The sequence below is a fragment of the Mytilus galloprovincialis genome, chromosome 5 (assembly GCF_965363235.1).
Source record: "Mytilus galloprovincialis chromosome 5, xbMytGall1.hap1.1, whole genome shotgun sequence".
Taxonomy (NCBI): domain Eukaryota; kingdom Metazoa; phylum Mollusca; class Bivalvia; order Mytilida; family Mytilidae; genus Mytilus; species Mytilus galloprovincialis.
In genome coordinates, this window is record NC_134842.1 from 44139028 (window position 1) to 44268737 (window position 129710).

At 32.0% G+C, this 129710-nt stretch overlaps 3 protein-coding genes and 2 long non-coding RNA genes across 7 annotated transcripts; 1 reads left to right on the plus strand and 4 right to left on the minus strand.

Annotated features, from left to right (window-relative positions):
• Window positions 1-3883: 3883 nt before the first annotated feature.
• On the minus strand, window positions 3884-22067 carry LOC143075878 (nacrein-like protein). The gene is made up of 9 exons (XM_076251463.1): window positions 21890-22067; window positions 19815-19979; window positions 16914-17089; window positions 14206-14298; window positions 11565-11600; window positions 10776-10908; window positions 6749-6987; window positions 5303-5380; window positions 3884-4214 (listed from the first exon to the last, which is right to left on the minus strand). The coding sequence occupies exons 1-9, from the start codon at window positions 22044-22046 to the stop codon at window positions 4176-4178; spliced, it is 1116 nt and encodes a 371-aa protein (XP_076107578.1). The 5' UTR covers window positions 22047-22067; the 3' UTR covers window positions 3884-4175.
• A 334-nt stretch (window positions 22068-22401) lies between these two features.
• Window positions 22402-79644, plus strand: LOC143075891 (uncharacterized). Its single transcript, XR_012978453.1, has 3 exons — window positions 22402-22651; window positions 72066-72104; window positions 79339-79644. It is a non-coding gene; the product is annotated as an uncharacterized LOC143075891 (long non-coding RNA).
• LOC143074542 (nacrein-like protein) lies at window positions 28125-62745 on the minus strand. The gene is made up of 8 exons (XM_076249946.1): window positions 62617-62745; window positions 34104-34285; window positions 33652-33744; window positions 33013-33048; window positions 31940-32081; window positions 31417-31658; window positions 30462-30539; window positions 28125-28528 (listed from the first exon to the last, which is right to left on the minus strand). Exons 1-8 carry the CDS (start codon window positions 62669-62671, stop codon window positions 28493-28495), a joined length of 864 nt encoding a protein of 287 aa, XP_076106061.1. The 5' UTR covers window positions 62672-62745; the 3' UTR covers window positions 28125-28492.
• LOC143075885 (uncharacterized) lies at window positions 78829-94378 on the minus strand. Of its 2 annotated transcripts, none has more exons than XM_076251468.1 (6): window positions 94228-94378; window positions 91666-91796; window positions 89386-89632; window positions 88553-88710; window positions 81554-81785; window positions 78829-79246 (listed from the first exon to the last, which is right to left on the minus strand). In XM_076251468.1, exons 2-6 carry the CDS (start codon window positions 91694-91696, stop codon window positions 79120-79122), a joined length of 795 nt encoding a protein of 264 aa, XP_076107583.1. In that variant the 5' UTR covers window positions 91697-91796; window positions 94228-94378; the 3' UTR covers window positions 78829-79119. The 2 variants fall into 2 exon arrangements, with proteins under 2 accessions (XP_076107583.1, XP_076107585.1); XM_076251470.1 differs by having other exon boundaries at window positions 91666-91764; window positions 94228-94330.
• Window positions 94379-100289: 5911 nt separating this feature from the next.
• On the minus strand, window positions 100290-110581 carry LOC143075889 (uncharacterized). Of its 2 annotated transcripts, XR_012978451.1 has the most exons (4): window positions 109463-110581; window positions 107681-107841; window positions 104671-104905; window positions 100290-100517 (listed from the first exon to the last, which is right to left on the minus strand). It is a non-coding gene; the product is annotated as an uncharacterized LOC143075889 (long non-coding RNA). The 2 variants fall into 2 exon arrangements; XR_012978452.1 differs by lacking the exon at window positions 107681-107841 and having other exon boundaries at window positions 109463-109923.
• Window positions 110582-129710: the final 19129 nt, after the last annotated feature.

Genomic DNA, 129710 nt, shown 5'->3' on the forward strand with positions numbered 1-129710 from the left:
ATGATATCATTTTAAAGAGTATTTAAGATTGCACTTTTTATTTACAAACAGGTCTATAATAGAGGTATTCAAGATAACTCTAGAAATAAAATTTAAGTCAAGTTGATTTTTCATTTTGTTTTGTCTGAAATTCGCACTTTTAATTAAAAAAAAAACGCCCTTATAACTGACAACAATATACATAATCTTTTAATGCCTATATGTACCTGTTAAAGATATGGAGAATGAAGCAGCTGTCGAGTCAGTTATTGTGGTAAGTAGATATTTTAATTTCTTTCAAATTTTCAATGTTGTGTGCGCGTTTAACTTTCTTTTTGAGGAGAAAAGGGGGAATTAGCAATATCCTATATCCCAAAAGTTCAAAGATAGTTCTTAATTTCTCGTCAAACTGTCTCTGTCTCTGGACTAAACGTTCCCTGCTTCATTAAGGCATAATAGGGCATGGGCTAGAAGTAAATCAGCAGTGGCTTACCGGGGCAGAGATGGCACATATAGTCACCTGCAACAAATGAATTAAAACAATATTTACTATATTAACTATGTTTTCATTCAGGATAAATCAGTGTTTTCAACACAAATCTGATGTAGGATGATACATGCGTTTCGCCCGACAAGTATTCCTATATATCATAACTTCCTTTAAAATTGCCTCTTTGCTCATTCCCATATTTCATGTATTTTGTGTCATTCCTAGTTCTTGGAGTTTTCTGTATTTTAACATAGTTCGTGTTTTCCCCATTTCCCAATTTCCCCATTTCTGGAAGCTTATTCACCCTTCAAATTTTATGATAGACTAGTATGTAGCTGTTTTCATTAGAATTATTAATAATATATGCACAAAAAGAAGTGTCATAAGATGTTGGAACGTTTTCGTGATTAATTCATTACTTTAATTTCATCATATGCTGTCAGATATACGTTTTCAGTGTCAGTATCAATAAAACACTATCTCATTTTTTAATACCATACTTACGATTATCTTTTTTCCGAGTTACGATTATCATCCCGAATTTTTCAACGGCAATTTTCAAAGCGCTTAGGCAATTCCAGTGCAGCGTTACGATTCAAATATGATGTAATGGTATAGAACAACCTTGCAGCTGAGTAACTATTGACAAAAACATGCACCATTTGAGAAAAATGACTGTAAAGATTTTACCTATATCTGCCGTCGCCATATTTGGATAGTCGTAATTCCAGTTACGATTATCTCTTTAATACCAGTGACAACAACAATATGCACCATATGATTGGAAAAAATATAAACATTAACCTAAAATATCTCTATCATGTTATGGACAGGTCCAGAGCTTAACACATCATGTGTATTATATAAATTTTACGACATATCTCACAATAATCAAACATCATTTATATATTTTGTTTCCACCTGTATCTCATATCTGAACACTGAATAACATCATATCCTAGGCACATAAAAGTTGGTTAATGCTCATTTGGGAACAGTTAAGTTTTGTTTTATCATCGGGTTATTCTTTAGAATTAGTACAAAAACTGTTAACTATGTCAAATAATAATTTTCTCTGTTCGCTATATTAAGGACAACTTACCCTAAAATTGGTCTCATCTTCAACAGATTTTCATCTATGTGATAACCATGATAGCATATAAATTCGGAGATCAACTGACTTATATATAGGAAGATGTGGTATGAGTCCCAATGAGACAACTCTCCATCCAAATAACAATTTATAAAAGTACTCCACTTGTTTGTAAATAATGATCAGGAGGATATCTGCATTCTTTGTCATAATTTAGTATTGTAGGTTTATTTTTGTTGTTCAAAGTCTTTCATACAATTTATATATTTTTCTGAAATTTGGCAAAACTTGTCATTCACACGTATGAGAAATTTTACAAAGTTAAACGTTAAAAGTACGAATAAAGGCACAATTAATAGATACACTCATCAGTCTCAAGACAGAAGCCATTGTTAGTCATGTATGTTTTTTTCTTAAATTTTAGTTCGTTTGTATGTTTATGAGTATTTTTAGTTTGAAGTCCATTTTCACTGAGCTAGTATACATTTGTGGTTGGGGGCCGACTGCAGGTGCGGGATTTTCTCACTGCATTGAAGACCCATTGGTGACTTTTGGCTACTATCTGTTCTTTGGTCGGATTGTTGTTTCTTTGACATACATGAATTCCCCATTTCCATTCTCCTTTTTCTAATAAATTTTCATTGGACACAAGTGTTTGTACAATTATATGAAAACTATTCTAGTCAATAACATTCAATGATTCAAGAATTGACTTGTTCATGGCCAGCCAAATAGTGAATACTGATTTATCAATATGTTTTTTAATTTTACTTTCTAGAATGCATTTCTAGGGAAAAAATATATCGTAGAATTCCATTTTATCACTCAACATGACATATCTGCTACCTTATTCTATCTAAAAAAAATGTTCTTCTGCAATGATCGAACTTGATTACTTGAAAAATAAAATATCATTTCAACATCATGCAAAAACTAATCATAATACGAAAACTACGCAAATTGTACACGTTAGTAAATATAACCAAGACCAGTATCATGTGTTTTAGAATTAGTCTATAGTTATTATCTTAATTATTCCAAAGTCTCACTCTGTAAAAAAGCAATCTTTATTTTCCCGACAATACCAATAACAAAATGAAACGCAAATCTATATTTAGAGTCTATAAAGGCCGTGTTAATCCAGTTCGTTAAAAGGTCTGTTTGATTCATGCACTTGTACATAACTAAGTCATCCCATAAATAATCATGTACAAAGAGTTCTTGTAACGTTGGAATCGTTATAAAATAAATTGTTAAGCTAGTTTTTTTTTTTTGGTGATACGCATTTCAATTCTTTTGATTTTATCATGTTTATCAAGATGAATAAAATAATTTCATGCTGAAAATGATACCTCGAAAACAGCACTAACGGTTGCATACGTACCAACCGTACCTGATTCGTATCAATTCAAGAAACCTCTAGTAAACGGACTTCTTTTTAGTGAGTTATCCTCTTATATTGAGAGCAATCATCATTTTTTCTTGTTTTTATCAGAAGTTTGGTTCGTATTTTTGGTAGGGTAAAAATGTATGACAATGTTTATACCTGTTCTTCTACAGAAGACATTTCTTCCTCTTTTTTTATCCTATTCTCTCCTTTTATTATATGGAACTTAATAATTTATTTGAAACACATATCCAATAACTTGTTAATGAAGGATAAACATAATTAAAGAGAAATTGATTGTCTGATTATATTTATTAATGCAATATCCGGTACATGGTTGATGAAATTATAAATGGCATGAGTGTTCCTGGTTTTAAGTTTTTACATAGTTTAGACCGTTGGTTTTCCCGTTTAAATAGTTTTACACTTGTAATTTTTTGGGCCTTGTATAACTTTCTGTTCGGTAAGAGTCAAGGCTTTGTTTTGAATAAACACTTTACCTATAGTACTTTTTCATATAATGGTTCTTTCACACGTTGTGGCTTGGAAGAGTTGTCTCATTAGCACACATGTCACATCTTCTTATATCAAAGGAGTAAAATTTGGAACATGATACGCTTTGATCGCTGCTTAACTACCTTGTTTTTTTTTGGTAAAGTCCTTTCTTGTCTTGAATTAATATGTAGTGTTTTGTAATCAGATGTTTGTCTTTTGGTCAAACATATTATTGTGCATGTTTCTTTGATTGGTTGTTTAACATCTGTTTAGTGCAAAAAGTCGATATCGCTTCTCAGTTGTCATGGCATAATGTTTATAAGCTATTATAAGCTATTAATTATATTGTAGTGATATACGCGGTGTTTGCTAATCAAATGAACGCAAATACATAGTGTCTGTATCATATAGCTCAATTTAAGGTAAGAAAACTAACACATTTGAAATATAACAATGTTATTTATAATGAGTTTATGATAAACGAATATTTTAGGTACTCCGTAGATTACTAAGGTCACCTATAAAAACCATGTCGAAAGTAAAATTCAAGGATTAAAAGATAACAATTTTATCTATAACATGTATGAGTTATGATTAACGAGCATATTCAGTATTCAGTACATTGCTAAATTTTAATGCTATTTTTAACATAATATAAAATATGGTGGGATCCAATTCCTCATGACTTAAAATGCCATCTTTAGTTTATGTGTGTCTATTGAGTATAAATTTCACTTCAAATAACTGCGGTAAACAGGTACGTTCATATTCTGAAAATGAAAAAAAAAGAAATATTAATCAAGGTTGGTTTTTTTTTCTATCAACCATCTTCACAATCTAGTTTTTTGTTGGAAAAGCATTACAGGGATTAAATTTACATTTGTAATGTTCCCTTTGTTTGAACAAGTCTCACAAAACATGCAGATGTGTCGCTCCTCGTGTATTTATACAATAAAACCAAGTTTCATTATTCTATGTTTTGCAGATCAGATACAAGCAACTAAAGATGGTATTAACAGAATTGAAAATTCAATACATAAAAAATAATAGTGTTCCTTTTCTATGTTTGTTTTTATGAAAACCATCTCCTTGTAGTGAATTTATCAATTTATTGTGAATCATCTGTGTATTTATTGACTGTTTGTTGTTGCTCAAATGGCATTTGATTTGGGTACTCTAACATACGGAATAGTTTAAAAATATATTTTAAGCAAACAAAATTCATTGAAATAACAAAAAACGAGGCTTTTTCCACAGGCAACGAGTAGGTGAACGCGTTGGCAGATGGTTGGCGGTCCTTTTTACACGTAGCTACTTGAACTACGTTGTCCTAGCGTTGCTTTGTGTATTGTGTTCACGCATTTCAGTGGACAAGGTGAACAGAAATAGATCAAATACAGATAACAAAAAAATAAACGATGTTTTATTATTGATTTCTTTGACATTGGTATCTTAACTTTTTTTTATATGTATATCTAAGTTACATAGGGTAATCATCCTTTTTTTCAAAGGATACGGTTTGATAGATGAAGGTGTTTTTATATTAAAATAATTTGAAACTTCAAATTGAGATAAAAAGTTGAATTTTGATAAACTAAATGTTTTACAACAGATTTAACATACGCAATTTCTTTTCGAAAAAATCCTCAATATTTTCAAAATCTTCATAAATGTACTGCAATTGAATTACAGTATTCGCGTTCATTGATTCGCCGACCATTTCTCGTTTGCATGTATTCTTACAACGCAGATATAACACCATGATGTATATGAAAGAATGCAACAAAACGTGCACAGGAAGGAAAATAGTCAAAACTGAATTTTAAAGAACATATTTTGTACATAAAATAATTTTTACCTGTTGAGGTCTTCTCGTACCAAGTTGTGGTAGGGGTTTTAAGTGTGAATCTTCCACCAATTGTAACATTTTAAAAGCCTACAAAAGTACAATTGAAACTAATGAATTACTAGAAAATACGTTGCCAATGAAGTCAGGTATGCCAAATTTTCTTTTGAACTTTGAAGCATGATAAAGCAAAACTATACTGTGCCTCATTCACATTTATATTGAAATAATGTGTTTCGACATGTTACGATTAATATTTATTAGAGTTGATGAAGACTGAATAACACGTTGCTAGAAAAAGATAATGAATGTATTCTTGTTTTATTTTAATTTTAGTTTCTTGTGTACAATTTGGAAATTAGTATGGCGTTCATTATCACCGAACTAGTATATATTTGTTTAGGGGCCAGCTGAAGGACGCCTCCGGGTGTGGGAATTTCTCGCTACATTGAAGACCTGTTGTTGACCTTCTGCTGTTGTTTTGTTCTATGGTCGGGTTGTTGTCTCTTTGGCACATTCCCCATTTCCATTCTCAATTTTATTAAAAAAAGAAGGAGAGGCAACAAAAGACAAAATCATAACAAAATCAACGAATGGACTAGTTATTGTATTGTAAAGCAAGTTAAGTATACAAAACAGTTAATATAACAAAACACTTCAATTTAAACAACGTGTACCCCATAACAATCTGAAATCGACCGAGATGGTCTGAAAGGATAGAGGTGCATGTTTTGTGGTTTATGAGTAATACTATTTTCGTAAGTATTTGACACAAGTAATTCAGCTTAATTTAATTTATCAGTATCATAAGTTTACTCTAAACAGAATGTTTTTAACCAGCTTGAAGTTGTACAATATACTCGGGGTTTTCAAGACTCAATTTTGACGTTAGATTTATTAATTTCCCAGTATTTGCATTTCAGGAAACATAAATACAGGCAACTATTTAAACAGGGATACGTGTCAAATTATATATTCCACTATCATATTGAATAAAATTAATCGTCAAACGTTTAAACAACTTGGGGTAAAGAATTGCAAGCATTAACAAATTTCAATAATATTAATTAAATATATATGTCGTACAACTACATATTATAAATATAAATGTGTGTATATCCAAAGACAATACGAAAGGAAAACAAAAATAACAGAAAACCGGTTAACGAACATTGGTAATGAATGCTATTAATGTGAATGTTTGGGTCTATGTGTTGAAAGCGTCTCTAATGTTAATATTAATGGTTATGTTTAATCACAGGTAATCATTGTGTATTTATATATAGACCTTACTTAGCACCCGTTTAGCCGCATCATTGTGGTTAAATTTAATAACAACAGTTTTCAAAATCTTGGTTTGTGTGCGTTTTGCAGGTGACAGCACTTGTAGAAATTTCTCTATAAAAGAGAATCTATCTGCTAACTAAATTCATACATTGCGTGTAATTGAATACTTGCCTTGGCAGAAACTTTAATTGGACATTTATAAACAATCCACTGTACAGTTTCATAACATGGAGGTGAAGTGAGAGATCCTGAATATGTGTAGAAACGATTTGTGTCATATGGAAGGACATCTAGTGGAGTGATACCTTCAAATACCCTAAAAGGTCTTCTATCTGGCTCTTCTTTTTCACATCTATTTTTTATAAATTCTTTAGTTGGTGTTTTACCACACCGGTTGTACCAACACTTTTCTATAAGGAATTATAAAGAAACGATTGAAGGCAATACCATGATTATGATTACATGTACTTGATCATGTTACATCTATTGGTTTATTAATTTGAAAGTATATTAAAAAGCTACATTTGCTCTTTCATTCTTTGACACTCTCTTGATCTGTATGATTTACCATATGATCATGACACATAGATAAATGTTTTAGGGATGTTCTGGTACCTGGCCGTTTTTGGCACAACTTTTTTGAACTTTTGGTCATCGATGCTGTTCAACTTTGTACTTGTTTAGGCTTTCAAACGTTTGTATCTGGCGTCACTAGTAAGTCTTGTGTGGACAAAATGCACTTCTGGCGTATAAATTTTTTTAAACTTGTCGCCTTTTGTTAGCTATTTTTCGTGTGTCTCTTTGTCAATTGTGTTCTCCTATTTATTTATATTGTAGTCCTGAAATGCTGTGTTGTCATTTTAATGTTATTTTTCACATGGCCATAAAAGAGGGAGGTTTGGCATGCCACAAAACCAGGTTCAACCCACCATTTTTTTTTGTTTTAAAATGTCCTGTACCAAGTCAGGAATATGGCCATAGTTATATTATAGTTCGTCTCTGTGTGTGTTACATTTTAACGTTGTGCTTCCGTTGTGTCGTTTGGTTTCTCTTATTTTTGAGTGTGAATTCACATTACTATAAGACGTGTCACGATACTTATCTATCCCAAATTCATGTATTTGGTTTTCATGTTATATTTGTTATTCTCATAGGATTTTGTCTAATGCTTAGTCCGTTTCTGTGTGTATGTTTTACATTTTAATGTTGTGTCGTTGTTCACCTCTTATATGTAATGCGTTTCTCTCAGTTTTAGTTTATTACCCCAATTTTGTTTTTTTTGTCCATGGATTTATGAGTTTTGAACAGCGGTATACTACTGTTGCCTTTATTTAACATGTATATAGATCATTGCAGTCTTATATATCTGTAAGATCAAAATTTATAAAATTATGCATCAGTGTTTCATTTGTTCCAGGTACATGTCCGATATGTATTTATATGTTACAGTAAATTTGTATAATCTGTGATTATGTAGAATCCCTGATTTTTCAGGGATTATGTAGAATCACTAAACTCATAAGTGATTATATAGATTCCCTGAAAATGACCAGTGATTTCACATAATCACTGAAAATTTTGATTAATATTCTAAAAATTCCCTAATATGATTTCAGGGATTATCAATAATCTGAAGATCCTTTGTTTGATAACAAAAAATAACGACATCTCATGTATGTTTTGTCAAAAGCCAGCGTCAAATGCACATGCATGTTCAAATTGTAAATCGACAGTGTATGTTATTTGTGGTAAAGCAAATGGTGAAGAAGGTTATGGGACATCTGTTTTTGCTTTTTGTGTTCAAATGAACAAGAAATACAAACCGAGAGAACTATGTGTACAGAAAAAAACAGACAGAACGAATGATCAACAGATTGAACAAAATTTTAGAGGAGGCTGACATTGGTTGTAATGTTCTGATACCAATCCAATTCAAAATGTTGACAGAGGAAAGGGAAAAACATTATGACCATTGTTCATCAAAAGACTGAAAAATGATATCGCTTGGCCACAAAACATGATATCCTGTTCGGATCATATACAAGAACCCAGTTTGAGTTGCTGATTCCCTTCAGCTTGCTTTGTTACCTTCAGATATGTGTACTGCAATTTTTTTTACCTAAGACGTGAAGTAAAATCCGATTCAATATGTGAAGGACAGGTTTTTTTTAAATGTGGATGTTGCGGTAAAAAAGGTGTGAAGCCAACAGATGTTCATGTAGAAAAGCAGGGGTACGAGTGCAATAGTCGGTGCATCCAAATTTAGTTTGTAAAAATAAATGATTGTTTTTAAATATTGTGCTTGACATTTTAAAATATGGTTTATAGTGCCTAACATTTAAATATATAAATATATTGTGCTTGTCATTTTATTACATTGTGCTTGACATTTTTTTACATTGTGCCTAACATTTTGATATTATCAGGTTATCATTTTAACATATTGTGTTGAAAATTTTACATTGTATGTAAATAATTATTTTTTAATATGGTTCTCTAGAATAAATTATTTAATTTTATTTATTCTCTTTATAAATGAAACTATTTCTTCATTTCAGTTATGCATAACGTTTGTTCTAGTGTTTATACATAATCCCTGAAATTTTCAGTGATTATATATAATCCCTAAATTAACCAGTGATTCTACATAATCCCTGAAAATTTCAGGGATTCTACATAATCACTGATTATACAAATTCACTGTAACATATATATAAAGTATAAACGTATGTATGTCTCATTAGAACTCATACTTCATCTTTTATATTCAATTATATACATATGCCTGCTGCAAGTTAAAAGTATATTATTCAAAGCCCCTTACCGCATCAAAAATTACCTTTGTAACAAACAAGTACCAAATTGAATAAGATTTCTTTCGCGATTTGTTAAGACAACACCCTGTTAGTTAAACTTCCGAATATGCATACTATATGATGTAAACCTCTGTATGTAAATGCTGCACACATCATCAACAAATAATTAAGACAGGGTGAGGTCGTTCTCCAAGAGAATACACCTATTTGATGACATTTCATTTCGATACTGAAACCTCTTCAACTCTGACGATATGTGATTTGTTGTCTTTAAACATTCAGTCAGAACAGTCTTTGAACAGGGATGTTTTTTTGCGGTTGTTGAATTTGAAGCTACCGATTCTGGTTACTACTCAACAAGTATTTTTACATCCGTACATTCAAATATTTAGGTACGAGAGTTCCTTATCAGGTAAGTATTAATAAGATATGCAAAGCAATACTTTTTTTGCTGAAATATATATATATTACAAACCAAGGGGACTGTTTAATAGTCGTTTATTTTATTTATCAAATCATGACTCACTTGTAACTCCTTTTGAGTCATATTTAGAATAATGATTTTAAGGCCGAATACTTGTTGCCTTCAACTAAGCTTAGTTTATTCCACTTGCAGCTGATAAAATTAGTATATTGAGGCCCCTCATGGGGGGTCCTAGTAATCACATAATCACCATTTTTTTGCCAATATAATCACATAATCATTAAATATTTGCTTATCTTTAGTAATCAAATAATCATAAACTAAAAATACAGTCCTAGGTAATCAAATAATCATGAAATATTTGGCTTAATAATCAAATAATCATTAAAAAAACGGCCAAGTAATCACATAATCAAAAACCCCATGAGGGCCCTCATCATTATGTGGAAATATTTTGTCCTTTCTTTATTCGTTACCGAATCGAAATTACTCATATTTATATCAATATGTAACACTTCACAAAACAGAGCCGATTGATACAAAGGGACATTTAAACTCCTACCTCGGAAATAAACTGACAACACTAAATAGACAAATAATGGTTCACAAAACACGACAAAGACAACACGTGAATGAGCATCACGAACCTCACCAAGAGCTTGTTTTAATGGCTGGTATTCCGGAAGGGGAAAAAGGCATGCGTACGAAAGAATTTGCCTGATTTGTCCTTATCGGAAACCTCAAACTCGAATATTTGAATACCAAATAAGTATACGAAACTGATGATTTTAAGAGCTACGTGTTAATGATAGAAAACAACTTTATTCGAGGTAGTTAAAACGTATTGCCTTTTAATTTCTAAATGTATAAGCGAAACACAAAACAAAATACAAACGTATGTGATTTTCATTCAGTATTTTTGTATTCAGTCTAATCAAATATATATCTTAACTCTTACTTGGAAGTGAAAGGAAGGTCCAGAAATCAGGGTTTATCGATGCTAGTGGGTAACGTCGAACTTTTTCATAATATTTTTCCATCAATGCACTAAGCCTCCTTGCATATCTGACTGTACATGTTTCTTGATCACACTACCAATACAAAAAAAAAATGCATAATAAGATTTAAACGATGAATTATACAGAAAGTAGAAACACACATCAAGTCTTTTCAGATTTATATTAAATGAATACAAAAACGTTACGCATTTATTTAATACTCCTCTTAAAACATATTTAAGATATTCTTTTGTTACTATGTAATTCTCTGTCTTAACCTATTCGATTTTTCCATATTCGAATAATAGCTAACACAAATTGCAGACGTTACTTCTATTTGATTGTGCAAAATTGAAATTCATGCTAAAGTTTAATGTAACATTTTGCAGCATTACATTTACTTACGATTATATGCAAATACTTCTAAATTGCTAATTGTACCAGTGAGTTAAATACTAAATACAAGCGTTGTTAAGATTATGTGATCCCGCAACTCAAAATTAGAATGGGATACCAAATTATAAATTAGGATTTAATTGTTTACAGTTAACAAAATGTAAACGCAGTGTAACTTGCCGTATCCGACAACTGAGTATTCCAACATCAGTATTCTGACACCATGCTTAATTCGACAACTGAGTATTCCAACATCAGTATTCTGACACCATGCTTAATCCGACATTTTTTTCTTATCCCAAATTGTGTCGGATAACACAGGTTACACTGTAATATAATAGTGCACAACTTACCCCACATGCATCATTTTCCGGTTTTTGTCCATATACCTATAAAATATATATGACAGCTTATGACCTATGACATGGGACGTGCTGATAAATTATTCTAACAATTAACAAAAAAAAGCAATCATCCCTGAATAGATAACCATCGAGTTCGATGCATTTCCGTAAAAGAAACTTAAGTGTTTAATAGTGAACATCATTAGTGCGTTTATATATCAAATGTTATTTCTAGGTTATCCTGCACAGTGACTATCACTTAGACGCTTTATTAACTTTTATAGTGCAGGGATACAGGCTATTTCCTCTATCTAGTAAATGACTTCAAAAAGGCGCTCATAAATGACGAGTTTTTTTTCCGGTGACGGACAAACTCGAAAGTGGTCTATTGAATTATACCTGTCACCTTGAATGAATATACAGTAAATCCTGTATAAACCGGCCAGCTACGGACTATGAAAAAGGGCCGGTTTGGCCAGTGAGCCGGTTTATTCAGGTTTCCGCTTTGATCGGAAGTAAATGACTTGTGACGTCCGATATTTTGCATACAAAGTTCTGTCTGGTTGTAAATTATATCTGATAAATTTAGATACTTTCACTTCGTTTTTCAATGTTTACCTTTGCATCATAATACTCGCTCCCGTTATTTAGATTGCGAGAGGAGATTTTTTATTTACCTCATGATCATTAATTTGAAACGTCGGAATGGCCGATTAAAAAGCCATTATTTTATCAAACGTAATTTCATCACTATCGAAACATTGTCATACAGTGTATAATACCCATTGATTGTTGTCATCCGGGTGTTTTTCATTATCAGGGTCATTCGTTTAGGGGTTCAAAAAAAATGAAACTCGGATTTCGAAATCACAATGTAAATTTCGTACTCCGCGTTTTAAACAATGTTAAATTCGTTTATCCAAGTTACAACGTAGGTTCAATCTGATATATATTCGATGTGTCTTTTCTTTAATTGACACCTTTATGCTTTAATAAATAATACAGCTCACTACTGTACGATTGTAAGTTCACAGTTTAACCCCTGACTAAATGATTATCCTGAAAAGCTATAGTGTATAAACAAATATGTTTTGATTGCATATCGACCATTGAAATTAATTAGACAAACCGTTTTTGACAGGTAATAATTAATGTAATTTAGAGTATTGGCACTGCTTAATAAGACAGGAATTGGGAATACACCGGGTCCGGTTTACAAAGGGTATTTTAAGAAAGACTTTGAAGGGGAAAAAATGGGACTTTTAACTTTCGGCCGGGATGGACAGGACACCGGTTTATTCCGGGTCCGGTTTAGTCAGGTTTGACTGTATTTACGATGGGATTATTCAATAAAACTGACTATAGTAGATCTAGCATTGTCTTTGTCTTCTTTGTCTACGCCTGCGCAGGTTATTTTTAAATAAGATATACATACATCTAAGTATTGTCGAGGATTTAATGTTTTGATAATTTGTTTTTTTTTACGTTTTTATCGGAAGAAGAAAGCTGCGGATTCGTGAGAAAACTTAATAATTAAAAATTTCCAAACCGTGTCCAACGTGTCCACCGAGTATACCAAGTATCAAGTTCGAATTCCCACCACCTCAGTGTGATAGTTTATTGAACAGAAGCTGAACTACAATGACCTTTCGACGAGGGTTAACACTGAACAAGGAAATATTTGATCATCCGATAAATTGGTTTTCTTTCATTACGGAACCATTTTCAATGTCCTACAATAACCAAATGAGTACAAAGAAGTAAGACGATTCCAAATTCCATAAGGAACGACATCAAAAGTTCAATGTAGCATAAAAACACTGAATTCACATAATTTTTTTACAGACCCCCCCCCTTCCCTCCCCTCCCCCCACCAACACTTTTCCCCCTTGTACCTGTAAACTTAATTTTGGAAAAATTGATTGACCAATATGAATATATGTAAAATCAATGTTAGATAAACTAAACTTGCAGAATTTTAACCCATCCCACCCCATTTCAGTTTGTTTTTTATCCTACATTGATCTTCTGATAATGTCGTCCTTATGGCAGTCAGGAGTGCATCACTGATGCAGATTGCCCCCTTTGAACTTTGTACATGACAAACACTGTCAGGAATACATCATTTAAAATACCGACAGTCAACAAACTTATTACAATTTTTATTAGATATATTAGGTGTACAATGTTGTTAAAAAAAAATAGATTTCCTGTATGTTTTAGTTGTCAGAGTACGTCTATAGTATGAAATATATGCCACAAATAATACGTTTTCATGAGAACATGACAATATTGTCAAATGGCATCACAATTCTACTTTAACTTCCTTCGTATAATGTAAACTTATAACAAATAGAAAATGTATCATTGACTTCGGCACAACCGAAATGTTTTGAAAATTGTTACTTCAATTACGTTTTGACATACTTTGTTTTATTGAATAACAAACATTATTCCATATAAGTATTATTTTAGTAGGGTTTTCTATATGAATTGGATTTTAAATAAAAAAAGCATATTCACCTCAGCGAATATCAGTCTTTCAAAAGTCAATAAAACCGCATATTGACCTTATCAAAAGACAATAATTGTATAATATTTGTTTTCGTAATTTTTTTTTCAATTTCTAGATTTAGGATTAAGCTCTTACCTCTACCATAACACTCATCACTACAAGTCCCCTTTTCTTTGATTTAGCGTCAGTAACATCTTCATAGTCTTTGTCGTAAAATACTACTTGAGCCTTAAATATAACAGTTTAATCATTACATTCATTTTGGAATTGTTACTATCAAAGACATGGTCATGCAGGAGGATACCGCATGTAATCTCGTATACGCAGGTTCAAATCCTTATCAAGGGTCACCCACAGTAGCTTATTTCATTTTATCTTCAAATATGGTTTCGACGGTTTCTTTCTCACGAGCAATCGGCTTTGGAGGTTGATAGAACTATGAAGTGTTTAATACAGACGTCTTTTATAAATTAGTAATATTCCTATGAAAAAGTAAAATCACAAAAATACTGAACTCCGAGGAAAATTCAAAACGGAAAGTCCCTGATCAAATTACAAAATCAAATGATAAAACAAATCAAACGAATAGACAACAACTGTCATATTCCTGACTTGGTGCAGGCATTTTCAAATGTAGAAAATGGTAAGTTGAACTTGGTTTAATAGCACTAAACCTCTCATTTGTATGACAGTCGCATCAAATTAAACATACGGAATATCATCAAGATGGCATACTATGAAAATGTGATATCTCTTTGATTATTGGCATATCGCCACTTGATTCTATGAACATAATTATACATTTTAGTGTCTGCTTTTACATCCAGTAAAAATAGGCAGTATTTGTGAAACACAGGTAGATAGCTAAAGTCATGGATTCATTGAGTGAAAGAGTAGCATAAGTAAATGCATCTGAATTGTTTAATTATTTTCTGGATTAATATTCATCAGGAAAGCTCAAAATCTTTTATTGTAAATGTTCAGTTAGCAAAAAGTAAAATCAGCAAATTCTGAACTCCGAGGAAAATTTTGGCTGACTAGATATACATGTACTGTTTAATTTGAGTAAAAATGATATATTTACAAATAAATTGAAATGATAAAAGAGGGAACACATCTGATACCAATAAACAAACTGGTATTGTTGTGAATTAATCTTGCAATTATGTTCCTGCATCAGAAATTCAAATCTGTCTTACAATTGTCAGGGTTCCATTTGTTAACAGTAAAATGATTTTACTAGTCAAACCTTTATCATTCTAATCACAAACTTTTCTAATCATTTGCTTGATAATAAATGCACGTTTTTCTTAGTTTTCTGTTTACTTTCATCACTAGTAGAGTTTAATAAACCTGTTTACATAATAATGACAAATAATCATGAAGCTGTACTAATTAAATCTTTCTTTTATCTCCATTTGAGTTTAAGGGATTGATGAGATATACATGTATCTATTTTTTAATCTGATGGAAATGACAGTCTAACAATGCTAGTAAACGTTTTTAATATCATATGCCTTACCATTGACCGAAATCATAATCAAACATTTCTGAAGCTATATTTCCAATAACATATAAAAAAGAAGATTTGGTATGATTGCCAATGAGACAACTATCCTTAAGAGAGAGAACAAATGACACAGAAATAACAAATGTAGGTCATCGTACGACCTTCAACAATGAGCAAAGCCCATACCACACAATCAGCTATAAAAGGTCCTGGATTGAAATTTCAAGCGAAAAAACTAACTGCCTAATTTATGTACAAAATTTGAATGAAAAAAACATGTAACACATAAACTAACGACACCCACTGAATAACAGGTTCCTGACTTCGGACAGGCACATACAGACAGAATGAGGCGGGACTAAACGTATTAGCGGAATCCCAACACCCTCTTTATATAACATGAACTTGTGCAATGTATATATATACAGTTATCGACAAGAATGTGTATATGTATATAACAATAATATTTAGATTGCTTTTAATTTACTAATAACAAAATCTATATTAATACCAATAAAACAATATTCATTGATCTAAGTTACAGTGTTTTATTGGTAACATTTTAGAATAAGTATATTTAAAGAATTCTTAAGTTTACCAGGAACGTTTCTAAATTTCCGGGCACGGTAAACACGGAAGGGTTTAGTAACGGTTTTAAGTAATTTAAAGAAACGAAATCTTTGACATGATAATTTATCAGTAATACATAGATTACGTTCGTTAAAACTAAAAACGCCACAACAGACACGGGTATAGCGAACGAGTTGTGAAATATAAACACCTTAAGATGGTGCCAAAAAAATATCAATACAAAAAGAGAAAATTAACAACAGGGAACGAACCATTTTACATTTTGTCGTAAATTTTAGTGTGAGGTTTCCTCGTGAAAAAAAACCAAACATCTAAATCTAGGAAAGGACAGTACTAACCATTTAAATTCGATTTAATTAAAGTAAGTTCCTTTCGATTAATTTCAGCAGTATATTAGGATATGTTTTAGTTATTTAACGAAAATTATCATCAAGATAAGTGTTGTTGAATGTATCAATTAAATGCAATGGTATTATTCATGCATATTATTCAAGCTAAAGCCTTAGGTTTTGATACAGATAGTTTTGTTCTGGTAATTCTAACTAAATTCCGAAGGTAAACGTCCATACATTTCTAGTTGCGTTTGATGTTTCACGCTCGTGTTAGGTCTAGATGTCTCCCAGATTTGTAAATGCCTTCTTCCCGTTTTCTTTTTTTTTTATATTATTTGACCTGTGTCTGAAAATCGTTAGATTTATTATTCCCTTTTTATTGTACTTCTTTTAGTGATAAAAATACTTACCTCCATCGGTTTGAATACGTTGTCAATAGAATGTTCAGATCCATTCTTTTCATCTTGCCCAAGTTGAACATGTATCTGAGCAAAATTATACTCTTTCTGTCTTGGTCTCTCTGGGACATTACGTACAGTTATCTCGTCATCGTATCTTTCATGAACCTCGAAATACGGTGCATGACCTGTTTCGTAGAATCAAGAAACGAGAGGTATGAATTTGATTTGATTTACTGACAGAATGTTATTTTATTATCAGACATCTTCTCATACTATTGGGGTTGAGCATTTCTGAATTATAATAAATCAGAACTTGAACTATTTTAATGTCCGATATGTATGAAGGAGTGTTTATTTTTAACTTAGTTATATGGAGGCAAATTCCTGACAATGAGTGGTAGTCTTTTTAACGGACTATACAATAGGCAATTATGAGAATGAATACCCTGTCGTCTTTTTTTTTTTTTTTTTGCATACATGTGTATTGTGCACATAGATTTAAATGCAAAGCAGATCTCTTACAAAGTATGATGTAACGTCACAGTCGAACAGTTTTCATTTTTTTTATATAAATATCGTATACTGATCAATATAATTAACCATAACTAGTTGGGCATTCACTATTCAAATACATTTTTCTAATCTTAAATCACAGGTCTGCAAATTGCATACCACATGTATCACAAAAGACATGGGGGTAACAATATATAAACAATACATAGCTGAGAGGGTGATAGGACAGATTATTACCACAATTAGACATTGTTTTGAGGGACAATACTCCGCTATGTCACCCTCTCAGCTATGTGTTGTCTAATATATAATACTGAATGCCATATTAGTATTTTTTATTTAACAGCAATAATAGTTTACTAATGTGTCACATATTTGTTTTTCTTAAATTGTAAACGTATTTGTTAAATAATCACCTGAGTTGGAAGCAAATAAGGGGGACCCGATTTTTACAGTCTCATTTGTTCGGGAATCGCAAAGGAGGAGAAAAAAATATCATCTATCTTTATACACATCATCTATCTTTGTACAAATGTACATGTAATTATCATCTATCTGTATATATAAATCACACCATACATAATTATCATCTTCATTCTCTGCAATTGTGCCAGACAAAGGCCATTTTAAAATTGTATTTTTTGTACAGAAATATAATATATCTATACTATTAAACGAGAAGACCTCATTTTGGGTGTCGCTTCTCCTCCTTCCACAATTAATTAATCATCATGCCTATGTGTCCTATAGGTAACATGTATAGTCGCATTTGTCATCCATTCTTATGATCATTCAGTTGGGGTTATTTTGGGATAAAAACGAAAAAGAATGCGTCCGGATATTTTCCCGTCATTGGACAAAACTTTAAGTCAGATTAGACTTCCGGTTTGTATTTTTCTTTGAATATATACGAAGACTATGATTAAAGTATATAAATTTGCTTTCTGCTATCATTTTGAGTTCTAGCATGTATCATCTTTACTTAACGTGTTTCAGTCTGGGTTATTTTGGGAGGAAAACGAAAATGAATAATATTTGCTATTTACTATCAATTAGTTTACAGTGGCGGATCCAGAACTTTTCATAAGGGAGGGGGCGCTGACTGACCTAAAAGGGGGAGCGTTCCTCTCATGCTTCAGTGATTCCCATATAATCAACAATTTTTTTTCAACGAAATGGGGGACAGGGCCCCCCAGGCCACCCCCTCTCTTGGGATCCGCCTATGGTTTACTATCAACGGCGGTCACTATGGATATATTTCTGTATACTTACATACATTTACTATGAATAACTGTATTTGTTATAATTTACTATAAATTCCAATGGTTATCTTGGGGGGGGGGGGGTCTTTACTATTCAGGGCGTTCACTGATGTATATATATATATAAGTACGGTAACCTTTGACTTTTGATACCCCTCCTGAAATTCTCTGTATAGTAAGTAAGTATATATGCATATTTATAGAGTACAGAAAAACAGAAGGTATAAAAATCGGTATTTGGAAAATAGGGGAGGGGAAAACAATGTGCCCAGTCCCTAAGTACCTTTGACTTTTGATACCTCTCCTGAAATTCTCCAGTCAGTATTTTTTTTTTACAGTTTACCTACGCTCTATTTCCCCGCGATGTCACGGGTGTGTTCTAGTATGCATTGTAAAGGAACGAATGTTGACCTTTGGGTGTCATTTTTGTCGAAAGGGAGCAATAATTTTCAGAATTTTATTTTTCGTTTTACGACACAATTAATCAAATATTTTTTTATTTAAGATTCAACACTTCGAGGTATGGGGTAGGAAAAATTTGCAAGCAGAATATGTATTTTTTTTATCTTCATGAACAGAAATTTATTTCATCAAATTTGGGATCAAAATATTTTTAAGGAATGAACCATACCCCACATTTGAAACTGAATGGTCGTTCCCAGAGTAAATTTTCATATGTCCAAAGCTTCATGTATTGATTCGAATTCGTCTGATGTTTATACCGTTCTTGCTTTTAATTAATACTTGTTTTTAAAGGACGAACACTTAAAGTACACCTCATATTGAATATGTAAAGTCACATTAGCTAGACAAACTTTATGCACATTAGAAACAATACAAATAAAAAATATAATTCTCTCAAACTATGTTGATCTGAATATGTTTAATAAAATCACACAAGTCGTTTCAAAATGCCTTGCTTTTCGAACAATTTTGTAAAAAAAAGAACGTGTCGGATAATCAAGTCGGAGTCAGAAATAATTCATCGAATATGTCAAAACGTCATAATCAAATCTCCATTCATAACTAACATTTATTTCGTTTTGAAAAAAAATTAAATTACCCAGTCCAGTTAATCAAAAAAAGTTTTGATGACTGATATATTAAGCTATGTACAAAAACTATTACTACTAACCATTATTTCGAACGTTTGCAAGAACTCTTCTAAGTATCTTTTCGAACTTTAGCCTAGGATATCTTTTATAACGAGTTAAACCTGTGTTAATGTTGATAGGTGATTGGCTCTTCTTTGATGCGCAGGTCGTCCAACATGGATGAACTTTACACCAGTTATCTGGTCCTGAAATCAAAGTATTGCATCAACATGGTGTTTAATATTGATTTCTTCTTGGTTGATATAAACATTATCCGAACTTGGCCTTACTTAAACTGATTTGTCATAAACATCTGTTAAAAGCAGTCAACCAACATATCTCATAAGCTTAACCGAGTTTATTTATTAAAATACACCTCTATTATATAGTGATGAGCATATATAAATTTCCTTACTGACGAGCCAATCATTTATACTAACAACTCAATTAACAAAATAATCATATTTATTCATCAAATATTGCTTATGACAAATCTCATCAAGAGTCAAGATTCCTCTTGGAAATAATGAGATCATTTAACTAATTAACATATACAAATTACAATGTGTTCTATGATACGAGTAATTATTATTATTATTTTTCTTTTTCACTTACAATAACATTGTACGAATTGATTTATATTTATGAGTGTCTACTCTATTGTTTAATTCATTTATCAAAATATTATACACATGGACATTTTTATTCTGTGCTCAGATACATTATATGACTTGTACATTGCAGTATCTACAATGTGTATAAGATGATTGAACAAGTAATAATTTCTCTCTGATTTTATAACCAAATGTGAGATTCTTGTTTTTCCTATCATAAGAGTGTTGCTGCTCACAAAGAAGATATTAAATCAAGAGTTCCAAATGGTGAAGTTGAAATGATCCCTTCGCAAATTTTATGGACGACATCACCAGTTGGTTGACAATGGAATAACCGTTTCACAGATAATGTAGTAAATGTTCCTTTCGTCGTTACAACAATCTCTTTCCCTTATCATGAATGTGAACTACCGAATTTGACTATTTAACGAGTTTGTAAAAATATGAGCCACACGACGGGTGCCACAAGTGGAGCAGGATCTGCGATTAACCCCAGTTTTTGGTTGGGGTTGTGTTGCTAAGTCTTTAGTTTTTTTATGTTGCGTCATGTGTACTACAATGTTTTATCTGATTGTCTTTTGCAGTTTTAGCCATGGCGTTGTTAGTTTATTTTTGATCTATGAGTTTGACTGTCCATCTGATATCTTTAGCCCCTCTTTAATATATATATTTGCTTACATTGGATAACCAAATGCCCGTACTCGAATCGTCTATTATTAATAACGTCAAAAGTATTGATGACTACAACAATTTATCAGTAATTTCGTGACATTGTCTAAGTGTGATTATGTAGAAACTATAGCTAATTCATTTACAGATCGTGGAAAGTAGCGACTGGTGTTGTACAAGATGATCCATGTATACGACACATTATTAGGTAGGTGATACATGATTGTATCCTGTACGCGATTGTCACGCACAAACAGGAATGCTGCAGCATTATTTGATAATTTTAGGCTAATCCAATGGCGATATTCAATTTCCTAATATACTTCAAACATATTCATTGGAAAGTGAAAATTCGTTCCCGTTGTATCCTATTGCTAGTGTTGTATCATGTATTTTGCCCTTCAGTAATAATTGTCCAATAAATGGTAATATAAATACAAGTGTATAGAAAAATAGACAAGCCATATAACACTCTTAATTGGAGAAAGTTGTTTTGGTGAATATGGAAAATTTGAAGTTTTTTTCTATATAAACAGTAAATAAAAACAGAAACACCCAAATCCAATAAATGTGTTAATGCCATCAAAGTAATTACTGATACCAAAATCTTTTTAGGAGACACATTTTGAGTTTTTAATTCATATGCTATGTCGTGTATATCTTGTAATGACTGGTAATCATATTTTTTCTTTGTAATTAGCCAAGATAGCTTCAAAGACATTTGATACTGCACCACTGCGCACTAGTGTGACATTTGATTAAAGACTTCATTACCTTTTGTATTTTCAGCACTGACTTTGTCATTTTATTTTTCTTCTTATCTTATATCTTACCTTCACATAAATTGTTGTCGTAACTGAAATGAGCCTTGTCTATGTCTTTATAGCAACATTGTTTCAGAGATGGAGGTCTAACACCCATATATCCAACTCCATCAACGAAGGACACTGACACTGCCGCAAGGGTAGCGCACAAAAATGTAAGTTCCATACTGTACAGCCAAATGGACTATATATGAGGTCGCCCAAACCGTTTTATTCTATGATTCTTCAAAATGAGGCGGGGCCTACGTATGCATTTAATAAATCAGGATTTTGTTTATAAATATATTTGCAGTGTTGTGACTAGATTTTAGAATTAAATATTGCACAATCCGTTCATTGTGTAAAGGTTATTCCTTTAACCTTATAACTTCAATTTGAAATATGTATCAATTAATTTATGTACATGTGTCACAAGGTTCATTAAAGTCATACGTGCAAATACTTAATCCAATTTCTACTTTACATGTACATATATCGCCTTCAATGGACCTATTTGATATTATAAAAGTATGATGGTATTGCCATTGTACTTATATCATTTTATTAATCCAGGGGAAACAGTTTATTACATTCCCTGTTATCTGTTTTAACGCATTTGGTTTTGCAATCAGGAATCCCTTTTGACTATTCAAATATGACAAATACGCCGCAAATATCCAATGATGAACCTGGTAGGAAAATTACTCAATATCCTAACTTGATGGCGGAAAATATTAATGTGTTTCTTAACTGGTGATGCTTCATCCATATTTCAAGTTTTCTTCATCCCAGGTGAGTGACTGTTCTACTTAAGACAATGTTACAGCTAAACCATTATAATAGGTTCTGTGTTCTATTTTGTGCCGAACTATTAGATCTAGTAGAATCTTATTTATATTTGGAAGTTACGTATCAATTATAATTTTACTCCACCAGAATACTTTTGTCATAAATAGGCGGTATATAGGACAAATAACAGTGTTTGTGACGCATTAAGCAACAGTGTATCTTTATCTTAATATTTAATAGAACATAATTCATTCTAATTTGTTGCTACTTATTTATTGTTGAACATTTTAATTTCTCCTATATACAACAGAACAGTCGTAACATTTTATACATTTATTCAAATGGGATTACTTTTATGATACAAGAAGTATTCGCTTATGCCTCTAATTGTACATCATTTAAACTAAGCTCAATTTGCCGCCTAAGAGTAATAATTCAGTCAATAGTAAAACAAACTACTAGTATATAGAAGTCTGCGGTTCAGAAATTCATGTTTTCCAAATTGTAAATATATAAAGCTAGTATTTCAACTTAGAATTATTTTAGATTATGGATTTTTCTATAGTTTCTTGTGCTTGACATTTTTAATAAAAACGTGTATGTTGACCATTTTAACTGAACGAATACACATTAAATCCTCCTATATACAACAAAACAATCGTAACATTTTATACATTTATTCAAATGGAATTACTTTTATGATACAAGAAGTATTCGCTAATACCTCTAATTGTACATCATTTAAGCTAAGCTCAATTTGCCGCCTAAGAGTAATAATTCAGTCAATAGTAAAACAAGCTACTAGTATATAGAAGTCTGCAGTTCAGAAATTCATGTTTTCCAAATTGTAAATATATAAGGCTAGTATTTCAACTTAGAATTATTTTAGATTATGGATTTTTCTATAGTTTCTTGTGCTTGAATTTTTTAATAAAAGCGTGTATGTTGACCATTTTTACTGAATAAGTACACATTTTTGTTTTGGAGCTAGCTTAAGACCGTCACCAGGTGCGGGATTTTCTTAAAGACACACTGCTGGTCTTCGATTTTATCTTGCTGTTTGGTCAGGTTGTAGTCTCTTTGAATCATTATTTTATGATCGAAAATGTATATCAATTTTTTTATCAAATATTACGTTAAAAATCACAAAAATCTATACAATATGTACTTAAAACATGACTTAAGCTTCTTGCCATCTGTTTAATCATTCATTCTCAGAAACATAACTTAATTGTATGCACGACCTTACGGCTTTGACCAAGTCGGGAAAAATATCTACGTCACTTTTGGCTCGTTGAGTGCAATTCAACCATCTGCCTTTACTTCTAGTCAATGTAGAAAAAACTAACAAACAACAATGCACACAGAAGAAGTCCGAGTCCGATGCCAGAATAGGTAACACCAAAAACTAAACAAAATGACAATGAAGCACAAGTAAACAAGGGCCTACTACATGTATGAGGAATGATAAAAGAGTTTCGCAGAAATTTTACTTAAATAAATAGACGAAACAAATGAAAGAAGAGTATTGTCTTCGTATTTGGTTTGCATACAACGCGAAAAGGAAAAATTTCACTCACATCAATTTTCGTGAATTTAAATTCATGTGAATAACACGTGAAATTCTCTTGAATTTCACCTTAAACGAGCTTAAACGTGAAGCTCACATGAATCTATTGTTAAAATGACGTGCGTTTCACGTTAAGATCACATGATTTTTTTTTCACGTGAAATTCACATAATTTTTTTATATAAAGTAATTCAAATGACATCTAAATTATCAAATTCAATTAAAATCTTGAACTAATACCAATTTTTTAATTTACGTGAAATTCACATGAAAATGTTCACATCAGTTTCGTGTATAACCTCGCTTGAGGTGAATCTCACGTGACATTTTTCACATGAATTTCATGCCAAATTCATATGAGCAAATGTTGCCTCTGTACCTATAAGACAAATTAAATCATTATTAACAATTTTGTAATGTTAAAACTTTTAAACATGTGTTTTAATGTAAATTCGTTATTTTGTATTTCATTTAACTTCTTTCTGAAACTCAGTATGGTACGAAGCTATTTCTTTTTTTCACATGCACGCACAGCGAATGATATAAAGTCGTTTATTAGCCTCTTGTATTTTCTTTCGTTGCCAAAGGGTAGGTTTTGATAAGGCCCTAAAATGGTATAAATCACAAATTTTTTCAGATTTTTTTTAACAAAATTGCAATGAATCATAGCTAGTACAGTGATAGATAGAAAATAAATAAACCTTTTGTTGAAATAACGTACCTGTGTTCTATTCAGGACGTCACAAATAATGCTCATTTTGATTTTCCGACAGAAATTTAACGAAAATTGATAATTCTCATCGATTATTTTACTGGAAACAAAGAACACATATGTCGACAAGTAAGACCATTTTGAAATAATCTTTGTAAAAACATCTTGCATGTCTTACTTGAATATTCAGTTTGTCGACGCATGCGCTCTATGTTTACTGGTCCTACATTTAGTTTAAATCCGGCCAATTTAGTCGAATTTGGCCAAAATCTCTTTTTGACTTATTTGGGATTCAACAACAACTCCTTCAGAATTACACTTTGACACAAATAGTGCTGTTTAACTTTCTCACATGTCTTTTATTCAACTTGAAACAGTTTTTAACTTGTTACATTGAAGTTTATTAACGGGGTCAAATATGGTCAATTCCACACTTTCGTCTTTTTGTTTGACTTTCTTAATTCTTCAGAAAATGTGTAACACAACGGGTGCCACATGTGGAGCATAATATGCTTACCCTTCCGGAGAACCTGATACCACCCTTAGTTTTTGTTGGGGTGGGAGCTGCTCAGTCTTTAGTTTTCTATGTTGTTTCTTGTGTACTATTATTTGTCTGTTTATTTTTCATTTTTATCCGTAGCTTTGTCGGTTTGTTTTCGATTTGTGAGTTTGGCTGTTCCTCTGGTATCTGTAACCCCTATTTTGAGAAAAAGTGTTCATTCTAGTTGTTGACATTAACACACTATGTCTTTAATGATAACCAAACTGAAATTAATCATTCCAAATGCATGCCTAAATCATGTTTATAAGTTGACATGCATGTGCAAATTAATTTACAATTATTAATTACAATATGTAGATACGAATGAAAATTGACAGTTATTTACGATTATATTAGTTAAGGTATAGATCATTCATCATGTTTATTTTATTTATACAGCAATTGTTATTAGATTTCATTGGTCAATGTAATTTTTCTTTTAATTGTATATAAATATTGTTGTTTGATTGACACATGAAGGAAACAGTTTTTTAATCAAACCACAAAACATAAGATGTTTCAAACTATCAAATTCTTTGTTTGTATATCTTGTAAAATAATTTAGAAAAGTTTGAAATACAAAACAAATCTCTGTCGACAGGCTTGGAAAGTTAATGTCGTGTAAAAAGTAAAAAGGCAAAAGCTATTTTTTTGCATTTTTATTTACATACATGTTGTACAGACCGAGACTTTATAATATGCTAAATGCTTTAATCAATGGCCATGGAGCTGTGAATTGGCAGAAAAAAATGAATAGAGGGTCAGGTCGGTCATACTGTTTGTTTATATAATAATTAATGTATAAATTGAACCACGTTGAATTATTGTGTAATTTCAACACACTAAAATTTAAGACCAAATGTATATACTAAAAGTAAAATGCCTTAACTAAAAAGACAAACGAACGCATAGTATTTATTGAGAAAAGCAATCAAAAAAGGAAAAATAGACATTTAGTCTAGCTGTGTGTTTATTCTTTCCTGTATTATACATGCACCTCATATAAAGTACCCAGCAAATCTTCATTACAAGTTGTATGTATTTATATATTGTGCTGAGACAAAGAAGTCAAACATTCACACCGACCTAAATGTTGGCACAACATACATACACATCTTAAGGTCTCATACATGCATTCAAGGTTTAGAATTTGTAGTTTTGCTTTTTCATTTCTTACATACAACTTAAAATGGGGAACTTTCACACTTCCAACATGATATTGTACAATTCAAAGATGATATTCTTTGTCGGATTGGGCATTTTCTGAGTCAAAGTTGTCATTGTGAATTGATGATAATATTATTTCAGATTGAATATGAATTCAAAAAAAAAACAACTATACCCTTCAGACGACATACGTTAGATGTTATTAACAAATAAAGGTCGCTACAACTACGAACAAGGCCCATTTAGTAATGTAGACTATAATAGGCTGCGGTTAGTTAAAATTAAACAAATACATATTCAACACAAAACATCGGCTTCAAGTCAAACATGATCAACAACAACCACAGCAAACCTATATGTAGCATGCGCATGACCTGGGATAGACAAAAACAGATTGTACAATTTAATAAAGCAGGGTTAATAATATATATGAAAGTACGGTTTAACTGTATATAGACTTTTCTTAGCAATGACAAATGATAAATACTAAATAATATGATAGTACAAACAATGTTCTTTTTATGCAAAACAATGTATTGAAGACATGTTTTAGTTTTCATAGGTCAAGAACATTAATTGTTTTCTGATAGGTTGCTTATTATAGCTCTTTATCTTTTATATAAGCTTTGGATTTCAAATATTTTGGCCACGAGCATCACTGAAGAGACATGTATTGTCGAAATGCACATCTGGTGCAGAAAAATTGGTACCGTTAATTTTATTATAATCTTTCACTATGCATAAAAAACCAATCTTGAAAACAACCAAGTCTTATGGCATTATACCGATTCAATACAACACAGGTAATTAAAACGAATTTAAACCTAGTGGTATGTTTATATTTCAACCTCTATTTGTATTTTCAGTGCATAACTCGTTTTCGTAACCATGTTCAACTTGTTTGTTTCCATCACAATAAATATGGAATAGGATATTTGATAACATAAATACACATGACTTTATGCTACATGATACTCCACAGATTCCTTGTCGCTTTTTTAACTAATATGTTTCTGTCTTTTTGTTTTAAAATCTACCATATCATTTCAATTATTTGTAATATCGGTTTGGTGTCCCCTTCAAATTGTAACCAACAACATTATACAATAACAGAAACAGCAATTATGACAATAGAACATGATAGAACCAAGTACAATTTGAAATAAAGCATTTATATACTCAACCACACAAAAGAAAAACATAGGAAGATACAAGACACATGATGATTTGGTGTATCCTTGTTCCTTCATTCTATGGGGAATTTCATGTTTATCTTAAATGATTTGTTTTCAATATATTACAACCCTTCATCTCTTTGGTACTTTTGGTGTTTACATTTAAAGTCTCCATTTCAAATGTTGTCTGTTCATAAAACATTTTGATTTTTGGATTTCTGTTTGGTGACTTCAATATTTTTATATCTTACCAATAATAATTCTAACAATTTATTTGGCAATTTAATTTGTAGCTACAATATTCAATTTACACGTATGAGAATTAAATACAATCAAATAGTAGTAATAAGTCATTGTAAGATTATCTTGCATGCATCGTAAAATACTGTCCGCACAGCTCATAAGATTATATACTTTATAGATAACATAATATATAAGGAACGATAACATTACATTGTATAACGATATCACTTGAAAACATTTATTATGTACAGGAACTTGTGATTAGCATCGAGTTTTCAATCGCAACTTAATGTACTGGCTAGGACATAGAATTATGTACTCTTGGGTGAAAATATTATTAATACAAATTTCGTCAGTTGAATACAACTAAACAATCAAGTTAAAAATCTGTCGTCAAAATCAAATTCTGTATTACTGTATATTTCATAGATATTTTTTAAAAACTACTGTATACAGTCACTTTCCTATTTTTCTGAAAAAGAAAAAAAACATCTGACATTCGTGTAATACTACAAATCTGATTTGAATGTTTAAAAATCGTTCTGTCTTAAAAAAATAATTATTCACCTTAAGTTTCTTTGGAAAAGAGAGAAATAACTTAAGCATGTAAATGACACATAAACCAAAAATAAAACCTGCACCTCCATGATAAAGTGATAACTTTAAAAAAATAGACAGTATTAACATACAAAAGACAGAACGAAAAATCAAGCGTTCAAAGACAAATGAAATTAAAAAAAATTGAATTCATTCTGTTCGTTGTTTTTCATTTGGTGCTCAGTGTGCAAATATAAACCAGGAACAAGTCATAATCGCTGATTTGCAATCATAGAAAAGTTGTTTATCGTCATCTATAACACATGCAAATTGATACGGAATTTGTTTTGTTTTATTGGATTCCTTTAACATCATTATACATTCATAATAATTAATTATTATAAGGTGCATGTAAATCGTTTGGACGGTTGACAGCATAAATAGACGCATATAGGTTTTTTTTTGAAAACTGGATATAACCTTATGAAGTGTCATTATCATATTTATTAAACTCGTCATTATTTGTGGGAGGACAGGACAAATGTTAAATGCTTAGTGAATTGGATAGTAAAGCATGCCTAAGTTCTTGCTATGGAAAGTTGCAAGAACAATATCTGACATAAAATACATACTTTTAAACAAAGTCATGTTTCGTGTATATATTTTCAATAACGTACAATATAATTTGCCCTCGTGCATTGCATAGTAAAAAGAAAAAGTATTTCTTATTGGTTCCTTCGCGATTTTTTCGTTGTCATCCTGCTGGGTATTGATTGCAGTGTGTATGTCTTCTCTCCTGGCGTTAATTATCCATCAGTATAAATAGTATGGCAAAAATACCACAGTTAAAAGCAAATTTAAAAAGGGAAAGTCCATAAAAGTTGACAAAGTCAAATGTCATCAATCAACGTAACAAGTGAAAAATAACTGCAATATTAATGTGTCATGTCAAAAGCAATTTACGCAATATATAAATATTAATGATTACATTTATTTATATTATTCATTCGAAGCAGGTCCATATAGAACTTATATTCATTGATATAAAGTCTGCATTTTATTATGCAATGAAGTTATTGAGTAATATTAATCAGTCAAAACATTTTACAAATATGAACACCAAGTGAAATGCACATTGTCGATGTTAATACACATATTCTCGTTGAATGTGTTTTTGCATTATTTAGGATAGCTACTTTTTTTCCATTTTAAATGTTTTACTTTTCCTCATGTTTTTACAGCAAAATTTACGTTACGGGTATCATCATTGTTGAAAGTCGTACCCTGATATATAGATTTTAAAGATTTTAAAACCTGTTGCCATGGTCGTTTATAGAACTTTTCTTTTTGGTACCAATATTAAATTTCCCTTGTTTTTTGTATCTTATAGAAGTTTGAAGACTATAAGATAAAAAATGTCGGATAGATTAACAAGACAAAACGCATGAAAAGGAAAACTTGTGTTCCAAGCCAAATTAGCACTCCCAACAGACCGTCCAACATTCATGATATTTTTCGGCGGACTACCAAATTATTTGTTACTTACTCTACATTTGTGTATTCGTATGTTGCTTACCTGACGGACTGAACATAATTGACTTATTACCAAATATAACTTGAAGGAAACAGATGAAGAAAGTGTACAAAAAACAGTGGATTTCCTATTACTATAATTCGTTGGAAACCAATTTTGTGGATTTCGTGGGTAAAAGGAAACCATGATGTTAAATGTTCAACGAATTACAAATTTGCTGTATCATTAAATGCAAACTTTTGGAAAACCACGAAATCAAATATCCCTCACGTTTCTCTCAATCCACGAAAAGTGGTACCAACAACATCAAAGAATCCACAATAGAGTTGCTTACCTGTATAGGCCTCCGTACACCAAGTTTTATAAGTTCATCCTTTTGTGAATCCTCAACAAATTGTAACATATTGAAAGCCTGACAATCAAACAATGAGCACAATATCAAATATATAGGCAATGATTATACCTAAGATATGTTAAACTTCACGTGTCAAAAAATATTGGATTCACTTGTCAATGTGTTGTCTGTACAATTTAAAGAATGATTTTATATCAGATCAATTAGAAATTGTTTAGACAACATTCATAATTATTCAATAATGACAATTTTATGTATAGAGTATATCTTCAGTTTGCGTTGGGTTTTTGTTTTGCAATTCCTCACTTACAAAATTAATGTAAGTCAAACTTCTAATTAATACTAATGTTTTATCAATTTCAGCGATCTCACTTTGGTTTTTTTCACATATAACGGGTCTTAACTATAAAATTAATTCCCAATAGAAAGGCGCATTATAAGGATCGACCTACATCGGGGATACCATATGAACGTGTTTGTCGACATGTTTAAAATATATTTTAAACTTCTTCAACATTGTTCAATAGCTTGAAAGTCACATAGTTTTACAAGTAATATACGTATTACAATTAACTATTGCATGGGTTATTTTCCTTAATCTTAGTATACCCCTTGACACACTTATATTGCTATTACCTTTTATGGATGATTGATGACGATTGTCACATGTGGAACAGGATCTGCTCACCCTACCGGGGCACCTGACATCAACCCAGGTTTTTGATGGGGTTCGTGTCGCTTAGTCTTTTAATGTTGTGAATTGTGTACTATTGTTTTTCTGCTTTTCTGTTTTGTCTATTTCTTTTTAAGCCATGGAATTATCATTCTATATTTTATCAAAGAGTCTGAATGTCTCTCTGATATATTTCGCCTTTCTTTCTGAACTGCGGTAAAAAAAAGTACACGTTTACAGTACGTGCAATATCATACTGACCTGGCTTGAAACTGTAATTGGACATCTATAAACAATCCATTGTACAGTTTCATAACAGGGAGGTGTCGTTAGAGATCCTCCATACGTGTAGAATAAATCTGTGTCATACGGTAGGACATCTTTAGGTGAGAGACCCTCTGTAACTTGCACTTTTAATGAATTGTCATCCGGGTCCTTTTTACATCTATTTTGTATATAATTTTGACTTAGTGTCCCTCCGCAATACTGTTTAGAACGTGAATCTGTTTGAAATTTAAATAATAAAAAAATATTTTTCTTCAATAGAACAACATCACTTATTGAATAATTTTGTTTTACATAAAGGTGATACGATGGCGTTAAAATGTTGGATGTATATAGGTAAGACTCTTTAACATTGATATAAAACCTAGTTTCTTTGAAGATTTGCCTTTAATCCCATTCTTTTCTTAACGACAAATATGTTATAAAAATTATTTTGAAAAACTAAATTCAAAGTGTCCATATCATAATATTGCCTTCCATTTAAAACGAATAGTCTTACTTCTTCTCCTAAAAAACCCAAATCTGTCGTTGTTGATATAATCTCTGTATTGCTCTAGCGGAAAACATCGAACTTGTTCATAGTATTTTTCCATTAAATCACTGAATCTTTTTGCAAATCTAGGTTTACATTTTCTTCCGTTCTATCAAAACAAGAGTTGTTATTGTGTAAGAAGTATGCAAAAATATTATTATATGAAATTAAAAACATTTAAGTTCACGAGACTGTATACATTTTCTATGTAAATAAATAATAAATTCTGATTAAAGAGTATTGACATTGGATGAGTAAACTTGCAGTGAGGTGAAAGTTTGTGTAGCTTCGTGTTGAAGGCCTGACATTGATATTGAGATTTAGAACATCGATAAAAGCGTTGTTCCTTTGGTTTGTTTTATTGTTGTTGCTATTGTTGTTGTTTTGATTTTGTTTTTCTGTTTAATAGATGTATATTGTATGTATTTTGTAATGAATGCCGTAAGCATGCGTGTGATGTCAAAAAGCTTTTAGCCTTCGTTTAAATATTCTAAACAGTTAACCTGTTTTGAAATTGTCCTCTTTACGTGCATAACTAATTATCAATAGAAGTCACTGAAATACTCGTCCCCGCAAATTTCAAATATTAACTGAGAAAAATGTTTTCAATATGAGTGTCGCATCCGCTATTTCTTGATTCTTGCTAGATCCAAAATGTTTCCAGGTCTTTAACTTGTGGGAACATTATACAATATATGATATTTTCTAAGTTACATTTATTCAAGAACATATTTTTCTCTTGTTTATATTTAACTTGTTGGATTTATCGTTTATTACGGATAACAGTACGATTTGCAAATTATAATTTTTCTGTATCGTTGACGTAATATTACGTAACAAATGATGATATCAGTTGTATCAAAGTTTCTCCATGTGTTCACCATGAGTATCTACTATTAAAGTCAGTAATTGTTTGGAAATGGATTTTTTTACTAGAGCACATTCGAACACGATTATCTTTATTTCGATAATTTTTCTTTGCCTCGTATTTGAATACTTCCAATTTATATAAATTATTTAATTACTCTTGAATTACTCACCTTACATACAGTTGGTTTCTGGGGGTTTCCGCGGACCTGAAAGTTCACAGGATAGATAAGAACTGAGAAGAACTAATCATTATAATCATGCCCCTGGTAGTATATCGAGTATTACGTGTCAACAAATAAGTTTGAGAAAAAACACTATACACACGCAATGTTACAAATGTATTTAAGATATTCCATAATGCATACCATCATTTTATTTCAGTTAAATTGGTCTATCAAGATAAATGTATGCAGCTATAAGCATATTTTGTTTGGTAGTTTATAAAAAAAAACGATACAATCAATACCACTTAATTACAATTAGGATATAACTGTATTGTATTTTAAGTTCAAACGGAGCCAGTAAACGGGTATTTGCAACCTTCAAATCACCAATTGATGACGTTGAAGCTTAAATTGCAATAATGTTATCTCCATTCAAATGAAACTGACAGAAAACAACCTCATATCATACATTTTAAATCTGTCATACGTCGTCTGCGCTTGCACGTACAATTTCATAGCATCAATTGTCAAATGATGCCATGACAATTTATGACGTTATCTAATCAAATTGAACGTTAAAAGCGAGGTTGCATTATAATGTAAATTTCAGAGACGCTAATTAGTAGATATAGATAAGACACTGACCTCTACCATTACACCTAACCCCACAAGTCCATCTTTTTTAGATCTAGCGTCTCCAAGGTTGCCATAATCTAGGTCATAAAATACCAAGTGAGCCTAAAAAATAAGTTTTACTCAGTCTATGATTGTATATAATGTTACGAAGAGATAAGGGTTCATTTTCTATTTCTTTTTTACAGAACTTATTACATGTATATTGAAAAAAGTTATTTATTCTTTTATAATTAAATATGTCATGAATTTACTTTATAACAAATACTATATACTAAATCAGAAGTAATCCATACAATTAGATTTAAATTATTATTTATATTGTCCTTCAAATACTATTTCTCATTATTTTTTCCTCAGTTCGTCTTGTACTTTAATATAAATTATCTGCTTTCTATCCAAAAGAAAATGTTGGTCCTACACGAGATGTAACAAACTACGAATTTGGCGATAATGAATTTTACCTCCATCGGTTTGAAAATGTTGTCAATACAATGTTCAGATCCTTGTGTTTCGTCTCTTCCAAAGTGGACATGTAATTGAGCAAAAACATACTTCTTATCTTTTGGTCTGCCAGGGACATTAGATAAAATAATCCTATCCTTGTTGTTTTTTGTTTGTACAACATTGAATTCCGGTGCATGACCTGTTACAAGGAATATAACTGTGTAGTTTTTAGACAGTCAATTAAAATTATTAGTTTTGCACCTAGCTAATTTTTTTTTAATTTTTACTATAAGGTGAGTGCAGGAAAACCTCAAAAACATACGTGATCATGTCTAATATTGTTTTTGTATTATTAAAAACATACCCTGTACCTTAAGCATCAATGACATATACTATGTAATAAATAATGTATCATACATAATCGATTTTATCACTATCTAACATCACTCAATGTTCAGCATTGGAAATTTTAAACATTCGATACATGTCTATGTTTCTCCCAATTCAGAAACTTTGTCCGTGGTTATCGTAAGTTTCAACATAACGTACTTCTCATTTTTTAATTCAATTTAATGATTAATGAGATTTGGTAATTTTGGTATTTATCAAATGTATTGACATTTAATGACATAAAACAAATTGTTACGATATGTAGTTTAGTTGATCAATATTTATGCCACGTTATTTGAGTTTGGCGCTGTGTCGTATACCGATTTTTTTATATTCATACCATCAAAAAACTTTTAACAAACATTATCTTTAATTTCTCCGATAAAGTATTTATTAAACATTGTCCTTGTATGTCCAAGAAATAAAATTAATGAACACCTTTTTTACATGGATTTGCATTTAATTGGTCTATTTATACAGTATGAAATTAGACCAACCTTTCAAAAGTAATCAAGATGATATGCAATTATGCATATCATTAAAGGCATGTTGATGTATAAAGAGATATAGGAAGATGTGGATGAGTGCCGATGAGACAACTCTCCATCCAAATAACAATTTATGAAAATAAACCATTATAGGTCAATGAACGGCCTTTAACACGGTGCCTTGGCTCACACCTAACAAAAAGCTATAACGGGCCCCAAAATTACTAGTGTTAAACCATTCACGGGAAAACCAATGGTCTAATCTATATACAAAACGAAAGCATATTTTCTTTTGTATTTTACATCAATACAAAATATTCTGACAAGTATTTTGAATTAATGCAACAGTTTGTTACCATTATGACCAATGTTGTTCGTATTCAGAAGTCATTCAAAAAGTCAAATTAAGGTAACAAACAAAATCTAATTTGTGTGTATTGATAATTATGTTGAGTTGTCCATGCAGCTTGTAGAATTTATTTTACTTTATGCTTTGCTTGTATCTGCTTTAATTTTATAGATGAACATGCGTGCTAATGTTATACCTGAGATCACCCCTAGTTTTTTGGTGGGGTTTATTCTTTACTTTTCTATGTTGTGTCATCTGTGCTGTTGTTTGTTTGTCTTTTTCATTTTTAGACATGGCGTTGTCAGTTTGTTTAAAGTTTGAATGCCCCTTTGGAATCTTTCGTCCCTCTCCTATATAGATGTGTTACTTGTTTGTTTGTTGTGTATCTTTTATATATTTTATACGTCTTAACATTGTATGCTTCATTAGTGTTATTAATGTTGACAAAAAGCTCTAAAGAGCTTATGTTTGTAATGTTTCATATCAATCAGATTAAAATTTTAAAATTCCAATCTATTCTATTCTATTCTATGCATACAAATTGCATGAAGTTTAAATTAGAGTCTATACAGAGTTCGCGTCTCTTACCCATTTTGTTTTATAAACATGATAAATATGACCAACCAGGAAGTGGTTGTTTAAAAGAACATGTATTTGTTTTGCTGTACCATTTAACAGCACAAATTTCCATACGAAATGTATGTTATTAATCTGAAGGAAAGCTGAGTTATATAATCAGTAGGTAGACTATGTAATTTGAAGTAATGCATAATCTTTTCCCACACCTAAATATCACAATGTTCCTGATTAAATGAAAAACTAGTAATCCCGAATATCAAACCTTATCAATATGTGAATTCGATGTCCAGCGGGTACAAACAATTTCATCATTATCAGAACAGTCCAGGCAATTATTTATTCGTGTAATATTATTTGGATGGGTAATATTACTTTAACAAGTAATTTTACCTTTATTACGAATATTTGTAATATAGACGAGTAGAAAGCGTTATCTCCCTTTAATCATAGATTGTTTCGACTATTACATCTATGTTTCGACATACACAGGCAAGTTAAAAAATGGAAATTTATCAAATAAATAATCTTTATTGCAAAACATGAAACCCTGGTGGGATAAAATGCAAACATATTAGTACAGATAAACAAAGCAAATAAAATTAACAAAATGTAACACTTCTTTTCGTTATGATCTGACAATACAAGGTTACATGCAGCGTATTTCACTATAGGCTGAATTGATATTGGCAGTATCTGACAGATCGCAAGGAAATTTTAAAGGAAAAGGGTTTAGTATATACCTACTGTAGGGAACATTATTGTATGTACATGTATATAAGAGAAGTTGTTTATCAGATATTTAAAAATAATAACTTCTGTTGTTCCCGATTTAAAAAAAAAACAGAAATGCATAATATAATGGATTGATTTCGGAAAATATGATAAGCAGTGTTTGATTTATAGTGTTTCAACAAAATACTTTAAAACAATACACGACAGCTTTAATCAATGTAGGATTTTTCAACAATTACACATGCAAATTACCTCAAGAATATGAAGTTTGTAATTACACATAATTTAAACAATCACATATCTATCATCATTACCATATTCTCTGGATTAAATACCATATTAAGACAAAAACTGACGAGGTAAGGACTGGCACAGGAATATCTTGAAGATCCAAACTTTTTTTTTCAAATCTCAATTTAATCATAAATAAACGAATAACTATTTTAATTTTATGATAAAATTGAGAATGAAAATTTGGGAATATTTCAAAAAGACAACAACTCGACCAGAAAACAGCCGAAGGCCACCAATGGGTCATCAACGCAGCGAGAAAAATCCCACACCCGGAGGTGGTCCTCGACTTGCCCTTAATACAATTGTGTACTAGTTCAGTGAAAATGGACGTCACACGAAACTCCAAAAAATATAAATGAAGTAAAATTAAAAATATACAAGACTAACAAAGGCCAGAGGCTCCAAAATCGCAAGCGGTTCCAGCTCCGATCAGCATACTAATGTAGACTAGTTTGTGATATCGAAAAACCCTGGTGTAATAACTTTTCAGTAATACAGAGATTTCATTCGTTGAAATCAAATACGTTACACGAGCGAATCGAACAAGTTGAGATAAACAAACACCATAAGATGGTGACAAACGTACGTCACCATCTAACAATCATTATGGATAATTAACAATAGGAAATGAAAAACCATCTCATTTATCGTAAATTTTGGTATTTAGCTTCCCGTTAAAGATATAGATGTAATGATCCAGGAAAGGGTAGTGTTCATTGTTAGGATCATCTGTATTTAGTCATAAATCGTGTTAGTACATGCATACTGAAGTCGTCGTTATTGAGAGCCAATATATCATCTAAACATCTAAAAGTGTTATTAAATTTTTGAATCAGATGTTGTTTCGATGGGTCTTGCTTATTTTCGTCATATATTGTAACTCAAAACAATACAGAAGCAGGTTCCCAATAAGTGGTGCACACTTAGTCCCGGCCATGGGAAGTCCGATATCCTGACGATATACGGAATAGAATTTGTTTGCCACCCGCAAAATAACATTTGTTCTCAAAATAATAAACATTCATCGTAGAAAATTAGATAGAAAATATACCATTTACAATGCTCTAAAACGAGTTGATGTAATATTCGAGGAAAATATACATGTAGAAAAGGGAGAAACAATAGTCATATCACATTCCATATAATATATTAAGAGACGTTTATAAACTAATACGTGTATCGCCTGTTGCAATCAAAATGTTGAATTGAACTTTAGTAGCTTCCGTCAAAAACATATTGATTCTATAACAAAGACCAAGTACATTTTTAAAAATAATTCGGAAAATATAAATATTTTAGTTAAAATGATTAAAAAAATGATTGGTGAAAGTAGCTCTATTCTTTTATAGCAGCGGTATGTGTTAAAGGGGCTGATCGATTAGACGCGTGTGTTCAACATCATGCAAGCATGGTGAAAAAGTTAAGTGGTTAAATGCTTGATAAGTGAAATGACAGCTTTATTGTTTTTACGCCTACGCAGGTCAATTCAGTTAAATGATGCACCGTCTAGTATTTCTCGCACTTATATCATCAGAAAAACGCCACAGTTAATTACATTTCAGTGTTGATAAAAATTTATATGCAACAGTTTCATCAAAGGAGCGAAGTGATGAAATTAAGTATTGTGATTTGTAAAGTATTTTGAAAAACTTTACTTTTCAATGGTATACAGTCTTGAATCTAATCCGTTGAGAGTGAAAACAAAATCTACATGTTACAGCTTACAATTCATATTTTTTTTCAGTTTTGAAATGGCAGTTTTGAAATGGCAAAGTAAAGGTATAAATCTGTTATGGCATGTAGATAGTAACATGTTAAAACAGTAAAGTATGAACATAAACGTTATATTAATAGAGGTTCTATGTTTTTCTGATAACCATCCAAAGAAAGAAAAAAATATACATGCGGTATGAGCTTTGCACATTGTTGAGGCCGTACGGTGACCTATAGTTGTTAATGTCTGTGTCATTGGCAATCATACCACATCTTCTTTTTTTATATGTGCTGATGGGACAACTTCGATAGATTATTTATGCACATTATGCATTTAAAAGAATAAAAGACATAGAAAAGGAACTTCAATTTTACATATTAGTTTTACAGTAACTTGATAATCTAAGCATTATCATTTTTCTAATAACCTGTATGTATCAACCTCAATCAAATGTCAATGATTGTATAATACTAAAATGGGCCAGAAATTTAGCATGTCTAGTCTTAGATCTAATACACGATAATCCCATCTGTTACTTATAAATCAACATCCTCTTAATAAGAATTCAGTTTTTTTACTGAACAATAGTTAACGCTACAGGTTTGGAATTATTCTTTTGTTAGATAATCACCTATCTACAAGTCGAATGTACTTCGAAAAAAACACCTTAGAATTGGAATTAATACTAGATGTAGGACTGTTTTATATAGTATATATCATGACAAAAATCTTAATCAAGCATAAAGCATTCTGTCTTGACAATCAAACAATCAATCAATGGCAATTAAAATGATGTTGGCGGTATATCTGAACTTGTTATCTGCAACACTAAGGAGAACACCATTTTTCAAATTGAACTGTCACTCCAATTATAATTGATAAATATCACATGTCGTGTTTCATTACAAGACCTACCTATTGTATTTATTGTTAACTTGTTCTCGTCCTGAACATGCATGAAATTTTTGCCACTGGACGTTAAGCAACCTACAATCGATCAATCAATCATTGATTTACAGGTGGTAATTATTTCATAAACTATTTTCATTAACAAAATTGGTTGAGTCCGTATTGCATATATATATATAATATATATATTGTATCATACAAACAGACATGATAGCATTAAAAGTTTCATAATGATTAATACATCATAATCAAATCAAATCAAATCATTGTATTGGTGTAAAATCTAAATATTGGATTGTTACCAAGACAAACACGACAATCATTACAAACATACAATATTGAAATTTAAACAACATTTAAATTATATAAGACTATATTATATCAAGATGTTTTGGAGGAGGTGATACTTTTGCAAATTTGAAAATACAAGTACAGAAATTCATAATGCAATTGTTATAAAATATATCATAACAAATACTATAAGAAAAATATAAAATAGTCATAACTTTGCTACATCTCTCAAAGAGTTCTTGCAAAGGTTCTTTAACGTGAGGAGACTGTGCCACCTTTCGGAGATAACGTTCCCATTCCGACCGGACGTAGACTAGGTTCCAGTTATGTATAATCACCGTGTTCTATACATATTAATATATAAAATATGTAATACTTATGATATCGCTTGATATCACCTCGAGTTGTTATACTCCGACTCCGCGCGCTTTAAAAAAAAATGGGGGTATACTGTTTTACCTCTGTCTGTCCGTCCGTCCAATGAATACTTTTCGTCGCATCTTTCTCAGGAACTACATTACAAGGATTTCTGAAATTCGGTTAAGGGTTTATATATGAGTCAGCTACAATACATGTATACCTTGGATACGTTTTCAGATTCATCACTCAACAACTTCCTGTTTACCTTATACTTTTAGGGGACGGAGGTATCCTAAGTGAGCATTATATAGCTCACAGATTCACTTGTTTAATTTCAATATAATAATTAACGAGCCTTTGTCGTCGAACTTTAACATCAGACATTTTAAGACTATTTGTACCCTTAAGAATTTAATCAAATTTGACAAAAAGAAGATTATTTATTGTTTTTTATTGAAAAAAATCATATATGTCCGTTGCCATGGACGAAACATCATCGTCTTAAACTTTGAAATTCACTAACGATTAGCCAATGGAAATGCCGTAATATCGTCTTATGATGCTGGATAAGCCAATCGAATTAACGCCGTTCTTCGTATAACTTTTTGTATCACTCTCCGTGCTAGTTGGGTTGAGTTCCACTACGTAGCCGTTACGAAAACTGCAGGGTTGAATTCAATATCGTAGCAGCTACGTAGCGGATACGGAGCTGCTTTCAACAACTAGTCTATAGCTACACGTTCAATAGTCAAAATCTACGTAGCACTACGTAGCTGCAACGATATTGAACTAAACCCTGAAGTTTTCACAATTCTCCCTGGTTGCGTTCAATACCGTAGCTGCTACGTAGCGCTACATTTACCTAGAAATTGGCTATTGAACGTATAGCTAGCCTAGCCGATAAATATTGCGTTCAATATCGTAGCGGCTACGTAGTGGAACTCAACCCAACTAGCACGGAGAGTGATACAAAAAGTTATACGATATTGAACACAACCCAGGGATATTTCACTAGTGATAAGAAATATTTTTCTCACACCGATCAAGAAATGTGAAAGCTTGGGTCGTCTACGTAGCTGCTATCAATATATATGTAGCAGCTAGTCTATAGCTACACGTTCAATATTCAAAATCTACGTAGCACTACGTAGCTGCTACGATATTAATTTATTAAACTCAACACTAACAAGTACATACGAATGGCGATAGATCATAGTTAAGTACTAGTGGCAGATCCCAAAATTGGATTGGGCGGAGGTCCGGGTGTTGGAACTTTCACCTTTTTTGAAGAATCAATGCATTTGCAATGAGGACATAAGGTTGGAATATGGATGGATCCGCCCCTGAGTACGCTTTTGTCTTATTTCTCATACATTATCATGATTATTGAAATGTATTAAAGTGTAACGATTATATGAAAAGTATAACGACTGTCCGTTGATTTAAAATTATTTCTAATTTTATGATTTTATATCAACCAAGTTAAGAAAGGCTTTACCATCGTACCTGCATGTTCATGCAAAAACGGTGTCTACTACCATTTTTGAATTTTTTATTATTGTTATTAATAGTTTAATATTGTTTAGCTTAAACACGTATGTATAAAAGGCGATGTGGGACACCCAGATGAGATACCAATCCAGCAACACATTAAACTAAAAGTCTTCTAGAGGGTCATATAAGCCTTCAAAAAGTCTACATCTGAAGCACCTTTCTTCATTGACCCTTATCAGGAACGGCCACCAGAACTTAGAAAGCAAACTAAGACCCATTGGTGGTCTTCGGCGGATATTAAAAAGCAGATGTGGTATGATTGCCAATGAGACAAATTTCCACCAGAGACCAAAATTACACAGAAATTAACAACTATAGGTCACCGTACGGCCTTCAACAATGAGCATAGCCCATACCGCATAGTCAGCTATAACAGACCCCGAAATGACAATGTAAAACAATTCAAACGAGAAAACTAACGGCTAATGTGTGTACAATAAATGAACCAAAAACAAATATGTAATACATAAACAAACGACAACCACTGAATTGCAGGCTCCTGACTTAGGATATGCACATTCATAGAGAATGTGGCGGGGTTAAACATGTTAGCGGGATCCCAACCACCCCCTAACCCGGGACAGTGGTGTAACAGTACAACATAAGAACGAAATATAAAAATCAGTTGAAAAAGGCTTAACTCATCAGATGGATAAAAATACAAATACTACACATACAAGTGAACGTGGCCGTGTACTTGTACATCACAACAACAAAAAGACACCAAGTACATATCTGTACGTATTGAGAGTACTCACAGTTACTGATAGCTAGTTCAAAGCCACTATCGATGTCTGCTCTTTGGTCGGGTTGTTATCTCTTTGACATGTTCCCCATTTCCGTCAATTTTACAATGTATAGATATATTAGCATATGCTAGGAGCTTTATGACCAACAGAAAATATACAAAGAATAGAAACATACACGTTAGTTCAGCTAGGCAATTAGAACCCTAGTTTCTTTTAAAATAATTTCGAAGTTTTATCATCGCCGAATTTCGGAACATTATGTCAGTACCGAAACACGTGTGTTTTTGGTACTCTCGGGGATTATAGAACAGCAGTCCTCCTTTTTTGAGCGATTTGGTATTGCCATGAAAATAATTAATTTTGTAAAGCTTGTGTTTACTGATATTTTATGCTTTAGACCAAAGCTTAAATTTGTAGAGCAAAAAAGTGTCAGTGAGGTTGAACTTTTTCAGCCAATGACTGAATATGAGAACTCTTTTTAAAAGTCGCTCTACTCGGCACGCCTTATATTTCGACTTTGATATTATGTAGCGTTATATTATTTATAACTGTTGGTTACTCTGGATCTGTGTCCTAAACCCTGAGACCTACATTTATTTATTCTAAAAGGTTATAAAAAAATTGGGAGTGGAAAAAATTCAAACTGAATGTCCAGTTGAGAAATTTCCCTATAATAAAGATATAATGTATAGGCGGAAGACTACAGAAGCCTATTACCGCCACACAATGTTTTTTTATATTTCTTCCTTTACCATGTTTATGTATGTTTGCGTTTTAATGCAAACTTAAATTGCGCTAAACGGCAAACCCTTGCGAAATAACGCAAACATTTTAGATATAACGCAGACCTTTGCGTGATAACGCAAACTTTTGCGGAATGACGCAGACATTTTCGAAATAACAAAGAATCTGTCGTATTCTGAAATTTTAACAAACGATTTCTTACATCAAAATTTAAAAAAAATGTTTATTCTTAATAATTTATTTTAAAGCAAAAAGATCATTTTCTCTAATTCTTGTGCTATTTTCACATTTCCTGACCGGTGAGAGAAAAATATTTCTCCTTACTAGTGAAAAATCTGTTCTCGGCAAATGATTAGTCGAAATTTGATTATGACGTCAAAATGTTTTGTTTTCTTCTCAATTTTTCTATTGTGACGTCATGGAAAAAGGCGACCATATGCCTGATGACGTCGCATATAAAGAACACTAGTTTCTGAAAATCTTTTTAAAAAAAAAGGATAAGGTCATCAGAGAAACAGATTCCGACACTGTAACTCGTGTTTTACGATATTTCTCCACTCTCGACAATTAAAATTTTAATTATTTGAAAAGCTCGGCAAGCCTCGCGCTTTAAATGAAAAAATTCAACTGTCTCGAGTGGAGAAATATCGTTATACACTTGTTTGCAGTGTAGGAATCTATATGTTTCTATTTGACTTATAGTTTCACAATTGTATGCCAATATTTTTGCTCTAATCTACTATACCCGCGCCCTTTTTGTTAATCAAAATTTTCAAAATCTTGACCTTTCAATTAGAATTTGCCTATACCATATCTATTTTCTTGTTTAATTTATAACATTTAAAATTATAGCATGGATGTAAATGTAAATCCAATATAGTTTCTGATTATATCATATACAAAACTAAATAAAGAATTGAAAACGCAAACCTAGGAAGAAATTAAAAGACAAAATGTGTGGCGCTAATTAGCTTCCTTAGCAGATACTGATTGTAGTACGGAATCATATTTATGGGCTAATCTTCTCCGTGTCTAAAAGCTAAATCACGTTTTCATTAGGCATGATTAAAAATTATCTTTTACTAAATGAAAGCAAAATAAAATTTTGGCCCGACAATTCATCTGTTTGAGGGGGTATACTTGCATGGGAAAAACATTATTTTCCAACTTAAAAGAAAAACCTTTTTTTTCTATTTAAAACACACAGGAACAAACTTTTTTAAATCAATGTTCTTGTTTCTTATAGAAACAATTTATATTTTTTTCAATTCACCTCAGAATTTGTCGGTGTAGCAGTGACTTTAAAATGATGTCGAGCACTGTCAGATTAATTATAAATTACGGCGGAAACTAGAGAATGGAATGTAGGAGTGATGATAAAACAACGACCTTCTCTGTATCAAATATCCGTGAGAAATGCATAATCAGCATTATGTATAGGTTACAGTTATATTTCCCGCTTTTTTCGCCCTAATCAATGAACGATTTTCGACACCATCTAATAATCATGTTAGTTGGGTTAAAGCAGTTATATTTCCCGCTAAGTATAAAAATAAAACAAGGTGTTTGTATGTACGTGAATATAATTGGGAGAACAATTTCGTTTTGGTGTAAAAGAAATGGGTTTTTACACAAGATTTTGTACTGGGAAATGCCACCCAAAAACACGAACTATACAACTAAATCTCTTGATCTCACAATTATATTATTTTAACAATTGCATTTTTATTTCTTTAATTATTAACTTATTTGTGTAAGGTGACCTCTCATACACAGGACTTAGAATGTTAAAAATACTTCTTTCAATTTAGTTCATAAATCAGATCTAAATAAAAGAAGGTGTGGGTTGTACATCGATGAAACAGCAATTAAACAACAAAATACTTTTGGATTTTTACTTTTTGGTGTGATGAGGCAGCAACTATTTGATTTTCCGGGTGGGGGGGGGGGGGGGGGTATATGTTTTTTTTTGGAAAAAAAAGTTTGTTTCCAGTTTTTGGAGAAAAAAATAATTTGTTTTTGATTCTGAGAAAAAAAATGTTTGTTTCACCCTCAGCTGCCACTATATGTTAGGCTAAAATTGAAAGAAAAAAATTGTTTTCGACTTGTGAAAAAAATTTGTCCAGAAAAAAAAACCATAGCCCCCCAGAAAATCAAATGGTTGTTGCCTGAGTGAACACGGAATAAACTCGGACTGTGGATTTTATATAATTACTAAAATATACATTGCAGTTTAAAAAAAATAAAGTTAATAACCTAGCGCTAGACGTTAAAGGGGCGGATCCAGCAATTTTCTAAGGGGTGGGGGAGGGGGTGGGGGTATCAACCCAGGATAAAAGGGGGATCCAACCATACGTCCCCATTCAAACACAATGATCGTCCAAAAAAAGAGGGTTTAACTCCCGCCTCCCCCCTGGATCCGCCACTGCGTTTCATTTAGAGCACCATACCACTATTTCGAGCTCTAGACTTTTAAATCTACAGTAATATACTTTACATTTGCAGCGCTTGTGTTATCTTCAGCGCGCATTTTACATCTGTAGCGTCAGTCTTTCAATATCTATTGCTAAATTTTAAATATATCTACAGCGATCAACTTTATATTTGCAGCGCTTGAGTTTACAGCTTCAGCGCTGTAAGTTATATCTTCAGCGCTAGATTTAACATCATCAGCGCTGGACATTAAATCGTCAGTTCTGATCTCAAGATCGTCAGAGCTACATTGTAGACTTAAATTCTTCAGCGCTGATCCTAACATCTTCAGAGCAAGACTATACAGCCCCAGCGGTAAACTTTAAATTTTAGCGCTGAGGAATTAAATTTCAGCGCCAAACTTTAATTCCTCAGCGTTCGACTTTCCAGTTTTAGCCTGAGAATTTTAATCTTCATAGTCAAAAACACTTTTTACACAAAGAAATCTTTCACCAATTTGCAGAAACTTAGAATCAAATCAATTCAAAGTCGCTTGACAATGACCTAGGGGACAGTGCCTCGAAATAGTCGTCAAACTGGTATGTTTACTGATAGTAATACAACTCTATCGAAAATGTTATTCATCTTTCACAAGTAGTTCATACATATAGGATTGACTTAAGGATATACTTAGGTGAGGTTAGGTAAAAATTAAGAAATTAAGAAATTAAAATTGATACTATAAGCTGGTAGAGCATCAATTAAGGATAAAGATGAGCTAAAAATATTGATAGGTCATGGACTTCCTTTTCGAGATATTTGAGAATTAAAATATGGCGGGAAAAGGCTGACTCGGACTTTTACCTTATATTTGCATTGGTATTATTTGGGTCTCAAAACAAAAGAAAGAAAAATCAAGAATCTTCTAAAATTTTGGTAAATGACCTTTCATGAGCTATTAAGTCTTATATGAAAAAATAAATGGGTTATGGGGCAAAATATTTTACATTGTATTGTATGGAAAAACACCAAGGAGTCCGAACATTTGACACAAATTCCAAAACCTCACCTAAGTACATCCTTAAGCAGAAAAGAAGCTAACATTGAAACGATTGCTTTCCAATTCAAAACCACTGCACCCTGACATAGGTGCAGGGTCACAAAATAGTCTTTAATTTAGTATTGCCACTTTATAGAAAATGTCAGTGATCTATCACAAGTCGTTCCGATCAAACTCATTTAAGCATGCAGGCAACTTAAATATTGAAAATTGCTTGCTAATTAAAATTCGCCTGACCTTAACCTAGGGGACAGGGTCTCGAAGTAGCTGACATATTCTGATACTAATGCAACTTTGTAAAAATATATCATTGATCAAGTAGTTCCTATCAAACTGATTAACGCCGAAAACTAAATAATTGTTGACTCATCCTATGCTGTCGCTGCCAACGCCACCAGAAAAGCAACACCTATTTCTCTCTTTCCGTGGCTTTTGTAGACTTCTGTGGTGTATTTGTACATTTTTTTTACATAATGATCTGAATGTGGTACGCGTGCTCGTCGTGGTCACATAATACTATCGAACCTGTCATAGACATTTCCTGATCGCAAATGCAAATACGTTTTAGCGCGTGTATATAAAATCTGTATTTCATCAAATATTTGTGTAAGTCAAAGTAAATTTAAAGATATGACTTTTCCATGATAAAAGCTCCTAGATATATATGGTACCGCAATATTTATCAAACAAAAATGCTCCTTGCTTTAGAGTAATGTATAACCTTAGTTAATATGCTTGGTTAACACATTGATCCTGTTATTTTTTGGAGATACTTGCTTATTTTTTCCAAGTGAAGAAATTGTTTGACTGGCAATGTACATGTAATAATTGCATCTCAATATGTCATTCTTATATTTAGCTCATCTAGACAAACACTATCCAAATGTGTTTTGGTTGTCCATTGACATCCGTCGTGCTTGAGAAGCGTCGAAAACTTTTAAATGCCCCCCCCCCCCCCCTCCTTCACATACACGGATGTTTCTTACGAGTCCTTACGCTTTGCTGGTTGTCAATTGAAAGCATCCGTGAATGACTCGCTGGTACCCGTAAATAACTGGTTAGAACTCAGAACAACATGCAGAGACTCATAAGGATAATGAGAGAAGAGGAACTTTTTATTCATGTCAAAAATCTTTTAACGATTGTCCATGGATAGATTTTTCGGTATTTAACCTTCAGTAGGTATCGTATGTTAACCGCTCGCAACAGAACGTAACAATTCGCTAACTGCTTGCACAAATCCGTTTATGACTCGTAAATTTTTATGCCCCACCTACGATAGTAGAGGGGCATTATGTTTTCTGGTCTGTACGTCCGTCCGTCTGTCCCTCCGTCCGTCTGTGCATCCATTCGCAAGGATTCAGGTTAAAGTTTTTGGTCGATATTGTTTTTGCTAAAGTTGAAGTCCAATCAACTTTAAACTTAGTACACATGTTCCCCATGATCTGATCTTTCTAATTTTAATGCCAAATTAAAGTTTCAACCCCAAATTCACGGTCCATTGAACATAGAAAATGATAGTGCGAAGTTCAGGTTAAAGTTTTTGGTCAAGATAGTTTTTGATAAAGTTGAAGTCCAATCAACTTTAAACTTAGTACACATGTTCCCCATGATCTGATCTTTCTAATTTTAATGCCAAATCAAACTTTTTACCCCAGTTACCACGGTTCACTGAACATAGAAAATGATAGTGCGAAGTTCAGGTTAAAGTTTTTGGTCAAGGTAGTGTTTGAAAAAGTTGAAGTCCAATCAACTTGAAACTAAGTACACGTGTTCCCTATGATATGATGTTTCTAATTTAAATGCCAAATTAGAAATTTGATCCCCATTTCACGGTCCACTGAACATGGAAAATGATAGTGGGAATGGGGCATCCGTGTACTATGGACATATTCTTGTTTTTTAACGATTTGTTTACGAATTATTGATGGATTATTACGAGTGCATACGGGTTGGTTACGATTTCTTTCGGTTCATGTTACGACGGCTTTAAGGATTGCTACGAGTTATCACGAGAACTTTATGCGTAGTTGATACTACTAATAGATATGTTCTCTTTGCGTATTCTCGCGTACTGTTTACGATTTTGGGTAAGGTATTTGTATACAAGCTACAAAATCGTATGGGCTCGTAAATACTCGTAACACTATCTCGTTACTATTCTTACAACACATTGACAGGTCGTAACTAACACGTAAAAGCTTTGAGGAATAGCAAAATTTCATACGTTACAATCCATACATGATCAAAACATGCCCGTAAGCTAATGAACTAAGCTGCTCTTATTTATTCGTGACAAGTTCAACTCGTATCAAATCGTGAAATTTTGACATTAATACATCGTAATAACTTGTAATAATTGATAATAAACCGTATATATAGCTCGTAAAAGCTCATAACAATTCTTAAATCGGTCGTTAATGTGAACAAATCGTTGTTTTCTATTTTACCCTTTCAGAGTTGTTGTGCCTGATAGTTTGAAAAATCCAAATGTTGTGGTTTGAAGGCCACAGACAACAATTAATTCCTCTATCAGTTCTTTATAACCTTTTGCATCATTAAAAAAATTGCACCATGCACTTTTGTCCAATTTTTTGTGTGTGTAATGTATAGTCCTAGTCCAAATATATATCCAAAATTCAGAAAGATTGTAGCAATCACTTTTACAAATTTAGCCAATACACATCCATACCCCTATTGACAAGTCAAGAGATGTTCCGAAAACTGTAAATATTACCTTTTTGCACTTGGTCTAATCACTCATTCCAAATCAAAATAAGTTAAAATACAACATCCAAAAATTTATTTCACCTCTCTTCTTTCATTTCCACCAAAAAAATCCAAGAAATGAGTGAGGAAGGGAAAGAAAAAAAAATAAGGAAAAATACACTCTAATTAAAAGGAACTATAATCGGGGTCATTAATTGTGGTCTTGGGCCTGACTCACTAGTTCGGTTTTCGCTGTTTAAAATTTTCCATTCCAGAGTTATTGTAACTGTACTTATTTTTTTTTTTTTTTTTTTTTTTAATTTTGTGGGTTCCTTATTATAAATAGACAATCCTTTTTGAAATTGATTGAAATGTAAATGATATGTTTTTGACTACTTAACATAAACATGATCTCTATGTTCCTACGGGGCTGGGTAGATGTGATCACTAAATCTCTAGTTTCAGTTTTGTTTTTGTCGAGCCTGCGACATTATGTCGCGAAAGCAACATAGCGATCCTACATTTCGTCGTCGGCGTCAGAGGCGTCAATATTTAGTCTGTCTGTGTCTGTGGTTAAAGTTAATTAAACTTTCATGGAATTTAATAAAAAGTTTGACAGAAGCTTATTTGTTACCAAAATACAGCGACTCTTTTCCCCGAAAATCTTAAGATTAAAATTGGTCGTAAGTTATACTGAAATAGTTATGACTTAAGAGTATTTTTACTCTTAAGATTTTTTAGTGAATAGAAGTTAAATCTTTTCAGTCATCAATAACTTACTCAAACCTTCACAGAATTTTAAGAAGGAAAGAAGCTGTTTTTGACCAAAATACAGTATCAAGAGCCAATTTTTTTTCAGTATTTTACTGATAAATGGACTAAATTTTTATAACTTAACATTCACACGGATTCAGTCTTAGGTTAAGGTTTTCAGTCTTCAATAACTTTCATGAAATTTTATGAAATGTGGACAGAAGCTTTTTAATGACCAAAGAACAGTATCCAGAACAAATTTTGATAATATGTATTTTCATTTTCCGTCATTTACTGATAAATGGACTTAGTTTTGCAGTTAACAAGTAGTAAATTTAGTAGTTAATATATATGTATATATATACAACTCGTCTAAACATCAACCCCACTATATAACTATATACAGACAGTCTGGACATGATAAGTTTGTAATACTTGATGGATTGTTGAAACTTGGCCATAAGCTAATCTCCAAGAAATAGCATCTGAAAACAAAGTTTTTTTTTTTTTAGATTCTGTTTTTTTTTTACTGATAAATAGACTCACTTTTAAGTCAACATTACACTTTTAATCGGACAGCAGCAATCGTAGGCGAAACACAGGGTTTCACGGAACCCTTTACGATTTTTGTTTTATATTATTCTTATGGAACACTTTGTGATGCGCCCCCCCCCCCCCCCCAAAAAAAATATTTTTCTTGTAGGGGGCTTTGTTGCCAAGTGGTCTAAGTTGTCGAACTACTGTATCACTAGCCAGTCAACACTGAGGTTGTGAGTTCGAATCCTGCACGGAGCAGGTATATTCGACTCCACTGAATCTTAATTGACTAGGATTGTCAGTTTTCCTACAGAAGGTCGGTGGTTTTCGGTGGGCACTCCGGCTTTCTCCACAAATAAAATCTGATCGCCAGTTTCGCCACAAAATAGCACAATAGTGTTGAAAGTGGTGTTAAATATCAATCAATCAATCAATATTCTTCTCGTATAGCACAATTTTTATTACAGATATACATGTACCTAGTCTACTGTCTGAATAATTCTTTTAGTTTGGATTAATAAAAAAAAACAATAATTTACAAAAATTGATAAAAGTAAAACTTGAAGGGTTAAAAAGTAAACATATTAACATAAATTAAAGTTATATACATGTAAATAAGAAACATAGAACACACGAGTTAAGTTATAAAAGAGAGGCGAAGGACACCAAAGGGACAAACTCACAAGTCGAAAATAAACTGACAACCGTAACACCCTATGGCTAAAAAGAAAAAAAAGACACACAGCCAAACAAAATAACATAGAAAACCAAAGACTGAGCAACACGAACCAAACTAAAACTAAAGGAATCAAGTGATATAATTAATGTGTATTATAAAAATTGTACAAGATGTCATTATTTGAAACTTTATATCTTGCATCGATAACATAAGGTTTATAATTGCTTTGCTGAAGAGATCTGAAGAGCCCCTACTAAATTATTGAAATCTATCGTTTTGCAAAAACCATATTACATGATCATATGTTGTTGTAAGTAAGTAGGTGATCACAAATTCAAAACATGTGTCAAAATGTATTTAGAATGACAAAATGAAGCTGCGATAATGAGTTCTTTTTATTAATCAGTCTGATGCATTTTTGAGGGGCATATATTGTAAAGTATGGTATGGTACAGTGGTATGATATGTGATATTGTAACGTCAATATAACAAATCCTATCGTAACATGTATACACAAATGATATGGTACAAATACCACCGTGCATTTGTAAACATGGTAAAGTTATCTGTGAACCTTATTTAGGGCACATAATATGTTATTTATTAGCTTGTGAATCATGAATGTATACGGTAGTATACCGAATTCAACATTTATCAGGGGCGGATCCAGCCATTCAAAAAAGGGGGGTCCCAACCCAGGACAAGAAGGGAGGGGGTTCCAACTATATGTCCCCATTCAAATGCATTGATCGGCCAAAAAAAGGGGGGATGTTCCAACCCCCGGACCCCCCTTTTTGATCCGCCACTGTTAATGACCATTCCGATGTTCGATTTTGTTTAACAGGGAATATGAGTTCATCAAGTTGTTATCAAGTTCAATCTCAGTGCTATCAATATTATGAAGATCTGAAATGAGTTTAGTTTATTACTAAAACTTTCTTATTATACAATTTTTGATTAAACTATGGTATTGTAGTATATTCCTTATGACCATGCCATACCACGACACCATCGTTATACATACCACGCCATGGAGGAATTTGTACCATACCGCATACCCTATCATCTTACCATGTCAGGTTTTACGGTATGCCGTTGTTTCTTTTTGTTTCGATTTTTTGTGTGTGGTTTTTATGGGAGGGGATTAACTTTACAAGTCTTGTTAACAAAAATCAAAACAAATCATATATCATTCTCGACACACAATATGTAAAAACATTCATTAAATAATAGAAACACTTATATAAGCTAATTGAAGTCGTCAAATCAATATTTTTGTTCTGTATTTTGTAATAGAAAACAATTATTCTAAATATAAATACTTATTTTGTTGTGTCTTAAATGTTTTATGACAGTTTTTATCCAAACCTTAATGAAATACTTAGTAATACAGAATGACAGCTGGGTTAACGAGTGCTGACCAGGTTAAAAGAAAAATTACAACGTCTTCAATCTTTCAAAAACAATTTCCCAGAAAAGCATCTCCAATTTTCTTTTGGGTAGCACCGCTTATAAACAAAAGGACAAATTCAAGTTACGAGACTATAAGAATTTTAGAATTAGAATTAGAATATTTTATTATTCCAATCAAGGGCCCTTGATGGGCAGCATAACATGTACACATAGAACAATACATCATGATTTGTAACAGAAAAAACATTTTTATATAATAAAAGGAAACATTAAAAAAGTTCAGATAGGTGTTATTATCTTCATTCTATAAAGTTACGAGACTATATGTATTAGCGGCGTATACGTAAGAATAGAATGAAGGTGAGGGATCAAAGCTTTGTATTTGCCGGAAATCAAACAAAAAATTAAAAAGTCTTCTATAATCTAAAATATAGATTCTATAATAGTATAATAGTCTATTGTTTTGTCAATGTCCTCTTTTATTTGTCATTAATTTTTTTTTGCCAAAAAGTGGATGATACCTAGTCTCCAAACCTGTTTTCACCCTTTCAACCGTGTAACACACTATATTCCTGTACTGCCATTATTTCCTTAGATATTTTACGGTATTATTTCTATATCAAATACACACTTTAAAAGACTGATGGAATCATTGCATGATTTACTGACGTTATAAGTATCTAAATCATACTTTTGATATAACATATTTTATTAAAAAAAATACTGTGTATAATTTATGTGTGAACAAAATTCGCAGTGGTAAAAACAACAATTAAATAGGACGGATCGATGAAACAATCGATTTGTGGGATTTTGAACTAAAACGATTGTTCATAATATTACTGTAATCACAAATAAATATTGTTTGACATCGGTAATTTTGTAGGAAGTAAGAACCTCTTATCAAAATGCAAATATCATTTATTACACCTGCATGCCTGTAGATTGTGTCTAAAATATTTGTTTGGTTTGACCCGGACTACCTCCGTTCATTTCGGTGTGTGTGTTTTTACTTATTTTTTATTTGTCTGTTTTGTTTTGTTTTTTCTTCATGATGGGGTCTTGTGATGAACATATGCAGGCACAAAACTTATCTAAATTAATTAGGATCAGAACGGGTTTACCGAAAATAGGAGAAATTTTTAAAAAATCTAATAGGACAAAAACTTTTTATTTTTTTCAAAAATCGATCGAGTGTTAAAAAGAATAAAATTTAAGTCGCGGTCTATCAGTGGGAAAATGCAAGCATCAACAGACGTTCCGGCAACCAACGGTCGAGAATAATAGACACAAATTCTAGAATACAGATATGAAGATCCTACTCAAGACTCTCATCGAAGTTTTTTTTTAAATATAAAAAAAACAATTTTTTCTTATTTCCGTTCTGAAACAAATTATTATATTTTCAAAATTTTGATTTTAACAATTCTTTAAAAATAAAATACCCCACCCTATTAATAAAAAAAAAAGATCGGTGCCGAACATCATTTATTGCGGAAAATCAAAAATGTCTCCGAATTATATTTTTACATAGGACATGATTCCCTTCGTCGTGTGTGCCAGATGTCATGCACATCTATTTTCATTTTCTGTGATATGCTATATTATTTTAATATTCCAAAATTGACTTGAAATCAATTTGGTTTATCAGTTTTCAGCTACTAAGTTAAACAAACATTGGAATTTCAAGTGCATTAGATCAATTTTAAGGGAGACAACGATTTATACTTTTCAGCCACTTCTAAGTGACCAAGAGTTATCTCCATTGAAATGTGGTTTGGAATCGATACACATGTTTCTTTAAAGATTTTTCGACGTAATACTAGCATTAAAAGCACAACACATAAAACGTTTCTGTTAAGAGAAAATGTAATTCTTTAACAGGAAATTAGTTTAAAGATTGTGGGAATGAGCAGTTTGTCAAAAATTCAGTTCTTAGTTAGAAATTTCGTAGGAAAATCATTAATTTTGTAAAAAAATAAAATTCGACTTTAAAACTAAATTTTCTGCACATGTAAATATGATAACCGTATGTATATCTTTCAGAAAGACTACTTGGTGTCATGGTAAGACACGTCGAATTTTACGAAACAGCCGTTTAATCGTATATTACAAATATTCGTAATATAGAAAAACTATATTACAGATATTCGTAATATTAATTATTACGATTTTTTGTAATATTGGCCTTATATTACACAAAGTTGTAATGTTACTATTTGTCGTAATATTACAAGTTTGAGGAATATTACGAATAACAATAATTGCCTGGACTGCAGAAAGAATGTGAATATTCTTTGTGATTGTCCTGTGTTTCAACGTTATGGGTTTTTTATTTTTTTATAGTTTTTTTTTGTTATTTTTATTTAAGTATTGATTATTGATCGGTGTTATATCTGGTATTTATCATGTATATATATATCTACATCAGTACATGTAATGATTTTGACCAACTTTTAAATGCTGATATTGAATAATCACCTACAAGAAAAACTATTTTAAAAAATAACAATTTTTTATGTCCCAAAATAAAATTAATGTACACTTTTTACATGGATTGCATTTAATAAGTTTATTTATACAATATAAAACTAAACCAACCTTTACCAAAAGGTAAACAAGATGAATTTTAAGTGTGCATATCATTAAAAGAATGTTGGTATGTCAGCACATTTTTCTGTAGTATTTTACAGCAATACTAATTATTCTGACAAGTGGCCTACATTGAAAATATATTTACTAAATATAAGTTATATCATCTTGTTATGGCAAAAGAAGACAATTTTCATATTGTATTGTTATTGTACGTGTTATATAAAGAATGAAGATGTGTTATGAGTGTATATAAGACAACTAGTAACTAGAGTTATGATGACGTGAAATTTTTTTATCTATGATTTACATTTGGAAATATATCAATAGAAGAACAGAATGAAAAAACAATATAAAAAAAACGAAAGAGTGAATGAAAATGAGATTTTACTGGAACTAAATACTTTTTTCAGTGTTTTTGAGGATATGCTTTCTCAGGTAGATAATAAATGCTGTGACATGTGTTATATAAATCATTTTATAACAAGATGATCAACAAAACATAATTGTAAAAGAATAAAGGGAACTTCCTCTGAAGAGTACGTGTGTTGTGCACAGTTTGTTTAATTACAATAATTTATTGAGAAACTTATCCTCCATTTCTTTTAGTTGTAGACTCTGTCTTGCATGTTTATTTTTAAGTCTATTCGGTCAAGCATTTTTTTTATAAGTTTATCTTGACTTTTTCACATATAATTGTATCCTGCCGATTTTGGGCGAAGAAGCTCATCCTGCCTCTTTCTTTTACTAAAAAATTCTGTCCTGCCTTTTTTCAAATTTCATCTTATCCCCCCCTCCAATTAAAAATCAAATGGTAGCTCCCTAACACATATGTATATATTACACCAAATCAGGAATATGCCAGTTGTTATCCATTCGAGTGACGTTTAATAGCTTTGATTTTGCCATTTCATTAGAGACTTTCCGGTTTGGTATTTTTGTAATTCTACTTCTATTCAAAAATATAATGACCCTTATAAGCGAATTTCAAAGGTCATGAACGTGTCTGGAAAATATATTGTGTAACGAGTCCAAAAAAAAACATAACAATAAGTGACTGTCCTCAAGTTCGAAAAACGCAAATACACGTTAAATTTAATATAAGATAATTCCATCTAAATATCATATCATTCTTCCATACGGGTGAAAAAAATGTGCGCGCATGGAATTGATCCTGTAAAGGTTAATTATAATTGAGTTCATCTACTCCGATATTGTAGGTTTATCAGTAGAAGTACGCACTGAATATCATAACGGTAAAGGATGTTGTTGAGTACAAATAAACTTTTATTACAACATTTAAACATACATGTTATGGCATTTGAAATAACTATGTGTCACTGTAAAAAACATTCTAAATACAACTATTTAGTCTTTCTGTCATTATCACTACTGTATAATACTGATGTTTGGGATTTTGTATTGTATTACCTAAAAATGTTCAACTCTGCGTCAATGAAAATAGATGACAATCTTAACTAATTTGTATATCTTGCATCTAATATTCGTTGTATTGCTTTAATAATCATTAAGGATTATGTACCCTTGTGTTGCTTCAATGCTAAACATATGAAAATTTTATAGAAAATCCACAGCCTTCATCCTTGTTCTATCATATTTGGCAATTTGATGACCGATAGATATAGGATTATTGCATGCAGTGCTAGCATTGATTTCCTTAAAACAAGTTTATTAATGTAGTTATTGGTTAGAACAAATAAAAATATGGACCAAATCAAGTACACCTTTTAGGGTGCGCTCGACTTTAGTTACTTTGCACGAGGTATTTTGGAATTTACAGGTTGGTTAGAACTTTTTGTAAAAAATAAACACTAGCACATCATAGAAAAGCAAGTGAGTAATCTATGTTTCAAATTTTATATAAAAAATCTCTTTATTAAAGGCTGTGGATTTTCTATAAAAATCTTGGTTTATTTGCCACAAAGTACTCTTTTTCTATTAAATGCAATGCAACAGTAAATAATAATGCTTTGCATCAAGTTTCCCCCTAGCATATGTTCAAAATGGCCTGTCTCTATTATTCATTATATCTGTAGTTACAGAAGGGTACATAAACCTTAATTGATTAGATATTGTTATTTTTGTTTTGTGTTGGTTGATGTCGGGTTTTTCAAGGGAATACAGAATTTATAATAATTTAAAAAGAAACAGTTTAAAGGTCATTTAGCTTTAAATTTATAATTTATCATCAATCAAATACACCATATGATTTAATGGTTGGTTGTGTTACCTGTTCAGTAGCAATAATAATACACGTATCTAATTAATTAAAATGATTGATTGTAATGAGATTGAATTAATTTAAGGTCAATATACTAATTAATATACATATAACAACATAACCAAACTGTCATAATTGTTTATGTTAAAAAGAAAATATATTTAAACGAATGGATTTATTACTGTTTCATGCACTGATGATTTTTCATCAACTTGCACAAGATGAAACCTAGCTATCGAATTTATTGTGCATAAATTGCTCCAGATGTTTGGCAGTGGTATGATTATTTATACTGTGTGATAAGTATAAAGTCTGCCTATAGATAGGTTTCACAAATTCTATGCTTTTTTCTTATCGTTTATTAGCATGCATTATATCACTTTGACAATTCATTTTTAGAACATTTGTACGTTATTATAGATCTAGATTAAGATACAATTAATATTAATGTGATTAGAACCGTTCGGTTGATTTACTGCTTTTATCTTTCAAAATGTTAGGAAAAACATGTAAATCAATACCAGATTAATACTTCATTTTCTACATGGGAAAACGCCTGTAACAAATCATTAAGATGACAATTGTTTCCCATTCGTTTGACGTGCTGGAGCTTTTCATTTTGCAATTTAATAAATGACTTTCCGTTTCGAATGTCCCTTAGAGTACTGTAGTTTTGTTATTGGACTTTTCCCCCATATTTTATATTATTTTAGAAGTTTTACCAATATGTATTGCATTTTTTATAAAACAGCATATCACATATTTGTTACGAAAACATCAGGCTATGCATATGTAAAAACTGCAGATTCGCCCAAATTATATGTCTATCCAAGAAAAGGAAAAATACGGTATTTTTGCCCTGTTATAACGTCTTAAGCTCCAAACATATACAATTGGGTGCAGAAGTCAGGTCGGGGCTTGAAAAAAGTACATTTCCCCTCTCAAATTGACAGAATGATTTACGCAAAAATCCATACCCATTCATATAATTCATAGGTAACTCATAAACATTTGAAATATTTCAAAGCTACCATGCGATCTAATTAAAACGTTTTCACCATATGGGATCATATATAAGAGGAAAACAAAGAAAAAAACAGAAACACGGAAGTGCAACAAAATGAAACGACTATGCATCACACATATAATAAGTGATCAATAGATTTTAATATGAACGCGTCCATTTTGGCTCTGATATCCTCTCTCGACCTACATGATGCCTCGTCTTGTCGTTGGATGATATCAATGTAAATATGAAAAATGACATGTTATAGTCTATAAGTATTCATCTTGCAAAATGTCACGTGCTTCTACGTGAATATCTATGGTAAATTTGTTTATGTACATTTGGACTTAGTGATTAGTTGTCATCAAATATAAATAAGAAGATGTGGTAGGAGTGCCAATGAGACCACTCTCCATCCCAGTCACAATGTATAAATTGTGGATATGGAATTTAATAATTATTGTCTTTTGTTTCAGTAACTATGAGGTTTTATTGACTTTTGAAAAACTGATATACACTTCAGCCTTTGACCTCTGAAGTATTAATCACTTTTTCAAAGGTCAATGAAACACATATTTACAGCACCATGCGCTGATAGTCATTGTAACAGTCTTTGGGAACCCATTTTAAACCAGCTTGCCGATGTTTTAATGGTGAAAGTAAGCAGCAAAGATGGAAAATATTCATCATTTAATTTTTTCTCTATTTTTTAAACTTATATTTCCGTGTATATTTCAGAGTATTGTGATGACGCTTCGCTTCGCCAACGTAAAACGAATTGAATTTACTATCGTTAATGTAGTTTAAGCTCGAATTACACACTGTTACGTATGTTGTAATGCAAAATACACAAATCAGTTAATTTCAGTCACTCTTTGTAAAATTCGAAGAAATAGCTATTTTCTTTTTTTTACATATGTTGGAAGTAAAAATGACTGCATTTTTTGTAATAAACAAAGACAACAGTAGTATACCGCTGTTTAAAAGTCATAAATCGATTGAGAAAAAAAAATATCCAGAATAAACACTGACACCGAGGAAAACACATCAACAATAAGTCAGAGGAAAACAACGGAACAACAGAAACACAGAAGTGAAATAAACGTCAACATATATAGAAACAGACTGTTTGATGTCAGTTGCCATTTTGCCTGACTTAGTATAGTACATTTTAAGATCAATTGTGGTTTGAACCTGGTTTTATGCCTAGCCAAACCTCCCGTTTATATGACAACGTTTAATTATATCGCTTAAATGACAAACATACATGACAGGAGTTCAGCACATACAAACGCAAGAACACTCATTACAGCGAAACGCAATAATAAATGATATAATCATAGTACATTTCAACATGTAAACCGTAGAAAAACAACGGACATCTATCTATAATGACAGCACAGGACACAAATAGCGACGTTTGGTTGTGTGACGTATATATAAACTTGAAATTCAAACAATTATATGTATCGAGATCTGAAAATTAACAAATATTTACACACTAATACTTGGCCAAACAATTATCAAGATTATGACGGTATTGAAAGGTTATTTTGAATTAAAGCTGTGACTACGTTATAAATATTGGGACTTAGAAAATACTTTATACACGTAATATGATCTAAAATGGAAATTAACTCGATTATACTGACAAACAAGGGATATGTGAAATGTGCTAAATTTACAGAATTCAAACCACTAACGATAAGACATAACAGCATATCAAATTGAACCCACTAAACAAACATAACTAAATACATTAATGTTGGAAGTATAAATACCGAGACACGTCGTATAGGAATGCTATTTCACACAAGACAAAACAGTCATATTCATCTCTGGTAACTAAACAAGATGATGTCAAATGCATTTTTTTTGGAGTTTAACAAGGAATCGGGCGTCTGCATGCTTCTTGAACGCTTCAGAATGTAATCAAATAAGATAGAAAGAACATAGTTTAGTGAAAAATGTTAGGGTTTTTTTATTGAAGGAATAACTGATTATGTAACATAATTCAAAATTAAGAAGAGTTCTTTGATACCTGTAGATGATTCCATGTGGAGAAAAGTCATATAATAACTTACCATTTTACTTTGCATATGTCTAGATTCTTACACACTCAGTCAAATTAAGAAAGTGTTTTGATTCACTCAAATTGCAACTTAAAACACTCGACCACACTGTTCTAATTTTACCCTCTAACCCTGATAAAAACACACAGTAAGGTGACATTGTCAGTATGTTGATGTTTTCATGCAGACGATGTTGTTAATGTACTAATTCTATAAGGAAAATGGTACTATTTATTCTACCATAGGCGACAATACTAGTAACATTTTCTAAATTTATCAGTTTTTATAATAAAAACCTAGATAAAACAGTTATGTGTGATGTTAGTATTTTATTACTCTATCTTAAAAATTGAAGCCAAATAGTATCATGACTAATTTCCAACGGAGCTTGTTTGTGTTATCCATGCCCACCGTCATTTTGCATCAAATTTATGAAATTTTGGAAGCCTTTTGGAATAATTCCCTAGAACATATTTCAATAGGTTTTAAAATTTATATTGTAAATTTGCACACTGTAGTTATTCATAGATAAATAAAAAATATATTGTACCCTTACATCCAATCACAGCGCTCCTAATTTGACTTCCTTCACCTGTCTTGGGTACACAAAAGGCCAACCTAATGCTGGAAAAATGTAATAGTACCGCTTTCCTTATACTGCGCTGACTTCTGACATTATCACGTGATGTTTGTGTGTAAAATGAAAATTTGACACAGTAAAGCGAACTATCTCGGAAATAAACTATCAATCACAATTTTCATTAGTTTTTATATGAACTACCTATAAATGTTGATTATCTTTAAATCAAGCTTCCTTCTTCTACATTGTTCAATTTAACATGTTGACAGTTTTTAATGTTCTCTTTTTTGCTCATTCAGAAAATTCAACAATAAAAGCAATGACGGTAGAATACAATCACATATGTACTTCAACAAGCAACCCATGATTGTTTTACCTACCTGTTGCTATTTTCCGTCAAATCATTATAAATCTAAATTAGGATTTACCGAATTTTCATCTTGAAGTTAATTGAACAATTTAATTATAAATTAGTTTCTTGTAAGAAAATCCGGTGCTAGCAGTTGTCGTCTTCATTTTGTTTTTATGTGTGACATTTGTTGTTCCGAGTTGAAGGCCTCACTGTGATCATGAAATAATAACACACATAATAGCGCTTCCACGGATGAAACCGATAAAAGTGGTCTCATTGTGCTCATGAGACGACGAACACCTATGCTAGCGCTCTTATTCAGATCATGAGATGAAGCCAACCAATAAAAGCGATCTTATTTTGATCATGAGATGGAGAACACAAATGAAACCGCTCTCACTGCGAGTGATAATGAAATGAACAACACTTATAAGAGCTATCTCAATGTGATCATGAGATGCAGAACACAAATTAAACCGCTCTCACTGTGAGTGATAATGAAATAAAGAACACTTATAAGAGTTATCTCAATGTGATCATGAGATGCAGAACACCATACTTTGGTTTTCCTGATATGCTGTTTATGTACTGATTTTGTCATGGATTTTTATCCAATATCTTTCCTTTTTTACAATTAATGATCTAACGATTCTAAGTTCTAGGTGGTACCTAACACTACAGGGAGATAACTCTGTAAAATCAGCTAAACGTTTTAATTACGTTGTGTTGTTAAGGGAATATTAAGCTTTTCAATTATCAAATTAAGTGTTTGTCAAAATGCTATATAACCAGTGTAATTATTCTGATTTATTTATTTTTTGAAATTTTTATATTTTTTGTAAAAAGGTCAAAGTAAATACTTTGTCAAAATTTTAAGAAAAATTAAACGAGCCAAATTAATTTTAGTTAAAGTGTTGGGTACTGCCTTAAACTATGTACTACGAAATTACACCATAGTAATGCTACTTACCATTGTTTTTTATAGTTGCTGGAACTCTTTTATGTAGATTGTAGAACTTTGGCATTGGCAATAGCCTAAATTGTGTTTTACGTGTATCGATATTGATTGGCGATTGTCTTTTGTTTGATCCACATGTAATCCAACATATGTGAATTTGACACCAATAAGCTGGTCCTGAAAAAAGTATGTGAATGCTTCAGAAAAGTGTTATTTTTTTGTCATAAAAAACATGAACGTTGCCATACCCGTATGAATATTTGAAAATATGAAATTAAAGTTTGAAGGCGAACACACATTAAAGAGCAAACCTGAAGTTTGAAGAAAAGAATCTTAATGAAAAAAAATATAATTTCACCAGAAAAGCATCAAAAGCTAGTTATGTGTAATATAGGTGATACTCGCTGTATTGTGTACTTTTTCATTTATAAGAACACTCATATTAGTTTCTCAACAACTCGTTGTTGGCGGACGTAAATTGGTAATACATTTGTAGTTGTTAGTCATTTGTTTTTGACGAGTTGTCTAAATAGCATACACACAACGTTTTCTTATGTTTATACCTCATGGAAGTAGTCACAGTACCTATTTATTTGCAAACTATTTAAGACCTTCGTTTTTCAACTATTGTTATTTCTAAACACATATTACATGAAACACGAATTATACATACGTTACACTTAAAAATTGAAAATATGTCAAAAACATTATTAGTATTGGTAATGCATGTTCACTTTGTGCTTAAAATTAAGATGTAGACAAAATTATGGTTTGGCTATGACTTGATAGAAGATGTGGTAATAGAGAATGTCAACGTCAAAATTATATAGTATGACGGCTGGTACATGTACATGTATAATTGGAAACTTACTGACACGCAAAAATTACATTATATTTAACATTTTGTCTAATATAAACGGATCAAATATAAAGAAGTGTCAAAATATAAGTCAAAGTTGAAGACTTTCCTGTATCCAGACAGAAATGTTTTCTTGTCATCCGATTATTCATTTTTCTTATAACATAACTTTAAGGTAGATGCATAGTTAACCGCCATCTTGGATTATACTATCGCTGTATACAATCCGTCTAGCTATTTGCAAATTTGAAAACAGATTTTCAGTTTTATTGGTTAGACTGTTTATTTAGAAGAAAACGTGCTGATATATTGCATTTTCCAAAATATTAAAACAAATACCAAACAGTTGCGTTTTAGAATCATTTTTTTCAACTACGCCTTTTAAGGGGAGATAACTCTTTTAGTCAAATATATATACTGGACTGATAGGGATATTTTTTATTTTTACTTGTAGCAAGAAAACAAGTTTGGTGATACCATTTTTATTTTCATTTTCTTAAAACATATTATAAAACCTATCGTCTCACAATTTAATTCAAAATTCTGCACAAAAATGTGTTTTTCATAACCATTCTCAGCAAATTTAGACACATTTCAACCACTGATAGCTTGAATAATAACACGATGACCCATCTTTTTTATTATATTTTTAAAACGAGCATAGTAAAATCATCATTTTGGCAAGGTATAAGAAAATTCTATCACGTGAAACATATACCTAGCATAATCTACCTTAAAGTAACTACCGGGGTCTTTGGTCTGAGAACAGATCTCGGTTTTTTTTTATGCAACGGTCTGCCGAAACACATAAAAAAGTTCTACGTTTGAACGATTTTTGATCACTAATAAATCAGCAAGAGCTAGAGCATAACTATACGATAGGAGAAATGTTTGGTCATCGTCATCATAGTCCTATACATTCGTTACATATTTGCCAACGGACGTTAAACAACCACTGGTTAATTAGATAAACAATTAAATCAGCACGCCTCGCTTTATCGAAATCTTAGCCATTTTAGAGGGCATAGACTAGTTGTTTCTTCTTGGCAAAAGCTAAGTAACCACAGTAAAAGATTCAGGTTATCTGCGGTTTTTGTTAATGAAGTTACTCTGTTATCTTTGCATATGACTATTATTGTATTACCGACGTATTACTCGGGAGTTTTTATATTTTCCTTCTCTGTGGTAGGACAACCTAGTCCTCAGTCAAGGAAGATCGACTGGAAGAAGTCAAATTGAGCTTACAAGCGGTCCAATTAAGGGAAACATGTGATATCCGTTTCACGTGGCTCGGTACTTATACATCTCGTCAATGTGTTTGTATTTGCGACTTTTTGTATTTCTTTTGTTTTTATAACGTGACTCTGTACTTTAAAAGATCCCGTCAGTATGATATTGTTCTATTATATGTCATTATGATATATTTCTATTATGAATTACAATATACGTTGAACCACAAACGTCATAATCATTCAATCGCGTAGTGGAATTAATTTTTTTGGATTCTTATAAATTCTATATATAACTTTTGGACTAGTTTAAATCTCGGTCTATAATCTTAAATTTATTCTTACATACTTTTGATTTTTTAACCCTGTATGCTTACATTCCCATGAAAATTTTAAAATTGTTTGTATGCACATTGAACGACAAATTCATTTGACGTATAAAATTTTCTGACGTCAGACACTCAATAAATGTGTTCGTAGATAGTAGATGTTTTTGTGTTCTGTTAAATTGTTCCTTTTAAAATTGTTAAACGATGATGACTGATGTACCCATATTTTGACTATTATATTAATTGTGTCTGTTTATTTAACGCATCAATGTAAAAATATCGGAAATTGATGAGACTAACAGTGTGAGAGGGTTAGCGCTATAGAACCAGGTTTAATCCACCATTTTCTACATTTGAAAATGCCTGTACCAAGTCAGGAATATGACAGTTTTTGTCCATTCGTTTTTGATGCGTTTTGTTATTTGATTTTGCCATGTGATTATGGACTTTCCCAATTGATCTTCCTCTAAGTTCAGTATTTTTGTGATTTTACTTTTTACTGTTCTATACGTGAAAAAAAATCATCGGCGAACTTTCCCCCATAATTGCATTGCTTGTATTGTTTTATTAAACTTCCGGTGTTTACTCTCAAATGATCGACTACTAACTAAAGATAGTAAGGTTTTCAATTGAAATTTATATAATCCGGAGTCAAAAGTCGGTAACATGAGAATAGTCTAACAAATGTTAAAAATGTCAAATGAAGTACGGAGTTACAGTGCAATTTCACTTATAAAGCTAAGATAATATATTTCTAAATTATAAAACTTTTGTAAGCAGTCAATTCGTTTGTAGTTATACCGATTTCATATCAATAATCGAAACTACGTTTTGTTTTACTGTTATTCTGAATATCAGGCTTGTAAATTAAATATATGTATATAATTTAAAGGTCAAATGTTACGAGAAAAAACTTTAAATTGCACAAAAACGTGTTCTCTTGGTATTAAAGTATTGCTGTTTTGACATTTTAAATAGTAACTTACATTCTTACCTTCACAAAAAGTCCTATTGTAGCTAAAATGGGCTGTGTTGATATCTTCATAGTAACACTGTCCTAATGTGGGAGGTCGCACCTGTAGATATCCAGCACCATCAACGAAGGTCACGGACAACGCAGCTACAATATAAAAAGATAATAGGACCTCCATTCGTAAAAACTATCTGCGACAAATTGAAAATTTGGAAAAAATACTTATATCATATCTAAGAAGCTGATTGATTTTTATTATTCATCAAATTTACAATATTTATATCAAATGTGACAGTATTCAATAAATCACCGTGACGTGGATTTTTATTTTTACATTTTAAGGTCAACAGACTTTTTAATTATTGAAAATAAGTATTATGAAAACTTACCATCACTTGAAGTTTTAACGATATATTATTGTCGTTTCTATTTTATACGTCACAGTAAGATTGTTCGATTTCGTCGTTTACTGTAGCCTGCTGTAAAACCAGGTCTAACCAACCATTTCTACATAAAAAAATGTCTTTAAAAAGTCAAGAATGGGACAGCTGTCAATTTATTTGATGCTTTTTTATTTTGCCACCTGATTAGGAACTGTCCTTTTAAAATTAGGTTCAGTATTTTTGTGATGTTACTTTTTACGCCAATTGATCAACAGGTTTAACTCATTTATAAAAAAAAATCCAAAAAAAAATCGAAGTTGATGTTAATCCAAACAAATCATCGTTTGTATCTAATTTTTAACATGAAATGGAACTTTTATTTACTTCAATATTTTGTTCTCACAACGGCTGGAGAAACAACAACTGGCTTCGTTTTTTTAATTCATACTCCAAAGATCGTAAGGAAACTTATTTAACCTTTTGAAATATAAAACTTAAAAATTGTATATAACAGACTCGTTTGCAATGCCCAAACGTGGTAAAATAATTGAATAAAAAAAAATGACCAATTAACACGTTTGTAAATCGAAATGTTTTTTTTTTTTTTTTTGTGTGTTTCAAATCAAACTGTTTTTGTTGTTTCAAATCAAACTGTTTTTGTTGTTTTAATTCAAACTTTTACTGTTGTTTCAATGCAAACTGTTTTGTTTGTTGTTTCAATTCAAACTGTATGAAGTTTTGTAGAAAATCCACATCTCTACATATTATATAGTAGAAAAGTATTGCATGAAATGTTACCATGATTTCTTTCCCTAAAGCTACTTTTTAAAAGTGGATATTTGATAAAAACAAGTACAAATTTAAATGAAATTTTGAAATATACAAGTATCAATAAATTATTTAAGGGTGCACTGAAAATTTTAAATATATTGATTCAGAACGAGGTGCGTTTGATTATAATGTAAGATACTTATTACAATTCTTACCGATAACAATAAATAGTAGTAAACAAGAATAAAACAAATGTTAATTTAAAAACCTATATTCCAAACTTTTAACACAAAACCTACGATAAAGTGTGATGATTTTCATGATGCAAATACTTTGTCTGATGTTGCCACAAAATCAGAATTATCCGACCATTAAATGCAAATGAAATAATTTATAATTAGAAATTGGATGTAAGACATCCTCTGATTGGCTGGAAGTTTTTGTCTATCAGTTCATAGACAAATTTCGTCCTGTGAACGTACGTGACGTCATCGACAATAAAATGTCAAAATTGTAGTTTGTCATGCTTACTGTCTATTCGAAATAACCTCCAAAATGTGGTGCATACTTTTAGATAACACGTTACGCAGGTTATTCAGTTTGCACCATATGTGTTGGTGTTTATTTTTCTTATAGACAGACAAAATAGTTTAGTCATTCCTTAAATAGCATCGCTATAAATAATATTTGCTCATCATTGGTATACGCAAAAAGCATGGCCTATTTTTTTTTATATATTTCCCTCGTTGCACTTTAAGAATTAAAAAACACAGTCATAAACCATATTAAAATAGGTTTATATAATTAATATTATTCGATGTCATTTGTAATAAATATGAAATGAACGTGGAAATCTATCGTAATTGCTACTTTCAATTCAAGGACATATGACATGACATTCTTTAATATAATCATGCGTAGAAACAATCGGTTTTATTAATTTTATGCAAGGTCAAGTAAATGTTCCAGTTCTTATATCATGCACATTTCTTAAAGCACAACCGGACGTCTCAGAATTTTTATTTTTCTAAGGATTTATTGAGTTTGATGATATACTGCTATATTGATCTATTAATAATTACATTAGATGTATGTTTCATTATAATTCTTTATTCTAATTGGCTAACTGCACATCACGTGTTATTCCGTAAGCAGTTACATTGCTCAATACAACTTTTCATTCATGATAACACGTGGTCCAACAATAAAGTGCACATGTGAATTAAGTAAAAAAATATATAAAATTCGTGTTTTCATGATCATAGCTAAAAAATGTAATTATAAGTATTGAATGCTTCTTTTTGTAACTTTATAGGGTTGTAAAAGCGTTGACCGTGCGCACATTTTTAGAATGAAGCGCTTCCGCGCTTCATACAAAATGTACTTCGGTCAACGCTTTTACACCCCAATAAATTTACAAAAAGAAGCATTCAATTCTTAAATATTCACAGATTAATTGTTTACAATACTTTAAACTAATCCTTATGGTAATACTCAGTGTCCCACTCCAGGAAAAGATAATCTTAGCTTTATTTTGAAAAAAAAAACATTTCAGAGTTGTGAGTTCGTACTATATTTGGGATAACTTTTTTATTCTAGCGTCATTGGTGAGTCTTTTGTCTGACGTATACAACTACATATGAGCAGTCAATCTAATTAAAATATTGATCTCTGATTACGTTATTCTACATATGAGTTGTTCTGCTTTGTATCGATTTGATGAGCTTAGTCCTTTTCAGCTGCCTTTTTTTTTATAGTTTGTTAATGTGTTGCTCTTATACACCGATCTCCAAGGTTTGAGACGAAATAGTAATACATAATATCGATCCATTATACATTGTTAGAAATAAATGATCTCGACATATAATGTCAAACAGAAAACTCATTGGATGATGACCCTCTTATTATTTTTTTATTCTCACATGTCTTGAGTAATAGACTTAGTAACTAAAATTGTATTAACTCTCTTAGGATGCCAATGGTGCAGGGGGGAATGTATGCTGAACCAAACCACAGTTGGTAGACCAAGGATTCGAATATATTACCGGGTGAAATAAAAATGTTCCCTTTATTAAATATAACTTGACGCAACTTTACTTTTGATTTCAAAAAGAAAACTCACTGCATGCAAATTAAAGCCTGATACATTTTACAAAAATATGTATGTTTGTTTTTAAATCAATGAGTGTACCTAATTGCAGTAGAACCTTGCCCATCCCCAGATTCTCAGCCTCATACATAAAAGTATATATTTTTTATATTGACCTAATATTGTATATATTTATAATAATATCGGTCAAATTTATTTAAATGGGGATTTTGTGGTAAATATTGGAATCTTGTGGTAAATTAAGAAAAAGTTAACTTAAAAAAAGAAACTAGGTATTTTAAATGATTGATCGTAAGGAGGAAATATTTGTTGTAAAATTAATAATTAATGTGTAAAACTGTTTTATTAATATTGGCGAGGTCAAGGTTGTTTACAATACATTATTCGTCAATTTATAAGTACGTAATTTTAGATATAAAAATCAATTCTTAATGAATCAGAACATATATGACGTATTTATAATTCACCTGGTTGGTTGTTCGCAACTCTCAGTGACGCTTTCTCAAGACAAAAATAAAACGATATATCTGACTGCATAAAAATGTATGTTCAAAGCATTAATTTAAGCATTGTAAGTTTTTTGCTATAACAGCGCCATGTACAACAGTCAGGTTGGTACACTTTTATACATACAAGTTATATAAAAATATATGTTAATAATTAAAGATTTGTTTTAACTTTCAAAACGTCAAGCAAACATGTTTACCTGCAAGATTCTATATGTGACTGTCCAAAGTTAAGAGACTGTGGTGTAGTGGTTGTCGTTTGTTTAATTATGTTTGTAATATATATTGTTTTTTTCAAAAATTGTTATGTTACACATTAGACCGTTATATTTTTGAATTGTTTACATTTAATTCATATGAACCTTGGTGGATAGTTGTCTCATTGACAGTCATACTACATCAATATGCTTATTTTCATATCCAAAAACTCATGCATATAGAAACATTCATTAAGAAAATAAGCTTGCGATACCTCCATTTACTTGTTGATGTACTGTCGCTTCGAAATCTACATCGTTTGGAATAAACCGGTTGGCGGTTACATCCTGTCTTTATTGCCTCAAAAAGTCTATTAATTTTTATCACACTCACATCTGATAATTTGCTTACATTGAACACGATAACACATTACAGCGGCAATCATCGCCCAAGAACAATTAAGGTATCTAGTCATTTCGAACCATATCCATTTCGTACCATTGCTATTCCGTACCCCAAATTACCATTGCGTACCATGAATTTGTCACTCATAACCATGAACAAAAACCATTTCGTACCATATGGGGAAAAAAGTCTTCCGTTTCGCGCTATATGGAAAATTATGGAAAGCCAACGGGTTCAAAATTCTTACTTCGTAACTTGCCAATTTGTAACTTGTAGCTGTGTGATTTGTCAATTTGTATATTGCTGTTCTGTAACTTGTCGTTTCGTAAATTGTCAATTTGTATATTGATGTTTTGTAACTTGTCGATTCGTAAATTGTCAATTTGTATATTGCTGTTTTGTAACTTGTCGATTCGTAAATTGTCAATTTGTATATTGCTGTTTTGTAACTTGTCGATTCGTAAATTGTCAATTTGTATATTGCTGTTTTGTAACTTGTCGATTCGTAAATTGTCAATTTGTATATTGATGTTTTGTAACTTGTCGATTCGTAAATTGTCAATTTGTATATTGATGTTTTGTAACTTGTCGATTCGTAAATTGTCAATTTGTATATTGATGTTTTGGAACCTTTAACATGTCGATTCGTTAAATGTCAATGTGTGAAATGTCGATGTGTGAACTATCATCGTTGTATTATGCTAACGATCATTATGACGACAGATGGCGCTCTGTTTCTTCTTCGGTGTATAAGTCTCCTGTAAGTAGGAGCATCTCCATATGGAATATATATACTTAAGTAATTTTAATCAATTAGTTACAGCAAATGCGTCTAAAAGAAAGCAAAACAAAAGTGCCTTAGAAATTGCCATTGTCCCATAATTTCTCTCATAATAAATGTCTTTCTGAATGTTGTTTTATTGTCAGTTATATATCTATGTTGATGTTTATGTTATACATGTTATGAGACTCTTAAATGACTATGATTTCAACACAATACGGCTTGTCAAATTGAAATGTTGAAGAGTGACAATAAATAATGAGTGTCGCAACACAAAACAATGGTCTCTTCACTCTGCGTTAAAATAAAGGAGCTACCATCTTATTTTAGGGGTCTCCCTTACTTTTACTGAAATCTTGAAATCTACTTCGCTACTACCTTACGGCATTGAGTAGTCGTTTGTTGAAAATCTATAGTTAGTATCGCTGCACCGGCAAAACTGAAAAACTTTTTAAACAAACACATTTTCTACAATTATAACTTTTTAATGGTATATAAGGATATGTGTCGTCATGGGTAGGCATTAAATATTTTGCCACTGGGCAACAACCAATCAACCAATCAATACTCATCAATGTTCTCAATATAAGTTATAAATGTGGGTTTGTCCGAAAATAAATCCCTTCTATCTCTAAATGATATTTATGTGTCACAGTGACTTGGTAATACATTTTCATCTTATCGTTCTTTGCAGATGTTAAAAACTATGATTCAAAAATAGTTTGCATGATTTCATTCCTTGTTTTGCACATAAACTATGAGCCAATTTTTCATTGTAAATTATAAAGAGACCTTGGTTTGTTATTAGTAATTATTTATAAGTTTAGCAAGTGATTCATTTATAGGATAGGGAAAAGGAAACACCTATAATGACTGAACTAAAAAACGCAACACTAAATCAATTATTTTATTTTCAGGTATGCATTAGGAAGCTACCATTAGATTTTTATGGAGGGGTAAGTTTAAAATTGAAAAAAGGCAGGACAGAAGTTGTTTTTTTGTAAAAATAAAAAGCCAGGATGAGCATCTTAGTTTGCAAAAAAAGGCAGGATGACAATTTATGGAGAGACAAATAAGGATATTAAACTAATATATACTAACAAGTGAGGTGTTATTTTTAATCCTAGCCTCCTCCAACCATAAAACTTAAATGGAAGCTCCCTTATGTATAAAATATCAATTGTATAAACATAACATTCATTCATTTCGTTTAAACTTTGAGTTGTTAAATCACGTTTATTTTGTAAATTTAAGGTACACTTGAAAACATGGTCTTCACTCTATATGTGTATGTGCCACTCTTAAGGCAACGGCTGATTGTAGCCACATGCCATGTCTGCTTGTAGCCAAAGTCAAACTTTGGGATGTTTTGAGTTTAGTTTTGTTGCCTCTGATTTGAACTCTGTCACGATCATTACAGTCTTTTACGGGAATTAAGTGGTTTAACGATAATCCAGTATGCCCTCTGGTTAGTCCAGTATTCATAGTTATCAGAATCATTTTCATTGCAGCGTAGACAACCGCAATACTTATTTTGGTAATATTACTGAATCATTTACCTTCAAATTGTTTGTCATCGGCTATCGATAACAGTGATGTTACGCTCACTCAGTCTGTCAGAGGCCCCCAATGTGGATTTATATAGAACAAAAGAGCTAAGTTCAGGCAGGTGCACGAGAAGAAAAAAGAAAGTTTAAGTATTCAACATTTCAATCAACACACAAGGTGAAACCCTCTGCTTTTTACATGTATTACATTTTTGTATTTGATTTAGGCGTTTAGAACCTTTGGCAACCCCCAGTTTATACAAATGTATGTCTAGCGTTGGGACGGTGTACTTGTTGGGACGAACGTTCACCTAATCTGACCCAGTCAATTGATAACCTAAGCAAGCCAGTACATAGTCTTGTCAACGCTGTGATGAAAAGGATTCTATTAATAAGAAGGACATCAGCGCATATAGCAGATTAATTATGATTAGGTAAATAAAATCACCAAAATGTGTTGCGTTTTTTAAATTCATCAGTATATATGTTCATGTCATAACTCTTCAAATGTTTCTGTGAACTAATATATTTAATTAATAATTAATATTAACATACTATTTTATATTGATACGTGTATTTCTTGCCAATTAACACATTACAAACAATGATTAACGTAGAATGATGATAGTATTTTAGTCATGTACAAGGATGCTAATAGTCAACGCCTGTCTTTTAACATAGACGACATGATTATTTGCCAGGAAGGCCTATTAATATCCACGTCTAAGTGTTATATATTAAATATTTAAAAAAATAGTTTCGTAAGAGGTTTTGTTCGTAATCCACGAATATAATTTCTGAATTATTATTAATAATATTATCCAGCTTTTGCTACAAGAAATGTATTTTGACAACAGAAATTTAAATTTGGAATCACATGCTGGATTGTGTCGCCTGCTTTACTTGTCATTCATCCATTTTGAAACATAACATATCATTATATAACAATATTTTATTTAAAAATAGCAATCGCAACTTTATTCAAATATATAGACTGCAAGTGATCAACAAATGTTATATTTCATTATATTGAGCAATATTTAACATTCAATGCTGAAACATTCTTTATTTTTTGAGAGATATTATTTAGCATTTGTTGTATAATTTGCTAAGCATTTTCATGATATATTTTTCTGTTTTCTAATCTTTGTCTTTCATTCTGCTTTGTAATTCTTTCAGTGAATGGGGTATATTTTCTCTCAATTTGACGCATTTAATTATTTTAATAATGTTTTATACATGTATGAGCCCGCGAAAGACCAATTAATCTATACCAAAAATTCAATGACATACATAATATAATGCTTTGGTCAGTTTGTCTGACAGGGAAAAGTCGGATAGTTTCCTCGTGAAAAACAGACTGACATATAGTTGTCTCATTAACAACCATATGGCATTTCCTTAATTTGAATCCTTATTTTTTATATAGATTATGGTACCAGGAATATACTGGATATTTAATGTCTGTGTAATCTTATATCAAGTGATATACAATGTACAGTCTGAATTTATTAACGTGAAATAGTATGGTCAATTTGATTTCTTTCTGAAGGAAATGTTGGAAAATCAAACAAAATATGCACTATGTGTGTACCTTGCTGAACATGTAATCTAATTGGTACGAAGAAATATTCGCTAAAAGATCATTATAAAGACTAAACATGTCTGCGTTGTCTGTTCAGTTAAATAAGCATTGCATGCTTCTTTTTGTAATTTCATCGAAGTGCGCGCTTCATTCTAATAATGTGCGCACGGTCAACACTTTTACAACCCTATGAAGTTATAAAAAGAAGCAGTCAATACCCACCGTGTAGAACGCCACTTGCGGGGTGTCGGCTATGTTTGACATGGAGTGGCAATTTTGAAGCGACGAAAAAGTAAGAAGGTAAGTTCAAGCATCAAAATGTCTTATTTCTAGAACTTTCAGTACCATATAATGTATTGCACGGAAGGAACCGCAACATAATCTATTTCCTGAAAGCAGAAGCAGTCGTTTTCAGTGCTCAGTTTTCTCAAACACCTCGCCCTAGTTTTCCGTGTTGCAGATTTTGAGGCTTTATATGCAAATTTCGTTATAAAAAACTACTTTACACAGCTACCCTCCGTATCATTTATATAGAATTGTATTCCTCTCATTGACTTATACCAAAAACCAGTTTCTTAGTTAAAATTAATTGGTTTTAAAACTGCTATTCATCAAAATATAAAGTGTCGCCCGGGGTGTCAGATTTTGCGTCGCAAGGGGTAGAGGCTTGTCGTAAAAAAAAGAATACATTTTCTTATAAATCGATCTCTATCTGATACTTTTGAATTCAAACACACCTACAAAAATAGGAACATAAATGTAACAGAAATTCAACCCAGAAAAACACAGGTTACATCAAATTCTTCAAATTTTATTCAATTCCGGTTCGTTTAGAGATATGTATATAGTCAGAGTAGACCTTCAAAGTAGATATGATATGATAGATGTGTAACAGAAAACGGATAGTTATTGCTAGGCGATTACGAACGAAATAACTGTCTTGAATCATTTTTTCTTGTAAACCTGTTCCGTTGTATATTGTGTATATAAGTCGTTGTTTTCTCATTGACAATTGTAGTATCATCGTCTTCAGGATTACTTGAAGTTGTGTTGTCATTCGCTGAAAAAGATGCCGTTGAGTGTTTCATTGGAGAGAGTGTTCTAATTCTTTTAGGAGTAATGGATTTTTGCGGCGTGCACGAGTGCTTTTTAGATGAACCTGCTGATGAACTATGATGCATTTTGGCTGGTGGAGGCTTCGGGCATATCTTATATTGAGGACTATTTTGTGATGTTTTGGTTTATTGAGCCATAGCCTTGACTTTTTTTACCATGATAGTGACTGAAAAGGAAAAGAAATAGTTTACCAGCTTAAAAACTAAATATTTTAAGCCATTTTTTTTTACTATGAATGAAATCAAAAGCACATGTTTTATAAGACCAAAAACAGGCAAAATGAAAAACCCTTATTTTTTCATGGTAAAGTAGATGTGAATGAAATCAAAAGCATATATTTTATTAGACCCAAAACCGGCAAAATGAAAAATCCTTGTTTTGTCATGGTAAAGTAGATGTGTTTGAAATAAAATATATCATATTAAGACTAATTTACAAGCAAATATGTATTTTTTATGACAAGCCTCTGCCCCTTGCGACGCAAAATCTGACACCCCGAGCGACACTTTATATTTTGATGAATAACAGTTTTAAAACCAATTTATTTTAACTATGAAACTGGTATTTGGTATAAGTCAATGAGAGGAATACAATTCTATATAAATGATACGGGGGATGGCTGTGTAAAGTAGTTTGTTATACCGAAATTTGCATATAAAGCCTCAAAATCTGCAACACGGAAAACTAGGGCGAGGTGTTTGAGAAAACTGAGCACTGAAAACGACTGCTTCTGCTTTCAGGAAATAGATTATGTTGCGGTTCCTTCCGTGCAATACATTATATGGTACTGTCATGAGAGTTCTAGAAATAAGAAATTTTGATGCTTGAACTTACCTTCTTACTTTTTCGTCGCTTCAAAATTGCCACCCCATGTCAAACATAGCCGACACCCCGCATGTGGCGTTCTACACGGTGATACCTATAATTACATTTTTAGCTAGGATCATGAAAACACGATTTTTATCAAGTTTTTATTTAATTTACCCGTGCACTTAATTGTGGGAACTATTTGCCCTTACGTTAAGCAACCAAAAATCAATCAATTATTGTGGGAACTCGTGTCATCATGAATGATACATTTTTTCGGGTAATGAAGTTGATTAAAGAATAACGCGAGATTGCAGTTAGCCAATCAGAATAACGTATTATAATGAAACATTCACTTCCGTTCCATTCTCAATTTTATTTATCTCATCTAATTATATAGACTAAGTATTTAAAGTATATCGATCAATGCACTTCTAAGCTGTCTCATAAACTTAATTTAAAAGATGATGATCAGCTTAAGCATATATAAAAATGAAGATGTGGTATTATTGCCAATGAGACAACTCTTCAAAAGAGACCATATGACACAGAAATTAACAACTATAGGTCACTATACGGCCTTCAACAATGAGCAAAGACTATACTGCAGATTCATGTCCAGCAATTGTTACAATGCACCATTAAACATATCACAATGAAACTAACATTTGAAACTTCTTCAGATTGGGCGATTTTATAGAACCTGAAATGTTGTCAAGATATACCTTGCCTAGTTTGAAGAATGTATGTTGACCTGTGATGTGGTTTTTTGTGTGTCGTTGTTTATTGCTGTGTCACCGGGGTTAAATTCAGGGTTTCTCTCAGAAGGTTATTCAAACATTTCATATATCATAGAATCGGTATATTCGGTCAATCTCCCATACAGACAGAGTTATCGTCCTTGAGAAGGAAAGGACGATAAGTCTGTCTGTATGGGAGATATTGATATTCGGTTTGGCACTATCAAAGAAGAAAACATAAAATAAAATAGTTGTTAGCAAATAGGCAAAATCATCTGTCAAGGTTCGGGGATCGATTTTCTTTAAAATCTTCCACACTTAAAGGCAATTATCTTGTAACTTCTCTAGTGCACTTTGAGTAATAAAGTCCTAGTTTTTCCATTGAATTATTTTACATTTGTCATAATGATTTCGGGACCTTTTATTGTTGACTTTTCGATATGGGTTTCAACTTTATTGAAGGTCGTACACTAACCTATGCTAGCTGTTTATTTCTTTGTCATTTTGTATCGTGTGGAGAATACTAGTCTCATTGGAAAACATGCAAAACACTTTTTTGTTTTTATATTGGCAGCAACAACTAAACATTGATCGATCTGCAAATCTAAATTAAAATATCTCCCATCACTATGCCCCACCGCTGACGACTCACTTTGGTCTATTTTACAGTGATTAAGGTGCTTGTATTCTAGTTTATGAGTGTCATATAGTAAGCAATTTAAATTTTTTTCTAAATATCTAAATTTTTATTTTTTTCCGAAAATATTTGATATTAACAAGTCATAAAAATAATGGTCAATTGTCGATAAAAAGTAAAATCATAAAAATACTGAACTTAAAGGAAAATCCAATCGGAAAGTTCATAATCACATGACAAAATCAAATGACAAAACACATAAAAAAAACGAATGGACAAGAACTGTCATATTTCTGACTTGGTACGGGCATTTTCAAATGTAGGAAATGGTGGATTAAACCTGGTTTTATAGCGCTATACCTCTCACTTTGTTGACATTATAACACTGTTTATTTTACTGAATATTAATTTACTTTACAGTTACATAATGCTATATGTATAATTTAACTAAATAATACAAACATATTTAATATAACTAACCTAAAATACATTTCATGTAGATTAATAAAAACACAGAGTCCGAGAGAGGTTTTTTAGAAAATATGAGTTCACTTCTTTACATGTATTACAATATAAAAGTATACGCCTATACAACTCAACAATACACACATATTATAATAATTAACCTAAAAACATATCACATCCAAAAAAAAAAAATACATGTATTACAATATAAAAATATAAATCTATAACATAATATAATAATAATCGATACATTTCATCTTTTGATTTTACTGTTATCCAATTCCTGTAATGAGTAATATCATGAATAAAACAAACACGAAATCGTATGAATACCTTGCAGAGTATATCTTACAATAAATGCAATGTCGACTGTTGTACCCCCTTTTTTGACATATATACCTCTTATGTCTGTCGGTTTTGTTCATATATCATTTTCAATAAAATGGAATGTTGTGTGATTTTCATACAAGTGAGAGGTTTAGCTAAGAATAAAACGATGTTTAATCCACCATTTTCTACACAAGAAAACCTGTACCAAGTCAAGAATATAACAGTTGGTATCCAAACAGTTGGTATCCATTCGTTTGACGTGATTGAGATTTTGATTTTGCCATTTGATAAGGGACTTTCACAATACCCGAACAAAACTAGGCGGTTTTATCAACAACATCCTTGTTTATGAGGCACTGCCACTTGTCCACAAGGAACATGTACTCCCTCTTCTTCCTTATTTGCCTTTTATAGACAGGTTTTATCAAATGACCTAACATCATTTTTACACAGTTTAAAAACGTGTATTGTTTTATTTTTGAGTCAGGGTAAAAAACACTATATGTAAAAATAGACCACAAACAAATATAGATTTCTATCATACAATCCACATGTTAAGGCTTAAGAAGATGTAAGGACATATGGTATGAGTGCCAATGACACAACTCTCCACCACAAATGTGAACCATTATAGGTCAATGTTCTGCCTCCAACAATGAGCCTTGGCTAACAGCGAACAAACAGCTATACAGAGACATACATAGTAGTTCATTGTGTATGTTTAAAAAGAATAGACGGAAATCATTAAAGCATTTCATGTCGTTCGTACACCGCTACGGTTTGATGACAGCGAGGGCAGGTATGGGTTACATCTTTGAAAGACTTGATGCAGCACGGCAGACAGATGAAGCAAACAAGTCCAAACCATACGCTGTGAAAATAAAAAAAGTATTTCATATTGGAATGTGTTAATTTTTTTTTAATGATTATAAAATCTAGAAAAGTGTGTCTTTATATTTGTAGGGCGTCTTTTTGGCTGTGTGGGATGTACAAGTATGTAGCCACGTCCGGTCAAAATGAGGTGGCATGTTGCAAGGAAAAGTCTTATCCAATACACTCTCATCTTCCAGTGTTAAATGACTATTTATGTAATTAACTTATTTGTATAGATCTTGTCTTTGTTTTATAATTTTTGTTACATGATGTTTATTTATTTCTAAATTATAATTTTAAAGTTTGTAGGCAAAAAAGCATCAAAATGACAGAGTTATTTAGCTACATGTAAGGAGGACGTGTACTCCTACAAGGTGCCGTTATTATTTTTCATGTTCATAAACAGATTACGTCAATCTGAACCTGTTTACCCGTCCGTCTCTTTCTATAGAGGTATAAAAAATAACCGATAATACTTTCATTTTCCCGGCCTATGTTTTGTTTCATCCAACAATGCTTAGATGACTAGACATCATACACATTTCTTAAACTAAATACCGCAATAAGGAGGGCAGGTTTGTTTAGGATATGCATTGTACGACAAGTGATGGTAAAAGCTCAACCTGATCCTTTGTGCCAGGTGAGCTATAACGTTCAAAGACAATTATCATAAGCGAATCTTTTTTTTTTGTAAAAATTTCAGTACTAGTATTTAAAGATAAGTCTAGAGGAAAACGGTCCTTTTAAATTCGCCAATAATTAGTTACTAGAACACACCCGCGAAATCGCGGGCATTCAGTGCGTAGTTACGTACGTTTAAAGTATGTAAAGTGTTGTTGGAAGAATTTTGTAAATAATTACACCTTATGTAAGAATCCGGGGTTTTGATTGGTTGATAACCAGTGTATTTTTCACCAATTTACTGTTATCAAATGAATATCGTTCATTTTTAACGCCGCCGGGGTATTTGCTAAAAGGATATGCCTTTTTTACCCTCTCTGCCGTGGTATTTGCCAAAAATACTCTATCCGACTGGACGCTTGTAACGTCACGGTCAACAATGCGTTTTAGTATATTTAAGTTAACATTCGGTGTAATTAAACAGATATATCATGTTATTGAGGATGAATTTCCCTCGCCTTACGGCTCGTGAAATTTTACATTCTCTCGACTGGTATTTTTCGCAAATACCCCTCCTTAACATGATATATCTGTTCAATATTGAATGACTGGAGAATTTCAGCAAAAGTATCATAAGTCATATATAGGTTACTTGGGACAGGAAAATGCTTTTTTTTTTATCCCTCCTCCTTTATTTCCAAAATTCCCAATTTTTGGTTTTCTATCAATTTCAATATGAACATAGTTTTCATTTAGTATGTTATGAACATTTAAGTAAGGAGCCTATAATTCAGTGGTTGTCGTTTGTTTATGTGTTACATATTTGTTTTTCGTTCACTTTTTGTACATAAATAAGGCCGCTAGTTTTCTGGTTTGAATTGTTTTACATTGTCAGTTCGGGGCCTTTTGAAGCTGAGTATGCGGTATGGGCTTTGCTCGTTGTTGAAGGTCGTACGGTGACCTGTAGTTGTTAATTTCTGTGTCATATTGGTCTCTTATGAAGAGTTGTCTCAACATGGCAATCATACCACATCTTCTTTTTTTTTTTAATCAATGAATTTTGTAAAAGATTTAATGACTGGAGAATTTCAGAAAAGGTATCAAAAGTTCACATGAATATTTTTAGCGCTTATCTGTATATTATGAACATTCATTACTATATAAATATAGTGTATTTACTTTCAATTCTAAGTTTACTAATCGATCCATGGTGGTCATTGATATAGTATACAGACCCTCTCTATTTAATAAACTCTGTGACCGCCGTGGATAGTAAACTTGAAAATGATAGCAGATAGAATTCTGAAAATACACTTTAATCTTTGTATATGTATGTTCAAAGTATACAGAAAAACGCAAACCGGAAGTCTAATCTGACTTAAAATTTTGTCCAATGACGGGACAATGTCCGGATGCCTTTTTTTCTCGTTTTTCTCCCAAAATAACTCAATCTGAATAATCATATGAATGGATGACAAATGCGACTATGCACTGTACCTATAGGACACAGAGGCGTGTTTATTAATTTATTGTGGAAAGGAGAGAAGCGACACCAAAAATGAGGTCTTCTCGTTTAATAGTATAGATTAGTGTTCCATAAATTGCAAAAAGGTGACGATCACACAAACCTAGCTGTTATATTTGTATAAAATGTTCCTATACGTTATGTATTAAATTTACTTACAATATACATGTGAAAATAAACACCCAAAGTAGCGCCTGATCTCCGACTTGATAAGACGTTTCAGTTCTTATTTGGGCATGACAATGGGGACATGTGGTATCGTAAGGTTTGAAATGGTCTGCTGTCACCATAGGTTTAGGCTGTACAATCAGAATTCCTGGTGGTGCTTCCGCTGGTTGAACTTGCTGATTATAACCAGCCTGAAAGTATGCTGCTCCATAACCGGCCATACCTGCATAATGAAATATAATTTTTTTTACAGTTTTCAATTATCATATCCAAGTGATAACTTTTTTTGAAGATACTAGGCAAACAAACTTGTATTGATAACAATATACATTAACAAACATATTATAATGGTTTCGTTCTCATTGCCCCTTTGTAGATAATGTACTGTCGATCATGTTTGCTATTAACGGATATGGCTATCTTTTGTACTTTTAAAATATATTTTGCAAAAACACAAATATTGGCAAACAATCGTCATTTGAGTCAATAACTCATATTTATTAAAGGGGCACTAGTTACAGGATATATAAAATATTTAAAATATGATTTTTTTGTTCAATCATTAGCGAAAATGAAATAGTGAAATAATAATTTGCTTTTAGCAGCCATTATGGTTCAATTTTGTCAAAATAAGCTAAGAAACATCGATGATAAATTATTCACTTGCAAGTGAATAATTCGACCTCATTGAATCCGTACTCATGTGACCTTCAATTTAACCCCTTAGCTAGAGATGAATTATGCATGAATTATGCGTGTTCAGTTATTAAAGGAATAGAATGTCAACATTGAAAGTGAAACAAAGGTATATCATTTGATTGACTAATTCGATCCACAAAACTCATTCTTATACAGGTAAAAACGATGATTAACATGTATTTGTCACCTATAATATAAAATTCGTAAGGGTTCCACGGAACCCAATGTCTCGCCTACTTATGCTGTTAATTGCAGACTCAACAAAAATGAGGAAAAACATCAATAAAAATTTCCCTCTCGATACTGTCGTTTGATTGAAAGAAGCTTCCAAGTTTGGTAAAAAATCCAGGATAGTTTATGAATCTAATAAATGTTTTATAAACTTTAACTGCAGACTGTATGCAATGTTAACTGGAAGAAAAACTAAGTCCATTTATAAGTAAAATACGGAAAAAGTGATTTTTTTTTTCACAAAATTTACTTCTGAATAATATCTTATGATCAGAAACAAGCTTATGTCTAAGTTTGGTAGAAATCCAGGATAGTTTAAGAACATTATAGAAATTTTAAAAACTTAAACCACAGAGTGAATGTTTTGTTTCTGGCCAAAAAAATAAGTCCATTTATAAGTAAAATACGGAAAAGTGGAAATTTATTTTTACAAATTTTTTTTCTTGATACTATCTTATGATCATAAACAAGCTTCTGTCCAACTTTGGTACAAATCAAGGATAGTTTATGAAAGTTATTAAAATTTTAAAAACTTTAACCACAGAGTGAATGTAATGTTTCCTCGCAGAAAAATTAAGTCCATTTATAAGTAAAATACGGAAAAAATGGAATTTTATTTTTACAAAATTTACTTCTGGATACTTTCTTATGATCATAAACAAGCTTCTGTCCAAGTTTGGTAGAAATTCAGTATTGTTTAAGAAAGTTATTAAAATTTCAAAAACTTTAACCACAGAGTGAATATTTGTGGACGCCGCCGACGACGACGCCGACGACGACGGAATGTAGGATCGCTTAGTCTCGCTTTTTCGACTAAAGTCGAAGGCTCGACAAAAATTAAACAGACCTAGAAAAATCCAATTGCATGAGTTTGCTATCTATTTATATCTTAGACTATAGTTATGTTTATATCGCTTATATGACCGTCGGCAGTCTTCGGAGGTCAACTCGATAGTAAATTGATTGATTGATTGATTGTTGGTGTTTTAACGCCACTTTTAAGCGCCACTTTTGGGCTGTTTCGTGGTGGTCAGTTTTTATGGGTGGAGAAAAAAAACACTGACCTTCGAGAGGAAAACTGACAATCCTAATCAATTAAGATTTGAGTCTAGTGCACCCGCACGAGAGGGGTTTGAACTCACAACCTCAGTGTTGACTGGCTAGTGATTACAGTAGTAGACCTACTTAGACCACTTGGCCACCGAGGCCCCCGATATTAAATTAGATGGCGTCTAGACTAAAATACGCACGAAACGATGATACATTTTATCGAGCCCATGCCTTGTAAAATGTTTATTTTAGACTTTTTCTAATTTGAATATTCGTTTTAGTATGTTAAAAATCAATTATGAGAATTTGAGTCAAATCGGTGAACATGAATATGACAGCCAATGTCCCTTTAAGAAATCTTCTGATAAGTTTGTTGAAAAACAGAAATAGGCAGTTCATGATAATATGAACTTTTAGCCAATTAATATATTCCCGACTACAGGAATGAACACATATTCACAGTAAGTGCTTCGAAACAAAATTCTAAGAACTAAATAAAGAGATATCACATGCCAAAATTAAAGAAAAAATGAGATATTTTCTCTTTCATATTCATTTGATAAAATTTACTGTTTGCAATAGCATGAATTGTTCTATATAATAAGAATGTTCTTATCCCGGGCATAAAAACAATGCCGTATTTTGCGAAACCTTTTCAACTTTTGATCTTCAGTGCTGTACAACTTTGTACTTTTTTCACTTTCGATCTTTTATATCTGGGCGTCACTGGTGAGTCTTGTGTGGGCAAGGCGCGTTTTTGGCGTATTGAATTTTAAACCTGATGCTTTTTGTTATCTATTAATCATGTTTTTCTGTGTCTAATATGTTCTCCTATTTATTTGTATTGTAGTCCTGTAATATTATGTTGTCATTTCAATGTTATATTTAACTTTGCCATTAAAGTGCGAGGTTTGGCATGCCTTAAAACCAGGTTCAACCCACCACTTTTATTCCCCTTTAAAAGTGTCCTGTACCAAGTCAGGAAGATGGTCATTGTTATATATTGTTCGTTTCTCTTTGTGTTGCATTTTAACGTTGAGTCGTTTGTGTTTTCTCTTATTTTTGAGATATTGAGATAAGACGTGGCACGGTACTTGTCTATCCCAAATTCATGTATTTGGTTTTCATGTTACATTTGTTATTCTCGTGGTGTTTTGTCTGATGATTGGTCTGTTTCTGTGTGTGTTGCGTTTCGATGTTGTGTCGTTGTTCTCCTCTTATATTTAATGCGTTTCGCTCGGTTTTGGTTTGTTACCCCGATTTTGTTTTTTGTCCATGGATTTATGAGTTTTGAACAGCGGTATACTACTGTTGCCTTTATTTACACGTATCGTACAAGTTTACATTTCTTTTACATTAAACATCTAATATTCAATTTGGTTCTATCTCTTAGATATAACTGCTGTACATAATTATATATATAAAAAAAAATTAACAATTCCTAAATAAAGTTAAATAAAAGAAATAAGAAACTCCAAGGAAAATTCAAAACGGAAAGTTTTTCACCAATGGCAAAATCAAAAGCTCAAACAAATCAAAGGAATGTAAAACAACTGTCACATTCCTGACTTGGTACTGGCATACCCTTATGTTGAAAATTGTAGATTAAACCTGGTTTTAAAGCTAACTAAACCTATCACTTGTATGACAGTCGCCAACCAAATATTTGTATCTATCGAAAAATTTAGTACAGGTTTGAGGTAAAATATGGTTAAATTACCTAAATTTTGCTAAAAGTGGTAATTATACTTGACATTTTTACCTGTTATGTCTGTTTATTTTGTTCACACATTGTTGTCAATATAATGGAATGTTATGCGACTGTCATACACGTGAGAGGTTTAGCTATTAAATCAGGTTTAACCATCCATTTTTTCTTAAAATGTCCTGTACCAAGTTAGGAATATGGCAGTTGTTATCAAATAGTTCGTTTCTATGTAGTTTGGCGTTTGTTTTTGTTGCACTTCAGTGTTACTGTTGTTCCTTTGTTATCCTCTTATATATATATAGTTCATGTGTTTCCCTCGGTTTTAGTTAGTAACCCGGATATGTTTTCTCTCAATCGATTTATAAATTTTGAACACCGGTATACTACTGTTGCCTTTATTTAACCCATTCGTTGTTTTTAGACCTTTTGCAGTTGCAGTATATTCTGTTACAATAATACATGTTTCTAGAGTACATAGGATTTTGTTATGTTATAGATAATGCATATTTTAAGATTTTTCTTGTCGTAGAACACACCTCGGGGTGTTCTACGACCAAGAATGGAAATGGGGAAAATATGCATTATCTGACTTATATACCGTCAAAATTATTTTTTTTTTAATAAAGATTTGCAAAATTTAGTATCCTATTTTACCGACCACACTAAAGTGGGATATTCCTTTCTAATGCGGCCAGGTTTTGATACGCCCTACGTCTCATTTAGAATGTGAAATAAAACTCACTTATTAATCTAGATATAAACCTTTGGAAAATTATTATCCATACACAATAAAAATATTACTGCAACTGCATGAAAAAACACACAAATGAATTGTTACCATCCGATAACAGTGTTTGACAAATACAAGACACATTGTAAGTAAATTATTGTATCAACTTAGTTTATGGAAAAGAGTGAGGTATGGTTTTTTTTTTCTATTTATAACGACATTTCTATCGCGGAAAATTGGTTATTTTTTCAACAATTTTAATTGAATCGAATGAAATAATCAGAAAGATTGTCTTTTGAATAGCAATACAATTTTTAAACATATAATTAGGATATAATTATATACCCTCCGCACCCGACACTTTTGTGAGTTACGTTAATGTTATTCAAAGAAAATAAGATTATCTTTTTTAGTTGATCATTTGATAGAGTAAAAGGTGTACATAAGTTTAAAAAGTTAAGAACTGACACGGCGACGAATATAAATACATGTAAGTTACAGTATTCAGTGTGTATCGTCCTGAACATGCATGAAATATTTACCACTGGACGTTAAGCAAGCATCCAACAATCAATCAACCTATTCAGTAAGACTCAATAAGATTTTCAAAATCTTGTACCCTTATATGGGTCATTTTCAAAAAATGTCGAATTTTCAGTACACCCATGCTAAAAGTTTTATTTCTAATGGAAATTTCAGTTGTAATGGTTTAAATGAAAGCTTGTCGGATTTGTGATTCAGAACATTAATAATAAACAAACCTTACATCTATTTTGATAAGATTAAACTGCATTTAAGGCCGATTTTGGGGGTATTTGTGTGCGTACATTGTCAGAAAAACACATTTCAAATGATTTTTTTCCGATTTTCTGATCGCCTTGATATCTGCAAAAGAGACTTTTTAAGAACGTTAATTATAATTCTAACGAAAAATCGTAGCTTCTTTGTCATTGTATGTAACAGATTATCTACAAACTAAATTCAATCAGCGTACAGGAGGTTCATGTCTATCCTGTTACCGCTACTTAAATCAGTCGTTAAATTATTCTCCCTATGAATATTGAATCAGTCAGTGTTGATTTCAAAAATGCAAAGTAATCTTTACAGTTAAAACGCCTCGTTTCTTGAACGACAGTGTAGAGAAAAGAAATTTCTAGACATTTAGTGAAAAAAATAGAGCGTACTTTTTTTCATGTCTATGCTGTTACCGACCATTTTGATTAATTACACTAACAGTATGGTTGTAAAAAGTGCAATAACGTGTTGGAAACCAAATTCACAATAGAAAACCATAATCACTTCACCAAAGGGAGTAGTTATTTCACAACAGCAATCAAAAACGAAGAAATTTGTCTATCCTGTTATGTCTATCCTGTTACTATGGTTGCTATGGTTACATTAACAGGATAGACAATTATAGACAAACACGTCGTTAATTTTTTTATCTTAACATGTAGGTGGAAAACGAATGAAATATTTCATTGTTTGAACTCATCTTAAGGTTATAACGTCTTAATCTTCCCAATTAAGCATTTGCAGGTGCAATACTGATATCGGTAACAGGATAGACAAAAAGGTAACAGGATAGACTTTTATATAGTGATATATCAGAAACGTACGTTCCTGTTACCAACGAAATAAAGAGAAAAGTAAATTAACTTATGAGGGATTTACTTGATGTTGGGTTTATTCGAAAGGGTGGAAAAAGGCCGAACAATATAAATTGCTATCTTAGACTTGCATTACTGGTGGTAATTTTTTCAACCTTTGAAAACCAATTTTTAGAGCCATTTTTCAGTACAACCTAGAAATTTGGCAAATAATCTATTATTTTACAGAATGAATATATATAGAAGTTTATTCTCTTGAAAACCATCTAATTGGTAACGTTAAACAAGCTTAACATTTTATCTAAACCTTTTCTTAATAACCCAAAATTTCTTTTGAAAATGGTAACAGGATAGACAAAATATTGTACCACCGATCAAAAAATGTTTCAAGATATTCTTGTATGACATCATTAAGATTGCATCTTTTAATATGTTGTTCTTAAAGTACTGTTTGTTTTGATTTGCTTATGTAGAGGGTTGTTTGAATAAGTAACTTTTAATAAATTTTTCAATTTCAAAATTCGACATTTTTTGAAAATGACCCATATGTTAAATCTGGCTTTATTTTATAAAAGTCTACATTAAAATTCATCTCACATATGTTTCTGTATTGTAGCGATAAATTAACAAAACTTCACGTTATATTTGTTTCTAAGAATAAAATGCGGGCATTGACGATTTCTTTCATCAATTGAACTTTTAAAGATATTTAATTCCCAAATCGGCAATAAAAAACTATCAGACGAAAATAATTTTGAAGTAAATTAAAGATTGCATTTTTATCAAGGAAAATAATGACCTGACACAGGTCATTATGTTATGCCTTGGAGCATATTTCATTGAAACATGGTATCGTCCAGGTTGATTCTGAGAAAGAATGACCTATGGTTCTGAAAGAAAATAACTCCATATAGGTATATAAGTAGGTCTTATTACAGATGTCTTAGTCTATAAATACTTACCTCTTTGTCTAAACCATGGACTTTGGTAATTTGGTGCAATTCTGTGTCTTTCGTACTTAGCTACTACCTTACGGCAACGCGGACATGTGTGTTCTACATCTTTGAACCTATTACTACAACATGGCCAGAACGCAACACAAAACAATCCAAACCATGCACTGAAAAACAAAACCAGTTTCATACTTAAGGTGGTACCTAACACTACAGGGAGATAACTCTGTAAATTCAGTTAAACGTTTTAATTACGTTGTGTTGTTAAGGGAATATTAAGCTTCTCACTGATCAAAATTGGTGTTTGTCAAACTGCTATATAAACAGTGTAATTTTTCTGATAACACTGTTGGTTCAAATTTTTTGAAATTTATATATTTTTGTCAAAGGGTCAAAGTAAATACTTTTTCAAAATTTTATGAAAATTAAACGAGCCAAATTAATTTTAGTGAAAGTGTTAGGTACCACCTTAACTGCTGTAATCCTGATATACCATAAAAGTGTTTCTAGATTAGATAATTATCAATAAGTTATTGTAATGTCATTTTATTCCTGTTCATTCTGTTTATCGTCTGTGTGTCTGTTCGTTCGTCTGTGTGTCTGTTCGTTCGTCCGTCCGTATATATTGTGTGAACACAGTGAGATTCTTCTGAACAATGTCTAATAAATTTCATCTTTCATATCAGTGCGATAGGACAGTATTATTTATCGTTCTGATAAATAATTCTCATTGAATTTAAAAAAAAAAACAATACTTAAAGGATTTTTTTGGGGGACATCAATGTGACAGATACAAAATGACCTTTTTGGAAAGGTAAAAAATATTATTATTTTATACTTACAATGAGCAAAGCAATGTGAAAACACACATTTTAGCAATATATCCCATGTTAAAAGATGTTTCAGTCGTTATTTGAGCGTGGCAATGAGGACATTTGGTCTCGTAAGGTTCAAAATGTGCCGGTGTTATGAGCAATGTTGGGGGTATAACCACCACACCCTGTGGTTGTCCTGGCTGCTGACTAAACCCATACTGGGCTTGCGGTTGTTCTTTCACCGGAGTATCTTTTGATGGAGGGATAGCTGAACCTTTAAAATTAAACAAAATTTTATATTTAAAACATTTTCAGATATAATCAATGATAAAATCGGATATGCAGAAAGTATTCCTATAAAAATAAAATACTAAAAAGTAATAAAACATAAAAAATGAATAAAAAATAATATATACATTAAGATCGACTTTAAAATTTGTATATAATCCGTAGGTCACACAATCTATTGATTGATTGATTGATTTGTGTTTTACACCACTTTCCTAAATCAATTGGAAGTTGGATGTGTACTGATTGCAATAATTAAGTCTAAGATGTATGACTTTTTCATTAGTTTCTATTGTCTTTGAAATAGCTGTTGGTACATGTATCTGCGAGTACTAACGGATCTGTACTAAGTGTATCTTTATTGTTGGGATGTTCAATTACCCGTCCACGTCCTCTTTGTGTTTTTTAGATGAATTTCTTTTTATATCTATCTGATGAGCTAACCCTTTAACGACGGACTTTTTTTTTTATAACTTGTTCTGAAGTTGTGCTGTTACACCCCATCGCGGCTTAGGGGAGGGTTGGACATCCGCTTACATGTTTAACCGTGCAGTCACTGCCACATTCTGTATGTGCCTGTCCCAAGTCAGGAGCCTGTAATTCAGTGATTCTCGTTTGTCGCTGTGTTACCTACTTGTTTTATTGTGTTTTTTTTTTTTTTTTTTTATTTTGTACATAATTGAATTAGATCATTGTGTTTCTTTTTCTTCGTTTGATTTGTTTAACATTTGTGACTTCGGGGCTCTTTCACGCCGACTATGAGGGCTGAGGTATGGGCTTTGCTCATTGTCGAAGGCCGTACGGTGACCTATAGTTGTTATTTTTGTGTTATTTTGGTCTCTTGTGCATAGTTGTCTCATTGCCAATCATGTATATCAAATCTTTTTTATATGATTACTAGAACACACCCGCGAAATCGCGGGCATTCAGAGCGTAGTTTAAAGTATGTTAAGTGTTGTTGGAAGAATTTTGTAAAATACAGAATGACTGGAGAATTTCAGCAAAAATATCATAAGTCATAGGTTATTGGGGACAGGAACATGTTTTTTTACCCTCCACCTTTATTTCCAAAGTTCCCAATTTTTGGTTTTCTATCAATTTCAATATGAACATACATTTAGTATGTTATGAACATTTATTTAAGTAAGGAGCCTGTAATTCAGTGGTTGTCGTTTGTTTATGTGTTACATATTTGTTTTTCGTTCATTTTTTGTACATAAATAAGGCCGCTAGTTTTCTCGTTTGCATTGTTTTACATTGTCATTACGGGCCTTTTGAAGCTGAGTATGCGGTATGGGCTTTGCTCTTTGTTGAAGGCCGTACGGTGACCTATAGTTGTTAATATCTGTGTCATTTTGGTCTCTTGTGGAGAGTTGTCTTAACATGGCAATCATACCACATCTTCTTTTTTTTTATGTAATCAATGAATTTTGTAAAAGATTTAATGACTGGAGAATTTCAGAAAAAGTATCAAAAGTTCACATGAATAATTTTAGCGCTTATCTGTATATTATGAACATTCATTACTATATAAATAAAGCGTATTTACTTTCAATTCTAAGTTTACTAATCGATCCATGGTGATCATTGATATACTATACAGACCCTCTCTATTTAATAAACTCTGTGACCGCCGTGGATAGTAAACTTGAAAATGATAGCAGATAAAATTCTAAAAATACACTTTATTCGTAGTATATGTATGTTCAAAGTATACAGAAAAACGCAAACCGGAAGTCTAATCTGACTTAAAATTTCGTACAATGACGGGACAATATCCGGATGCCTTTTTTCTCGTTTTTCTCCTAAAATAACTCAATCTGAATAATCATATGAATGGATGACAAATGCGACTATGCACTGTACCTATAGGACACAGAGGCGAGAAGCGACACCAAAAATGAGGTCTTCGCGTTTAATAGTATAGAAATAGACCGATCTCAGGTTTCCGTTTTAACGATAGAATATTAATAAATATATTTCCGGATTAACACATTTGAATTTTAAATATCGACTTACCGTATTCCGTGTTATAATTTGAATACTCCATCTAGAAATAATACCCGCACAGGTGTTGTGTGATCAACTCTAGATGCTATGTGTTATTGGTATTGATTTCTAAGATCAAAGAATAAGGTCAAGGTAAAAATCTAGAAGCAGAAAAAAAAGCTACACATGTACATGTATGTTACACGATTATGGAGCTTATAAACGATATCTATGTTTATAAGGAGGGGCTCGCAAACATGAAATTTCAGAATTACATGTACATGCAGCTGTTATATGGTTTCATATTCTTTATAAAAAAAAAATATGTACAGTGTATATACCATTGTATACGGGCGTATTCAGTTTGTTCTAGTTTAATCACCCCCCCCCCCCCCCAATCACTCCATGTTCATTTGAAAAAAAGAGAGGCGAAAGATATCGAAGGGATCGACATTCACCAATATTATCGATGTTTACAAATACTCGACCAGAGTGGATTAGTTAATATAAATTCAATCAATTCAATGTTTTATTATTAAAGTCTCATCTCTCAACAAGTACAATCAATCTTTATACATTGTAAAATAACACTAGGTAAAATGAGAGCCATTCTATACAGAATTATAAGAGACTATTAAAATGCATAGATATAATACACAATATGAAATAAAATACTATTTACAATATATAAAAATTCTACGTCTTTTTAAAATCAATTGACAGGTTTTGGCACACACACGTATCATATTTACATCTGAGAATAAAAACACTAACTTTTGATTATCATCTAAAGTATTAAAATTATCATTAAAAGTTTCAGCAACATAATATAAATGGTTTCTAAAATCGTCATAAAGAGGACATCTTAATAAAACATGTGCTTCATCTTCAATAAAAACGTCACATATATGGCACACTCTATTTTCTAAAACAATATTTTCATATCTCCCTGTTTCAATTCTTAGGGGAGCAACACCACATCTAAATTTGGCGAAAGCACTTCTGTGACTGAAGGGTAAAGCTATTTTGCAGTATTCCTCCAGTTCAACATTTTCCTTAAACAGTCTGTAAGTTCGTAGCTTAATATTGCCACCTCTGCCCGATATAGATTTATCAGAATGTAAAACAGCATGCCCATTATCGACATGTTTTTCGTGTAATTTTGACATAAAAAATTTTATAACATAGTTAGTGTCCATATTTTCAGGACACGATAAATTACTTAAATTTAGTTCACAGAAGGTTTTCTTTACTAAAAAATTCCAGTTTTTAACACACTTATGCTTAATACTCATACTATCAGCCCACTTGTGAACTTTTGCATTTAACCGATTTGAGCTCATGTTATTTAATCTACACCACAAACGAATAAATCTTTTCCACTGCTTATCAAAAATAGGTGTTTACAAATACTCGACCAGAGTGGATTAGTTAATATATGTTAATGTACAAATGACCTCAAATTGTTGTGATTTCTGTTATACATGCATGTAAGGTACTCAAAAACACAAAACTCAGAAACGGCATAAGCCATCCATAACATTAATTCGCATTACATTTTACACTGAATACTAACATTGAAAATATGTTTAATTTGACAATGGTTGAGAAAATTCAGCAAAATAACACACTGGTTTCTCTTTCAATTTGACCTAAATACCCTACTTATAACTACAGCGGGATAGTATGAAAGCAAATTTAAAATATTATACATTAGAATATGAAGGGATAAAACTCGTTTCCAACGTGTTTTACATGCAAGATTAATTGGTAAAAACTAATTGTTATTTGGAAATTATGACAATCTACATTGCATTTAATTTACTGTTTTTCTTTTAGTTATGTGTTTCTCTTATCTTTATAATAAGTGACTTATCATTTTTACCTGGGAGGGCCTGGGGGCTGGTAATTTTGAAATGAACTTATATAAAATGTCTTGACACCCCCCCCCCCCATAATATTTCATTCTTTATTTGATCCCCACATACATGTACAATTTTTTTTTTAAATGTGACCCCCCCCCCCCCTCTCTTTTAAACAGGCCAAAATTTAACATGCAAAACTCTTAAGGTATTTTGCGTAAATATTGCACAACATGAAATATTCTCTGCGGATTGAGTCCAAAAACATATTTGAGGGACAATTGCCTTGAAATAGGGCTCTTCCATGAATATTCGCAGGTAGTCTAAGCCAGCGTATCAACACAAATACGTGTGTACAAGTGGCACACATAATTGACCCATATACATTTTGGACATGTATCTGTTCATAGGCGGATTCAGGGGGCCCTACCCCATGGGAAAATTGTGCTAGATTATATTCGGATTCACTGAAGCATTACTGTAGCAGCCCCCTCTTATGCCAATCAGCCCCCCCCCCCTTTTTATAAAAAGTTCTATATCCGCGACTGCTGTTCAAAACACTACACATGTAGAGTCTTTTAGTCCGAATCGTTTTATAAATAACATCAGGGTGTATCTGCGAGTACGATTTTTTTTATATAGTGTTTACAATTATTTCTAATCATCTTTCATCATAAATTTTGTATTACTTATTTTGTTTCAGATGTATATATATATATATATTGCTTACCTGTAAACAACGAGCTAAATGGTGAAGTATATCAACAACCTATATATTCACACTGCTGTTGTTAGTATTAATATCGATCCATTATCATATTGAATTGTATGTGGTATTTAAAAATAAAACCTAGTTGTAAGACATTGTCGGGGTAAAATCTAGTACTATGAGGCCAACCACGGGAGTTTTACATTTATGTAGTTCGATATTTAAGAAAATTACATATTACATTAAAAGCTTTTAACCACATCAAGACGGTAGAAAGGATTTTGCAGCTAACAAACTATTATTAAAAACACCAAGGGTTTATAAGTATTAATAAAGTAATTAGGCTCTGCACTATAATCATGATAATTGAACCCCCCGGGCCCGGTAGTTAAAATAAATCGGTCAACACAAAAACAACTTTTTTTTTGATTTAGCAGCGACCACATTTCTTTCGAGATTCACTTGTTGTCGAGTATCGAGTTGCGAGTCAAGAAAATCGAGTTGCAAGTTAAGAATGTCGAGTTGCGAGTTACGAAAGTCGAGTTGCGAGTTACAAAAGTCGAGTTGCGAGTTACGAAAGTCGAGTTGCGAGTTACGAAAGTCGAGTTGCGAGTTACGAAAGTCGAGTTGCGAGTTACAAAAGTTGAGTTGCGAGTTAAGAAAATCGAGTTGCGAGTTAAGAAAGTCGAGTTGCGAGTTACAAAAGTCGAATTGCGTAAAAATGTGGAAACTAAAATATTTCAATTTTTTGGTGTAACTGATAACATTTCGGAATGATGATTTCTTATAGAATTGTATATAGTGTTGTTGATGATTTTTGTGGTTTGGACTCTATCTGAGTCTCTTGTAAAAATAAAATGGACTAGATAATCACTACGTTTAGTATTTTCTGAAGAAGCAGATAGCCTTTTGAAATACAGCAGATGGCTTGCATTTTAATTATTTTTAAATTTCATACATAGCACCGTCGTATTAAACGTAAAGGGACATAGCAACTAAACTATATTTCATATATGTAAAACACCCCTTCTGCAGATTTCGTTTAAAGTGGGCTTTTTGGGGCAGCTGCGGAGCCGGGCAATATTCGTTAGGGACCGCAAAATTTATTGTTTGTCAGTGACACTCAAAATTGAGGATGTTAAAATTATATATGTCTTATGCATTGGCTAGAAATGAAGGGGATATGATGGGCGTGAATAAAACCAGTTTAAACACGCCGCATTTTTGTGTCTGACCAATTTCAGGAACCTTTAGCCTTTGTTGCTCTTGTTTACATTTTAATTTTGGTTCATCTTTATATTTAGCAGCATAGAATGGCGTCTACATTCTTTATCTATCTATATTGTGTTTCGGGTCTGCTCAGGGCTCCCTCTAGGTGTGTGATTTTTCGCTGTGTTAATTTGTAGACCTAATGACCTTTGGTTGAATTGTATATTTTGATTTGGTTGCTGTCTTTTTGACTCATTCCCCATTTTTATTCTTTATTTTATAAATGTAGCTGTCAAAGATACTATTGTAAAAACTATATTTGCGCCATTTACAGGTAAGATTTAATTGGAAAGTATAAAATGATTATTGCTACATCGTGATTTCATACGTATTTTTTTAAAGTCAGTGGCAGATCCAGAAATTTTCATAAGTGGGGGCCCACTGACTGACCTAAGAGGGGGCCCGCTCCAGTCACGCTTCAGTGATTCCCTATATAAGCAAACACTTTTTTTCCAAAAAAGGGGGCCCTGGCCCCGCCCCCTCCTAAATTCGCCTCTGAAAGTATTGGGTAACTTATTAAACTGAGTCACTTAGGTTTAAACTTGAGTTATATAGACGTGTTCACATGTTTGATATTGTCAATTATAAGTTATTTTAAACTTAATTAAATTAAACATCAACCCAACAATGTTAGATCTGTAAATTTGCTTTCGCAAATTTTTGGTTCTTCCCTCGCCGGGATTCGAACCCATGCTACTGTGATATCGTGACACCAAATCGCCTGCACTATATATATATGTTATAGAGTAAAATTACTTGGATTGTAAGATGATGAAGTTCGCAATTTGAATATTGCTTATAGTGATTTTTTGTATAGCTCTCCCTTTCCATTCTTAAAAAGTCAATATACATTTTAAACCTAGATACTTATAATTGTAAACACATTCTATTATATCTTTTTCGCAATACAAATATTCTTTTAAAATTTTTCCAGGTTTGTTAAACATATTAACTTTGGTTTTAGATAGAGTGACCTCTAAACACTCGTGTTTGAAAGACTTGCCTTGGCACTAGACAAAAAATAACAAGATCCTCTGCATACATGAGGCACTCAATTTTGCGGTCATTTATATCAACAGCATCTAGGGTTTCATTTAATGCATCCGGTTAAATTCTTTTATAAAAATCTTAAAAAGGTTGGGATTCAAAATATCCCCTTCGTTTACTTCAATTTGGGAATACAAATTAGAAGTAAGCACATTATCTATTTTCGCACATAATTCACTTTTATTATACATATCTGTCACGATTGCATGGAAATTACTACCTATGTTTGGCGGCAAAAACACACGTTTTTCAAAACGATGGATGTAATAATGAAAACGGAAAATATCGATCTTCAATCGGATTTAAAAAGTCTATATATATATATCGATGTAGTTTTAAAAAGATTAATCTTATTTGAATCGATCTTTTTTCAAGGTTTAAATGTTTAGATCGATCGCTTTTGTCAGGTGAATGTTAATATATATTCAGATATGAAAATAAATCTGCGCATGTTCGGCGTGTTTAAAAATGATGGATGGAATACGAAAAGTAAACATAGATTCGGCTATTTTTTTATTATCTTCTAAATCAATAAGTTCTATTTGTTTGCTGCAAATCCTCATCTTCAAACGCATTGGCCGTTCGTTATTTAGCGATAGATATATAGTTTACACACATATCTTTGTTTAATGACTTGTGATGTACGATCCAAAATAATGATTAATAAGTCCATACGAAATTCCAATGAGCAAACTATTTTCTCAATGATTTTGCAATGTGTTATAGTTTGCGCGAGATGCAGAATTTCCTTTACTATTCTATTTTTAGGATTATTTGTTTACGAAAGGTAATTTATGGTCAGATCGGTTCTTTTTTTGTTGTAGTGTAAACGCATTGAATTAAATAAGATCGATCTCGTCCATTAAGGATACATTATTTTTTTTAAATGCTTCCAGAACTTAACTTGTATTAGACTCTAATAAATAGGTATCACATAAACTGTTTCAAATCCCACAATCACGGGAATAACTAAGTTCAGGTGCATGCATGTTTTGTTTATCAAATGTGAATCAAACCTGAAAATTCGGTGTAAACAATATTTTTTTAACTCGCAACTCGACTTTCTTAACTCGCAACTCGACTTTTGAAACTCGCATCTCGACTTTTGTAACTCGCAACTCGACTTTTGAAACTCGCAACTCGACTTTCTTAACTCGCAACTCGACTTTTGTAACTCGCAACTCGACTTTTGTAACTCGCAACTCGACTTTCGTAACTCGCAACTCGACTTTTGTAACTCGCAACTCGACTTTTGTAACTCGCAACTCGACTTTTGAAACTCGCAACTCGACTTTCTTAACTAATAATAATAATAATAATAATATCTTTATTTAGAGAGAGTAACTCATTTGGATTACACCAATTTTCAATAAGGCTCTCTTAATACAATAAAAATTACATTACAAATAAACAATGCATCAATAATAATGGTAAATAAAGATTATGTACAATTTTAAAATACAATAAACAATTATGATATGGCATTACAGTAAAAATATGATGGTAATGTTAAAAGTACATAGATTTGTATTTATGTTTAAATTCGGATACTGTATTTGATTTTTTTATTGAATTAGGAAGAGCATTGCACACTTTTGGTCCATTGTACGAGAAACTAGACTTATACAACTCTGTACTCGCAACTCGACTTTTGTAACTCGCAACTCGACTTTCGTAACTTGCAACTCGACTTTCGTAACTCGCAACTCGACTTTCCTAACTCGCAACTCGACTTTCCTAACTCGCAACTCGACTTTTGTAACTCGCAACTCGACTTTCGTAACTCGCAACTCGACTTTTGTAACTCGCAACTCGACTTTTGTAACTCGCAACTCGACTTTTGTAACTCGCAACTCGACTTTCGTAACTCGAAACTCGACTTGCTTAACTCGCAACTCGACTTTCTTAACTCGCAACTTGCAACTCGACGATAAGAAACCCTCATTTCTTTCATTGTTTTTGGGTTTTTTTTTTCTGACATAGAAATGTGTTATTCTCAGCTGTATATTGTTAAACATTTTCAGTATCATATAGACATGTACCTTTTGATTGTTGGTGTATGTGTGTGTGTTGCAGTGAGTGGACTGCTTTTGTTTACTCTTTTCTTCAAAAATAAAAGGTATTCATTTATTCAATAAATGAAAAAGAAATCGAATGGCGTTTGATTTATCTACGCCATGTCTCGAAATCGTAATATCATACTAAAAATGGATCTATTAAGATTTCGAGATTGAAACTGGTCATCAGACGTCAGAATAATTTCGGACTAGTTGCTCTTTGGATTTCTGTTATTTCATTTTTTTTGGTTGCTGTCTAATTGACGTGATACCTTCTTATCTTTATACTCAATATTTATAAGTTGTACATAACAGCATAGTCATTTGAATGTAAGCCACATCACTTTCAGCTTCGTGTGTTTAAAACCATTGATTTAAAAAGGAAGTAATTTCATCAGTTCATATAATTTAAATTGAACATGTTCAAAATAAAACATATTTTTTATTACTGAAACAGACAACACGCGCACAACGACTCCGTTTCCTGACTTCCAGTCTGAAAGAAACACTGCAAACCCCAACATGCCCAACATTCAACACGTGTCTCGTCGTTTTCTATGGCGTTAAAACATCAACAATCAATCAGTCACATCACTTTGATTAAAGCCACGGATTAAAAAAAGGAAGACTTTTAATCTGTTCATGCAATTTGTTGTTCAACTTTTTTTACTGAAACAGACAACAACAACTTCGTTTTCAGACTTACAGTCTGGAAGAAACATTGCAAACCATTGCATTCAACAATTGTATGTTTTTTCTATGACTTTTTCCAACATCAGATCACATCAAACGTATAGTCAAATACATGTAGTCTGCATACGATAAACGGACGTTAGCTTTCACTCAACCCCTTTCGTCAATTTGGCAACATTGAAATTTATATGTACAGTCAATTCGGTTACATTGAAAGAATGTGTACAGTCAATTTGGCAACATTGAAATTTATATGTACAGTCAATTCGGCAACATTGAAATGTATATGTACAGTCAATTCGGCAACATTGAAATTTCTATGTACAGTCAATTCGGCAACATTGAAATGTATATGTACAGTCAATTTGGCAATATGAAATTTGTATGTACAGTCAATTCAGCAACATTGAAATTTCTATGTACAATTAATTCGACAACATTGAAATGTATATGTACAGTCAATTTGGCAAGATTTAAATGTATATGTACAGTCAATTCGGCAACATTGAAAAATATATGTACAGTCAATTCGGCAACATTGAAATTTATATGTACAATGTACAATTATTGTAGATAGCTTTTACACACTCAGCGATGTGCAATCAAACTGATCGCTAAAGAATATGAAGAGTAATGTCATAAGAAAAGGCAATGCTATACGGGTATATAATATGAGGTAGGTGTAACCTTAGGAGCTCCTAAAAATGTTATTGGAATATGTTTTACTTTGTTTTTCTATCTATCTTCATACATTCAGATAACCAAATTGGACATGCTCATATGTTATACGTAAAAATTACGGAAAAGACACATTTTTATCGCCAATCACGTTGTCACATTTCGATTGTGTACCCGTAGTGGGCATATCAATGTCGTTCGTTCTTTCCGAACGGGCCGAATTAGTTGTTCTATCATACCATAAGCCTTAAGGGAAATATTTACATGTAGCATAATTTAAAGTTGCATATGACTTAAAATGCAAAAACATTAAACAAATAAACAAAACACAATGACAACTGAGACATTCAATCGTTTAATCAACATTTAAACGCTTAGCCTTCATTATGAACTCGGCATTTTTTAAAGAAACAACATGATGAATGCTGAAATTATTAAAAATAATTCATTTCGTGTCTTTTATATTCTGCGACTATTTGGTGGCAGCGTGGACAGGTATGGGTTACATCTTTGAATCTGTTTATGCAGCAAGGCACTATGCTAAATATCGGTAACCCAATACAGCATCTGTAAAAAACAAATTAATCTTAGTATGAATTTTTACAATTACTTACAAAATGCTTCAACATCTATTCAAATCTCTATTTCCTTCAAATGTGTTTCGTTTTCAAAAAAGAGTGAGTTTGAAATCTTTTTTCTTTCGAACAGCAGCTGTTTCGATGTTTAACCATTAATTGGCTTACCTCGGCTCACTCCGATTCTCTTTTTAGAGTTACGGAATCATCCAAATTGTGACAAATGTTAAACTTGTATTATCATAGTCATTTCGTACCCTAACCATTTTGTACACCCCATTCAATACCCTGACAAAAACCACTTCGTACCGTGACCATTTCGTACCTCATGGCATATTAACATGTATACCATTTCGTACCTCATAGAAGATTTTTTCGAACCCGATATACAATGCATGATGCTTGCTACTTATGATAGTTACTGGGTTTCAAAAGATTTTTTAATTCATCGATAATTATTGTCCTTGATTATAGATTTCAGATTCAGATTCAATATTTTATTATAGATATCAACAGATTGACGTATGTACAACTAAATGAAGATATTTGAATGGTGTTATTGTTTACCTTTTCAATCTAAGCTTCAGTTTCTTTATAAACCTGATTGAGTTTCAATTAATAGTTTTGCCATTTAGAATTGTGTTCATAACATTTTCTTCGGCAATATCACGACGGGTGACACATCGTGGAGCAGGATCAAATATTCCTTCCGGAACCCATGGTAGCATCCCCAGTTTTTTTGTTTGGGTTCGTGTTGCTTAGTCTTTTATTTTCTGTGTTATGTTTTGTGTACTATTCTTTTCAAGCCATGGCGTTGTCAGTTTATTTTCGATTTATACGTCGAATGTCCCTCTGGTATCTTTCAACTCTCTTTTATATCAATCTATTTAAATATGTTAGTATGTTTTAAGGAGATCGTCTTTAACTAAACCATAGTTATAATAACATGCTTATTATATATACATTTGAATTTTCTTTTATTAAAGGATTTTGTAAATTGTTTTCAACACTTAAGTTAGTATTACAAATTATATGATATACAATAAAACATATACATAACATTTTAAGTATGTTTTCTCCAACCTCTGAATGCAGAGTTATAGGGGGACCAACATTTACATTGATTTTTATCTTCACTTAAAAATGTATCGTCTTGAATATTTAAAAAAAAGGGTTTGTTTTTCACGTGTGGAGAGTTGTCTCAATGGCAATCATATCACATCTTCTTTTTTATATTTGCCACTGGACCAGTGTAACTATAATACATTGTACATGTATGTATAATAATGAATGTATTGTATTGACAGTTTTGGTAATCAAACTATCGGATAAATGTATCATGTTGAGTAAATTGTACTTGACATATATAGTGAAAAAGGCCGAAAATGTTATGATCATAGTGTTTAATTATAATTCACGCAACATGAAGAATGTGTAAGAGTTTTAAAAAAAAGCTGATGAACACAAATTGTATCTTAAAGAATATTGCCACCGATTTTGAATATTCTCGGCTGCAGCAATCATATTTTGGACTATTCAGTAAACTTTTACAATAATTTTGAAAAAAAGTCGAATTGTTACGTAGCTATTGTGAGTAAATTAAAAGGAGAAAAGAAACAAGAATGTGCATGTCCATAGTACACGGATTCCCCACTCGCACTATTATTTTCTATATGTTCTGTGGACCATGAAATTGGAGTAAAAAACTCTAAGTTTGAATGAAGATTAGAAAGATTATATCATATGGAATATTTGTACTGAGTGTCAAGTTGATTAGAGCTTTACCTTAATTAAATAATACCTAGACCAAAAGCTTTAACCTGAAGCAGGTTAGACGGACGAACGGATGACCAGACAAACGCACAGACCGAAAAACATAATGCTTTTGGCAGTTGAAACGTAAAGAATAACGTTAATGCAAAGAAGAATATACTTAATTCTGGACAAACCATTCGTCCATTATTAACAAACTATTAAGGAAACTTATAAATAACAGGAAAGTAGTTTTCCATCGAATATGTCTAATCTAGTGTCGAATTGATTTGTTCAAAAACAATTGAGTCTGACAGTATCTCCATTGTAATTTACAACTTAAAGAATACAAAGTAATTACGTTAGGGAGCAACCATTTATCTACAAAAAAGGTGGAGGGGTATGTTTTTTTGTCCGAGTCAGATTTTTCTTCCTCAACGCTATCAATAAAATTCAATTTCAAAATATATCACTTTAAGGTCAAGGGAAATTTTGGATTCAAAATATTTTTGTTTTGTCCTTTCTTTGAACAGATTTTTTTCGCTCAAATTTGGGATCAGAATAAAATTTTTTTTTCGGAAAAAGCCATAACCCCCACCCCCTTGAATTTAAATGGTCGTTCCCTTTACGCATGATGTTAGTCTAGAACATCAACCATAAATCGATAGTCACACAAAGTTTAACATCATGAACATTATCAAACCATTTTTAAACATTAAAGGTATAAAACGAGTTTCATACATACACAATATTAAAAGTGCCGATTTTACTGCACCAGATGAGAATTTAGACAAAGATATCTCTTCAGTGAAGGTCGAAAAAAATTAAGTCTAAAACCTTTTTAAATTTTCAGAATTGATAAAACCACAAAGTACCAATTAAAGGTCTAACCCTGGGGTCGTGTCAATGAAAGTATCCTAGGATATGTCCTAAGATACATGTAGGTCTTAGGACATTATTTAGGATGGTCGTAAGACGTGTCTGAGACATGTCTTAGGATGTAATACAAAGCTATCTTAGGACAGTCATAACTACGACGGTCCTATGACCATCCTAACACATTTATTTAATTGAAAAAAAAAATTATGTACGCAATTCAATGACATCTATCTTATTGTATTTCACTACATGTGTAATGGAAGAAAGGATGATTCTTTATGGAAAACAATGTATGTCTTTTGGTCCACTCGATTACATTGCGTGTATTGAATAAGGATTAAGTAAAAGGAGGTCATTTTTTCCCACATTTAAATTAAAATTATACCGTAAGAGGTGCAAAACAAATGTTACTCATGAATGATAGCATTGTTTAAGCAAAAAGGACAGCCCTATTTATTCTATATAAATGTACATGTACGAGCGTAACGATATGACATCGTCAAACACACTTTTAGGAGATTTACTATTGATGTACATTTCATATAGATTTGTGTACAGAAAAGCAATATAGTGTATATTAAAGCATTTCACCAAATGACAATATCTCAATGTATTTAGATATGTACATCAAGACAACCATATTACAAGACATTTGTGTGGGTGTGCTAGAACTTACATTTGTACTTGACAAGTACAAATGTAAGTTCTAGCACACCCACACAAATGTCTTGTAATATGGTTATTATTCCAAAATTTAAACTTCAAAATACTATGAACGCTTTTTTTTCATACCTGGACGTATACATTTTAAATATCAAATTTGTCTACAAATTGAAAATAATGTAACATAATTGAATCTTTAACAAATATTGAAAATTTTTGTTTAATTCGTGTATTTTTTATAATATTATACTACATGTAGTTAAGTATTGTATTAGTATTCTTTTTAATGAATTTATGCCATATTAGTTGTTTTTATTTCGTTTTAGGACATCGTTACTTTTAGGACTATCCTAAGACACCTATTTATATATCCTAACTTTAGGACCAAATTTAGGACATATCTTATTTAAGAACACCTTCGTTAACCCGACTTAGAACTTAGACGTGTCCTAAGACCATCCTAAGACATGTCCTATTCCTAAGACAGCTTCGTTGACACGGCCCCAGGGGAAGGAATCAGAGCTAATAGTATGCATAGTGGAGATAGGTACACATACTGTTGCAACAAGAGTAAAGATATGACTGAGGTTCCGGATGGGGTTTACAGTAAAGAGAAATGTGGGGAAAAAAAAAAGAATATATATTCCCAAAAAATACAGAAAAGAGAAAAACCAAGGACAAACATAAAAGGAAAGAAAAGAGACAATGGGATGCTGAAATATAAAAAAAGTATTGATAATGGGCAAACAAAACATAAAGAATAGAGTAAAATGAACTTAACATTAAAGAATATAGAAATCAAGGACCCCAAATCCAGACCCTCATATCATATAAAATTTATATTTTCTTACAGTACAAGTAATAATCTTAATATAGTGTGGTACGCCTTATCACCCATTTTATAGGAAGCTTCAGTTGTTACATGTTCGTTACAGTGTGGACATATGGTATCATACGGTTTGAAATGTTCTGGTGTAGGCATGCGCGTAGGTTGTACTATCAAAACACCGGGAGGTGCTTCTGCCTGTTCTACTTGCTGCTTGATCCCATATCTTGGCTGAAGATGAAGTGCTGCTGCATTCCAACCTTAAATTGATAATGCATAGATAGTTTGAATAATCATGCTAGTACTGATCTGTACTTCGGGTTTGTTAATTGTTCGTGGTCTTCTGGGTACAAAACTAGGAGGTGTTTAACGACTGTCACTACCTATGACGGTCTCGCCCGTTCGATAAAATTGTTATCTTTAGGTAAATGTCAACAACATCGATAGTGCTTATTTTAGTGTGTTTCCCATATACAGTTCACTTTTGTTTTATTCCTTTATATAACAAAAGTAGGCGTGTTATACACCATTGTGAATATAAATCAATTTAGATTTACGACACAACAAGTTTTAGTGGGATTGACTGCCGAGAAATCAGCATATAACGGAATATAATAGCTACCGGCTGACAAATCGCGAGTCAATTTATTAAGTACCTTTTGTTATTTAAAAGGGATATATACGAATTTATTTTCTGAGACGACTGCCTGTGAGCCGCAGCCTTGATTTATTTGGTAAAATATAGAATTTAAGATTTATTTGGTATAATATAGAATTTAAGATTTATTTGGTAAAATATAGAATCTAAGATTTATTTGGTAAAATATAGAATCTAAGAATTATTTGGTAAAATATAGAATCTAAGATTTATTTGGTAAAATATAGGATCTAAGCTTTATTTGGTTTAATATAGAATCTAAAATTTATTTGGTAAAATATAGGATCTAAGATTTATTTGGTAAAATATAGGATCTAAGATTTATTTGGTAAAATATAGGATCTAAGATTTATTTGGAAAAATATAGGATCTGAGATTTATATGGTAAAATATAGGATCTAAGATTTATATGTTATAATATAGGATCTAAGATTTATTTAGTAAAATAATGGGTCTAAGATTTATTTGATAAAATATAGAATCTATATATATAAGATTTATTTGGTAAAATATAGAATCTAAGATTTATTTGGTAAAATATAGAATCTAAGATTTATTTGGTAAAATGTAGGATCTAAGATTTATTTGGTAAAATATAGAATCTGAGATTTATTTGGTAAAATATAGAATCTAAGATTTATTTGGTAAAATGTAGGATCTAAGATTTATTTGGTAAAATATAGAATCTGAGATTTATTTGGTAAAATATAGAATCTGAGCTTTATTTGGTAAAATGTAGGATCTAAGATTTATTTGGTAAAATGTAGGATCTAAGATTTATTTGGTAAAATATAGAATCTAAGATTTATTTGGTAAAATATAGAATCTAAGAATTATTTGGTAAAATATAGAATCTAAGATTTATTTGGTAAAATATAGGATCTAAGCTTTATTTGGTTTAATATAGAATCTAAAATTTATTTGGTAAAATATAGGATCTAAGATTTATTTGGTAAAATATAGAATCTAAGATTTATTTGGTAAAATATAGAATCTAAGATTTATTTGGTAAAATATAGGATCTAAGATTTATTTGGCAAAATATAGGATCTAAGATTTATTTAGTAAAATAACGGGTCTAAGATTCATTTGGTAAAATAAAGAATCTAAGATTTATTTGGTAAAATATAGAATCTAAGATTTATTTGGTGAAATATAGAATCTAAGATTTATTTGGTAAAATATAGGATCTGAGATTTATTTGGAAAAATATAGGATCTAAGATTTATTTGGTAAAATATAGGATCTAAGATTTATTTGGAAAAATATAGGATCTGAGATTTATATGGTAAAATATAGGATCTAAGATTTATATGTTATAATATAAGATCTAAGATTTATTTAGTAAAATAATGGGTCTAAGATTTATTTGGTAAAATATAGAATCTAAGATTTATTTGGTAAAATGTAGGATCTAAGATTTATTTGGTAAAATATAGAATCTGAGATTTATTTGGTAAAATATAGAATCTAAGATTTATTTGGTAAAATGTAGGATCTAAGATTTATTTGGTAAAATATAGAATCTGAGATTTATTTGGTAAAATATAGAATCTGAGCTTTATTTGGTAAAATGTAGGATGTAAGATTTATTTGGTAAAATGTAGGATCTAAGATTTATTTGGTAAAATATAGAATCTGAGATTTATTTGGTAAAATATAGAATCTAAGATTTATTTGGTAAAATATAGAATCTAAGATTTATTTGGTAAAATGTAGGATCTAAGATTTATTTGGTAAAATATAGAATCTGAGATTTATTTGGTAAAATATAGAATCTAAGATTTATTTGGTAAAATGTAGGATCTAAGATTTATTTGGTAAAATATAGAATCTGAGATTTATTTGGTAAAATATAGAATCTAAGATTTATTTGGTAAAATGTAGGATCTAAGATTTATTTGGTAAAAGATAGAATCTGAGATTTATTTGGTAAAATATAGAATCTAAGATTTATTTGGTAAAATGTAGGATCTAAGATTTATTTGGTAAAATATAGAATCTGAGATTTATTTGGTAAAATATAGAATCTAAGATTTATTTGGTAAAATATAGAATCTGAGCTTTATTTGGTAAAATGTAGGATCTAAGATTTATTTGGTAAAATGTAGGATCTAAGATTTATTTGGTAAAATATAGAATCTGAGATTTATTTGGTAAAATATAGAATATGATAATAAATTAAATGTTTAGAAAGTACGTATACTCGTCAATCGTAGATAATTTTATGCAATTTAATTTTGCACTGTAAATTGTGACTATCCGAAACCAGTTCTAGATCTCTGAATGTTGTTAAATAGTGTCACGTTATGGACTATTCTTATTTTCATTCAAATAATACATACATGTATCTATAGTCTGTACTATAATTATTTACCTCTTCTTTCCCGTAACCATGGTGATTGATGCCATGTTGCTATTTTTCTTCTTTCGTACCTAGCTACTACCTTATGACAGTATGGACAAGTGTGTTTTACATCTTTAAACTTATTTGTGTAACATGGCCAAAACGCAACACAAAACAATCCAAACCATATACTGAAAAGGAAAGAAACGTCTTTTACTGAAATATAAGGGAGGGAGCTACCATTTGATTTTTATTGGGGGGGGGGGGGCTAGGATGAAATTTAAAAAAAAGGCAGGACAGGATTTTGAGTAAAAAAAAAGGCAGGATGAGTAACTTGGCAAAAAAAAAAAGAATGACAATTGTTGTGAAAAAAATGTCGGGATAAGCTAAAAAAAAAGGCAGGACCGAATAGACTAAAAAATAAAAAGGCAGGACAGAGATTACAAGTAAAAAAAAAGGCAGGACACAATTTTTCATCCTAGCCACCCCCCCCCCCCCCCCTCCCCCCATACAAATCAAATGGTAGCTACCTAATAATCAACTGTTTCTGAATAGCCAATGATTCTTCAATTGATATATATATAACAATCTTCTAAACAAGTTTGAACGCGTCACGTGCTTCTTTGAACAGGTACCCCAGATCCGATTATGACGAGTTGAAGAGAGAATTAGCCAATTAAGGATGGTAATCAATCTTAAATAGAACTACACCAATTAACTAGTAATAGGAATTAGTATAGCAAAACTACTGGTCAGCAAAACGTAGGATATTATGAAAATAAGAAGAATTTCACCTTTCTTGATATCCCATTAAATCTTACAAACATACAATGATCATACACGACGAAATGCTATTCAACTAAGGTTCCCGTTCAACTCCTTTTTGTTGGAAATACGTTTTCATCATTTCATCGGGGTACCTCGGTGGACGAGCGGTACAAGTGGTCCAACTACTGATACTACATGTACTAGCCTGTCAACACTGAGGATTTATATTTTAGTAAAATCTTAATTGACTACTTAGGATTGATAGTTTCCTACCGAAGGTCGGCCGGTGATTCTCTATGGGCACTATCAATCTCAAGAAGTCAATTAAGATTTTAGTCGAATTCGGAACTTTAGTTTTGACAGGCTAGTTTCCCTTACGTATACTATGGATAATATCCAAAACTGTATTTTATAAACTCTTGTATTTTATACTTTTTAAAGAATTGTGAATTTTATAATGGTACTAACCATAAACTATTGGTGACATTTTAAAAATAAATAGGAGTTGCACCATGCCACAATGAAAACACACTGAACAAGAATGTGTCCAGAGTACACGGATTCCCCACTCGCACTATCCTTTTCCATGTTCCATGGACCGTGAAATTGGGTAATTATCTAATTTGGCATTAAAATTAGAAAGATCATATCATAAGCAACAAGTGTACTAAGTTTCAAGTTGATTGGACTTCAGCTTCATCAAAAACTACCTTGACAAAAAACTTTAACCTGGACGGACGAACGGAACCACAGACGGACGGACGAACGGAGCCACAGACCAGAAAACATAATGCCCCTCTACTATCGTAGGTGGGGCATAAAAATATGAAAGTGTTACTGGAAAAATGTTCCGTTCACTGATCATTATAACATGTTTAGTTGCTTTTAAATCAGTTATCGAAGACTACAAGTTATCATGACGTTACAGAATATAAGTTCGAAAACTATTGTCTCTAACTAATTCATACTAATTAAACATCTGCAAACAGTTCTTTGAAGCTGATCAGCTGTAACAATTTTGTTCTGACAGTATTAAAAACTTACCAAAAGAAAAGTGAAGCGAAAACACAAGATTTAGCAGCGGATCCCATGTAAAAAGAAATTTCAGTAGTTATCTCCTCTTGACAATGAGGGCACGTGATCAATGTTCCGGTGTGATAAGTACTGTTGCAGGAATCAAACTAAGTGGCTGTCCAGGTTGTCGGCTGAATCCATACTGATTCTGTGGTTGTTCTTCTACGGTGACCTTAGAATCATCTGATGGATATATAGCTGAGCCTTTAATATACAGTATGATATTGCAAACGTCGAACAGTTTCAGAAATATAATTTGTTTTTTTTTTTTCGCATGAAAAATAGATGTATATTATCATACATAGTAAGCAACCTTAAACTTCAAAAATGTGGGAGGGGTATTTTTTTGTCTTATAGTCAGAATATTTTTTTCAATTTTATTTTGTTTTTCAACGCTATCAATCAAATTATTATTTCATAAATGTACGACTATAATGGTATATATACGGTATGGGGAAATTATGGCTTCAGAAATTTTTTTTTGTCAACTGCTTGACCAGAATATTTTATTTCATCAAATTGGGGATCACAATATTTTTTTAGAAAGAAAAAAAACCTCCATCCTATTTGAAGTTTAATGGTCGTTCAGTTAAATATACTAGATACATGTACAAGGAAGATCTTCAAAACTTCATTTGTTACAGAGGTTGGTATTAAGTGTCCAGACGGACATTCCCTCTCCTTTTCTCTCGCAATTACCGGTATTGTTTGGTTGTTTAAGAGCCGCTCCTGTTTTGTTGGATTCTCCAATATAAAACACTTTAAGATTTTTATGAAGGTATTCTCAATGTGGCAGCAATCCACCGATACAAATATTCACAAGGCGTAGAGGGTGACCGCCCATTTTTGGTGGAAAAACAAACAGACAAAACATGTGACGTTGCACCTGTTTTATGTATTTTTTTTTAAACAACAATTGTCAAAAGATATTTGCGATGCAGAAAATAATCGGCGTTTTATAATTACGCCCCGCCCATTTCAAAACTCTGGATCCACCTTTGAATGATCGTTATATATATACATTGTTGAAGGACACCATGAGACAGGGTGTTGCTAAAAGGCGGAAACGGAATACGGAACAGAAACGGAAAACGGAAACAGAAAGAATTTTAAAAAACATCTTTTCTTTTTGGTAATTCTATCTACATATTAGGCATGTTTTATAAGGTATAACACATGTTTACATGGAAGAAAAACAGAGGAATAAATTTAAAATAAAAAATTTTGAAGCATAAAAAAAAGAAAAGAAGATGTGGTGTGATTGCCAATGAGAAACTCTCCACAAGAGACCAAATGACAAAAGAAATTAACAACTTTAGGTCACCGTATGACCTTCAACAATGAGCAAAGCCCATATCACATAGTGCAGCTACATTTGTATAAAAGATCCAAAAATGACAAATGTAAAACAATTCAAACGAGATATGTAAAGGCCTAATTTATGTACCAAAAAAATGAACGAAAAACAAGTATGTAACGCATCAACAAACGACAACCCCTGAATTACAGGCTCCTTACTTGGGACAGGCACATACATACAGAATGGTGGGGGGATAAACATGTGAGCGGGATCCCATCATTCCCCCTAAAGAATTGAAATAATTTGCTCATGCGTACGTCGTTCACTATAGTCAATTATATAGATAGGCTGTGAAGTAATAAACTTTTGATGAAATGCTTTTCGTCGTTTTTTATTTGATTAATCTTTTTTACTTGCCTTGAATCAAGATTAGTGATGTGGGGCCATAAAAAAGAATAGGTTTGTTTGCCCAAACGCTACCTACCCAGAAAAAAGCTGCCTACTCAAATTCTTTTATTGTGTTGATTTGAAGAAGTTTTTTTTAAGCAGATAAGCATGAAGACTAATAAACACCCGATACTTCAATTTCTCTTTTTGAAAAAAAAAGAAGAAAATGCCTACCTACCTACCCGCTGTCTCAACCTTTGGGTAGTGGGTAGGGTTTAGGAAAACCAACATATTTTTAATTGTGGCCTGGTGTATCGTGTTGCGTTGTTCCCCATTGGTGAGTTTCGTTGTATCTGTTCTTGTATAGTGGAAAGAAAACGTAAAAGAAACCTAATGGGACAATGATGTATGGACAACTGTGACATTGTGTAGTATGTAATGGTTGTAAGGTGTACATGTATATCCCGTTTGGTTTATGTGACCTTCACATCATTTTCTTGGATCATGTTTAGTTTATGTGATACTTATAGTAAACCTTTATTGTTAGGGCTATCAACATAAAGGTAATGGTCAGTAAAGAAGGCGAGACATTTCAGCGTGTGCACTCTCGTTGCGTACATGAACAACTACGTAGACGAATGCAATATGTGAAGAAGGGTCTGCTTACCTTTCCGATGCACCTAGGATCCCCCACAGTTTTTTGGTTGGGTTCGAATTGCTCAGTTTAAAGTTTTCTATATTCATGATATTGTGTTTTCTGTAATATTACTTGTCTGTTTTAATCTCTCTTTTTTTTTTTTTTTTTTTTTTTTAGCCTTAACTGTGTCAACTAGTATTTTTCTTATAAGTTTAAATGTCCTTATGGTATCTATCTACTGAATTATTTTTTTAATTATTTCAAGTACCTCGTCAGCTCTTTTTTAATTCTTTGAATCAGTTTTTTTTACCTTTCGTTTACTATTCAGTGTTCAGATTTTCTGCTGATCAGATCAAACATATTTAGGTATTGATTTTGAAGTCGATGTTTATTTTACTATATAAATTATAAATGGGTATTTGTCCGAAAATATATCCCTTCTATCTCTGATTCATATTTATGTGTGACTTGGTAATACATGTCGACTGTTCATATCATCGATCCTTGCAGATGTTAAAAATTATGATTCGAAAATATTTTGCATCAATTCATTCCTATTATATGAGCTAATTTTTCATTATAAATTATAAAAAGACCTTGGTTTGTCATTAGTAATTATTTATAAGTTTGGCAAGTGATTCATTTATGGGATATGGAAACCGAAACACCTATAATGACGGAACTAAAAAACGCAACAAAAAAAAATCAATATTTTCAGGAACTTGCATAAGGGAGCTACCATTAGATTTTTATATGGGGCTATGTTGAAATTTGAAAAAAAGGCAGGACAAAAGTTTTTTGTAAAAATAAAAAGGCAGGATGAGCACCTTTGCAAAAAAGGCTGGATGACAATTTATGAGATAAAAAAATCAGGACGAACTAATAAAAAAGGCAGGCACGATTAGAGTGAAAAATACAAAGACAGGTTTTAGTTAACCCTAGCCGTCCTCACCCTTTCCACCAACCATAATCAAAGTACTGAAGTACTGAACATCAGAGGACCTCAAGTTATGTTGAATTATTAATAAATGACAGATGTTTATATTATACCTACCAGACAGATATGTTCACCATACAATATAGTACGAATATTAAATATAATTTGCTATCATATCTGAGATACTGACTTGAACTAGGAAACTTAACTTTGTGAATTATCAATGGATACGTGGTCAGATGAGAAGTGTTAGATTGGCATAATGACCATATAGTTGCACACATACAAAAATCGTTAGCATATAACTTATAATAGAGAATCAACATAGCAAACAATTCTTCGAGTAGCTATATAGTCACTCACTGAACTATGAAAAAGAGGTTCAAGACAATCATATCCAAACAGATAAATTGTAATATTGTGGCTAATTAAAAAATAAAGTGGCGAAAATCATATTGTTTTGGCGAAAGAGGTGCCGAAAAAAATAATTGACCCAGGGCCTAAAGATACCAGATGAACAGCAAACTCATAAATCGAAAATAAACTTACAATTCCATGACTAAAACTGAAAAAGACATGCATACAAATAAAAGTACACTAGAAACAACATAGAAAACTAAAGACTGAGCAACACGAACCCCACCAAAACTTGGGGGTGATCTCAGGTGCTCCAGAGGGATAAGCAGATTCTGCTCCACAAATAGCATTTATTAACAATGTTTGTACATGTAGTATCCAGGTCTTTTTTCTGAAACATTTAGCTTTTGGATCAATTGCTAATTAAATGGATGTTAACACAGCAAGATTACTATCCCTTATTCTAGATTTTTGTTGCAGTCAACACAAACTCTTTAAATGTTCATCAATAGCTTCACTGAGTTATCTTGGTTTTATTGTAACACAGTCAATCATTTATCCATTATATTTTTTTTTTAAATCAGCAGCTATACATGTACATTGTATGTTCTGTTTTCTAATTATTAAATGGTTCATTGTAAATATTATAATGTATTAGATTAGATTACTAATCATACCTCCCTTTTCTATTCTTTTGAATAATGACAACAGTTTGGTTTTAATTTTCATTTATGTATGTACATGTAACAATATAAAACAGTATATATATACATGTATAATCTCATTCCATCATTAATATTGGTCATTGTTGGTATATATTTATCGATAAGTTTAACAATGTACTGAGAAAGAGCTATCTTCTAACAGATACTTAGTATTTAGTATGGTTATTGTGAAACCACTGATTCAAAGGACAAGTTTCAGTTATTGCCCAAAATGGCCTAAACTATAAAACAAACACGAAATCGTATGAATACCTTGCAGAGTATATATATAACCGGGAGTTTTCCGTGTTATAGTAATTCAAAGACGGAATACCAATACTTTAAACTTTATTAGCAAGGTCCGGACAGTACCAGACCTAAGACCTAAACTGCCAACAAAATGACATACAAAAGCATATTAATAAAAACAGTTACTATAGAAAAGGATTAGTGTCCAACGGATCAACTTGTCATGGTCAGAGTTATTTCCATCACGACAAACATATATTGAACAATAGAATTAATTAGACACAAAGAAATGTAAAAGGTTTGATAAACGGATTAATAAATTGTCACTATAGCACTTAAAATATATTGTCTGAACTGGATTTATTTCTAATCGCAAATAGTCCAAATCTTCCTGGTTATATTCGCCACTACTCCGCTTAAACTCGGTCTCCGAGTTTGCCGAATGAATTTTGTTATCGTCGTGGGTATCTTCCTCCTCCTCGCCGATGACGTTGCTGCGAATTGCCACGCGAGCAAATTGCAAGGGTCGAACGCACATCTTGGTTTGAATGTTTTATATCTAGATGTTGAATCTCGTGTCTACTGATCACGTTCTCTTCCTTAAGTCTATGAATTTCGTCTTCCATATCATTTAAGATGCGCTTGTACTGCATGTCAGAATTTTTGAACTCCATTGTTAACCGTTGTCTGGTGTTGGTTAAATTACGGTTTTCCTCTTTCAAACGCACTATTTCTATTTCAAAATTTTTAGTTCCACTGGCATGTTCAGCTAACTCCCGCTCGATCGTTTGAATTAACCGAACATGTTTTAAACGTTCCAAATTAAAATTGTCCAAACTGTTCCTTAACATCACGTTTTCTTGTATTACTGTATCTAATTTAGAATTTTCACACTTCAGCACAGCGATTTCTTTGATGAAGTTTCAGTTAGACTCTTTCAACTTGTTAATGTGTTGTTTCGCGGATTCGTCTTGTATGGAGCACGTAAAAGCGGAGAGTTCCTTGTCCTCAAGTCTTTGAAACGGAAATTGAGACATTTGCTTCTTCTCAATAAACGTTCTCATACGGTCACTGTCTCTCTGAATTTTGGATTTCGACTTTGATTTCTTCTTCGGTTTTTGGTTTTCACATGACTTCACGTGAAAACTACACATACGGGCAAAATGTCCATGATGTCTGCACTTGTAGCAATAAGCGTTGACAGCATAACATCGATGGTATGTGAAAACGTTCAATGTCTTACCGCAATATTTGCACAGAAAGTCCAAACAGGTATCTTCTTTTGTTATCGGAAACGGATGTCCATTTCTGCAAGGCTGGTAATTCCAGGTTCCTTCCATATTGTTGCTTCTGAAGGTATCCATTTACTAGTTTGGGGGAACTAGCTGAAGATCGTGCCGCGGGTACCTCAACCAATATATAACCGGGAGTTTTCCGTGTTATAGTGATTCAAAGACGGAATACCAATACTTTAAACTTTATTAGCAAGGTCCGGACAGTACCAGACCTAAGACCTAAACTGCCAACAAAATGACATACAAAAGCATATATAAAAACAGTTACTATAGAAAAGGATTAGTGTCCAACGGATCAACTTGTCATGGTCAGAGTTATTTCCATCACGACAAACATATATTGAACAATAGAATTAATTAGACACAAAGAAATGTAAAAGGTTTGATAAACAGATTAATAAATTGTCACTATAGCACTTAAAATATATTGTCTGAACTGGATTTATTTCTAATCGCAAATAGTCCAAATCTTCCTGGTTATATATATCTTACAATAAATGCAATGTCGACTGTTGTACCCCTTTTTTTACATATATTCTGTGTCTATTATGTCTGTCGGTTTTGTAACGTTCATTTATCATTTTCAATAAAATGGAATGTTGTGTGATTTTCATACAAGTGAGAGGTTTAGCTTAGTATAAAACCATGTTTAATCCACCATTTTCTACACAAGAAAAACTGTACCAAGTCAAGAATATAACAGTTGGTATCCAAACAGTTGTTATCCATTCGTTTGACGTGATTGAGATTTTGATTTTGCCATTTGATAAGGGACTTTCCAATTGTTTTTTTTTGTGATTTTACTTCATACATGTTGTAAATACATGTATCTATAAGTATTCATAATACCTAAACAAAACTAAGCGGTTTTATCAACAACATCCTTATGTATGAGGCACTTGTCCACAAGGGACATGTACTCCCTCTTCTTCCTTTGTTGCCTTTTATAGACAGGTTTTATCAAATGATCTGAAATCATTTTTACACAGTTTAAAAACGTGTATTGTTTTATTTTTGAGTCAGGGTAACAAACACTATATATAAAAATAGACCACAAACAAATATAGATTTCTATCACACAATCCACATGTAAAGGCTTAAGAAGATGTAAGGACATATGGTATGAGTGCCAATGACACAACTCTCCACCACAAATGTGAACCATTATAGGTCAATGTTCTGCCTTCAACAATGAGCCTTGGCTAACACCGAACAACCAGTTTTACAGAGAAACACATAGTAGTTCATTGTGTATTTTTAAAAAGAATAGACGGAAAACATTAAAGCATTTCATGTCGTTCGTACACCGCTACGGTTTGATGACAGCGAGGGCATGTATGGGTTACATCTTTGAAATACTTGATGCAGCACGGCAGACAGATGAAGCAAACAAGTCCAAACCATACGCTGTCAAAATAAAAAAAAGTATTTCATATTGGAATGTGTTAAATTTTTTTTTAAATGATTATAAAATCTAGAAAAGTGTGTCTTTATATTTGTAGGGCGTCTTTTTGGCTGTGTGGGATGTACAAGTATGTAGCCACGTCCGGTCAAAATGAGGTGGCATGTTGCAAGGAAAAGTCTTATCCAATACACTCTCATCTTCCAGTGTTAAATGACTATTTATGTAATTAACTTATTTGTATAGATCTTGTCTTTGTTTTATCATTTTTGCTACATGATGTTTATTTATCTATATATTATAATTTTAAAGTTTGTAGGCAAAAAAGCATGAAAATGACAGAGTTATTTAGCTACATGTAAGGACGTGTCCTCTTACAAGGTGCCGTTATCATTTTTTATGTTCATAAACAGATTACGTCAATCTGAACCTGTTTACCCGTCCGTCTCTTTCTATAGAGGTATAAAAAATAACCGATAATACTTTCATTTACCCGGCCTATGTTTTGTTTCATCCAACAATGCTTAGATGACTAGCCATCATACACATTTCTAAAACTAAATACCACAATAGGGAATGACAGCAGGTGTGTTTAATTTAGCTTGGTATCTTGAAAGGATATGCATCAGGGGCGGATCCAGCCATTTTAAAAAAAGGGGGGGGGGGTTCCCAACCCAGGATAAAGGGGGGGGGGGGTTTCAACTATATGTCCCCATTCAAATGCATCGATCGGCCAAAAAAAGGGGGGGTTCCAACCCCCGGAACCCCCCCTCTGGATCCGCCACTGTGCATTGTACATCTTCGCTAGCCAAGGGTTACGATCCACTCCCGCTCTCTTCACCCTTGGCAGATTGAGATAAAATTTCGGAGACACAAGGTAAGGATTTTTGTTGGTTGCAGTCAAAACTCGCTGCTTCCAATCAAAAAGCGCCTATAACATGATTACGTGTAAATGTATAAAGTGTTTGTAAACAATTACCACGTGTTTATTGTGCAACAAGTCTTTACATCCCTAAACATACGACTATTTTTAGTGACAACTTGAATGTTTTTAATCAACCAATAGAAGTTCCTGTGTAGGGAAAACGGTAATATTACATTTTCCCAGCATTAGGTTGGCCTTTTGTGTACCCAAGACAGGTGAAGGAAGTCAACTTAGGAGGGCTGTGATTGGATGTAAGGGTACAATCTATTTTTTGTTATTTATCTTGCAGTGTGTAAATTTACAATATAAATTTTAAAACCTATTGAAATATTTTCTAGATAATTATTCGAAAAGGCTTCCAAAATTTCATAAATTTGGTGTAAAATGACGGTGGGCATGGATAACACAAACAAACTCCGTTGGAAATTGGTCATGATACTATTTGGCTTCAATTTTTAAAATAGAGTAATAAAGTACTAACACCACACACAACTGTTTTATTCAGGTTTTTATTATAAAAACTGGTAAATTTAGAAAATGTTACTGTTGTCGCCTATGGCAGAATAAATAGAACCGTTTTCCCTGTATGTTTCATGCACAAATGCATGAATGTTGACGTATATTTTCATTTCCGGCTTTACCAAGTGTGTAGAATCTAGACGCTTCCGTGTTTTTACCTCCAAATTGAAGAGTTCAAGTGCTACCATTGGTCAAGAATAATTTATTCGGAATGGGCGTGATTTTTATCTTCCGATAGATGGCGCAACATTGTTATCGCAAATGTTGGCTCAATCCGCCAAGGGTGAAGAGAACTGGAGTGGATCGTAACCCTTGGCTAGCGAAGATTTGCATTGTACGACAATTGATGGTAAAAGCTCACACTGATTGTGCCAGGTGAGCTAAAACGTTCAAAGACAATAGACAACTTTCGAGTTCGATGCATTTCCGTCAAAAACTTTGGTTTTAGTGAACGTCATTTGTGCGTTTAGGGGCGTCGTCACTTCCATTCCAATGTTGAGCGAGTGGTTGGAAAACTACAAATCTATATTATACGAATTATTCGGCAAATTGAATTCTCAAAATTGACAATCAGCATTGCTGTCATTAGGGAATTGTCATTAAGTACCTACAGAACAACCATTATTTCTAGTTTGTCCTGCACAATGACGATCACTTAGACGCTTGATGAACGTAAATAGTGCAGGGATACAGGCGACCCCCTCTATCTGGTAAATGACGTCATAAAGGCGCGTATAATTGACGAGTTTTTTCCGGTGACGGATGAACTCGAAAGTGGTCTATTATCATAAGCGAATTTTTTTTTTTTGTAAAAATTTCAGTACTAGTATTTAAAGAGACGTCTTGAGGAAAACGGTCCTTTTAAATTCGCCAATAATAAGTTATAAAGGTTCCATAAATTGTAAAAAAGGTGACAAACCTTTACACTTACAAACCAATCAAACCAAGCTGTTATATTTGTATAAAATTTTCCTATAAGTTATGTATCAAATTTACTTACAATATACACGTAAAAATAAAAACCCAAAGGAGCGCCTGATCTCCGACTTGATAAGATGTTTCAGTTCTTATTTGGGCATGACAATGCGGACATGTGGTATTGTAAGGTTTGAAATGGTCTGCTGTCACCATAGGTTTAGGCTGTACAATCAGAATTCCTGGTGGTGCTTCCGCTGGTTGAACTTGCTGATTATAACCAGCCTGAAAGAGTGCTGCTCCATAACCAGCCATACCTGCATAATGAAATATATTTTTTTTTTACAGTTTTCAATTATCATATCCAAGTGATAACTTTTTTTTGAAGATACTAGGCAAACAAACTTGTATTGATAACAATATACATTAACAAACATATTATAATGGTTTCGTTTTCATTGCCCCTTTTGTAGGTAATGTACTGTCGATCATGTTTGCTCTAAACGGAGTGTGGCTATCTTTTGTACTTTTAAAATATTTTTTGCAAAAACACAAATATTGGCAAACAATCGTCATTTGAGTCAATAACTCATATTTATTAAAGGGGCACTAGCTACAAGATATATAAAATATTTAAAATATGATTTTTTTGTTCAATCATAAGCGAAAATGAAATAGTGAAATAATAATTTGCTTTTAGCAGCCATTATGGTTCAATTTTGTCAAAATAAGCTAAGAAACATCGATGATGAATTGTTCACTTGCAAGTGAATAATTCGACCTCATTGAATCCGTACTCATGTGACCTTCAATTTAACCCCTTAGCTAGAGATGAATTATGCATGAATTATGCGTGTTCAGTTATTAAAGGAATAGAATGTCAACATTGAAAGTGAAACAAAGGTATATCATTTGATTGACTAATTCGATCCACAAAACTCATTCTTATACAGGTAAAAACGATGATTAACATGTATTTGTCACCTATAATATAAAATTAAACAGACCTAGAAAATTCCAATTGCATGAGTTTGCTATCTATTTATATCTTAGACTATAGTTATGTTTATATCGCTTATATGACCGTCGACAGTCTTCGGAGGTCAACTCGATAGTAAATTGATTGATTGATTGATTGTTGGTGTTTTAACGCCACTTTTAAGCGCCACTTTTGGGCTGTTTCGTGGTGGTCAGTTTTTATGGGTGGAGAAAAAAACCACTGACCTTCGAGAGGAAAACTGACAATCCTAATCAATTAAGATTGGAGTCTAGTGCACCCGCACGAGAGGGGTTCGAACTCACAACCTCAGTGTTGACTGGCTAGTGATTACAGTAGTAGAACTACTTAGACCACTTGGCCACCGAGGCCCCCGATAGTAAATTAGATGGCGTTTAGACTAAAATACGCACGAAACGATGATACATTTTATCGAGCCCATGCCTTGTACAATGTTTATTTTAAACTTTTTTTTAATTTGGATATTCGTTTTAGTATTATAAAAAGTCAAATCGGTGAACATGAATTTTACAGCCAATGTCCCTTTAAGAAATCTTCTGATTAGTTTGTTGAAAAACAGAAATAGGAAGTTCATGATAATATGAACTTTTAGCCAATTAATATATTCCCGACTACAGGAATGAACACATTTTCACAGTTATAGTGCTTCGAAACAAAATTCTAAGAACTAAATAAAGAGATATCACATTCCAAAATTAAAGAAAAAATGAGACATTTTTTACACGTATTGTACAAGTTTACATTTCCTTTACATTTAACATCTAAGATTGGTTATATCTCTTAGATATCTCTTAGATATAACTGCTATACATAATTATATATAAAAAAAAATTAACAATTCCTAAATAAAGTTAAATAAAAAAAAAATAAGAAACTCCAAGGAAAATTCAAAACGGAAAGTCTTTTACCAATGGCAAAATCAAAAGCTCAAACAAATCAATGGAATGTAAAACAACTGTCACATTCCTGACTTGGTACTGGCATATCCTTATGTAGAAAATTGTAGATTAAACCTGGTTTTAAAGCTAACTAAACCTATTACTTGTATGACAGTCGCCAACCAAATATTTGTATCTATCGAAAAATTTAGTACAGGTTTGAGGTAAAATATGGCTAAATTACCTAAATTTTGCTAAAAATGGCAATTACATGTATACTTGACATTTTTACCTGTTATGTCTGTTTATTTTGTTCACACATTGTTGTCAATATGATGGAATGTTATGCGACTGTCATACAAGTGAGAGGTTTAGCTAGCTATTAAATCAGGTTTAACCCACCATTTTTTTCTTCAAAAGTCCTGTACCAAGTCAGGAATATGGCAGTTGTTATCAAATAGTTCGTTTCTATGTATGTTGGCGTTTGTTTTTGTTGCACTTCAGTGTTCCTGTTGTTCCTTTGTTTTCCTCTTATATATTATAATAGTTGATGTGTTTACCTCAGTTTCAGTTTGTAACCCGGATCTGTTTTCTCTCAATCGATTTATGACTTTTGAACACCGGTATACTACTGTTGCCTTTATTTAACCATTCGTTGTTTTTAGACCTTTTGCAGTTGTAGTATATTCTGTTGCAATAATACAGCTAAGACATGTTTCTAGAGTACATAGGATTTTGTTAAAATGTATGTAGGTCTTATTACAGATGTCTTGCAGTCTATGAATATTTACCTCGTTGTCGAAACCATGGACTTTGGTAATTTGGTGCAATTCTGTGTCTTTCGTACTTAGCTACTACCTTACGGCAGCGCGGACATGTATGTTCGACATCTTTGAACCTATTACTGCAACATGGCCAGAACGCAACACAAAACAATCCAACCCATACACTGCAAAACAAAACTAGTTTCATATTAAACTGCTATAATTAGAAAATTATCAATAAGTTATTGCAATGTTATTTTTTTTCTATTTACATTAACATGATTAAGTCCATTGTTTTATCATACACTATAATCGTATGCTAGACGGTGTTGTCGTAAAAGTGAGAAATACAGTGCAGGTTCCAGTCCCGCTCGGGGAGGAAGTAAAGAATCAGATCTACTCTTACATCTTTAAGATAATTTTTTAGGCACTTTACATATATATTATACATTTGTATATCAAACCATCCAAAGATGACAGTAAATATCATACAGTAGAGCATGCACTTATATATACAGCTAGATACCAAATGTTAAAAGACTCGAATAAAATTTTCCTTAAAAAATACAAACAGTAGTTCATGGGTTTGACGTACATAGAGGAGATAGAACCTTTCTTTTCTTTTTCTTTTTTTTTTTTTACTTAAAGAAAGTTATTGGGGGACATCAATGTGACAGATACAACTTGACCTTTTAGGAAAGGTTGTAAGTGTTATTATTATACTTACAATGAGCAAAGCAATGTAAAAACACACATTTTAGCAATATATCCCATGTTAAAAGATGTTTCCGTCGTTATTTGCGCATGGCAATGAGGGCATGTGGTCTCGTAAGGTTCAAAATGTGCCGGTGTGATGAGTAATGTTGGAGGTATAACCACCATACCTTGCGGTTGTCCTGGCTGCTGACTGAACCCATACTGTGCTTGTGGTTGTTCTTTCACTGGAGTATCTTTTGATGGAGGGACAGCAGAACCTTTGATATAAAAGAAAATTTTATATTTAAATCTTAATTTTTTCAGATCTGATCAGATATGCACAAATTGACCGATAAAAAATAAAACATTATATGTGATCTTAAAAAAATAAGAACAATGTAATATTTACATCAAGGTGGTACCCAACACTTTGACTCGTTTATTTTTCTTAAAGTTTTGACAAAATATATTGACTTTGATCTGTTGACAAAAGCAAAAACAAATAAATATTTGAATAACAATAATTTACAGGAATAATTTCATTGGATATTTAGAAATTTGACAAATAATAATTTTGATTTCTATTTATTTATAGTATTGGATTAAAATATTCAGCTGATTTTTTTTAAATTACTCCCTTAGGTGTATTGTACCCCCTTAAAATATTTTTTTAAATGTTCGAGTAAACAGAAGGTCACATACAATTCTGATAAAAAAAATCGAATTTGATTATTATAGTTTATTCCTATAAAAAAGATGAGACAATCTCCACCTGAGACCAAATTACACAGAAATTAACAACTATTGGTCACCGTACGGCCTTCAACAATGAGCAAAGCCCATATCACAAAGTCAGCTATTAAATGCCTCGAAATGATAAATGCGAAATTTCGATTCAAACGAGAAAACTAACGGCCTAATTTAGGTACAAAATAGTGAACGAAAAACAAATATGTAACACAGCAACAAACGACAACTACTGAGATACAGGCTCCTGACCTGGAACAGGTATATTAATAGTGCATGCATGTTTGTTATAAGGCTTGATATTTTGCCTTTACAAAATGTATTTAAGTCGTGTAAAAGAAGAAGTAAATACAGTGCATCTTTTTTCATTCTTTCTGTTTGTAATTACTGTTTTAGTTATAGACGTTGCGATTGGGAAATGCTTGTTTTAAATATCGCGAACTGCTGCAGGTTTGGCCATAGAAATCGCCAACTTTTAATCCACTACATTCATTCAAACATAATTACTTATATATAGCGATTAAATATAAGAAAAAAAATCATCTTTCGTGGAAAAAGGTCGATGTTGAAAACAAATTATGTCAAGCTAAATTTAAAAAAATAATAACTGCCCGCTTCACACATTCAGGTACAATGAATTATAGTGTAATACAATATTTTTTTAAAAAATGTTTTGTTTGGCTAAATTATCAAACTATGAGATACAGTATGGTACGGGTGTATACATGGGAAATCTAATTTTCCTTCCTTTTGAAGAAAAACAATTTCGACTATTTATGTGTCATCCTAGCTTTTACTTGTTTGCTCTATATGCTTGATTACATAGATAATCATTGCTCTCAGGTTTCCTTTCAACGACAAAATATGTATAAATATATATCCGGATTAAAACATTCAACCAATGCCAACATATAAAATTTATAGGTTAAAAATTGTATGAAAAAATTGGTTTATTCAACCTATGCCAACATTTTAAAATTTAGGTATAAATTAATTATAACTTAATTAATTATTCAAAATTGTTATAACACCTATTGTATTTTGTTCGTATACATATATTGAATATATATTTTTCAAATGTTGGCATAGGTTGAAGACACCATAACGGATCATATAACGACTTACCGTATTCCGTGTTATAATTTGAATACTGCATCTTGAAATAATAATACCTCACACACGTTTATACATAGGTGTTTTGATCAATCCAATTACTGCTCTCTTTGTGGTATTGATTTCCAATATTAATGAATAAGGTCAAGGACAAATCTAGAAGCAGAAAATGAAAGTGCAGAAAATAGAGCCACGTTTCACGATTATGGAGATAATAAACGATATCTATGTTTTAATGGAGGGGCTCGGAAACATGAAACTTTAAAATTACATGTAGCTGTTATATGGTTTCATATTCTGGATAAACCAGCAGTTTGTACCAATTTAGACCACCTAAATTTTCATTTGAAAAAGAGAGGCGAAAGATATCAAATTTAAGGGACATTCAACAATATAATCGACGTTTACAAATACTCGACCAAAGTGGGGGCCTCGGTGGCCGAGTGGTCTAAGTAGTTACTACTGTAATCACTAGCCAGTCAACACTGAGGTTGTGAGTTCGAACCAAGCTCGTGCAGGTGCACTCGACTCCAATCTTAATTACCGTATCACCATGGTCTGATTAGTCAGAGGCTAAACGTCAGGTTCGGGTAAATCTGTTAACGGTATTTCTGTTATTTCATTGGTTATAAATACTATTTAATGGCTGCTTCGTGGCTGTTTCCGGAATCATTCTGGGGGAAATGAAGGTAATTTTAACGTCTGATTGGCTATTAATGAGTGGCATGCATTATATGTTCAACGCGTCCGCAAGTGGGGTCGGATTGAAATCATGATACTAGGTTGTAGGTACATATTATGATAAAGTGTTCATTTGCTATAGCGATTAGTTATGATGATTACTCACGACAAACTGTCAATTTGGTGCAGATTATATAATCATGTGACAGTGCGATGATTTAATCTTGAAATTATGTTGCTACATTGGTAAGAAACTGTACATTTATGTATTATTGCTATTCTCTAAAAATAGAATAGTAATGTGTATAATTTACACTTTAAACTGCGTATTAAAACGGTTAAATGATTGAGATACTTTTGTGTTAGATTTCTTCGTAAGCTTAGATTTTAAATAGTAAGTACACAAAACGTATGCTCTATGTATAAAAATAATAACCATTTATTTTTCATTGCTTGGACATATTGATTAGAAAATATTAAAATCACGGAATTTACCGAAGATGTAATTTCGTTTCCAGCACTTTCATCGCTTCATTGATCTCTGGTGTAAATAAACAAACCCAACGATACTGATTAGAAGAATACAAAAATTACAAGGTGAGCAATATGGTTTCTTATGTACAAAGAAGCCTACACCAAGCATCACGGTAATGTTATTGGCAAGGGTTTCAGTGCACTAAAGGATACTATAGTGTCAGCTGTTGCAAATTATATAATTTAGCTTTTTACAATCCACAGGTCTATATAATGACAATGACCCCCAAGGCAATCATTTATACGATCCTTCGAACCCCAAAAAACTTGCAACACAGTGAACTCCCAAAAAGGTGTTTGCATGTGGGGTAGACAGTTTGATGATCTTTGATGTACTCGTACATGATGATTTATTCTTTGGAGTTGTCAGTGCAGGAGGCTGATTTAGAAGGAGGCCAGGGAGCATGCCATCCTTTTCTGGGAAATTTGGTGGGCCTGCACTTATGAATATTTCTGGATCCGCCACTGGTTGTTGGACCATAATAGTCCCAGTATGGACACAGCTGTGATCAGCAGTCATTATAAAAAAGAAGAAGTGGTATGATTGCCAATGAGACAACTGTCTACAAGAGACCAAAATGACACAGACATTAACAACTATAGGTCACCGTACGGCCTTCAACAATGTCAGATCAAAGCCTATACAACATAGTCAGCTATAAAAGGCCCTGATATGACATGTAAAACAATTCAAACCAGAAAACCAACGACCTTATTTATATAACAAAATGAACGAAAAACAAATATGTGACACACAAACAAACGACAACCACTGAATTACAGGCTCCTGACTTGGGACAGACACATACATAAATAATGTGGCGGGGTAAAACATGTTAGCGGGATTCCGATCCTCCCCCTAACCTTGGACAGTGGTACATGTATAACAATACAACATAAGAAAGAACTATAAAAATCAGTCAAAAAAGGCTTAACTCATCAGATTGCCTATTGATATATCAAAAGCACTGAAAACTTCATTTGATATGTCTGATTTCAATTTATTCACATCATCCGGTCTTACACTTAGTATATTTTTTCGTAATGAACATTACCATTTGGTTGATTATGTAGGGAATCACTGAAGCATGACTGGAGAAGTCTTCCCCCCTCCCCCCTTCCCATTATTGTCCCAGCTGACCTGAGAATCTGTCCCTCTTTAATCATTAATGTCATACAACAATTACTTTTCCATTGTGGCATCATATATTTTGTATTAAAACATCAAAATTTTACATGGAATATTTGTGATGTACATGTACATGTACAGTTTGTAAGGGCGGACATATACATATTGTAGCAATAAGGTTTATTCAAAGCAAAATAATTAATAATTAATCAACTCAATGGATAGAAGCATACTGGTAAGTCATTTTTTTTTTCACACAGCATCTGCATAGAGTGATGAGATATAAATCAGGAGATCAATCACTGGTTTTAGAAGTCAAGAATTTTTATATTTTACTTATTTGGGTAGATACATGTAACACAACATTTATCTTGTCATAATACCTGTATGCTCAGTGTTCTTCATGAAAACTATCACACTGATTTTAAATCATTATAGGAAAGCACAGTGTATAAGCAAACATTTCAGGAGGCAAAGAGTCTTTTATAGGCTGACTGCAATAGTCTGTATATTGTCTGAAAAAGCTTAGTTCTTTTCAACTTTCTTATTATTTCAAACATTTTAATAGATGTCTCCCAAAATTGGTGTATAATAATTTCTATTAGCTTTTTTCAAAGTCATTTTCATTTATTTTTCAACCCGGCCCAGAAATATGTGGTTACCTTTAATATAGCTGATTTAGAGAAAGGCGACCTGGGTCACCTCTAACAAAGGCTATATTTATTGTCAATGCAAACATTTTACCTGTTCAACACCAAATGCTGTCAAGTTTGGGGCCCCTGGCCATGGCTCTTTTTTTTCATAATTCATCTGACATGTACATCTCCTTTGAATTTGTTTGCTTATGTGTTCTATGGTCTATCTATGCATATCTATCTATATACCACATTTTCATGGTCCCACAAAAATGTTTAAAATGTATACATTTTACTTTTTTCTAGCTTCTCTCCTGTTTTAGCCGTACCTTTTTGGTCACTATCTATGTGTTGCGTTTAAATATGAATTGTAACACGTTACAGTGACGGAACAGGTAAAACAAATACTTCTCAAGAAACAGAAAAAAGAAGACTACTTGGAACAGCACCAGATTACATTTATGTATTAATAAAAACAAGGAAAGCTTTTAATAATAGTGCCCATTTTTTAATTTACTAGATTTTTCATTCATTATCTGTGCAAATTTCAACATAATTTGTCATAAATTCTTATCTAACTATACTCAAACTTTCAGTGGTGGATCCAGAAATTTTCATAAGCGGGAGCCCACTGACTGCCTAAGAAGGGGCCAACTCCAGTCATGCTTCAGTGATTCCCTATAAAAACAACAAAATTTTTCCTACAAAAGGAGTGGCCCAGGCCCCCTGAAAAACCCTCTAACTCCACCTCTGACTTTAATTTCATATGACATTCACAAGTGTTTCATTCACCAAAATACTGGTGCGTTTCTGTGATAAATATGCACAATTTTATAAATGAGAGGGGAAAGAAGATCCACATGTGGTGTACCTGCACATGACAATTGCAAACTGCCCCATTTTTTTTATCACAACCAATCAACTGATCATGCTGATACAATGTACTGACATTATCAGAGAGTACACATCAAATGAAAAATCACAAATAACTGATACATATTATCAGATATTACAGAATTAAATATGTTTTAAATTTATTACAAAAAAATGTGTTCTCAATCTTGTAGATAGATATAACTGGATCTCATATACATGTAAGTACCAAAGACAACTGTCTATCCAAGTCACAATTTATAAAAGTAAACTATTAAAGGTTTTAGTTTGGTCTTCAACTCAAAGCTTGGTTCACACCAAACAGCAATTTTATATAGTCCATATCAATCATGACAAAGGCGTTTGTGGTTAAACATGTTTTCGTAGGTAAATAATATTGCCATGGAACTTTTTTCATGAGAGTGTTATAGTCTATAGAGTATTACTTCCTGTTTGGTGGAATAATGAAATAGAAGTCAATACGTTCGTGCTCAATCCTATGTCGCTTTGAAGGTGTCAAGTTTGTCATCCCCAGCGCAAAGTTTTACTGTAATTTGAATTTCAAAATGACTGAGCGACGTTTTTCAAAGCACTGGTCAACTCCACCATAGCGAATCACATGACTTTGACAATCAGTAAATTCCAGCGAAAAATATCTTTATAAGTAAAGAATTGTCGTATAAAAATTAAATAATAGAGTACACAGGAAATGGCAAAGTTCACATATGATAGTCTAGTATGATTAATCATTTAAGGGAGTTCACTTCTCAGTTTCAAAGTAATTAACTTTTCAAAACACTAGTTTATATTGATAGGGAATTAATAAAGGAATCCACAGAGCAAAAAAAATATATAGGTCACCGTGCTTGTTTTCGAGATATAAGCCATTGAAATTTTGGCGGGAAAATATTCTCTCTTGATTGTTCATAGCTTTATCATTGACAGGTTGAAGTTCTCAAAAACTGTTAAAAAGTAATTAAAATTTTATAAGACTTTAACAGATGGCTTATCATTATACATGTAAAAGATTTACAAAAAGAAAAACGGGGGTCACCGGGCAAATTTTTTCAAGGCATTCAAATGGATAAAACCAGAGTGTTTTGAAAATCTGACAAAAAATCCAAAACATGCCAAGCCAGCTTCCTTAAAAAAAAAAAAAAAAAAAAAAAAAACGAGCAAAAAGGGGGGATGGGGCCTACGCCCTCTACGTCCCCCTCTGGATCCGCCACTGCCTTCTGTTGTTGTCCATTTTGTAGTAATCCTCAAAAGTACATGTTGGTTATATGCTATTTTTATCAAGTTGATTATAGACACAGAATACATTTTATTATAATTGCATTCCCCATTTCCATTCTCAATTTTATTAAGTCTCCTTCCATTATAACACGGGTCCACCAATAATACAACAAAAATGACAAATTAGTAGAAAAAAAAAGCGCTATATTTTCATATTGCTTGAAGTGCAATATTCCAATAAAAATAAACTACTCACAAACCACTGATCTCAATATAATCAGCTAAAA

Bases quoted from the DNA above. Each gene is read 5' to 3' on its own strand.
- LOC143075878 (XM_076251463.1), bottom strand. From the start codon at position 22,046: ATGGAACTTACATTTTTGTGCGCTACCCTTGCGGCAGTGTCAGTGTCC. The intron at 6,988-10,775 runs GTAAGAGTTAAG...AATTCCTTATAG, and splicing joins GACCTTCCTTTCACTTCCAA to AAAAGTGTTGGTACAACCGG. The intron at 4,215-5,302 runs GTAAAAATTATT...TTTCATTTTCAG, and splicing joins GTACGAGAAGACCTCAACAG to AATATGAACGTACCTGTTTA.
- LOC143074542 (XM_076249946.1), bottom strand. From the start codon at position 62,671: ATGCCAAAGTTCTACAATCTACATAAAAGAGTTCCAGCAACTATAAAA. The intron at 33,745-34,103 runs GTAAAATTCATT...CTTATTTTTTAG, and splicing joins ACATTTTCAAACCGATGGAG to GCTCACTTGGTATTTTATGA. The intron at 30,540-31,416 runs GTCAGTATGATA...TTTGATTGTCAG, and splicing joins CAATTACAGTTTCAAGCCAG to GCTTTCAATATGTTACAATT.
- LOC143075885 (XM_076251468.1), bottom strand. From the start codon at position 91,696: ATGGAGTATTCAAATTATAACACGGAATACG. The intron at 89,633-91,665 runs GTAAGTCGATAT...TTAATTTTAAAG, and splicing joins AAATTATAACACGGAATACG to GTTCAGCTATCCCTCCATCA. The intron at 81,786-88,552 runs GTAAGTATTTAT...TTCATTATGCAG, and splicing joins TCCATGGTTTAGACAAAGAG to GTATGGCCGGTTATGGAGCA.